This window comes from Vitis riparia, unplaced genomic scaffold (assembly GCF_004353265.1).
Source record: "Vitis riparia cultivar Riparia Gloire de Montpellier isolate 1030 unplaced genomic scaffold, EGFV_Vit.rip_1.0 scaffold714_pilon_pilon, whole genome shotgun sequence".
In the NCBI taxonomy this organism is placed as follows: domain Eukaryota; kingdom Viridiplantae; phylum Streptophyta; class Magnoliopsida; order Vitales; family Vitaceae; genus Vitis; species Vitis riparia.
The window spans coordinates 1-134559 of NW_023269745.1; the positions used below are offsets into that span (position 1 = coordinate 1).

At 33.2% G+C, this 134559-nt stretch overlaps 9 protein-coding genes, 3 long non-coding RNA genes and 3 pseudogenes across 13 annotated transcripts; 8 read left to right on the plus strand and 7 right to left on the minus strand.

Annotated features, from left to right (window-relative positions):
- Nucleotides 1–4720: 4720 nt before the first annotated feature.
- Nucleotides 4721–6883, plus strand: LOC117910334 (receptor-like protein EIX2). The gene is made up of 2 exons (XM_034824419.1): nt 4721–6506; nt 6610–6883. The coding sequence occupies exons 1-2, from the start codon at nt 5312–5314 to the stop codon at nt 6612–6614; spliced, it is 1200 nt and encodes a 399-aa protein (XP_034680310.1). The 5' UTR covers nt 4721–5311; the 3' UTR covers nt 6615–6883.
- A 12090-nt stretch (nt 6884–18973) lies between these two features.
- Nucleotides 18974–20506, plus strand: LOC117910341 (receptor-like protein EIX1). Its single transcript, XM_034824422.1, has 3 exons — nt 18974–19670; nt 20018–20141; nt 20212–20506. Exons 1-3 carry the CDS (start codon nt 18974–18976, stop codon nt 20504–20506), a joined length of 1116 nt encoding a protein of 371 aa, XP_034680313.1.
- A 5231-nt stretch (nt 20507–25737) lies between these two features.
- Nucleotides 25738–39122, plus strand: LOC117910335 (receptor-like protein EIX2). 2 transcript variants are annotated; one of them, XM_034824421.1, is made up of 3 exons: nt 25738–26185; nt 38629–38859; nt 38961–39118. In XM_034824421.1, exons 1-3 carry the CDS (start codon nt 25753–25755, stop codon nt 38963–38965), a joined length of 669 nt encoding a protein of 222 aa, XP_034680312.1. In that variant the 5' UTR covers nt 25738–25752; the 3' UTR covers nt 38966–39118. The 2 variants fall into 2 exon arrangements, with proteins under 2 accessions (XP_034680312.1, XP_034680311.1); XM_034824420.1 differs by lacking the exon at nt 25738–26185 and adding an exon at nt 35952–36673 and having other exon boundaries at nt 37600–38859; nt 38961–39122.
- Nucleotides 26364–26792, plus strand: LOC117910336. The gene is made up of 2 exons (XR_004650647.1): nt 26364–26416; nt 26519–26792. It is a non-coding gene; the product is annotated as an uncharacterized LOC117910336 (long non-coding RNA).
- A 20851-nt stretch (nt 39123–59973) lies between the features above and the next one.
- LOC117910327 (receptor-like protein EIX1) lies at nt 59974–61702 on the plus strand. The gene is made up of 2 exons (XM_034824413.1): nt 59974–61569; nt 61664–61702. The coding sequence occupies exons 1-2, from the start codon at nt 59974–59976 to the stop codon at nt 61700–61702; spliced, it is 1635 nt and encodes a 544-aa protein (XP_034680304.1).
- Nucleotides 60592–63316, plus strand: LOC117910333 (receptor-like protein EIX2). Its single transcript, XM_034824418.1, has 3 exons — nt 60592–60668; nt 61664–62938; nt 63046–63316. The coding sequence occupies exons 2-3, from the start codon at nt 61744–61746 to the stop codon at nt 63048–63050; spliced, it is 1200 nt and encodes a 399-aa protein (XP_034680309.1). The 5' UTR covers nt 60592–60668; nt 61664–61743; the 3' UTR covers nt 63051–63316.
- Nucleotides 63317–64179: 863 nt separating this feature from the next.
- Nucleotides 64180–65342, minus strand: LOC117910338 (annotated as a pseudogene).
- Nucleotides 65343–80979: 15637 nt separating this feature from the next.
- Nucleotides 80980–81717, plus strand: LOC117910329 (receptor-like protein EIX2). Its single transcript, XM_034824414.1, has one exon. The coding sequence runs from the start codon at nt 80980–80982 to the stop codon at nt 81715–81717; it is 738 nt and encodes a 245-aa protein (XP_034680305.1).
- Nucleotides 81718–84845: 3128 nt separating this feature from the next.
- On the minus strand, nt 84846–86363 carry LOC117910339 (annotated as a pseudogene).
- A 3481-nt stretch (nt 86364–89844) lies between these two features.
- On the minus strand, nt 89845–90569 carry LOC117910326. The gene is made up of 3 exons (XR_004650646.1): nt 90493–90569; nt 90016–90108; nt 89845–89897 (listed from the first exon to the last, which is right to left on the minus strand). It is a non-coding gene; the product is annotated as an uncharacterized LOC117910326 (long non-coding RNA).
- Nucleotides 90570–98373: 7804 nt separating this feature from the next.
- On the plus strand, nt 98374–105278 carry LOC117910330 (annotated as a pseudogene).
- A 9257-nt stretch (nt 105279–114535) lies between these two features.
- On the minus strand, nt 114536–117461 carry LOC117910331 (receptor-like protein EIX1). The gene is made up of 3 exons (XM_034824416.1): nt 115814–117461; nt 114766–115695; nt 114536–114627 (listed from the first exon to the last, which is right to left on the minus strand). The coding sequence occupies exons 1-3, from the start codon at nt 117459–117461 to the stop codon at nt 114563–114565; spliced, it is 2643 nt and encodes an 880-aa protein (XP_034680307.1). The 3' UTR covers nt 114536–114562.
- An 8300-nt stretch (nt 117462–125761) lies between these two features.
- On the minus strand, nt 125762–126558 carry LOC117910340. Its single transcript, XR_004650648.1, has 3 exons — nt 126440–126558; nt 126177–126261; nt 125762–125989 (listed from the first exon to the last, which is right to left on the minus strand). It is a non-coding gene; the product is annotated as an uncharacterized LOC117910340 (long non-coding RNA).
- A 97-nt stretch (nt 126559–126655) lies between these two features.
- LOC117910332 (receptor-like protein EIX2) lies at nt 126656–129075 on the minus strand. The gene is made up of 2 exons (XM_034824417.1): nt 127347–129075; nt 126656–127245 (listed from the first exon to the last, which is right to left on the minus strand). The coding sequence occupies exons 1-2, from the start codon at nt 129073–129075 to the stop codon at nt 126656–126658; spliced, it is 2319 nt and encodes a 772-aa protein (XP_034680308.1).
- A 1831-nt stretch (nt 129076–130906) lies between these two features.
- Nucleotides 130907–133750, minus strand: LOC117910325 (O-glucosyltransferase rumi homolog). The gene is made up of 6 exons (XM_034824412.1): nt 133511–133750; nt 132259–132830; nt 131938–132130; nt 131769–131833; nt 131490–131700; nt 130907–131392 (listed from the first exon to the last, which is right to left on the minus strand). Exons 1-6 carry the CDS (start codon nt 133682–133684, stop codon nt 131036–131038), a joined length of 1572 nt encoding a protein of 523 aa, XP_034680303.1. The 5' UTR covers nt 133685–133750; the 3' UTR covers nt 130907–131035.
- Between the last annotated feature and the right edge of the window lie 809 nt (nt 133751–134559).

Here is a 134559-nt window from a genome sequence, read left to right on the forward strand (position 1 = left end):
AAGATAGGTGTACAAGGTAAAAAAGAATGATTGATTTGCTCAATTTTCCTTGAGATTTAAGCTAAATACATCCAACCCCATTAGTTTTAAACTTCGTCAAAAACTTCCCTTACCTTTCTTATTGGTTAATTTCATTCACCTCCTCTTTAACTCAAAGTAAGAGGAGTTTTTGATAAAATTTCAAACCAATGGATGTTAGGTGTATATAGCCCAAATTTTATGGGAGGTGAATGAAATTAACCTTAAAGAAGAATGCAAAAGGAGAAGTAGAGAGAGATATAAAACAAGATTAGTGGCAAAGGGTTAAAAGCAATAATAAGACATCGACTATGGTGGGGTATTTGCTCTCATTGCTCATTTAGAAACTATAAGATTAATCATATCTTTAGTCGCTTAAAATAATTGGAAGATTTTTCAAATGGATGTAAAATTTGTCTTTTTGAATAAACATATTGAAGAAGAAGTGTCTTTAGAACAACCCATGGGTTATATGGAAAAAGGGCATGCGAACAAGATTCTAATATTAAAAAGAGAATTGTATGAACTAAAACAAACACCGAGAGCATGGAATAATAGAATTGATAAATATTTTCAAGATACTAATTTTATTAAATGCCCTCATGAAAATGCTCTCTACATCAAAGTGAATGAAAAAGATGATATATTACTTGTATGTGGATGACTTAATCTTCATTGGAAACAAGCCAACCATGTTTTATGAGTCCAAAGAAATAATGGCACGATAGTTTGAGATGATTGACCTTGGTCTCATGTCATACTATCTTGGCATAGAAGTGAATCAAACAAAAAATGGTATTTTTATTTCTCAAGAAGGCTATACAAAGGAAATTCTGAAGAAGTTTACATGAATATATGTAATCTAGTGAAACAAACCAATAAAATGTGAAGTTAAATTGTCATGATATGAAGAAGGAGACATGGTGGATCCAATATAATACAAAAGTTTATTTGGAAGTGTACACTATTTGACTTGTATAGGGTTAGACATTCTTTTTGGAATTGAACTTATTAGGTTTTTTACTTTTTTTAATTTTTTAATTTTTTTAAATCACTAATAGTGACTCGCATGAAGACTGCTAAACGAATTCTTCATTACATCAAATGTACACTTGATTATGGTTTATTTTATTCATCTTCTAACAATTTTAAACTTATTGTATATAATGATAATAATGATTGAGGCGAAGACTTGAATGATCGAAAAAGTACTATTACCTTTGTGTTTTTATTTTATAAGAGATACCATATTCACTTGGACTTTAAAGAAAGAATCTATTGTGACACTTTCAACTTGTGAAGTAGAATTTGTTTCAATAACATCATGTATATGTAATGCAATTTAGCTAAAAATAAAACTTGTTGAATGAGTTTAATTTGCCACAAAAGGAACTAATAGAGATCTATGTGGACAACTGTTATCCTAAGGGTTCTCTTAATTGGGTTTTAATGATTACAAAATAAGGTTAAGGACATTAATGATTCAAATCAAGTAAAGTGTTTTCAGGTTTATTTGTGAAAAAAAAAAAAAGCTCAAACAAATATGGAAAAAGATCAATATTATGAAAACTTGAGACTTTTGAAGACTTGAAGTAACCAATGATATATCGTAAGATGGTATTTATCGATGCACTTAAGTTTAAGTTATTTTTCATACACTTTAAAGTTTATTTTCATCCTTTAGCTTAAAACAATATATTTTTTTATCAAAGAAATAGATGAATTATTGTTTTTGATTAACCATTCAATTAAGTTGCTTAATCAGTTAAGGCCTTTTTATGGCTTTTGGGATCCTCAAGCTAGAAAGCTACAAATTAGAGAGTTTTAAAGTATTTATTGATAAGAGAACATCCGCATTCAATTGAAAAAACATTCTTTCTCTCATTAAAAGCTCTTCTTCAAGGTGCATTGATTTCTCACTTGCAATTCTTTTTGTCTACCTTCAAATCCATCCTAACTTCTACTTGCATTTTGAGCTTAACCTTAATCTACTAGGTTTGGAGTTTGTTAATCTTTTCTTACCTTCTCCTTGTGAGAGAAAAGTTTTCAAATAGGTTGAGTACTTGAAGAGTTTGTGAAGGTCAATTGGAACCTTAAAATCCAAATGTTATAAGTATGGAGACTTTGGCTATAAAAGTCTTGAAGATACCCTCACTCGATTCGAAGTTTGATGAGAGCGGATGTAGGCGGCTTATCAAGTCACTGTAAAAAAGTTTGCATTTCTCTTTTATTATTCTTGCTTTGTTCTTCATTTCTCATCCTTTTAGCTTTTGGTCGATTGTTATGAAAAAACTTCTAACACCCAATTCAAATCCCCTTTTGGGTGATTTCTTCAATTTAATAAGTAGTTTTTTTTATTTATTTAAAGACAACTATTTGGGAAAAGATTTTAACCTTGGATCATTCATAGAGGAGAGAGTGATTTTTGGCAAACAGTTGTTTCCTTTATCATTTAAAGGAAGAATCCATTAGTTACATCAATATTCATTATGTTAACACAAAGGCTTTATGACTTTTATTGTTTTTCTTATTTGACATATCTTGGGTGCTTCTCTCTTTGGCTAAAGAAACACTATTGGGATGACATAAGTCTTTCATGGGTAAAAAAAAATGGAAAAAAAATAGAGTGGTGAATTACTCCTTTATGTTTATTTTGGACAATTTGGAAGGAAAGAAATAGTAGATCATTAGAAAATCAAGAGCATTTTGTTTAATGGTTGAAATACTTTTTTTTTTTTTTTTTTTGTAATCTATGGGATTGGCTTAAGTTGTTTATAATTTTTGGTACTTTTTGTATAATAGATTTTTTTTTTTTATTGATTGAACTCTTAGTGGGGGGTGGGTTTGTTACCCCTCTTTCCTTTTGGTGGTGTTTTTAAGCATCCACGATATACTTCCTATATAATTTCAGGCACTCTATTGACGTTTTTTTTTTTATTTTTTTTTATTTTATAATATTCTCTTGATTTAACCATACAAAAATAAAATAAAATGAGCTTTCAGAGCTTTTCATAGATATCATTTGTAGTTATTTTAACTTATAAAACAACCACTTAGAAGTTTTCAAACCATAATGATCACTTAGATTTGCTGGAAATAGAGCAATGAAAGCAAAATGGGGAAACTAAGATGGTGGCACTTTAGCCCCATTTCCATTGAAATGTTTATATAATTGGGACTTTGGAAGATCACAAGCTTTTCAAGGCAAAGGAAATCTGTTTCAGACATCAAACTATTGAATTACTAAAGAGAGATCTTCACAAGTCTTGAAAGTTTGTTTCCATGCGTTTGCCCCGTGGTCTAAGTCTGCATATTTGAATGCTAGTCTAGACTTTTGAATTAATTGATTAACTTTATTAATCTCTTTGAGTGGCTGTTCAAATTTGGACATATGGAAAGGACTCTTAGCTTTTTTTTTTCCTCTCACATGCATCAATGTCATTGATATGAAGACCCAACCATTGACCTAGCCTCATGCAACTTCCAGGAAAAACACTTGAAAAGTCATTTTTAGTATCTATCTATGACTCCTATATGATGGAATGGATGAACAAAATATTGGAGAAAAATTATTTTCTATGAAATTGCACATATTGGCAAACATCGATTATACGACATTAAATTCTTGTATTTTGGATCTCAATTTCTTCCTTGACATAAGTCATCTTTATTGAGGCCTTGGGAAGTTTGTTTCCATGCCTTCACCATGGACTATAAATCCTTATATTTAATAAAAGTGAAGACTTTGGGTTCAATTCATTAACTTTAGACTAAGCTTGGATTTTGGAAAATTTGAAGGAGAATGGGAGGGAAAGAAAATAGTAAGGAAAAATTGTCATTCTATGTTAGGAAACCATAACTTTCAAGTGATCAATTATATGAACTCAAAAGACTGCCTACTTGTTTCTCCCGTAGCATAAGTCATTCTTATGGACGTTGTGGAAAATGTGTCCCCATGCGTTTACTTGGACTATAAGTCTTTGTGTTTGGATGATAGTGAAGATTTTGGAGTCAGTTGATCAACTTTAGGCTAAGTTTGGTTTTTGCAAAATTTGAAGGAGAATGAGATAGAAAGAAAATGCAGAATATATATATATATATATGATTTTTTTTTTTTAACATTTATATCACAGAGAAGGTAGAAAATGCATCAAAGTAATTGATAAGAAAACCCACCCATTGACCCAATGTCTTGCAACTTGGAGACAAAACACTTTAAAAAGTTCATATTGGATTAACAAAATATGGAAAATCATTACCAATGAAATAGTACATATTGGTAAACAGAAAAAAACTGATTTTTTTTTTTTTTTTTTGTGTTTCCTCTTGAATTTTGACTGCAGAAAACATGGGCTTGTAACCATAAAAAGGAGTCCTTGAGTTCTATTATATATATGCCTTTTCTTCTTTCAACTACTCACACTCTCATTCTCCATCTATTTTGTAATTAAGCAACCATGAGAAACTCCAGACCCATCATTCTGTTTCCCTTGCTTTGCTTTCTCTCCTCCACCATCTCAATCTTATGTGACCCAAACAATTTCACATCTCTCACATTTCTTGATCTTTCCATCAACAATTTCAATCAAGAAATACCAAATTGGTTGTTTAATCTCAGTAGTCTTGTGTCTCTAAGTCTATCACTCAATCACTTCAAGGGGCAAATTTCAGAGTTTTTAGGACAATTCAAATATCTAGAATATCTCTATGTTTCTTTCAATTCCTTTCATGGCCCTATTCCTACATCCATAGGAAACTTATCATCCTTGAGGCATTTGAGTCTTTTAGAAAATCCGTTGATTAATGGCACTCTTCCAATGAGTCTGGGGCTTCTATCCAATTTGGAGCATTTAGATGCAAGAGGGACTTCCTTAACAGGGACCATATCAGAAGTGCATTTTACAGCACTCTCAAAATTGAAGGACTTAGGGATATCTGGAACATCTTTATCTTTCCATGTGAACTCCAGTTGGACTCCTCCATTCCAACTAGAGGATCTGGAGGCGGATTCCTGTAAAATGGGTCCAAAATTTCCTGCATGGCTGCAGACACAAAAGTCTCTTGTCTATCTAGGCTTTTCCAGGTCTGGAATTGTGGACACAGCTGCAAACTGGTTCTGGAAGTTCGCTTCATACATCAAAGAGATCTATCTCTCCAACAACCAGATATCTGGAGACTTATCCCAAGTTGTACTAAATAATACTATCATTGATTTGAGTTCTAATTGCTTCTCAGGTCGGTTGCCACGTCTGTCTCCGAATGTTGTTGAGTTGAATGGAAGATTTCCCCTTTCATGTGCCAAAAGATGAATGGAAGAAGTAAATTGGAGGTCCTTGACGTATCAATTAATGCTTTATCAGGGGAACTTTCTGATTGTTGGATGCATTGGCCGTCTCTTACTCATGTAAGCCTGGGAAGCAACAATCTATCTGGTAAAATTCCTAATTCCACGGGTTCTTTGGTCGGACTTAAAGCATTGAGCTTGCAAAACAATTCGTTCTATGGAGAAATACCCTCATCACTAGAGAATTGCAAGGTTTTGGGGCTGATAAATCTAAGTGACAATAAATTTTCGGGGATTATACCCAGGTGGATTTTTGAGAGGACAACTCTAATTATTATCCACTTAAGATCCAATAAATTCATGGGCAAAATTTCTCCACAAATATGCCAGCTTTCTTCTCTTATAGTGTTGGATCTTGCTGATAATAGTCTGTCAGGATCAATACCCAAGTGCTTGAATAATATCAGTGCGATGACTGCAAGACCTATCCGGGGTATTTGGTATGATGCTTTGGAAGCAGATTATGATTATGAATCTTACATGGAAAGTCTTGTTTTAGATATAAAGGGGAGGGCAGCAGAGTACGAAGGGATTCTTCGATATGTAAGGATGATTGACCTTTCAAGTAACAATTTATCTGGATCAATCCCAATTGAAATCTCAAGTCTTTTTGGACTGCAATTTCTAAACTTATCTCGAAATCATTTAATGGGGAGGATACCAGAGAAAATTGGGGTGATGGCATCATTAGAATCTCTAGATCTCTCGAGAAATCATCTTTCAGGCGAAATTCCTCAGAGCATGAGCAATTTAACATTTCTTGATCACCTGGACCTATCATTCAACAACTTTTCTGGGAGAATTCCTTCAAGCACCCAGCTTCAAAGCTTGGATCCACTTTCTTTCTTTGGCAATCCTGAACTGTGTGGAGCCCCTCTTACCAAAAACTGCACAAAAGATGAAGAGACTCTAGGTCCCACTGCTGTAGAAGAAAACAGAGAAATTCCAGAAATCTCATGGTTTTACATCGGCATGGGATCAGGATTCATTGTGGGGTTTTGGGGAGTTTGTGGAGCTCTCTTTTTCAAGAGAGCATGGAGGCATGCTTATTTCCAGTTTCTTTACGACATGAGAGACCGGGCCTATGTGGGTATAGCAATAAAATTGAAGTGGTTCCACCAAAAGCTGAGAAGATACCATGCTGGTAAGGAAAAGACATGATTACCCTTCTATGAAAATTTTGAAATCATATGCTGACATGTTTCCAAATCTATTGCCTCTTACTCTTATTTTCAAATTCGTTTCAGGATGATCTCCAAGGGAGTGTATCATACTCGCATGTTTCAACAACTTCAGTGGCATGGCCAAAGAGCACTATATATTCGAAGTGATAGTATTAATTTCGCATTGCAGTAATTATCTTTTGTGTTGAAGTTTCTATATATGTTATTGCCGTTGTGTTATGATATTAATTAATAATCTCTTTTAGTTTCTATATATGTTATTGCTGTTATGTTATGATATTAATTAATAATCTCTTTTAGGCACTGTTGCCATGAAAATGAATTGAGTGTTGATGCATTTGTAGTCCCTTTTCTACAATTTTCATCGATTTTTCTGCAATATATCGATAAAAACTGATTTTTTGAATTTGTATTTCAAAAATCTGAAATAAGATTTAATGGACGGACCCAATAGCTTCTTCCACACAGCAGCTTACTCTTTAAAGCCCAGCCCAGCCCTCAAGGCGCATGTAACCAGGACCTCATGAGGAATACTCATTTTCATTCTTGTTTGTGGCCGATGTGGGATTGCGTCTCATTCTTAAAATGAAAATATGAACTGGACCAAAGGAATAGATATAATTTATTGAATAAAATGACTTTATAATGTCTATTATTATTTTTTATATCAATTTTTAGAATTTTTTTTAATATTTTCATAAATTTTGATTAATTTCCGTCTCATTGATATTTGGTGTCAAATATCCACCGATATTTCTTGATATATATGTAAAATCATGTTATCGATATATCTGTAAAAACAATATTTTTATCTTTGTTTCTAATTTCCCATTAAAAAAAAGTACACATAAAAAGGGGTTTAAGCTGTTAATTTGATATATCATTAAAAGACATTTAATTTATTCCTTTCCAAATAGTACAAAACAAATATAAAGGAGTAATTTTTCACTCTTTTTTCCATTTCTCCTCAATGAAGAATTCTTTCAATATTTTGAAATATATATTCAAAATATCTAAAAATAAAATATTGTGGCTCAATTGGGGAAACCAAACTTTACTATAACAATTCTTTTCAATTCAACAAGAGAAAAGTGGTGTTACAATTGAGTAGCTTTGCTTGAAAATTTTTATCCAAAGAAATCAACTATGCCCAAATTAGGAGCCAATTGTGAAAAAAATTAGATAATAACCAACTATACTAAACATTATGTATCCCAAACAAACACACTACTAAAATGTTGACTGAACAAATAGATGATAACTAATATAAGCAAATTATTAATTTGAACCAATTTTCTCCTTAAAACATTACCAATTTTCCATCAATCAAGTAGTTTGTTCCATGTGTAGCAAGTTGAGAAAAATCTCTTCCACACATAGCAAGTTGAGAGAAATATCCTTCACAAACCAAAATAATTGAAGTCAAGAGGGACATCTTGAGTCATTGTATTTGGAATTTTGGATGGTGGCCAAATCAACTTTGAAAAAATCAGCACATATTTCTATTGGAAGTGACTAAATTTTTGGATCAAGTGTTTTTAGAACAAATTATCATCCAAGGGGAATTTTGGATGGAGCAATTATCATCTCTAATATTTCAAGCTTTGCACCATTAAGCAATTTACTAGCTTAACATGATGGAACGACAACCATTTCCTTGGGTATTAGTTTAAAGATTTAGCACGCTCGATGTCGAACACTGCCCTTGTTTCATGCGGTTTGCAACCTACACTCCATAAAAGAAAATGAATTAATTAGCGCACATGTGAAAGGGTGAGTTCTGGCTGTTGAATGGGAGATGGAAGAAAATTAAAGAAAAATGACAAAGGAGGGAGCGAAGAAGAGTGATATGAACCATTCAATCTAAAGGAGCTGCTTGAGAATATGGACAGTAGTGGTAGCCCCACAATTGGTTGGAAAAGGGCACTCAACAGTATTTCTCTTTCTTCCTTGGAACTTTCAATATTGTTCCTTCTAGCTCCGACCAGAAAAAGATTGCTTGCCAGAAGGAGAACAACCATTTATCATTGAAAGACCCTTTCTTTTCTTTCTAATCCTTCTTGTAACTCCTCCGGATCCAGTTCAGAAATGGCTTCATCTTCTACTTCTAATCCTCATAGTTATGATGTGTTCTTGAGTTTCAGAGGTGAAGACACTCGCAAGAATTTTATTGATTAGTTTGTTTGCATACGGAATTCACACCTTCAGAGATGATGAAGAAGTTGAGAAAGGAGAGGACATCAAATCGGGTCTGTCCAGAGCTATCCAAGGATCAAATATTTTTATTATTATTTTCTCAAAAAACTATGCTACCTCCAAGTGGTGTTTAAATGAACTCGTAAAGATCAACTACCTAAAGGAACTTAATCTTGATTACAATTCCTTGGATGGTCAGGTTCCTTCGTCAATAGGAAATTTATCATCCTTGTCCACATTATATCTTTATGGTAATCTATTAAATGGCGCTCTCCCAGAGAGCATGGGACTTCTCTCAAATTTGGAAGCTCTGGTTATAGGAAGAAACCCTTTGGCAGGAATTGTATCAGAAGTACATTTTATCAAACTCTCAAACTTGAAGTACTTAGAGATGTCTTGGACGTATCTAACATTCAGTGTGAGCTCAAATTGGATTCCTCCTTTTCAACTTCAATATATGAGGATGATTTCTTGCAAGATGGGCCCTGAGTTTCCAGCATGGCTGCAAACACAAAGATCTCTTCAAAGTCTATACATCTCAAACTCAGGAATTGTGGACACTGCTCCTAGTATTATAGAATTCATTACAATAAATTTTCTTTATATTTTAAATTCTTGTAATTAGTTGTAATATCCTTGTAATTAGTTGTAATCCCCTAATTCTTGGATTGTTTCTTATTTTTGTGTTTTGGATAACTCACAACAACGTCCAATTTTGTGTATATTTATTCATTCTTAATTAATAGAAAAGTCAAATTATTGTTTTTCAATAATCCTCTCTCTATTTCAACATGGTAACGGAGGCTTTTTTTTTTTTTTTGGGCGTATTTTCTACAACCAGTCTCCTCAATGGCTTTTGGTGCAACCCTCTCTTCCACCAATGATCCTATCACCATCCAAAACTCCCACGATCATCAACATCCCCTCCTTACAAGCAATCTCTCTAATATGGTGAATGATTAAGTTGTACTCATGACTTCTGGACTTTTTGGAATATCACTATTTGGATTTTTAATGTTTTAATCTCTTCACATCTTTAGTAAGAGGAAAGGGGATATAAATATTTTACTCCACTTTTTTCTTTTGATCATTTGTGATGGAATTAAGTTTGATTTTTTTCTCAGTGGACTTCAATGAACAAAAACATGGAAAAATTAATATCAATAATCATCTAGCTAGAACAAATATTTTGAGATTTGCTTTTAATATCATTCTACAAAAAATATTTCCTCTACTTCTAAAGTTTGCACGATATTATGTAAAATATCAATAACATGAGAATATACTTTATACATAGAATAAATAAATTAAAATTGTTGGGGTATTTTATATTTATGTGAAGGTATGGATATGTCTTGTGATGGAAATCATTAATCAAATTAACTTATTTTGTATTGCACAAATTCCACTCAACATTACTTATTTTATTGGACAAATTGATTTGATAGATTTAATCACTTGCTGTTAACTTTGAAGACTCCTTAAATTTCAATTGGTCTTCCACTCATGTGCAAATGACGACTTAAAAAGTCTCCTTGGGTGTGAAATGGAAGACTTAAAAGTATTTTTGAAAGAGTTCATGGAAACAACTATATATTTATATTCCACAATGCCCAGCAACAAGTCTTAAGAAGAATCAAATTTCTTCACTATAAAAGAGTAACTAAAACTTACTTTTAGGTGACGTAAAATTAATTTCTTTTTTCAGAAGATAGACATAGGCATTATTGGACAAATATTACTTATTCTATGTCATAATAACAAAAATTCTAATGAGAACAATTGGGAATACCATAGTGAGAAATTAGAACTACCATAATTCATCATATAAAGCTCGATAACTCTAACAGTAATGTTGTGGCAGTGGGACTCTTGTCCATCCACTTCGGTCTTATCCTCCAAACCAAGATAAGAGATGATGCGCAGGATCAATGAGAGTCTGTTTAAAGTTCATAAGAGATTATTTTATTGTAAATAAGGATGACAATGAGACGGGGTTTTCTGAGTACATGCCTCATCTCATCCCTAATGTTATGTGTTTGGGATAAAGATAAATAGGTTTATGACGAATTTGAGAGATTATTAAAAACTTAGGATGGGTTTGAGGCAGGTTCGGGTATGACTTTGTCCTACCTTGCCCTACCCCATCCCAATTATATATAAAGTTAAATAAAAAATTATTTTAATTCATTTCCTTTTTCATTTTTAACATATATGTAAAATATTACTTTTCATAAAAATAAATTATAAACACTTATACACTTTATTTATTTATAAATTATAATGATTTTTAATAAAAATTATTTTTAAAAAAGTAATAAATAGATAGGACCGAGTATGGGAATTTCCTATTCCTACACTGCCTCATTTAATTTTATTTATTTTTAGATGAGGATGATAATAGATAAAAATAAATGGGATGGGGTTGGAATGAGGGTAACCTGTCTGAAACCTACGTTATTGTCATCCCTAATTACAAACAAAGGTGTTTGCTTTGCATAAGGTTGAAATGATCAAGGAGAAAAAAGAGTAGAAGGAACACAATGATTGCTAATTTGGAGTTTATCATGATTGCTTGAGTAGAAATAGAGAGGAGGATTCAAATATAATAAGTTATGGCTCCTTTTATGCACTCAACACTATTTAAAAACATTATAAACATGTTACATAACTTATGTCACATGAATGCATTGTAAACATTAAAAGAATTTGAGTAATAAAAAATATTAACAATTTTTTGAGAGACAATTGATTAATATAATTTGTTTATGTTTTTTTTTTTCTTATTTAATCAATTTTTTCGTACTAGATTTATATTATAACTTGAATATAAGACATGTAATGTTTTTGCTTATTTAGCATTGTTGATTACTCTATAGTTCAATTTGTGCTTTCTCTTTGAGGCATTTTAATTATAATAGAGACCAGTGGAAACAATTGTGGTGATATTAGTTGCTCTTAATCTTTTTTATATTAAAACTCTATTATATTTGATATATACAATGTGAAATATTATTTGTTATTATTAAAAAGCTCTTTTAACTTTTGCATAGTTGATAAGTCTTTGAGTTGAACACATGGATACTTGAGTCAACAAAATGATAAATTTCCTTTCCATCTTTTCCTTGTTTTATTGGAAAACTACTATTATTGAATTTTATTTCCTTAATTGAGGGTCTTGTATCTTTCTTTTTCTTTTATCATTGTTCATAAGGTTTTGATTGTGTATATTATAAGTAAATATATGTATATATTGGAACATACTCAATTTTGAGATATTACCTTTTTTTTACTCTCATCATAATTAATAAGGTTACATTAATGTATAACCCACAACTAAATTTCATACATACATACAAAAGAAGTCGTTTTCTCAATATAGGTGAGCTACTCTATCATTCTATGTGAAATATTTGAAAGAAAATTTTTTCTTTCGGTAATTTACATACGTACCAATGCATGTGAAGCCTTTATTATGCCTTAAAATGGAAATCATGATTCAAAACAACTTATTTCAAGCTTCACTTCTCTACCCAACATAACTCGGTTTGATTGGACAAGTTTGAAAGATGTAACTCTATGACCCTTACTTTAAAGTCTTTTTAAACTTTCATTGCTCCTTCCCCATGAGAAACCAAAGACTTAAAAATACTTTTTAATTCTTCATCTGAAAGAAACAATTCTTCAAAGTTTGAAGGCATTTTGAGAAGACTTTATGGGAAAACATTATTTGAAGTAACAATTCTTCATGTGAAAAGAAAATTTTTTCTTTTGGTAATTTACATACGTACCAATTCATGTGAAACCTTTATTATACCTTAAAATGGAAATCATGATTCAAAACAACTTATTTCATGATTCACTTCTTTTCCCAACATAACTCAATATGACTGACAAGTTTGAAAGATGTAATTCTATGACCCTTACTTTAAAGACTTTTAAACTTTCATTGCTCTTTCCCCATGTGAAACCAAAGACTTAAAAATACTTTTTAATTCTTCATGTGAAAGAAGCGATTCTTCAAAGTCTAAAAGCATTTTGAGAAGACTTCATGTGAAAACATTATTTGAAGCAACCATTCTTCATGTGAAAAGAAAATTTTTTTCTTTTGGTAATTTACGTACATACTAATTCATGTGAAGCCTTTATTATACCTTAAAATGGAAATCATGATTCAAAACAACTTATTTCATGCTTCACTTCTTTAAACATAACTTAGTATGATTGGACAAGTTTGAAAGATATAATTATATGACCCTTACTTTAAAGACTTTTGAACTTTCATTGCTTTTTCCCCATGTGAAACCAAAGACTTAAAAATGCTTTTTAATTCTTCATGTGAAAGAAACAATTCTTCAAAGTCTAAAAGCATTTTGAGAAGACTTCACGTGAAAACATTATTTGAAGCAACAATTCTTCATGTGAAAAGAAAATTTTTTCTTTTGGTAATTTACATACATACTAATTCATGTGAAGACTTTGTTATACCTTAAAATGGAAATCATGATTCAAAACAACTTATTTCATGCTTCACTTCTTTACCCAACATAACTCAGTATGATTGGACAAGTTTGAAAGATGTAACTCTATGACCCTTACTTTAAAGACTTTTTAAACTTTCATTGTTCTTTCCCTATGTGAAACCAAAGACTTAAAAATACTTTTTAATTCTTCATGTGAAAGAAATAATTCTTCAAAGTCTAAAAGCATTTTGAGAAGACTTCACGTGAAAACATTATTTGAAGCAACAATTTTTTCTTTTGGTAATTTACATACATACTAATTCATGTGAAGACTTTGTTATACCTTAAAATGGAAATCATGATTCAAAACAACTTATTTCATGCTTCACTTCTTTACCCAACATAACTCGGTATGATTGGACAAGTTTGAAATATGTAACTCTATGACCCTTACTTTAAAGACTTTTTAAACTTTCACTGTTCTTTCCCCATGTGAAACCAAAGACTTAAAAATACTTTTTAATTCTTCATGTGAAAGAAACAATTCTTTAAAGTCTAAAAACATTTTGAGAAGACTTCATATGAAAACATTATTTGAAGCAATAATTCTTCAAAGTCTTGAAAAGAAACTAATCCTTGATTATAGAAAGATAACTAAGACTAAATACTTAAAATTGATTTTTTTTTTTTTCAAAATACACGCCTTATTGGACTAATATTATTTATTTTAAGTCATAATAACAAAAAGTACTAACTCAAGAGATAAAATTAGATATTAAAGACTCATTATTTAATATCTTTAACAACTTTCCTATATTTTCCCTTCCATTAATATTTTTCCTTGATGAACACGTATCATATGGAATATATAGAAGTTTCCTAGCAATTAATGAAAACAACCACCTTTGGAATTAATGGTTTTACCTTTGGAAAATTGGTTGGCTCAAAATATGTTGCCTGGTACGTCAGTAGAAGTGGTGGTGGTTTTTTGTAAAGTATCATTTGATGAAAATAGTATATATATTTGTAAGAAATAAACTAGGATAAATAGACTACTATTTGAATCAAGAAGAGGATGCCTAACATGGAAAAAAAAAAAAAAACCTTGCTTCTATAATTAATCTTCGATCAAATAGATTGATATTTGTATTGGTATATTTTAATGATGTTATATGATAAGAAATTAATGTCTAAGCAAATATTTAAGGTTCTTTTTACTAAAATGCATATAATAATTTTCGAACTTATGAACCCAAACTGAAAAAGACTTATTATAATTTTAGGCAAACTCCCAGAGCTTAGGACCAAAGATAAAAATTGAGCCTTTCCAATAATATGTGAGTCTAGATTTGGTAAATATATTTAATAAAATAACTTCATATTACAACTTAAAATTAAATATGATAATATATAAGTAATTTTATTTTTCTAAAATAATAGATTATGAGAAGAAAAATAAATTAAAATTGAGCCTTTCAAATAATAGATTTGGCTAGATTTAATAATAGATTTAAGTTTAATTTTGATCTTATAACCATGAAAAATAAAAATGAAATAGAACGTTAAATCTCTTTTCTTAGTGATAGAAAATTGGAGGAAAATTAAAATATTAAAAAGTAGCAAAATTTTTAGATATTTTAAAACTTTTATTTATTTCTTTAGTAACATGAAAAAGTGAAGAAAATAATTATTAAATTTTAATCTTATCTTATGTGTTCCTAAATTTTATTTTTCTTTCAAAATCATATCCATTAAAATGCCCAAATGTCTCAAAATCATTTAGCCTCTTAAATATGAGCCTGGCTCAATGACTTCAAGGAATAATGGTTTGGAGGGAAAAATCCATAATTCTTTGAATTTGGAATTAATATATAAAAAAATTAATCTTGCTAAGTTGAAACAATTTATTCATTTAAAATATATATATATATATAATCCTAAAATTGAGGTAATAAAATTTCATGATTGTGCATGATTGTGAGATTTTCCAATAGAACTAAAAAAGACAAAAAAAAAAAAAAAAAGGTATATGAAGAGAAATCAACACTACCTTGACAAAATGTAATGCTAAAGTCACAATGCTAGTGCATGCCAAAATTTTAATAGTAGCCAATACCATCACACACTATACATCATAAATATGATGTAAGATTTAAATATAAACAAGTTGAATAAATAAGAAAAAAATTACATTAACTAATTTTCTCCTAAAAATTATTTTATTCAAAACTGTTTAGAGTATTGAAATATTTATGAATATAATTTTGATTATTAAAATATTTATTAACATAAGAAAATTTAAATTAAATTCTGAAATTGGTTTAGGATCTAAAATATTTTAATTATTTTTTGTGACTTAATTTTAATACATATTTAAAGATTTTGAGTCTCTAGATATGATGAAGCTATCTTTAATAATTTAGGTGGATTGAGTTATAATTTGTTCCTTTTAATTCTTTTTACCTGTGCTTATAGTTTATAATTAAAAAAAAACCTTAAATAATAATTGACAATATATTTTTCCTAATAGTTTATAATTGGTTTTTTTTTTTTTTTAAATCACTAATAGTGACTCGAATGAAGACTACTAAACGAATTCTTCATTACATCAAATGTACACTTGATTATGGTTTATATTATTCATCTTCTAACAATTTTAAACTTATTGTATATAATGATAATAATGATTGAGGCAAAGACTTGGATGATCGAAAAAGTACTATTAACTTTGTGTTTTTATTTTATAAGAGATACCATATTCACTTAGACTTTAAAGAAAGAATCTATTGTGACACTTTCAACTTGTGAAGTAGAATTTGTTTCAATAACATCATGTATATGTAATGCAATTTAGCTAAAAAAACTTGTTGAATGAGTTTAATGTGCCACAAAAGGAACTAATAGAGATCTATTTGGACAACTATTATCCTAAGGGTTCTCTTAATTGGGTTTTAATGATTATAAAATAAGGTTAAGGATATTAATGATTCAAATCAAGGTAAGTGTTTTTAGGTTTATTTGTGAAAAAAAAAGCTCAAACAAATATGGAAAAAGATCAATATTATGAAAACTTGAGACTTTTGAAGGCTTGAAGTAACCAATGATATATTGTAAGATGGTATTTATCGATGCACTTAAGTTTAAGTTGTTTTTCATACACTTAAAAGTTTATTTTCATCCTTTAGCTCAAACAAATAGATGAATCCTTGTTTTTGATTAACCATTCGATTAAGTTGCTTAAGCGGTTAAGGCCTTTCTATGGCTTTTGGGATCCTCAAGCTAGAAGCTACAAATTAGAGAGTTTTAAAGTATTTATTGATAAGAGAACATCCACATTCAATTGAAAAAACATTCTTTCTCTCATTAAAACCTTTTTTTCAAGGTGCATTGATTTCTCACTTGCAATTCTTTTTTACTACCTTCAAATCCATCCTAACTTCTACTTGCATTTTGAGCTTAATTAACCTTAATCTACTAGGTTTGGAGTTTGTTAATCTTTTCTTACCTTCTCCTTGTGAGAGAAAAGTTTTCAAATAGGTTGAGTACTTGAAGAGTTTGTGAAGGTCAATTGGAACCTTAAAATCCAAATGTTATAAGTATGGAGACTTTGGCTATAAAAGTCTTGAAGATACCCTCACTCAATTAGAAGTTTGACGAGAGTGGATGTAGGTGGCTTATCGAGTCACTATAAAAAAGTTTGCATTTCTCTTTTTATTATTCTTGCTTTGTTCTTCATTTCTCATCCTTTTAGCTTTTGGTTGATTGTTTTGAAAAAACTTCTAACACCCAATTCAAATCCCCTTTTGGTGATTTCTTCAATTTAATAAGCAGTTTTTTTTATTTAAAGACAACTATTTGGGAAAAGATTTTAACCTTGGATCTTTTATAGAGGAGAGAGTGATTTTTGGCAAATAGTTGTTTCTTTATCATTAAAGGAAGAATCCATTAGTTACATCAATATTCATTATGTTAACACAAAGGCTTTATGACTTTTATTCTTTTTCTTATTTGACATATCTTGGGTGCTTCCCTCTTTGGCTAAAGAAACACTATTGGGATGACATAAGTCTTTTATGGGTAAAAAAAATGGAAAAAAAAAGAGTGGGGAATTACTCATTTATGTTCATTTTGGATAATTTGGAAGGAAAGAAACGGTAGATCATTAGAAAATCAAGAGCATTTTGTTTAAGGGTTGAAACACTTTTTTTTTTTTGTAATCTATGGGATTGGCCTAAGTTGTTTATAATTTTTGGTACTCTTTGCATAATAGATTTTTTTGATTGATTGAACTCTTAGTGGGGAGGTCTTGTTTTTTGTTACCTCTCTTTCCTTCTAGTGGTGTTTTTAAGCATCCACGTTATACTTCCTATATAATTTCAGGCACTCTATTGACATTTTTTTTTAATAATATTCTCTTGATTTAACCATATAATTTCAGGCACTCTATCCACGATATTGGTGTTTTTAAGAGAGATTTTCACAAGTCTTGAAAGTTTGTTTCCATGCGTTTGCCCTGTGGTCTAAGTCCGCATATTTGAATGCTAGTCAAGACTTTCGAATTAATTGATTAACTTTATTAATCTCTTTGAGTGGCTGTCCGAATTTGGACATATGGAAAGGACTCTTAGCTTTTTTTTTTTTTTTTTTTTTTTTCTTTCACATGCATCAATGTCATTGATATGAAGACCCAACCATTGACCTAGCCTCATGCAACTTCCAGGAAAACACTTGAAAAGTCATTTTTGGTATCTATCTATGACTACTATATGATGGAATGGATGAACAAAATATTGGAGAAAAATCATTTTCCATGAAATTGCACATATTGGCAAACGTCGATTATACGACATTAAATTCTTGTATTTTGGATCTCAATTTCTTCCTTAACATAAATCATCTTTATTGAGGCCTTGGGAAGTTTGTTTCCATGCCTTCACTGTGGACTATAAGTCCTTATATTTAATAAAAGTGAAGACTTTGGGTTCAATTCATCAACTTTAGACTAAGCTTGGATTTTGGAAAATTTGAAGGAGAATGGCAGGGAAAGAAAATAGTAAGGAAAAATTGTCATTTTATGTTAGGAAACCATAACTTTCAAGTGATCAATTATATGAACTTGAAAGACTGCCTACTTGTTTTAAATATTGATTGTATAACATTAAATTCTTGAATTTTGGATCCTAGTTTCTCCCTTAGCATAAGTCATTTTTATGGACGTTGTGGAAAATGTGTCCCCATGCGTTTACTTGGATTATAAGTCTTTGTATTTGGATGATAGTGAAGATTTTGGAGTCAATTGATCAACTTTAGGCTAAGTTTGGTTTTTGCAAAATTTGAAAGAGAATGAGATAGAAAGAAAATGGAGAGGAAAATAAAAGGAAATAAAATGTATATATATATATATATATATATATATATATATATATATATATATATATAATATTTTTTAATATTTATATCCAGAGAATGCAGAAAATACATCAAAGTAATTGATAAGAAAACCCAGCCATTGACCCAACTTAGAGGCAAAACACTTAAAAAAAGTACATATTGGATTAATAAAATATGGAAAATCATTTTCAATGAAATAGTGCATATTGGTAAACAAAAAAAATAAAATAAAATTTGTGTTACCTCTGGAATTTTGACTACAGAAAACATGAGCTTGTAACCATAAAAAGGAGGCCTTGAGTTATATTATATATATGCCTTTTCTTCTTTCAAGTACTCACACTCTCATTCTCGCTCTAGTTTGTAATTAAGCAACCATGAGAAACTCCAGACCCATCATTTTGTTTCCCTTGCTTTGCTTTCTCTCCTCCACCATCTCAATCTTATGTGAGCCAAACACTTTGGTTTGCAATGAAAAAGAGAAACATGCCCTTCTAAGATTCAAGAAAGCTCTCTCTGATCCTGGCAACCGGCTCTCGTCTTGGTCTGTCAATCAAGATTGTTGTAGATGGGAAGCAGTTCGTTGCAACAACGTTACAGGGCGAGTGGTTGAGCTCCATCTCGGTAATCCATATGACGGGTTTGATTTAGAATTCTATAGAAAGTTCAAGTTGGGTGGTGAGATTAGCCCTGCTTTGCTTGAATTAGAATTTTTGAGTTACTTGAACTTGAGTTGGAATGATTTTGGAGGTATTCCAATTCCAAGTTTCCTGGGTTCCATGGGGAGTTTGAGATATCTTGACCTCTCCTATGCTGGATTTGGTGGACTAGTTCCTCATCAGCTTGGAAATCTCTCGACTCTTCGTCACCTGGATCTGGGAGATAACAGTGGGCTGCTGTACGTTGAGAATCTTGGTTGGATTTCTCATCTTGCTTTTTTGAAGTACCTAGGCATGAATGGGGTCGACCTTCACAGGGAAGTCCATTGGCTTGAATCCGTGTCTATGCTCCCTTCTCTTTCAGAGCTGCACTTGTCCGAATGTGAACTTGATAGCAATATGACTTCATCTCTGGGTATGCCAATTTCACATCTCTCACATTTCTTGATCTTTCCATCAACAATTTCAATCAAGAAATACCTAATTGGTTGTTTAATCTCAGTAGTCTTGTGTCTCTAAGTCTATATCTCAATCAATTCAAGGGGCAAATTTCAGAGTCTTTAGGACAACTCAAATATCTAGAATATCTCGATGTTTCTTTGAATTCCTTTCATGGCCCTATTCCTACATCCATAGGAAACTTATCATCCTTGAGGTATTTGGATCTTTATAAAAATCCGTTGATTAATGGCACTCTTCCAATGAGTCTGGGGCTTCTATCCAATTTGGAGTATTTAGATATAGGACGGACTTCCTTAACAGGGACCATATCAGAAGTGCATTTTACAGCACTCTCAAAATTGAAGGTCTTATGGATATCTGGAACATCTTTATCTTTCCATGTGAACTCCTCCATTCCAACTAGTGGATCTGGACGCGGATTCCTGTAAAATGGGTCCAAAATTTCCTGCGTGGCTACAGACACAAAAGTCTCTTTTCTATCTAGGCTTTCCCAGGTCTGGAATTGTGGACACAGCTCCAAACTGGTTCTGGAAGTTTGCTTCATACATCGTTTGGATCGATCTCTCTAACAACCAGATATCTGGGGACTTATCCCAAGTTGTACTAAAAAATACCTTCATTGATTTGAGTTCTAATTGCTTCTCAGGTCGGTTGCCACGTCTGTCTCCGAATGTTCGTATTTTGAATATTGCTAAATTCATTCTCGGGACAGATTTCCCCTTTCATGTCCAAAAGATGAATGGAAGAAGTAAATTGGAGGTCCTTGATGTTGGGCTTTGTGGAGCCTAGTTTCGTTTGATCCGGTTTGACGACCCAACCCGAATAATATTGCATGGCTTTTTATTGGGAGATTTATTGAGGCCTGTTGGGCCTGTTTAGCCCATTGTGGAACCACCTTTTGTAATTAGGGTTTTTTAGTGTGGTGGGGTTGCCGTGTTATATATATAGAGAGAATATTATAGCCGTCAGGTTGTACTCTGAATTCTTCCCTGATAATAGTGATATCCCTGCAACTCCGTGGACGTAGGCAAATTGCCGAACCACGTAAATACTGTCTTGTGCGTGTGATTATCTTTTCTTTGGCGTGTGTTTTCTTTAATTTTGTTTCTCACGGGTTGGGAATTCGGTTTAATTCCCTACAACTGGTATCAGAGCCTAGGGTTAGGTTTGAGTGGGAGCAATGGCAGAGGAAGCAGGAAAGGCGTCTGGAATAGAAAAGTTTGATGGCACAGACTTTGCGTATTGGAGGATGCAAATTGAAGATTATCTCTATGGGAGGAAATTGCATCTGCCTCTTTTGGGGACAAAACCTGAGAGTATGAAGGCTGAGGAATGGGCGCTTCTTGACAGACAGGTTTTAGGAGTTATTAGGTTAACTCTGTCTAGGTCTGTTGCACATAATGTTGTAAAGGAGAAGACCACAGCAGATTTGATGAAGGCTTTGTCCGGTATGTATGAAAAGCCGTCCGCAAACAATAAGGTGCATCTGATGAAGAAATTGTTTAATTTGAAGATGACAGAGAATGCATCAGTAGCACAACATCTGAATGAATTTAATACAATCACAAATCAATTGTCGTCTGTAGAAATTGATTTTGATGATGAGATTCGTGCTCTGATCGTCTTGGCTTCTTTGCCAAACAGTTGGGAGGCAATGAGGATGGCAGTAAACAATTCTACGGGAAAGGAAAAGCTCAAGTACAATGATATACGAGATTTAATTCTGGCTGAGGAGATTCGCCGAAGAGATGCAGGTGAAACCTCAGGATCTGGTTCTGCCCTAAACCTTGAGACAAGAGGCAAAGGTAATGACAGATATTCAAATCGGGGTAGATCAAATTCCAGAAATTCTAATCGGAACAGAAGCAACTCTAGATCAGGCCAACAAGTACAATGCTGGAATTGTGGGAAAACAGGTCACTTTAAAAGGCAATGCAAAAGCCCTAAGAAGAAGAATGAAGATGATTCTGCTAATGTTGTAACAGAAGAGGTACATGATGCATTACTTCTTGCAGTAGACAGTCCACTTGATGATTGGGTTTTGGATTCAGGAGCTTCGTTTCATACCACTCCACACCGAGAAATCATACAGAATTATGTTGCAGGTGATTTTGGTAAGGTGTATTTGGCTGATGGTTCAGCCTTGGATGTTGTGGGTCTGGGAGACGTCCGGATATCGTTGCCCAATGGGTCTGTTTGGTTACTGGAGAAGGTTCGACATATTCCTGACCTGAGGAGGAATCTAATTTCTGTTGGACAACTTGATGATGAAGGACATGCAATACTATTTGTTGGTGGTACTTGGAAGGTTACAAAGGGAGCTAGGGTATTGGCTCGTGGAAAGAAGACTGGTACTTTGTATATGACCTCATGTCCAAGAGACACAATTGCAGTTGCTGATGCAAGTATTGATACAAGCCTATGGCATCGTAGACTTGGTCACATGAGTGAGAAAGGGATGAAGATGCTGTTGTCAAAAGGAAAACTACCAGAATTGAAATCCATTGATTTTGACATGTGTGAAAGTTGCATCTTAGGAAAACAAAAAAAGGTAAGCTTCTTGAAAACTGGTAGGACACCAAAGGCTGAAAAATTGGAACTAGTACACACTGATTTGTGGGGGCCTTCTCCGGTTGCATCCCTAGGAGGTTCAAGGTACTACATCACTTTTATTGATGACTCAAGTAGAAAGGTATGGGTTTATTTTCTGAAAAATAAATCTGATGTATTTGAAACTTTTAAGAAGTGGAAGGCTATGGTTGAGACAGAAACAGGTTTGAAAGTAAAATGTTTGAGGTCAGATAATGGAGGAGAGTACATAGATGGAGGGTTCAGTAAATATTGTGCTGCACAGGGAATTAGGATGGAGAAAACCATTCCTGGGACACCACAGCAGAATGGTGTGGCTGAGCGCATGAACAGAACTCTCAATGAGCGTGCTAGAAGTATGAGGTTGCATGCTGGACTACCAAAAACTTTTTGGGCCGATGCTGTTAGCACTGCAGCTTACCTGATAAACCGAGGACCATCAGTTCCCATGGAGTTCAGACTTCCTGAGGAGGTTTGGAGCGGTAAAGAGGTGAAGTTTTCACATTTAAAAGTTTTTGGTTGTGTTTCTTATGTTCATATTGATTCTGATGCTCGTAGTAAACTTGATCCAAAGTCAAAAATATGTTTTTTCATTGGCTATGGTGATGAGAAATTTGGCTATAGGTTTTGGGATGAACAAAACAGGAAAATCATCAGAAGTAGAAATGTGATATTTAATGAACAGGTTATGTACAAGGACAGGTCAACTGTAGTGTCAGATGTTATAGAGATAGATAAAAAGAAATCTAAGTTTGTCAACTTAGATGAATTGACTGAAAGTACTGTCCAAAAAGGGGGTGAAGAAGATAAGGAGAATGTAAATTCACAGGTAGATTTGAGTACACCTGTAGCTGAAGTTCGCAGATCTTCCAGGAACATTAGACCTCCGCAACGTTATTCACCTGTTTTAAATTATCTCCTGTTGACTGATGGTGGTGAGCCAGAGTGTTATGATGAAGCCTTGCAAGATGAGAATTCAAGCAAGTGGGAGTTAGCCATGAAGGATGAGATGGATTCCCTGTTGGGGAATCAAACATGGGAACTAACTGAATTGCCAGTAGGAAAGAAGGCTTTGCACAACAAGTGGGTATACAGAATAAAGAATGAGCATGATGGTAGCAAACGTTACAAGGCCAGATTAGTTGTTAAAGGGTTCCAGCAGAAGGAGGGCATTGACTACACAGAGATATTTTCTCCAGTTGTGAAGATGTCAACAATTAGACTTGTACTTGGAATGGTGGCTGCAGAAAACTTACATCTTGAACAGTTAGATGTGAAGACAGCATTCCTTCATGGTGACTTGGAGGAAGACCTTTACATGATTCAGCCAGAAGGGTTCATTGTTCAGGGACAAGAGAGTCTAGTCTGCAAACTAAGAAAGAGCTTGTATGGCCTTAAACAAGCTCCTAGACAGTGGTACAAGAAGTTTGACAGTTTTATGCATAGAATTGGGTTCAAGAGATGTGAAGTTGATCACTGTTGCTATGTTAAGTCTTTTGACAATTCTTACATCATATTACTGTTGTATGTGGATGATATGCTTATTGCAGGGTCTGACATTGAGAAGATTAACAATCTGAAGAAGCAATTGTCCAAACAATTTACAATGAAGGATTTGGGAGCTGCAAAGCAAATCCTTGGTATGAGAATCATTAGAGATAAGGCTAATGGTACATTGAAGCTTTCACAATCAGAGTATGTGAAGAAAGTTCTCAGCAGGTTCAACATGAATGAAGCTAAACCAGTGAGCACACCCTTGGGGAGCCATTTCAAACTAAGCAAAGAACAGTCACCGAAGACAGAAGAAGAAAGGGACCATATGAGCAAGGTGCCCTATGCCTTAGCTATTGGCAGCTTGATGTATGCTATGGTGTGTACAAGGCCAGACATTGCACATGCAGTGGGAGTTGTGAGCAGATTCATGAGTAGGCCTGGAAAGCAGCATTGGGAGGCAGTCAAGTGGATTTTAAGATATCTGAAGGGTTCATTAGATACATGTCTTTGCTTCACAGGTGCTAGTTTGAAACTGCAGGGTTATGTAGATGCTGATTTTGCTGGTGATATTGATAGTAGAAAGAGTACTACTGGGTTTGTTTTTACTCTAGGTGGTATAGCTATATCATGGACTTCAAATCTACAGAAGATTGTTACTTTGTCTACTACAGAAGCTGAGTATGTTGCAGCAACTGAAGCTGGAAAGGAGATGATTTGGCTACATGGTTTCTTAGATGAATTGGGTAAGAAGCAGGAGATGGGCATTCTACACAGTGACAGTCAGAGTGCAATTTTTCTTGCCAAAAATTCGGCTTTTCATTCAAAGTCGAAACATATACAAACAAAATACCACTTTATCCGTTATCTTGTTGAGGATAAACTGGTAATACTTGAGAAGATTTGTGGATCTAAGAACCCTGCAGACATGTTGACTAAGGGTGTCACTATTGAGAAGTTGAAGCTGTGCGCAGCTTCAATTGGTCTTCTACCTTGAGGACAGGAGGATGAGTTGTAGGGATAAGGGATTGTTTCTTGGAGGATAGCGGTTTGATGTTGGTGATTGGACTAGTCTCCAAGTGGGAGATTTGTTGGGCTTTGTGGAGCCTAGTTTCGTTTGATCCGGTTTGACGACCCAACCCGAATAATATTGCATGGCTTTTTATTGGGAGATTTATTGAGGCCTGTTGGGCCTGTTTAGCCCATTGTGGAACCACCTTTTGTAATTAGGGTTTTTTAGTGTGGTGGGGTTGCCGTGTTATATATATAGAGAGAATATTATAGCCGTCAGGTTGTACTCTGAATTCTTCCCTGATAATAGTGATATCCCTGCAACTCCGTGGACGTAGGCAAATTGCCGAACCACGTAAATACTGTCTTGTGCGTGTGATTATCTTTTCTTTGGCGTGTGTTTTCTTTAATTTTGTTTCTCACGGGTTGGGAATTCGGTTTAATTCCCTACACTTGACATATCAATTAATGCTTTATCAGGGGAACTTTCTGATTGTTGGATGCATTGGCCGTCTCTTACTCATGTAAGCCTGGGAAGCAACAATCTATCTGGTAAAATTCCTAATTCCATGGGTTCGTTGGTCGGACTTAAAGCATTGAGCTTGCACAACAATTCCTTATACGGAGACATACCCTCATCACTAGAGAACTGCAACGCTTTGGGGCTGATAAATCTAAGTGACAATAAATTTTCGGGGATTATACCCAGGTGGATTTTTGAGAGGACAACTCTAATTATTATCAACTTAAGATCCAATAAATTCATGGGCAAAATTCCTCCACAAATATGCCAACTTTCTATTCTTATAGTGTTGGATCTTGCTGATAATAGTCTGTCAGGATCAATACCCAAGTGCTTGAATAATATCAATGCTATGACTGGAGGACCTAATTATTATATTGGGTCTGCTGCTTTGGAAGCAGAAACCGGTTATGAATCTTACATGGAAAGTCTTGTTTTAGATATAAAGGGGAGGGAAGCAGAGTACGAAGAGATTCTTCAATATGTAAGGATGATTGACCTTTCAAGTAACAATTTATCTGGATCAATCCCAATTGAAATCTCAAGTCTTTTTGGACTGCAATTTCTAAACTTATCTCGAAATCATTTAATGGGGAGGATACCAGAGAAAATTGGGGTGATGGCATCATTAGAATCTCTAGATCTCTCGAGAAATCATCTTTCAGGTGAAATTCCTCAGAGCATGAGCAATTTAACATTTCTTGATGACCTGGACCTGTCATTCAACAACTTTTCTGGGAGAATTCCTTCAAGCACCCAGCTTCAAAGCTTCAATCCACTTTCTTTCTTTGGCAATCCTGAACTGTGTGGAGCCCCTCTTACAAAAAACTGCACAAAAGATGAAGAGACTCTAGGTCCCACTGATGTAGAAGAAAACAGAGAATTTCCTGAAATCTCATGGTTTTACATCGGCATGGGATCAGGATTCATTGTGGGGTTTTGGGGAGTTTGTGGAGCTCTCTTTTTCAAGAGAGCATGGAGGCATGCTTATTTCCAGTTTCTTTATGACACGAGAGACCGGGCCTACGTGGGCATAGCAATAAAATTGAAGTGGTTCCACCAAAAGCTGAGAAGATACCATGCTGGTAAGGAAAAGACATGATTACCCTTCTATGAAAATTTTGAAATCATATGCTGACATGTTTCCAAATCTATTGCCTCTTACTCTTATTTCAAATTCGTTTCAGGATGATCTCCAAGGGAGTGTATCATACTCGCATGTTTCAACAACTTCAGTGGCATGGCCAAAGAGCACTATATATTCGAAGTGATAGTATTAATTTCGCATTGCAGTAATTATCTTTTGTGTTGAAGTTTCTATATATGTTATTGCCGTTGTGTTATGATATTAATTAATAATCTCTTTTAGTTTCTATATATGTTATTGCTGTTATGTTATGATATTAATTAATAATCTCTTTTAGGCACTGTTGCCATGAAAATGAATTGAGTGTTGATGCATTTGTAGTCCATTTTCTACAATTTTCATTGATTTCGGCAATATATCGATAAAAACTGATTTTTTGAATTTGTATTTCAAAAATCTGAAATAAATTACAAACAAACATTCTATAGAGGATTCATAAATGTAAATGTCCTAAGTATATATTTTATATATATATATATATATATATATATATATATATATATATATATATATATATATAATTTATTGAATAAAATGACTTTATAATGTCTATTATTATTTTTTATATCAATTTTTAGAATTTTTTTTCAACATTTTCATAAATTTTGATTAATTTCCGTCTCATTGATATTTGGTGTCAAATATCCACCGATATTTCTTGATATATATGTAAAATCATGTTACCGATATATCTGTAATATTTTTATCCTTGTTTCTAATTACCCATTCAAAAAAAAGTACACATAAAAAGGGGTTTAAGCTGTTAATTTGATATATTATTAAAAGACATTTAATTTCTTCCTTTCCAAATAGTACAAAACAAATATAAAGGAGTAATTTTTCACTCTTTTTTCCATTTCTCCTCAATGAAGAATTCTTACAATATTTTGAAATATATATTCAAAATATCTAAAAATAAAATATTGTGGCTCAATTGGGGAAACCAAACTTTATTATAACAATTCTTTTCAATTCAACAAGAGAAAAGTGGTGTTACAATTGAGTAGCTTTGCTTGAAAATTTTTATCCAAAGAAATCAACTATGCCCAAATTAGGAGCCAATTGTGAAAAAAATTAGATAATAACCAACTATACTAAACATTATGTATCCCAAACAAACACACTTCTAAAATGTTGAATGAACAAATAAATGATAACTAATATAAGCAAATTATTAATTTGAACCAATTTTCTCCTTAAAACATTACCAATTTTCCATCAATCAAGTTGTTTGTTCCATGTGTAGCAAGTTGAGAAAAATCTCTTTCACACATAGCAAGTTGAGAGAAATATCCTTCACAAACCAAAATAATTAAAGTCAAGAGGGACATCTTTGAGTCTTAAAAAGTTTGTTTGCATTTGTAGATAAATAATTGCATTTGGAATTTTGGATGGTGGCCAAATCAACTTTGAAAAAATCAGCACATATTTCTATTGGAAGTGACTAAATTTTTGGATCAAGTGTTTTTAGAACAAATTTTTGGATGGAGCAATTCTCATCTCTAATATTTCAAGCTTTGCACCATTAAGTAATTTACTAGCTTAACATGATGGAACAACAACTATTTCCTTGGGTATTAGTTTAAAGATTTAGGACGTTCGATGTCGAACACTGCCCTTGTTTCATGCGGTTTGCAACCTACGCTCCATAAAAGAAAATGAATTAATTAGCGCACATGTGAAAGGGTGAGTGCTGGTTGTTGAATGGGATATGGAAGAAAATTAAAGAAAAATGACAAAGGAGGGAGCGAAGAAGAGTGATATGAACCATTCAATCTAAAGGAGCTGCTTGAGAATATGGACAGTAGTGGCTGCCCCACAACTGGTTGGGAAAGGGCACTCAACAGTATTTCTCTTTCTTCCTTGGAACTTTCAATATTGTTCCTTCTAGCTCCGACCAGAAAAAGATTGCTTGCCAAAAGGAGAACAGCCATTTATCATTGAAAGACCCTTTCTTTTCTTTCTAATCCTTCTTGTAACTCCTCCGGATCCAGTCCAGAAATGGCTTCATCTTCTACTTCTAATCCTCATAGTTATGATGTATTCTTGAGTTTCAGAGGTGAAGACACTCGCAAGAATTTTACTGATCATCTTTATAACAGTTTGTTTGCATATGGAATTCACACCTTCAGAGATGATGAAGAAGTTGAGAAAGGAGAGGACATCAAATCGGGTCTGTCCAGAGCTATCCAAGGATCAAATATTTTTATTATTATTTTCTCAAAAAACTATGCTCCCTCCAAGTGGTGTTTAAATGAACTCGTAAAGATCAACTACCTAAAGGAACAGGAATTGTATCAGAAGTACATTTTATCAAACTCTCAAACTTGAAGTACTTAGACATGTCTTGGACGTATCTAACATTCAGTGTGAGCTCAAATTGGATTCCTCCTTTTCAACTTCAATATATGAAGATGATTTCTTGCAAGATGGGCCCTAAGTTTCCAGCATGGCTGCAAACACAAAGATCTCTTCAAAGTCTATACATCTCAAACTCAGGAATTGTGGACACTGCTCCTAGTATTAGAGAATTCATTACAATAAATTTTCTTTATGTTTTAAATTCTTGTAATTAGTTGTAATATCCTTGTAATTAGTTGTAATCCCCTAATTCTTGGATTGTTTCCTATTTTTGTGTTTTGGATAACTCACAACAACGCCCAATTTTGTATATATATATATATATATTCATTCTTAATTAATAGAAAAATCAAGTCATTGTTTCTCAATAATTCTCTCTCTATTTCAACATGGTAACAGAGGTTTTTTTTTTTTTTTTTTTGGACGTATTTTCTACAACCAGTCTCCTCAATGGCTTTTGGTGCAACCCTCTCTTCCACCAATGATCCTATCACCATCCAAAACTCCCACGATCCTCAACATCCCCTCCTTAAAATCAATCTCTCTAATATGGTGAATGATTAAGTTGTACTCATGACTTCTGGACTTTTTGGAATATCACTATTTGGATTTTTAATGTTTTAATCTCTTCGCATCTTTAGTAAGAGGAAAAGGGATATAAATATTTTACTCCACTTTTTTCTTTTGACCATTTGTGATGGAATTAAGTTTGATTTTTTTCTCAGTGGACTTCAATGAACAAAAACATGGAAAAATTAATATCAATAAGCATCTAGCTAGACAAATATTTTGAGATTTGCTTTTAATATCATTCTACGAAAAATATTTCCTCAACTTCTAAAGTTTGCACGATATTATGTAAAATATCAATAACATGATAATATACTTTATACATAGAATAAATAAATTAAAATTGTTGGGGTATTTTACATTTATGTGAAGTTATGAATATGTCTTGTGATGGAAATCATTAATCAAATTAACTTATTTTGTATTGCACAAATTCCACTCAACATTACTTATTTTATTGGACAAATTGATTTGATAGATTTAATCACTTGCTGTTAACTTTGAAGACTCCTTAAATTTCAATTGGTCTTCCACTCAAGTGCAAATGACGACTTAAAAAGTCTCCTTGGGTGTGAAATGGAAGACTTAAAAGTATTTTTGAAAGAGTTCATGGAAACAACTATATATTTATATTCCACAATGCCCAGCAACAAGTCTTAAGAAGAATCAAATTTCTTCACTATAAAAGAGTAACTAAAACTTACTTTTAGGTGACGTAAAATTAATTTCTTTTTTCAAAAGATAGACGTAGGCATTATTGGACAAATATTACTTATTCTATGTCATAATAACAAAAATTCTTATGAGAACAATTGGGAATACCATAGTGAGAAATTAGAACTACCATAATTCATCATATAAAGCTCGATAACTCTAATAGTAATGTTGTGGTAGTGGGACTCTTGTCCATCCACATCGGTCTTATCCTCCAGACTAAGATAAGAGATGATGTGCAGGATCAATAAGAGTCTGTTTAAAGTTCATAAGAGATTATTTTATTGTAAATAAGGATGACAATGAGACGGGGTTTTCTGAGTACACGCCTCATCTCATCCCTAATGTTGTGTTTGAGACCAAGATAAATAGGTTTATGACGAATTTGAGAGATTTTTAAAAACTTAGGATGGGTTTGAGGCAGGTTCGGGTATGACTTTGTCCTACCTTGCCCTACCCCATCCCAATTATATATAAAGTTAAATAAAAAATTATTTTAATTCATTTTCTTTTTCATTTTTAACATATATCTAAAATATTACTTTTCATAAAAATAAATTATAAACACTTGTACACTTTATTTATTTATAAATTATAATGATTTTTAATAAAAATTATTTTAAAAATAATAATAAATAGATAGGACCGAGTATGGGAATTTCCTATTCCTACACTGCCTCATTTAATTTTATTTATTTTTAGATGAGGATGATAATAGATAAAAATAAATGGGATGAGGTTAGAATGAGGGTAACCTGTCTGAAACCTACCTTATTGGCATCCCTAATTACAAACAAAGGTGTTTGCTTTGCATAAGGTTGAAATGATCAAGGAGAAAAAAAGAGTAGAAGGAACACAATGATTGCTAAGTTGGAGTTTATCATGATTGCTTGAGTAGAAATAGAGAGGAGGATTCAAATATAATAAGTTATGGCTCCTTTTATGCACTCAACACTATTTAAAGACATTATAAACATGTTACATAACTTATGTCACATGAATACATTGTAGACATTAAAAGAATTTGAGTAATAAAAAATATTAACAATTTTTTGAGAGAAAATTGATTAATATAATTTGTTTATGTTTTTTTTCTTATTTAATCAATTTTTTCGTACTAAATTTATATTATAACTTGAATATAAGACATGTAATGTTTTTGCTTATTTAGCATTGTTGATTACTCTATAGTTCAATTTGTGCTTTCTCTTTTAATTATAATAGAGACCAGTTGAATGAATTGTGGTGATATGAGTTGCTTTTATTTATTTAATCTTTTTTATATTAAAACTCTATTATATTTGATATATACAATGTGAAATATTTTTTGTTATTATTAAAAAGCTCTTATAACTTTTGCATAGTTGATAAGTCTTTGAGTTGAACACATGGATACTTGAGTCAACAAAATGATAAATTTTCTTTCCATCTTTTCCTTGTTTTATTGGAAAACTACTATTATTGAATTTTATTTCCTTAATTGAGGGTCTTGTATCTTTCTTTTTCTTTTATCATTGTTCATAAGGTTTTGATTGTGTATATTATAAGTAAATATATGTATATATTGGAACATACTCAATTTTGAGATATTACCTTTTTTTTACTCTCATCATAATTAATAAGGTTACATTAATGTATAACCCACAACTAAATTTCATACATACATACAAAAGAAGTCGTTTTCTCGATATAGGTGAGCTACTCTATCATTCTATGTGAAATATTTAAAAGAAAATTTTTTCTTTCGGTAATTTACATACGCACCAATCCATGTGAAGCCTTTATTATGCCTTAAAATGGAAATCATGATTCAAAACAACTTATTTCAAGCTTCACTTCTCTACCCAACATAACTCGGTTTGATTGGACAAGTTTGAAAGATGTAACTCTATGACCCTTACTTTAAAGACTTTTTAAACTTTCATTGCTCTTTCCCCATGAGAAACCAAAGACTTAAAAATACTTTTTAATTTTTCATCTGAAAGAAACAATTCTTCAAAGTTTGAAGGCATTTTGAGAAGACTTCATGGGAAAACATTATTTGAAGTAACAATTCTTCATGTGAAAAGAAAATTTTTTCTTTTGGTAATTTACATACGTACCAATTCATGTGAAGCCTTTATTATACCTTAAAATGGAAATCATGATTCAAAACAACTTATTTCATGATTCGCTTCTTTACCCAACATAACTCAATATGACTGACAAGTTTGAAAGATGTAATTCTATGACCCTTACTTTAAAGACTTTTAAACTTTCATTGCTCTTTCCCCATGTGAAACCAAAGACTTAAAAATACTTTTTAATTCTTCATGTGAAAGAAGCAATTCTTCAAAGTCTAAAAGCATTTTGAGAAGACTTCCCGTGAAAACATTATTTGAAGCAACCATTCTTCATGTGAAAAGAAAATTTTTTCTTTTGGTAATTTACGTACATACTAATTCATGTGAAGCCTTTATTATACCTTAAAATGGAAATCATGATTCAAAACAACTTATTTCATGCTTCACTTCTTTAAACAAAACTTAGTATGATTGGACAAGTTTGAAAGATATAATTATATGACCCTTACTTTAAAGACTTTTGAACTTTCATTGCTTTTTCCCCATGTGAAACCAAAGACTTAAAAATACTTTTTAATTCTTCACGTGAAAGAAACAATTCTTCAAAGTCTAAAAGCATTTTGAGAAGACTTCACGTGAAAACATCATTTGAAGCAACAATTCTTCATGTGAAAAGAAAATTTTTTCTTTTGGTAATTTACATACATACTAATTCATGTGAAGACTTTGTTATACCTTAAAATGGAAATCATGATTCAAACACAACTTATTTCATGCTTCACTTCTTTACCCAACATAACTCGGTATGATTGGACAAGTTTGAAATATGTAACTCTATGACCCTTACTTTAAAGACTTTTTCAACTTTCATTGTTCTTTCCCCATGTGAAACCAAAGACTTAAAACTACTTTTTAATTCTTCATGTGAAAGAAACAATTCTTCAAAGTCTAAAAACATTTTGAGAAGACTTCATGTGAAAACATTATTTGAAGCAATAATTCTTCAAAGTCTTGAAAAGAAACTAATTCTTGATTATAGAAAGATAACTAAAACCAAATGCTTAAAATTGATTTTTTTTTTTTTCAAAATACACACCTTATTGGACTAATATTATTTATTTTAAGTCATAATAACAAAAAGTACTAACTCAAGAGATAAAATTAGATATTAAAGACTCATTATTTAATATCTTTAACAACTTTCCTATATTTTCCCTTCCATTAATATTTTTCCTTGATGAACACGTATCATATGGAATATATAGAAGTTTCCTAGCAATTAATGAAAACAACCACCTTTGGAATTAATGGTTTTACCTTTGAAAAATTGGTTGGCTCAAAATATGCTGCCTGGTACGTCAGTAGAAGTGGTGGTGGTTTTTTGTAAAGTATCATTTGATGAAAATAGTATATATATTTGTAAGAAATAAACTAGGATAAATAGACTAATATTTGAATCAAGAAGAGGATGCCTAACATGGAAAAAAAAAAAAAAACCTTGCTTCTATAATTAATCTTCGATCAAATAGATTGATATTTGTATTGGTATATTTTAATGATGTTATATGATAAGAATTAATGTCTAAGCAAATATTTAAGGTTCTTTTTACTAAAATGGCATATAATAATTTTCGAACTTATGAACCCAAACTGAAAAAGACTTATTATAATTTTAGGCAAACTCCCAAAGCTTAGGACCAAAGATAAAAATTGAGCCTTTCCAATAATATGTGAGTCTAGATTTGGTAAATATATTTAATAAAATAACTTCATATTACAACTTAAAATTAAAAATGATAATATATAAGTAATTTTATTTTTCTAAAATAATAGATTATGAGAAGAAAATAAATTAAAATTGAGCCTTTCAAATAATAGATTTGGCTAGATTTAATAATAGATTTAAGTTTAATTTTGATCTTATAACCATGAAAAATAAAAAATGAAATAGAACGTTAAATCTCTTTTCTTAGTGATAGAAAATTGGAGGAAAATTAAAATATTAAAAAGTAGCAAAAATTTTAGATATTTTAAAACTTTTATTTATTTTTTTAGTAACATGAAAAAGTGAAGAAAATAATTATTAAATTTTAATCTTATCTTATGTGTTCCTAAAATTTATTTTTCTTTCAAAATCATATCCATTAAAATGCCCAAATGTCTCAAAATCATTTAGCCTCTTAAACATGAGCCTCAATGACTTCAAGGAATAATGGTTTGGAGGGAAAAATCCATCATTCTTTGAATTTGGATTTAATATATAAAAAAATTAATCTTGCTAAGTTGAAACAATTTATTCGTTTAAAAAATATGCAGAAGAAAAAGAAGAATATATATATATATATATATATTATCCTAAAATTGAGGTAATAAAATTTCATGATTGTGCATGATTGTGAGATTTTCCAATAGAACTAAAAAAGACAAAACTATATAGTATATGAAGAGAAATCAACACTACCTTGACAAAATGTAATGCTAAAGTCACAATGCTAGTGCATGCCAAAATTTTAATAGTAGCCAATTACTTTTAAGTCTCAAAAGGTAGAGATTTTTTATTTATTTTTAATTATATTTTTATCCTTATTCTTTTGTCTGAGCCCAAAGAGTAGTAGTAATGTGGGTTTATGTTAAAGGCCACATATAACATAGATTCAAATTTCTATCCAATCTTATGGTTTTGGCCCATGTCCATCTCATATTTGGCAAAATTACACTTAAATATTTTATTTCCAATGTCCACTGGGCCAATTCATCCTTCTCTCTTTTAGGCCATGCTCCATTTTAGGCTATATTCCAACCATATGATTTAAAGATATTTTTTATTTTATAATTTTAAAAAATTATTTGGGGATTTAAAAAAAAAAAAAAAAAACCCCAATCACCACTGAAAAACTTATAAACTAAACCAAGTCCAAGTGACTTTAGTATTTTGTTACGAACATAACCACTTTTATAAATTTATTGGTAAATAAATAGACTCAAATAATAAGTTTAGTAATTTCTAAAAGTGAGTCATATGAATTATTTAGAAATATATTATATATTATCTTACTAGACAAATAGATGAATAAGATTTAATACTTTAAATTCTTTAATAAATTTACTATTTTTTAAAAAATAATTTGGAATTATAAAACTAATCCAATTAACTAAACACCAAATAAAAACTAATTCCAAATCCTATAACTATAATTGAGTATTAAAATATTAAAATTAAAATTAATCGTTTTTATTTTAAATTATTATTATTTATTTTTTAAAAATCAATTATATTTTGATAAAGATGTTAATATGCATATGTTATATTATACGCTAAAATAGTATCATTTTTAATAAAAAAAAAGACTTATTATTATTTTAATATACTATTATTACCCATATTTTACTAAAAATATTTGTTATTTGTATTTTACTAAAAAAAATTATCTTTTATTTATTTAATTTAAAAATTATTTGATTAAGATTTAAATTAATTTTAATTAATTTTAAACATGAATTGAAATTACAATTTTATTTTTTTACAAAATAACAGTAAAAATTTATTTTTAAATTAATTAAAAAAAAATTTGTCTAAATGATTGACTGTTGTACACGTGAAAAACTTATTTATATATTAAATATGGAAAATCATTTTCAATGAAATAGTACATATTGGAATTTTGACGGTAGAAAGCATGAGCTTGCAACCAACCATAAAAAGGAGCCCTTGAGTTCTATTATATATATGCCTTTCTTCTTTCAAGTACTCACACTCTCATTCTCCCTCTAGTTTGTAATTAAGCAACCATGAGAAACTCCAGACCCATCATTCTGTTTCCCTTGCTTTGCTTTCTCTCCTCCACCATCTCAATCTTATGCGACCCAAACACTTTGGTTTGCAATGAAAAAGAGAAACATGCCCTTCTAAGATTCAAGAAATCTCTCTCTGATCCTGGCAACCGGCTCTCGTCTTGGTCTGTCAATCAAGATTGTTGTAGATGGGAAGCAGTTCGCTGCAACAACGTTACAGGGCGAGTGGTTGAGCTCCATCTCGGTAATCCATATGACATGGATGATTTAGAATTCTATAGAAAGTTCAAGTTGGGTGGTGAGATTAGCCCTGCTTTGCTTGAATTAGAATTTTTGAGTTACTTGAACTTGAGTTGGAATGATTTTGGAGGTAGTCCAATTCCAAGTTTCCTGGGTTCCATGGGGAGTTTGAGATATCTTGACCTCTCATTTGCTGAATTTGGTGGACTAGTCCCTCATCAGCTTGGAAATCTCTCGACTCTTCGTCACCTGGATCTGGGAGATAACAGTGGGCTGCTGTACGTTGAGAATCTTGGTTGGATTTCTCATCTTGCTTTTTTGAAGTACCTAGGCATGAATGGGGTCGACCTTCACAGGGAAGTCCATTGGCTTGAATCCGTGTCTATGCTCCCTTCTCTTTCAGAGCTGCACTTGTCCGAATGTGAACTTGATAGCAATATGACTTCATCTCTCGGGTATGCCAATTTCACATCTCTCACATTTCTTGATCTTTCTGTGAACAATTTCAATCAAGAAATACCAAATTGGTTGTTTAATCTCAGCAGTCTTGTGTCTCTAAGTCTATATCTCAATCAATTCAAGGGGCAAATTTCAGAGTCTTTAGGAAACTTATCATCCTTGAGGTATTTGCTTCTTTCTGAAAATCCGTTGATTAATGGCACTCTTCCAATGAGTCTGGGACAACTCAAATATCTAGAACATCTCGATGTTTCTTTCAATTCCTTTCATGGCCCTATTCCTACATCCATAGGAAACTTATCATCCTTGAGGTATTTGCGTCTTTATGGAAATCAGTGGATTAATGGCACTCTTCCAATGAGTCTGGGACAACTCAAATATCTAGAATATCTCGATGTTTCTTCGAATTCCTTTCATGGCCCTATTCCTACATCCATAGGAAACTTATCATCCTTGAGGTATTTGGGTCTTTCTCGTAATTCGTTGATTAATGGCACTCTTCCAATGAGTCTGGGGCTTCTATCCAATTTGGAGTATTTAAATGTAGGATGGACTTCCTTAACAGGGACCATATCAGAAGTACATTTTACAGCACTCTCAAAATTGAAGGGCTTGTCGATATCTGGAACATCTTTATCTTTCCATGTGAGCTCCAGTTGGACTCCTCTATTCCAACTAGGGTATCTGGAGGCGGATTACTGTAAAATGGGTCCAAAATTTCCTGCGTGGCTACAGACACAAAAGTCTCTTGTCTATCTAGACGTCTCCAGTTCTGGAATTGTGGACACAGCTCCAAACTGGTTCTGGAAGTTCGCTTCATCCATCCAACAGATCCATCTCTCTAACAACCAGATATCTGGGGACTTATCCCAAGTTGTACTAAATAATACTATCATTGATTTGAGTTCTAACTGCTTCTCAGGTCGGTTGCCACGTCTGTCTCCGAATGTTGGTGTGTTGAATATTGCTAACAATTCATTCTCGGGACAGATTTCCCCTTTCATGTGCCAGAAGATGAATGGAAGAAGTCAATTGGAGGTCCTTGACATATCAATTAATGCTTTATCAGGGGAACTTTCTGATTGTTGGATGCATTGGCCGTCTCTTACTCATGTAAGACTGGGAAGCAACAATCTATCTGGTAAAATTCCTAATTCCATGGGTTCTTTGGTTGGACTTAAAGCATTGAGCTTGCAAAACAATTCCTTCTATGGAGACATACCCTCATCAATAGAGAACTGCAAGGTTTTGGGGCTGATAAATCTAAGTGACAATAAATTTTCGGGGATTATACCCAGGTGGATTTTTGAGATGACAACTCTAATTATTTTCAACTTAAGATCCAATAAATTCATGGGCAAAATTCCTCCACAAATATGCCAACTTTCTTCTCTTATAGTGTTGGATCTTGCTGATAATAGTCTGTCAGGATCAATACCCAAATGCTTGAATAGTATCAGTGCTATGACTGGAGGACCTATCCAGTATATTGCGGATGATACTTTGCAAGCAAGGTATGATTATGAATCTTACATGGAAAGTATTGTTTTAGATATAAAGGGGAGGAAAGCAGAGTACGAAGGGATTCTTCCATTAGTAAGGATGATTGACCTTTCAAGTAACAATTTATCTGGATCAATCCCAATTGAAATCTCAAGTCTTTTTGAACTGAAATTTCTAAACTTATCTCGAAATCATTTAATGGGGAGGATACCAGAGAAAATTGGGGTGATGGCATCATTAGAATCTCTAGATCTCTCGAGAAATCATCTTTCAGTTGAAATTCCTCAGAGCATGAGCAATTTAACATTTCTTGATTACCTGGACCTGTCATTCAAAAACTTTTCTGGGAGAATTCCTTCAAGCACCCAGCTTCAAAGCTTCGATCCACTTTCTTTCTTTGGCAATCCTGAACTGTGTGGTGCCCCTCTTACGAAAAACTGCACTCTAGATCCCACTGCTGTAGAAGAAAACAGAGAATTTCCTGAAATCGCATGGTTTTACATCGGCATGGGATCAGGATTCATTGTGGGGTTTTGGGGAGTTTGTGGAGCTCTCTTTTTCAAGAGAGCATGGAGGCATGCTTATTTCCAGTTTCTTTATGACATGAGAGACTGGGCCTATGTGGGTATAGCAATAAAATTGAAGTGGTTCCACCAAAAGTTGAGAAGATACCATGCTGGTAAGGAAAAGACATATGATTACCCTTCTATGAAAATTTTTCAAATCATATGCTGACATGTTTTCCAAATCTAATGTCTCTTATTTTCAAATTCGTTTCAGGATGATCTCCAAGGGAGTGTATCATACTCACATGTTTCAACAACTTCAGTGGCATGGCCAAAGAGCACTATATATTCAAAGTGGTAGTATTAATTACGCTATCTTTTGTGTTGAAGTTTCTATATATGTTATTGCTGTTGTGTTATGATATTAATAATAATCTCTTTTAGGTAAGGGTCTCCAACGGGCGGGCCGGGCCGGGCCTGAAATAAGAGGCCCGCGGCCCAGCTCGGGCCGGGCCTATGGGCCGTTGACCAGTCAACGGGCCGGGCCGTGCGGGCCATGCAAGAATGGTAGGCCCGCGGCCCGGCCTATGAGCCCGCGGGTTTGGCGGGCTGGTGGGCGGGCCTGGGCAGGCCGGGCCGGGCCGGGCGGGCTTTTTTATTAAAGCCAAAATGAAAGGGAAGGGAGGGGGGGATTCGAACCCCTCCCCTCATGGTTAAAGTTTAAAGCTTTAACCAACTAAGCTACAAACTTTTTATGTTTATTAATGGAACTTAGTTATATGTATATAAAAATACAGTATATTATTTTTTAAAAAAAAATTAAAGGCTCCAACGGTCATGTGACCGTTGGAGCCTTTAGCTCCATCCCATTATTCCCATATGACCGTTGGAGGCTCCAACGGTCACATGTCAAATTTTTTTTTTTTTTTTTTTTTTTAAAAAAAATCTTCCTATAAATACATCTTCTTCCATTTCATTTTTTCATCAAATTCTCTCTATTTCTCTCTCTATTTCTCTCACATTCTACAATATTCAAATTCTTTTATTTTTCCATCAAATTATACAATATTGTTGGTGGTGCAAAACAAGCATTGGTGGCTCCAAGAGTTCAAATTTGCTAGGAATTTCTGCATCGGTTCTCTAATTGAGTAACATACTTCACCCCTACTACTTTATTTTTTTGTTACATTTTTTTTTATATTTATTACTTTATTATTTTTGGCATAATATTTTATCAATAATTATAATATGACAAGTGCTTCTTCATCTAGTCCATGTGATGAAATATCATCAAACAAAAAATTTACTTCAAATATATGGAATTTTTTTGATAGAATAGAAATAATTTTAGAAAATAATAAAAAAGAAATAAAAGCAAAATGTAAAATTTGTAATAAATTTCTTACTGATGGCTCAAATGCAGGCACAAGTCATTTAAAAAGACATCATGAAAATTGTAAAACTAAAAATAATGTAGATATTAGAAATTATATGCAATTAGGTAAAAATGAAAGTGGAAATTTAAAAACATTTTCTTATGATGAATCTAACTGTCGTGAAGAAATGATTGATTATATAATAAGAGCAGAACAACCTTTCAACATGATGGAAACTCATGATTTTGTAGGAACAATTCAACGAGGTATTAATCCTCAATTTAAAGGTTGGTCTGGAAATACAGTTAAAAGAGATATTATGAAAAATTTTATACACAAAAAGAAATTTTAAAAAAATTTTTTTGCAAATTTTGAAGGAAATATTTGTTTAACATCTGATATTTGGACATCTTTAACTCACACTGGTTTTTTATGTATAACTGCTCACTACATTGATAATGAATGGAAATTAAATAAAAGAATAATTTCATTTAAATTAATAAATGCTCCACATAGTGGTAAAAATATAGCATCTTTAATAAATGATGAAATTATAGATTTAGGCATTCGTGATAAAATATTGACAATAACATTAGATAATGCTGCTAATAATGATGCAGCAATACATAGATTAAAACTATATTGGCAAGTAAAAGAAGATCATGCTAAAATATTTCATGTGCGTTGTTGTGCACATATTTTAAATTTAATTGTAAAGGATGGATTAAAAAATGTTGATAGTACATTGGAAAAAATTAGAGGCATTGCATATAGTATTAATAGTTCTCAAGCAAAACATGAATTATTTTTTCATTGTTGCAAAATGTTAAATATGAAAAGAAAAAATATAAATTTGGATATGGCCATTAGATGGAATTCCACATATAAACTTTTACAAAATATTACAAAATATAGAAAAGTAGTCGAATTATATGAAATACAATTAATTAATAATGATTGTGAAGCAGATATTTATGCATTAAATGATTATGATTGGCATATTGCGGATCTTTTAAGAGATCTTTTTGAAGTTTTTGATATTTCAACAAACATTTTTTGTGGTGTATATTATCCAACTTCAAATCGAGTTATTACGCAAATAACTAATATTTTTCTTGTATTTCAAAAATATTTAAGTTTTGAAATATTTAATGATACAATATTTGCAATGATAGAAAAATTTAGAAAATATTGGGGAGAAATACCTTTAATTTTTTATATTGCTTTAATTGTGGACCCTAGATTGAAATTTGAAGCTTGTGATGAATGGTTAAAAGTTATTTATTTTAATGACCAAATAAAAATTGAAGAAATTAAAAATGAAATAAATTCATTATTATATAATTTATATAACTATTATAAAGAAAAATATGGTAATGATATTAATACTATTAAATTGCCACCTACATCTACAAACTCCTCATCTTTTTATAAAGGAGCTCTAGAAATGTTGAAAAGTCGAAAAAAGACAACAAATAGTTCTCCAAATAATACATCTGATTTAGATAAATATCTTAATACTGATACAATTTCATTTGAAGATCAAGAAGATTTTGATATTTTAATATGGTGGAAATCACATCAACACAAATATCCTGTGCTTTCTATAATTGCTCGTGATGTACTAACAATTCCTGTGAGTACAGTTGCATCAGAAGCTGCTTTTAGTGCAGGTGGAAGAGTAGTTAGTAAAAAACGATGCAACTTAGCGCCAGATGTTATTGAAGCAGGGATATGTGTGAAAGATTGGGAAATAGCAGATAAAAGGATGTATGATTCCATTCGAGAAACAGAGATGCTTGCCGATATGGAATCTTTAAAATTATCAAGATCTTCATGGATGCATGATAGTTCGCCATCACCGCCAGAAAATAATGACTAAATGTATATTATATTTTTATTTTTATTTTTTGTGGTTGAAAAATACAGATGATTGACAAATAAATAGGTGCCAACCTAGTTGGGATGTATTTATTTTGTAGTGATGTAAACTTTTCCCACATTTTCAAATGTAATTATATATTCAATGAATAAAATTTTGAAATGAATATTTTTTTTAATAATTTTTATTTTTGTAATTTTTTTTTAAAGGGGCGGGCCGGGCCGGGCCTAAACTTAGGCCCGCGGCCCGGCCTGCCCAAAAACGGGCTCGGGCCGGGCTTGGGCCCGACGGGCTCGGGCCGGGCTCGGGCCGGGCTTGGGCCGGGCTTTAGCCCGTCGGGCCGGGCCGGGCCTAAAGCGGGCCACGGGCCGCGGGCTTTTTGGAGACCCTTACTTTTAGGCACTGCTGCCATGAAAATGAATTGAGTATTGATGCATTTGTAGTCCTTTTTTTCAATCTTTTGTATATATATATATATATATATATATATATATATATATATATATATATATATATATATATATATATTTATATAACACGATAACACACCCAAAATTTCGACCGTGTCCGATGCATCTCTATACTCACATATTTTTCACCAATTTTTCGGCAATATATCGATAAAAAAATCGATTTTTTGAATTTGTAATTCAAAAATCTGAAATAGGCTTTAATGGACGGGCCCAACAGCTTCTTCCACACAGCAGCTACTTTTTAAAGCCCAGCCCTCGAGGCGCATTTAACCAGGACCTCATGAGGCAATACTCATTTTCATTTTTGTTTGTGGCCGATGTGGGATTGCATCTCATTCTTAAAATGAAAATATGAACTGGACCAAAGGGAATTGATGCAGGACCCAGGCCAGCTATGCTGTTTGTATTAAGTTTACATGTGTCATATATATTTATACATTTATATTACAAACAAACATTATATAGAGGATTCATAAATGTAAATGTCCTAAGTATATATATATTATAAATTAATTAAAGTCAAATTATTGTATATAAATTAATTTGAAATATAGTATATTTTGTATAATAATTAAATATAAATTTATAAATACAATTATCAATATTTTAAAATAAAAAAATACATCCAAATTGCATGAATCTCTATAAAATATATATTTAATTTATTATTATTATTATTTTATATATATATATATATATATATATATATATATATATATATATATAATTTATTGAATAAAATAACCTTATAATATCTATTATTATTTTTTATATCAAATTTTAGAATTTTTTGCAATATTTTCATAAATTTTGATTAATTTCTGTCTCATTGATATTTGGTGTCAAATATCCACCGATATTTCTTGATATATATGTAAAATCATGTTATCGATATATCCATAAAAACAATATTTTTATCCTTGTTTCTAATTACCCATTCCAAAAAAATTACACATAAAAAGGGGTTTAAGCTGTTAATCTGATATATTATTAAAAGACATTTAATTTCTTCCTTTCCTAATAGTACAAAACAAAGATAAAGGAGTAATTTTTCACTCTTTTTTCCATTTCTCCTCAATGAAGAATTCTTACAATATTTGAAATATATATTCAAAATATCTAAAAATAAAATATTGTGGCTCAATTGGGGAAACCAAACTTTATTATAACAATTCTTTTCAATTCAACAAGAGAAAAGTGGTGTTACAATTGAGTAGCTTTGCTTGAAAATTTTTATCCAGAGAAATCAACTATGCCCAAATTAGGAGTCAATTGTGAAAAAAATTAGATAATAACCGACTATACTAAACATTATGTATCCCAAACAAACACACTACTAAAATGTTGAATGAACAAATAAATGATAACTAATATTAGCAACTTATTAATTTGAACCAATTTTCTCTTAAAACATTACCAATTTTCCATCAATCAAGTTGTTTGTTCCATATGTAGCAAGTTGAGAAAAATCTCTTTCACACATTGGAAGTTGAGACAAATATCCTTCACAAACCAAAATAATTGAAGTCAAGTGGGACATCTTGAGTCTTAAAAAGTTTGTCTGCATTGGTAGATAAATAGACTCTAGTAACTGTATTTGGAATTTTGGATGGTGGCCAAATCAACTTTGAAAAATTCAGCACATATTTCTATTGGAAGTGACTAAATTTTTGGATCAAGTGTTTTTAGAACAAATTATCATCCAAGGGGAATTTCGGATGGAGCAATTATCATCTCTAATATTTTAAGCTTTGCACCATTAAGCAATTTACTAGCTTAACATGATGTAACGACAACCATTTCCTTGGGTATTGGTTTAAAGATTTAGCACGCTTGATGTCGAACACTGCCCTTGTTTCATGCAAGGTATACAACTGCAAGTCCTTGGATTTGGCGTTATGGCAGTGACTGGTGGGTTTGGCATCACTCACATCCTTCTAACAAAGGACGTGGAATCTTCACTACCAGACATTTCAGTCAGTCAAACGAGAAGAAACCATACAATTTGGAAATGGGCTCATTCCATCTACCAGCCTCTTCCTTTTCCTTTGAAACTACTACCATTTTAATTGAAAGATCAGCTGTTTTTGTCAGTTTGAATTGCTACTACAGCAACCCACCTTTTAGAAATTAACAAGTTGAAACCACACAACCCATGTGAACCAACAATGGAACATTAAAAATGAGCATCAACTAGTCTTTAATCTCAGACCAGCCATAGTTAGAAATACTAAGGGAGAATCACAGCCCCACCTTATGCCAGCCAAGTATTTGTGAAAGGCATTGTCACGAGAGATGTTCATTATCGAAAAGACATCATCAATCGAATGACTTCATATATGCAAATAAAATTTAATTGTTTTGTAGCTTTACTCTTATTTAATAATCTATATAATAAACTTTGCAAGGTAAAATTAGAAGTTTGATACTATCGTAGATTTTTTTTCCTGATTATTATAGGTATCACTATCTTTTTGGTTTGACCTTTTCCCTGAAAGGTGGGTGCGTTCATCCCCACTTTGCACCCACCTTACTGTTCTTTCCAACCTAACTTTCATCATTTAAACTAAAAACTCGCCTAAAGTGGATTGTTGTTGGGTGATCAAACAGGAAAATTGGCAAAAGAGAAACTAAAATGGAGCTTCCCTGAAATCAAGAATTAATTAGCGCACATGTGAAAGGGTGAGTTCTGGTTGTTGAATGGGAGACGGAAGAAAATTAAAGAAAAATGACAAAGGAGGGAGCGAAGAAGAGTGATATGAACCATTCAATCTAAAGGAGCTGGTTGAGAATATGGACAGTAGTGGCAGCCCCACAATTGGTTGGAAAAGGGCACTCAACAGTATTTCTCTTTCTTCCTTGGAACTTTCAATATTGTTCCTTCTAGCTCCGACCAGAAAAAGATTGCTTGCCAAAAGGAGAACAGCCATTTATCATTGAAAGACCCTTTCTTTTCTTTCTAATCCTTCTTGTAACTCCTCCGGATCCAGTCCAGAAATGGCTTCATCTTCTACTTCTAATCCTCATAGTTGTGATGTGTTCTTGAGTTTCAGAAGTGAAGACACTCGCAAGAATTTTACTGATCATCTTTATAACAGTTTGTTTGCATATGGAATTCACACCTTCAGAGATGATGAAGAAGTTGAGAAAGGAGAGGACATCAAATGGGGTCTGTCCAGAGCTATCCAAGGATCAAATATTTTTATTATTATTTTCTCAAAAAACTATGCTACCTCCAAGTGGTGTTTAAATGAACTCGTAAAGATCATAGGTGGTGATATTAAAGGGGCAAATTCCAGAGTCCTTAGGGCAGCTCAACTACCTAAAGGAACTTAATCTTGATTACAATTCCTTGGATGGTCAGGTTCCTTCGTCAATAGGAAATTTATCATCCTTGTCCACATTATATCTTTATGGTAATCTATTAAATGGCGCTCTCCCAGAGAGCATGGGACTTCTCTCAAATTTGGAAGCTCTGGTTATAGGAAGAAACCCTTTGACAGGAATTGTATCAGAAGTACATTTTATCAAACTCTCAAACTTGAAGTACTTAGAGATGTCTTGGACGTATCTAACATTCAGTGTGAGCTCAAATTGGATTCCTCCTTTTCAACTTCAATATATGAAGCTGGTTTCTTGCAAGATGGGCCCTAAGTTTCCAGCATGGCTGCAAACACAAAGATCTCTTCAAAGTCTATACATCTCAAACTCTAGGAATTGTGGACACTGCTCCTAGTATTAGAGAATTCATTACAATAAATTTTCTTTATGTTTTAAATTCTTGTAATTAGTTGTAAGATCCTTGTAATTAGTTGTAATCCCCTAATTCTTGGATTGTTTCCTATTTTTGTGTTTTAGATAACTCACAACAACGCCCAATTTTGTGTATATATATTCATTCTTAATTAATAGAAAAATCAAGTCATTGTTTCTCAATAATCCTCTCTCTATTTCAATATGGTATCAGAGACTTTTTTTTTTTTTTGGGCGTATTTTCTACAACCAGTCTCCTCAATGGCTTTCGGTGCAACCCTCTCTTCCACCAATGATCCTATCACCATCCAAAACTCCCACGATCCTCAACATCCCCTCCTTACAATCAATCTCTCTAATATGGTGAATGATTAAGTTGTACTCATGACTTCTGGACTTTTTGGAATATCACTATTTGGATTTTTAATGTTTTAATCTCTTCGCATCTTTAGTAAGAGGAAAGGGGATATAAATATTTTACTCCACTTTTTTCTTTTGACCATTTATGATGGAATTAAGTTTGATTTTTTTCTAAGTGGACTTCAATGAACAAAAACATGGAAAAATTAATATCAATAAGCATCTAGCTAGACAAATATTTTGAGATTTGCTTTTAATATCATTCTACAAAAAATATTTCCTCAACTTCTAAAGTTTGCACGATATTATGTAAAATATCAATAACATGATAATATACTTTATACATAGAATAAATAAATTAAAATTGTTGGGGTATTTTACATTTATGTGAAGTTATGAATATGTCTTGTGATGGAAATCATTAATCAAATTAACTTATTTTGTATTGCACAAATTCCACTCAACATTACTTATTTTATTGGACAAATTGATTTGATAGATTTAATCACTTGCTGTTAACTTTGAAGACTCCTTAAATTTCAATTGGTCTTCCACTCAAGTGCAAATGACGACTTAAAAAGTCTCCTTGGGTGTGAAATGGAAGACTTAAAAGTATTTTTGAAAGAGTTCATGGAAACAACTATATATTTATATTCCACAATGCCCAGCAACAAGTCTTAAGAAGAATCAAATTTCTTCACTATAAAATAGTAACTAAAACTTACTTTTAGGTGACGTAAAATTAATTTCTTTTTTCAGAAGATAAACGTAGGCATTATTGGACAAATATTATTTATTCTATGTCATAATAACGAAAATTCTAATGAGAACAATTGGGAATACCATAATGAGAAATTAGAACTACCATAATTCATCATATAAAGCTCGATAACTCTAATAGGAATGTTGTGGCAGTGGGACTCTTGTCCATCCACATCGGTCTTATCCCCAGACCAAGATAAGAGATGATGTGCAGGATCAATGAGAGTCTGTTTAAAGTTCATAAGAGATTATTTTATTGTAAATAAGGATGACAATGAGACGGGGTTTTCTGAGTACATGCCTCATCTCATCCCTAATGTTATGTGTTTGGGATAAAGATAAATAGGTTTATGACGAATTTGAAAGATTTTTAAAAACTTAGGATGGGTTTGAGGCAAGTTCGGGTATGACTTTGTCCTACCTTGCCCTACCCCATCCTAATTATATATAAAGTTAAATAAAAAATTATTTTAATTCATTTTCTTTTTCATTTTTAACATATATGTAAAATATTACTTTTCATAAAAATAAATTATAAACACTTATACACTTTATTTATTTATAAATTATAATGATTTTTAATAAAAATGATTTAAAAAATAATAATAAATAGATAGGACCGAGTATGAGAATTTCCTATTCCTACACTGCCTCATTTAATTTTATTTATTTTTAGATGAGGATGATAATAGATAAAAATAAATGGGATGGGGTTGGAATCAGGGTAACCTCTCTGAAACCTACCTTATTGTCATCCCTAATTACAAACAAAGGTGTTTGCTTTGCATAAGGTTGAAATGATCAAGGAGAAAAAAGAGTAGAAGGAACACAATGATTGCTAATTTGGAGTTTATCATGATTGCTCGAGTAGAAATAGAGAGGAGGATTCAAATATAATAAGTTATGGCTCCTTTTATGCACTCAACACTATTTAAAAACATTATAAACATGTTACATAACTTATGTCACATGAATACATTGTAAACATTAAAAGAATTTGAGTAATAAAAAATATTAGCAATTTTTTGAGAGACAATTGATTAATATAATTTGTTTATGTTTTTTTTTCTTATTTAATCAATTTTTTCGTACTAAATTTATATTATAACTTGAATATAAGACATGTAATGTTTTTGCTTATTTAGCATTGTTGATTACTCTATAGTTCAATTTGTGCTTTCTCTTTGAGGCATTTTAATTATAATAGAGACCAGTGGAAACAATTGTGGTGATATCAGTTGCTTTTATTTATTTAATCTTTTTTATATTAAAACTCTATTATATTTTATATATACAATGTGAAATATTATTTGTTATTATTAAAAAGCTCTTATAACTTTTGCATAGTTGATAAGTCTTTGAGTTGAACACATGGATACTTGAGTCAACAAAATGATAAATTTTCTTTCCATCTTTTCCTTGTTTTATTGGAAAACTACTATTATTGAATTTTATTTCCTTAATTGAGGGTCTTGTATCTTTCTTTTTCTTTTATCATTGTTCATAAGGTTTTGATTGTGTATATTATAAGTAAATATATGTATATATTGGAACATACTCAATTTTGAGATATTACCTTTTTTTTTACTCTCATCATAATTAATAAGGTTACATTAATGTATAACCCACAACTAAATTTCATACATACATACAAAAGAAGTCGTTTTCTCGATATAGGTGAGCTACTCTATCATTCTATGTGAAATATTTAAAAGAAAATTTTTTCTTTCGGTAATTTACATACGTACCAATCCATGTGAAGCCTTTATTATGCCTTAAAATGGAAATCATGATTCAAAACAACTTATTTCAAGCTTTACTTCTCTACCCAACATAACTCGGTTTGATTGGACAAGTTTGAAAGATGCAATTCTATGGCCCTTACTTTAAAGACTTTTAAACTTTCATTGCTCTTTCCCCATGTGAAACCAAAGACTTAAAAATACTTTTTAATTCTTCATGTGAAAGAAGCAATTCTTCAAAGTCTAAAAGCATTTTGAGAAGACTTCATGTGAAAATATTATTTGAAGCAACCATTCTTCATGTGAAAAGAAAATTTTTTTCTTTTGGTAATTTACGTACATACTAATTCATGTGAAGCCTTTATTATACCTTAAAATGGAAATCATGATTCAAAACAACTTATTTCATGCTTCACTTCTTTAAATATAACTTAGTATGATTGGACAAGTTTGAAAGATATAATTATATGACCCTTACTTTAAAGACTTTTAAACTTTCATTACTTTTTCCCCATGTGAAACCAAAGACTTAAAAATACTTTTTAATTCTTCATGTGAAAGAAACAATTCTTCAAAGTCTAAAAGCATTTTGAGAAGACTTCACTTGAAAACATTATTTGAAGCAACAATTCTTCATGTGAAAAGAAAATTTTTTCTTTTGGTAATTTACATACATACTAATTCATGTGAAGACTTTGTTATACCTTAAAATGGAAATCATGATTCAAAACAACTTATTTCATGCTTCAGTTCTTTACCCAACATAACTCGGTATGATTGGACAAGTTTGAAAGATGTAACTCTATGACCCTTACTTTAAAGACTTTTTAAACTTTCATTGTTCTTTCCCCATGTGAAACCAAAGACTTAAAAATACTTTTTAATTCTTCATGTGAAAGAAACAATTCTTCAAAGTTTAAAAACATTTTGAGAAGACTTCATATGAAAACATTATTTGAAGCAATAATTCTTCAAAGTCTTGAAAAGAAACTAATTCTTGATTATAGAAAGATAACTAAAACCAAATGCTTAAAATTGATTTTTTTTTTTTCAAAATACACATCTTATTGGACTAATATTATTTATTTTAAGTCATAATAACAAAAAGTACTAACTCAAGAGATAAAATTAGATAATAAAGACTCATTATTTAATATCTTTAACAACTTTCCTATATTTTCCCTTCCATTAATATTTTTCCTTGATGAACACGTATCATATGGAATATATAGAAGTTTCCTAGCAATTAATGAAAACAACCACCTTTGGAATTAATGGTTTTACCTTTGGAATATTGGTTGGCTCAAAATATGCTGCCTGGTACGTGAGTAGAAGTGGTGGTGGTTTTTTGTAAAGTATCATTTGATGAAAATAGTATATATATTTGTAAGAAATAAACTAGGATAAATAGACTAATATTTGAATCAAGAAGAGGATGCCTAACATGGGAAAAAAAAAAAAACCTTGCTTCTATAATTAATTTTCGATCAAATAGATTGATATTTGTATTGGTATATTTTAATGATGTTATATGATAAGAAATTAATGGCTAAGCAAATATTTAAGGTTCTTTTTACTAAAATGCATATAATAATTTTCGAACTTATGAACCCAAACTGAAAAAGACTTATTATAATTTTAGGCAAACTCCTAGAGCTTAGGACCAAAGATAAAAATTGAGCCTTTCCAATTATAGGTGAGTCTAGATTTGGTAAATATATTTAATAAAATAACTTCATATTACAACTTAAAATTAAAAATGATAATATATAAGTAATTTTATTTTTCTAAAATAATAGATTATGAGAAGAAAAATAAATTAAAATTGAGCCTTTCAAATAATAGATTTGGCTAGATTTAATAATAGATTTAAGTTTAATTTTGATCTTATAATCATGAAAAATAAAAAATGAAATAGAACGTTAAATCTCTTTTCTTAGTGATAGAAAATTGGAGGAAAATTAAAATATTAAAAAGTAGCCAAAATTTTAGATATTTTAAAACTTTTATTTATTTATTTTAGTAACATGAAAAAGTGAAGAAAATAATTATTAAATTTTAATCTTATCTTATATGTTCCTAAATTTTATTTTTCTTTCAAAATCATATCCATTAAAATGCCCAAATGTCTCAAAATCATTTAGCCTCTTAAACATGAGCCTGGCTCAATGACTTCAAGGAATAATGGTTTGGAGGGAAAAATCCATCATTCTTTGAATTTGGAATTAATATATAAAAAAATTAATCTTGCTAAGTTGAAACAATTTATTCATTTAAAAAATATGCAGAATAAAAAGAAGAATATATATATAATCCTAAAATTGAGGTAATAAAATTTCATGATTGTGGATGATTGTGAGATTTTCCAATAGAACTTAAAAAGACAAAAAAAAAATGTAGTATATGAAGAGAAATCAACACTACCTTGACAAAATGTAATGCTAAAGTCACAATGCTAGTGCATGCCAAAATTTTAATAGTAGCCAATACCATCACACACTATACATCATAAATACAATGTAAGATTTAAATATAAACAAGTTGAATAAATAAGAAAAAAAATTACATTAACTAATTTTCTCCTAAAAATTATTTTATTCAAAACTGTTTAGAGTATTGAAATATTTATGAATATAATTTTGATTATTAAAATATTTATTAACATAAGAAAATTTAAATTAAATTCTTAAATTGGTTTAGGATCGAAAATATTTTAATTATTTTTTGTGACTTAATTTTAATACATATTTAAAGATTTTGAGTCTCTAGATATGATGAAGCTATCTTTAATAATTTAGGTGGATTGAGTTATAATTTGTTCCTTTTAATTCTTTTTACTCCGTGCTTATAGTTTATAATTAAAAGAGAACCCTAAATAATAATTGACAATATATTTTTCCTTGTGGAGTACGGAATAAGTTAATTTGATTGATGGTTTCTATTACAAGGTATATTTGATGGATGGTTTCTATCACAAGGCATATTAATGGCTTCACATAAATCAATACACATGTAAAATACCCTAAATATTTAATTTCTTTATACTTTGTATAAAGTATATTCTCATGACATTAACTTTTGATATTCTATATACTAGTGAAGGTATTAAAGATAAGTCTCAAAATATTTTGAGATACTTTTGACTTATTATTACTTTTAAGTCTCAAAAGGTAGAGATTTTTTATTTATTTTTAATTATATTTTTATCCTTATTCTTTTGTCTGAGCCCAAAGAGTAGTACTAACGTGGGTTTATGTTAAAGGCCACATATAACATGGATTCAAATTTCTATCCAATCTTATGGTTTTGGCCCATGTCCATCTCATATTGGCAAAATTACACTTAATCTTCTATTTCCAATGTCCACTGGGCCAATTCATCCTTCTCTCTTTTAGGCCCTGCTCCATTTTAGGCTATATTCCAACCATATGATTTAAAGATTTTTTTTTATTTTATAAATTTTAAAAAATTATTTGAGGATTTAAAAAAAAAAAAAAAAAACCCAATCACCACTGAAAAACTTATAAACTAAACCAAGTCCAAAATGACTTTAGTAATTTGTTATGAATATAACCACTCTTTATAAATTTATTGGTAAATAAATAGACTTCAAAATAATAAGTTTAGTAATTTCTAAAAGTGAGTCATGATTGAACCATCCCTCTTTACAGTAAAACTATTTAAATATATATTATCTTACTAGACAAATAGATGAATAAGATTTAATACTTTATAAATTTTTTAATAAATTTACTATTTTTTTAAAAATAATTTGGAATTATAAAACTAATCCAATTAATTAAACACCAAATAAAAACTAATTCCAAATACTATAACTATAATTGAGTATTAAAATATTAAAATTAAAATTAATTGTTTTTATTTTAAATTATTATTATTTATTTTTTAAAAATCAATTATATTTTGATAAAGATTAACATATGCATATGTTATAATATACTCTAAAATAGTATCATTTTTAATAAATAAAAAATATGGTTTATTATTATTTTAATATACAATTATTACCCATATTTTACTAAAAATATTTGTTATTTGTATTTTACTAAAAAATATTTATCTTTTATTTATTTAATTTAAAAATTATTTTATTAAGACTTAAATTAATTTTAATTAATTTTATACATGAATTGAAATTGCAATTTTATTTTTTACAAAATAAGAGAAAAATTTTATTTTTAAATTAATTAAAAAAAATTTGTCTAAATGATTGACTTTTGTATACGTGAAAAACTTATTTATATATTAAAAATTTAATTCATTTTTTTATTCTATATTATTATTACTTATTTATTTTAAATCAATTATATCTTTATAAAGATGTTAGTATGCATATGTTATAATATATGCTAAAATAGTATCATTTTTAATAAAAATATAATTTATTATTTAATTATACTATTATTATCCATATTTTACTAAAAAAAAATATTTGTTCTTTATATTTTACTAAAAAAAATATTTATCTTTTAATTTATTTAATTAAAAATTATTTTTTGAAATAATCAAATTTATTTATCTAAATGCTTGAGTTTTTTTTTTATTTTTGTTTTACCTTAAAAATTGTTCTTGAAAACAATTTGTCAACCACCCTTAGGCAACTAATTTTCATTTTTGAGTATAGGAGACTTTGGATCTATATTTTTGGACTTGACAACTAATTTTCATTTAATTTCAAGTATTTTAATTTTATATTTGTCTCGTTTTTCTATCTTTTTTACTAAATTCTAAAATAATGTCAATTTAGTCCATTTTTAGGATTCAACTTGATCAAACCAATAAAAAAAATTAGTAAAATGAGTTTAAAGTATTATATAAAAATAATTTAATGATTTTAAATATATGTTTTATTTGTTTTCAATTTTTTCTTTCCTTTTACTGATTCTATTTTCTTTCATTTACATTTTCCCTCAAATTTTCTAATAACCAAATATAACCTAAAGATTTTTTTTTATAAAATGTAAAATGTAGACTCTTGGAATCATTGGAACCTAGATTAGGATAGTGATTCTTAGATATTTTTGGAAGTGTGCACAACATAAATGTGAAAGAGACCATGAATAATAGAGTTTGACAAAATTTGAAATGTTGATCAATAAAGATAATTAGTTGACTAAAAACTCTTAACTACCGATCCAAAATATAAGGACTTTGACTCATTAGTAAGCACATCCAAACAAACCTTTCAACAATTTTGATATTTCTATGAACTTCAACAAATGTGATACATGAAAGCAATTTGTCTCAATTTGTGACAAACCAATATTTTTTCACTATCAAGAAGATGATACTTTTCCTTTCCAAATGTTTTTCTCTCTCTTATTATGTCTTGCAACTAAAGTCATTATAGTGTTGGTCTTTCGATTTATAAACTTCTTATTAGCACTATTACTAATTGAAAATTCTTTTCATGAAAAATGATTATCAAAGAATATAGAGATGAGTTAAGACTAGAGGACCTCTATTCTAAGTTGGTGTACACTTAAAAAATGATATTTTAGTTTAAAGATTCAATCATAAAGATTCCATCCCCCAATTTTCTCTCGCATTCCATCCAAATGATCTACTTATATTATACGGTGAACTATCTTGGCCTTCAGATATTAATCCGAATGAATATGTATTGATGGTCATGTATGGTATGAAAGGAAGTTTAGCATTCATTAAATCAGGTGACAAGAAGTGGACTTACATTGACAAAAAGAACTGTGATTTTGAGTATGGTGATAATGAAGGACTTCATTATTTATGCGATATTGTTTATAGCAAAGGACTATTCTTTGCTATTCATCCTGAAGGTGAAACTTTATCTATTGATGTCATGAATGGTTTGATAGTCAAGAAGCTTACTCCGAGGGATACAAGGCAACCCCTTAACTGCAGTAGAAGGGCATATTTAATGAAATCCTACGGAGAAGGAAAAGAACATTTATTGTGGGTTATAAGGAAATTAGATGAGGATGATATCACTAAGGAATTTAAGATTTACAAGTTGGTGGATTGTCGTGGGAATTGTGAGTGGATTGACGTAGAGAGCTTGGTATTAGAGAATTCATTACAATATATTTTCTTTATATTTTAAATTCTTGTAATTAGTTGTAATTAGTTATAATCCCCTAATTCTAGGATTGTTTCCTATTTTTGTGTTTTGAATAACTCATCCCCTAATTCTAGAATTGTTTCCTATTTTTGTGTTTTGGATAACTCACAGCAATGCCCAATTTTGTGTATATATATTCATTCTTAATCAATGGAAAAGTTAAGTCATTATTTCTCAATAATCCTCTCTCTATTTCAACATGGTATCAAGAGCCTAATCTTCTTGGGCGTATTAACTTTATATTATCTAAAAGTTGGTTTTGGTTATCTTTTTGTATTAAAAATATTTGATTCCTTCCAAGAAAGTGAAGAATTGTTGTTAGGTATTGTAGACTATAAATAGTAATTTCACATTAAGTCTTTCAAATATGCTTTTAAGTCCAATTAAAGTTTGTGAAGTCTTTAAAGTCAAGGGTCAAGTAATTAAATCTATGTAATTCATTTTTCTAACTAAAGTTGTGTTGAATGGAATTTGTGGAGTACGGAATAAGTTAATTTGATTGATGGTTTCTATTACAAGGTATAGTTGATGGATGGTTTCTATCACAAGGCATATTAATTGCTTCACATAAATCAATACATATGTAAAATACCCTAAATATTTAATTTCTTTATACTTTGTATGAAGTATATTCTCATGACATTAACTATTTATATTCTATATAATAGTGAAGGTATTAAAGATAAGTCTCGAAATAGTTTTGACTTATTATTACTTTTAAGTCTCAAAAGGTAGAGATTTTTTATTTATTTTTAATTATATTTTTATCCTTATTCTTTTGTCTGAGCCCAAAGAGTAGTACTAATGTGGGTTTATGTTAAAGGCCACATATAACATAGATTCAAATTTCTATCCAATACTTTTATTTTTTCAAAAAGTACTTTGATACGAGACATGAGAATTAATTCTACAGAAAAATTAATTATAGAATGGAAGTTAATCAATAAAAATATTTATATATGTCACGTAGCCAATGCCTTAAGTGCTCCAAACATAACAGCAGGAAGAGTGGTGAAAGTAGCAGCTGGAAAAGAGAGTCCCTATAAGTAGGAAGACACACAAAGTAGAGTCCTTGATTTCCTCCACAAGAGGAAAAGCTACATGGGTCACTTCTACAGAATCAATTCACCACCATCACGGATAGAGAGAAAACTAAGCTGATATACTATAACAACATTGGAACTCTAGAACTAACCTCCACAGCAGCTATTGATGATCTGGTCAAGCCATTGAACCGAGGCGTGAGTGTCCAATTTTACAAGATATTATCTGTGCTCCGGGTGCAACTCTATTCAAAAATAGCTCCTGTACAACAATGGAATATGTTTCAGAAGGTAAATTTGTTCACTGTAAAGGAAATGCAGGAAGAGAGTATGTTATGTTTGAATGGTAATGGAGGGAGCTATCTGCCACAACGTTCAAGATATTGCCTTGATCATATCACAAAACACCTTCTTCATCACCAACTCCAGCACATAGATGAGACAAAAGAACAGAAGATAAGACATGATGAAAGAAAAGAGAAAATAATAATAATAACAATAACTGGTCAGTAGTAATCAGAATACATTAACTCTTAAAGTAAGAGGATTAAGCAAAGTGGCCAGAACAAAGATTTGAAACATCAACATAAATTCTCATTGCTGGGCATATTTGTGCTTGAGCTTCGCGACTTTCTGCATGGCTATTGTTTAGACAAGGCCTTACCTTAGCACCTTTTGGGAATTTAGAAGGCAAGTCAAACCTTAGTTCTATCAAATTTGATTCAAATCAAATTTAAGTTAAGTGTTTAGACATTGTTTAGACATTAATGATTCAAATCAAGTTAAGTGTTTTCAGGTTTATTTGTGAAAAAAAAAAAAAAAAAAACTCAAACAAATGTGGAAAAAGATCAATATTGTGAAAACACGAGACTTTTGAAGACTTGAAGTAACCAATGATATATTGTAAGAAGGTATTTGTCGATGCAATTAAGTTTAAGTTATTTTTCATACACTTAAAAGTTTATTTTCATCCTTTAGCTTAAAACAATATTTTTTTTATCAAAGAAATAGATGAATCCTTGTTTTTGATTAACCATTCGTTTAAGTTGCTTAATCAGTTAAGGCCTTTCTATGGCTTTTGGGGTCCACAAGCTAGAAAGCTACAAATTAGAGAGTTTTAAAGTATTTATTGATAAGCGAACATCTACATTCAATTGAAAAAACATTCTTTATCTCATTAAAAGCTCTTCTTCAAGGTGCATTGATTTCTCACTTGCAATTCTTTTTGTCTACCTTCAAATCCATCCTAACTTCTACTTGTATTTTGAGCTTAACTTGCTACTAGGTTTGGAGTTTGTTAATCTTTTCTTACCTTCTCCTTGTGAGAGAAAAGTTTTCAAATAGGTTGAGTACTTGAAGAGTTTGTGAAGGTCAATTGGAACCTTAAAATCCAAGTGTTAGAAGTATGGAGACTTTGGCTATAAAAGTTTTGAAGATGCCCTCACTCGATTAGAAGTTTGACGAGAGTGAATGTAGGCGGCTTATCGAGTCACTATAAAAAAGTTTGAATTTCTCTTTTTATTATTCTTGCTTTGTCCTTCATTTCTCATCCTTTTAGCTTTTGGTAGATTGTTTTGAAAAAACTTTTAACACCCAATTCAAATCCCCTGTCGGGTGATTTATTCAATTTAGTAAGTAGTTTTTTTATTTAAAGACAACTCTTTGGGAAAAGATTTTAACCTTTGATCATTTATAGAGGAGAGAGTGATTTTTGGCAAACATATGTTTCTTTTATCATTTAAAGGAAGAATCCATGAGTTACATCAATATTCATTATGTTAACACAAAGACTTTATGGCTTTTATTGTTTTCCTTATTTGGCATATCTTGGGTGCTTCCCTCTTTGGCCAAAGAAACACTATTATGATAACATGACTCTTTCATGGGTAAAAAAAATGGAAAAAAAAAGTGGTGAATTACTCCTTTATGTTTATTTTGGACAATTTGGAAGGAAAGAAAAGGTAAATCATTGAAAAATCAAGAGCATTTTGTTTAAGGGTTGAAACACTCTTTTCTTTGTAATCTATGAGATTGGCCTAAGTTGTTTATAGTTTTTGGTCTTCTTTGTGTAATAGATTTTTTTGATTGATTGAGCTCTTAGTGGGGGTCTTGTTTTTTGTTACCCCTCTTTTCTTTTGTTGGTGTTTTTAGGCGTCCACGATATACTTCCTATATAATTTCAGACACTCTATTGACGTTTATTTATTTATAATATTCTCTTGATTTAACCATACAAAAATAAAATAAATGAGCTTTTAGATCTTTTCATAGATATCATTTTCAGTTATTTTAACTTATAAAACAACCACTTAGAAGTTTCCAAACCATAATGATCACTTAGATTTGCTGGAAATATTAGAGCAATGAAAGCAAAATGGGGAAATTAAGATGGTGGTGCTTTAGCCCCATCGCCATTGAAATGTTTATAGAATTGGGACTTTGGAAGATCACAAGCTTTTCAAGGCAAAGAAAATCTCTTTCACACATCAAACTATTGAATTACTAAAGAGAGATCTTCACAAGTCTTGAAAGTTTGTTTCCATGTGATTGCCCCGTGGTCTAAGTCCTCATATTTGAATGCTAGTCAAGAGTTTTGGATTAATTGATTAACTTTATTAATCTCTTGGAGTGGCTGTCCTAATATGGACATATGGAAAAGACTCTTAGCATTTTATTTTTATTTTTTATTTTCTCTCACATTTATGTCATGGAGAATGCATAAATGCATCAATGTCATTGATATGAAGACCCAACCATTGACCTAGCCTCATGCAACTTAGAGGAATAACATTTGAAAAGTCATTTTTGGTATCTATCTATGACTCCTATATGATGGAATGGATGAACAAAATATTGGAGAAAAATCAGTTTCCTTGAAATTGCATATATCGGCAAACGTTGATTATATGGCATTAAATTCTTGTATTTTGGCTCTCAATTTCTTCCTTGACACAAGTCATCTTTATCCTTGGGAAGTTTGTTTCCATGCCTTCACCATGGCCTATAAGTCCTTGTATTTAATAAAAGTGAAGACTTTGGGTTCAATTTATTAACTTTAGACTAAATTTGGATTTTGGAAAATTTGAAGGAAAATGGGAGGGAAAGAAAATAGTAAGGAAAAATTATCATTCTATGTTAGGAAACCATAGCTTTCAAGTGATCAATTTTATGAACTCAAAAGGCTACCTACTTGTTTTAAACATTGATTGCATGATATTATATTCTTGAATTTTGGATCCTAGTTTTTCTCCCTTAGCATAAGTCATTTTTATGGATGTCGTGGAAAATTTGTCCCCATGCGTTTACTTGGAGTATAAGTCTTTGCTTAATTGGACTATAAATCTTTGTATTTGGATATTAGTGAAGATTTTGGAGTCAGTTGATCAACTTTAGGCTAAGTTTGGTTTTTGCAAAATTTGAAGGAGAATGATATATATAATATTTTTTAACATTTATATCACAAAGAATGCAGAAAATGCATCAAAGTAATTGATAAGAAAACCCGGCCATTGACCCAATGTCTTGCAACTTGGAGGCAAAACACTTAAAAAAGTACATATTGGATTAACAAAATATGGAAAATCATTTTCAATGAAATAGTACATATTGGTAAACAGAAAAAAAACTGATTTTTGTGTTACCTCTGGAATTTTGACTGCAGAAAACATAAGCTTGTAACCATAAAAATGAGCCCTTGAGTTCTATTATATATATGGCTTTTCTTCTTTCAAGTACTCACACTCTCATTCTCGCTCTAGTTTGTAATTAAGGAACCATGAGAAACTCCAGACCCATCATTCTGTTTCCCTTGCTTTGCTTTCTCTCCTCCACCATCTCAATCTTATGTGAGCCAAACACTTTGGTTTGCAATCAAAAAGAGAAACATGCCCTTCTAAGATTCAAGAAAGCTCTCTCTGATCCTGACAACCGGCTCTCGTCTTGGTCTGTCAATCAAGATTGTTGTAGATGGGAAGCAGTTCGCTGCAACAACGTTACAGGGCGAGTGGTTGAGCTCCATCTCGGTTATCCATATGACACGGATTATTTAGAATTCTATAGCAAGTTCAAGTTGGGTGGTGAGATTAGCCCTGCCTTGCTTGAATTAGAATTTTTGAGTTACTTGAACTTGAGTTGGAATAATTTTGGAGGTAGGCCAATTCCAAGTTTCCTGGGTTCCATGGGGAGTTTGAGATATCTTGACCTCAACCATGCTCGATTTGCTGGACTAGTTCCTCATCAGCTTGGAAATCTCTCGACTCTTCGTCACCTGGATCTGGGATATAACAGCGGGCTGTACGTTGAGAATCTTGGTTGGATTTCTCATCTTGCTTTTTTGAAGTACCTAAGCATGAATTCGGTCGACCTTCACAGGGAAGTCCATTGGCTTGAATTCGTGTCTATGCTCCCTTCTCTTTCAGAGCTGCACTTGTCCGCATGTGAACTTGATAGCAATATGACTTCATCTCTCGGGTATGCCAATTTCACATCTCTCACATTTCTTGATCTTTCTGCGAACAATTTCAATCAAGAAATACCAAATTGGTTGTTTAAACTCAGTAGTCTTGTGTCTCTACGTCTAATATTCAATCAATTCAAGGGGCAAATTTCAGAGTCTTTAGGACAACTCAAATATCTAGAATATCTCGATGTTTCTTTGAATTCCTTTCATGGCCCTATTCCTACATCCATAGGAAACTTATCATCCTTGAGGTATTTGCGTCTTCTTGGAAATCAGTGGATTAATGGCACTCTTCCAATGAGTCTGGGACAACTCAAATATCTAGAATATCTCGATGTTTCTAACAATTTCTTTCATGGCCCTATTCCTACATCCGTAGGAAACTTATCATCCTTGAGGCATTTGGATCTTTCTAGAAATCAGTTGATTAATGGCACTCTTCCAATGAGTCTGGGACAACTCAAATATCTAGAATATCTCGATGTTTGTTTGAATTCTTTTCATGGCCCTATTCCTACATCCATAGGAAACTTATCATCCTTGAGTTACTTGGATCTTTATGACAATCCGATTAATGGCACTCTTCCAATGAGTCTGGGGCTTCTATCCAATTTGGAGTATTTATATGTAGGATGGACTTCCTTAACAGGGACCATATCAGAAGTGCATTTTACAGCACTCTCAAAATTGAAGGGCTTGTCGATATATGGAACATCTTTATCTTTCCATGTGAACTCCAGTTGGACTCCTCCATTCCAACTAGAGTATCTGGAGGCGGATTCCTGTAAAATGGGTCCAAAATTTCCTGCGTGGCTACAGACACAAAAGTCTCTTTTCTATCTAGACTTCTCCAGGTCTGGAATTGTGGACACAGCTCCAAACTGGTTCTGGAAGTTCGCTTCATACATCGAAGTGATCTATCTCTCCAACAACCAGATATCTGGAGACTTATCCCAAGTTGTACTCAAATCAAAGAGAATTCATTTGAGTTCTAATTGTTTCTCAGGTCGGTTGCCACGTCTGTCTCCGAATGTTGTTACGTTGACTATTGCTAACAACTCATTCTCGGGACAGATTTCCCCTTTCATGTGCCAGAAGATGAATGGAAGAAGTCACTTGGAGGTCCTTGACATATCAATTAATGCTTTATCAGGGGAACTTTCTGATTGTTGGATGCATTGGCCGTCTCTTACTCGTGTAAGACTGGGAAGCAACAATCTATCTGGTAAAATTCCTAATTCCATGGGTTCTTTGGTGGGACTTGAAGCATTGAGCTTGCACAACAATTCCTTCTATGGAGACATACCCTCATCACTAGAGAATTGCAAGGTTTTGGTGCTGATAGATCTAAGTGACAATAAATTTTCGGGGATTATACCCAGGTGGATTTTTGAGAGGACAAGTCTAATTATTATCAACTTAAGATCCAATAAATTCATGGGCAAAATTCTTCCACAAATATGCCAACTTTCTTCTCTTATAGTGTTGGATCTTGCTGATAATAGTCTGTCAGGATCAATACCCAAGTGCTTGAATAATATCAGTGCTATGACTGCAGGACCTATCGGGGCTATTGGGCATGATGCTTTGGAAATAGTTTCTGATTATAAACTTTACAATGAAAGTCTTGTTTTAGATATAAAGGGGAGGGAAGTAGAGTACGAAAAGATTCTTAAATATGTAAGGATGATTGACCTTTCAAGTAACAATTTATCTGGATCAATCCCAATTGAAATCTCAAGTCTTTTTGGACTGCAATTTCTAAACTTATCTCGAAATCATTTAATGGGGAGGATACCAGAGAAAATTGGGGTGATGGCATCATTAGAATCTCTAGATCTCTCGAGAAATCATCTTTCAGGTGAAATTCCTCAGAGCATGAGCAATTTAACATTTCTTGATCACCTGGACCTGTCATTCAACAACTTTTCTGGGAGAATTCCTTCAAGCACCCAGCTTCAAAGCTTGGATCCACTTTCTTTCTTTGGCAATCCTGAACTGTGTGGAGCCCCTCTTACGAAAAACTGCACAAAAGATGAAGAGACTCTAGGTCCCACTGCTGTAGAAGAAAACAGAGAATTTCCAGAAATCTCATGGTTTTACATCGGCATGGGATCAGGATTCATTGTGGGGTTTTGGGGAGTTTGTGGAGCTCTCTTTTTCAAGAGAGCATGGAGGCATGCTTATTTCCAGTTTCTTTATGAGATGAGAGACCGGGCCTATGTGGGTATAGCAATAAAATTGAAGTGGTTCCACCAAAAGCTGAGAAGATACCATGCTGGTAAGGAAAAGACATATGATTACCCTTCTGTGAAAATTTTTCAAATCATATATTGACATGTTTTCCAAATCTATTGCCTCTTACTCTTATTTTCAAATTCGTTTCAGGATGATCTGCAAGGGAGTGTATCATTCTCACATGTTTCAACAACTTCGATGGCATGGCCAAGAGCACTATATATTCAAAGTGGTAGTCTTAATGTCGCGTTGCAATAATTATCTTTTGTGTTGTAGTTTCTATATATGTTATTGTTGTTGTGTTATGATATTAATTAGTAATATCTTTTAGGCACTAATGCCATGAAAATGAATCCAGTGTTGATGCATCTGTAGTCCCTTTTTTACAATCTTTTGTATATATACGTATGTAGTTACAACACACCCGAATTTTCGACCGTGTCTGATGCATCTTTATACTCACATATTTTTCACCGATTTTTCGGTAATCTATCGATAAAAAACCGATTTTTTTAATTTGTATTTCAAAAATCTGAAACAGGATTTAATGGACGGGCCCAACAGCTTCTTGCACACAACATCTTACTCTTTAAAGCCCAACCTAGCCCTCGAGGCGCATTTAACCGGAACCTCATGAGGCAATACTCATTTTCATTCTTGTTTGTGGCCGATGTGGGATTGCATCTCACTCTTAAAATGAAAATATGAACTGGACCAAAGGGAATTGATCCAGGACCCAGGCTAGCTATGCTGTTTGTATTAAGTTTACAAGTGTTATATATATATTTATACATCTATAGAGGATTCGTAATGTAAATGTCCTAAGTATATATATATATATATATATATATATATATATATATATATATATATATATATATATATTATAAATTAATTAGCAGTTGGGACTAAAGGAAGAAACAATTGCCATTGTTTACATCTCCAATGTAGCCATCATAAGAAAAAGCAAAAAAGAGGCAAGAGAGAAAAGGTCCAAATGAAAAGCCAATTCACCACCCAAAAGAAATGCCCCCAAGTTGAAATTATTTAATATTAATTCCACGTGGCACAAACCTCAAACACATCACACTCATTTTGCCCTTCAGACTTGAAACCGTGTGGGCCCATTGCCCTCTTTTAAAAGACATGAAAATGGGAGTTTGCCCATTTTAATAACTGAAATAATTAGAAAATCATAAATAATTAATTTTATTTCTTTTACGAGGGAGATTTTGGGTATTATGTAAATAATTTTTTTATTTATTGTAATGTGATTAATATGAATTTAAAAGAAATCGATAATTATATATAAAGAGTCCAATAACCGAATTTATGTGAAATAAAAATAAAATAATTATTGAATAGATAAGAAAGAGAAAGGGTAAAGAGGTAATTTGAGGTGGGTCTTATCGTCTGGGTTGGAAGCCTACAGGGGTGCGTATATCACACCATCACCATGCTCCTGCAACGGTTAAATCTGCAACCCCACAAATTTTCTCTCTCTATTTCGTCTGAAACTTCCATTCATTGAAGCCTTCACCGATTCACTTCCAAGCTACTTCTTAATTCACAATCCTGAGAGGATTCCAACCAAGAATGTGATTTAGAGCTCCGAAATCAGTAGGAAGAAAACAATATGATAAAAGATATAACAGTCAAATTGAAGCGTAAACGCTATACGGTTCAACAGTTCGGCAGAAGCATCGAAACTATAATTAAAAACACTGTTAAACTAAGAAACAGTCGAGAATTTCTTTAGATCCGACGCAAAATACCCAATACTACCCGAAAATACCCTACTAAAATCCCCGCAAATCCTTAATAAAACACTCAGATCACTGACAAAAAAGATCCCAAAATCTAATTTCCCACAAAACAGACCCAAATTCCCAAATACGCTACCCAAAAACAGTAAAAGCAAACGAAACCCAAACATTTCCACATACCTTGCAAGCAATCACAATTCTCAGCCTCCTTCCTCACCACATCTAGAACCGAGTCAATCAGCTCCGCCCCCTCAGTGTAGTGACCTTTGGCCCAGTTGTTGCCCGCACCCGACTGCCCAAAAACGAAATTGTCGGGTAAGAAAATCTGATCGTACGGTCCCGATCAGACGCTGTCCATGGTGCCCGGCTCCAGATCCATGAGCACCGCCCTGGGCACGAACCTCCCACAACACGCCTCGTTGTAGTACACATTGACTCGCTCCAGTTGCAGCTCCGTGTCGCTTTGGTAGCGCCCGGTGGAGTCGATGCAGTGCTCAGCGCAGACCACCTCCCAGAACTTGGCTCAGATCTGGTTCCCACATTGCCCACCCTGAACGTGCAAGATTTCACGCATTTTTTAGAGAGAGAGAGAGTGGGTTCTAGAGTGAGAAAGATGGGGTTCCGGAGAGAGAAGTGGGATTGGGTTGTGAAGAGAGAACATGGCGGGATAGTTAAGGAGTCAAAGAGGAAAGTTAGGCTTTTATAGGAGGGAGGGCGGTAGTGGTATTTGCCGTTGAATAAAATGGCGCCGTTTGATCCTGAGGGAGAATTTGAATTTTGAAATGGAAAAACCCTAAATTTAAGGTGGGAGGAACGACAAAGGCCCACGCGCTCTTATGATTGTTGTGGTTTACGGGTTAGGCACGTGAAGACGATGTCCTGGGCATGCAAATGGCCAAAAAAATAAAAATAAAAAACTTTGGTTAGAATAAAACTTGGTAAAAACTCTTACAAAGAATGATTTTTAAAAATTATTAAAAAGCATATTTCAAAATAATTTTTAAAAATATAAAATAATTATTTGTATAAGAGTTTTTATATATCAAAATTAAATATTTTTAAGTATAAAATAAAAAATGCATTTTTATTGTAATTTAGTTATTAGATTGGCTATAAAAAAGCATGGATTTGTTGAATTAATAAAAAAGAAATTAATTTCTCACAAAAAAATAAATGAAAATAATAGAAGAAGTGGAATCTTTAATAACACTTTTTCATTGATGGAAGATAATGACAAATATGGAGTTTTCTATTCTACTTCTAAAAATAAAATTGCTTTTATTAAAATTGAAAAAAGAAAAAAGAAAAAAGAAAAAAAAATATTGACTTTTTTCTATCTGACAAACCCTTATCATTTTGCTAACTCTAAAGAAGTGAAACATGATAACTATTTATGGGGTTGGAAATTGGAATGGGCATGGACCATGGACCATGGACTATCCCAAGAACCCGATCTTAAGTTTCACTCAAGCCCCCACCACTTGGTATGGCCCCGTGAGGAAACCAAGAGAAGAAGCCTTCAAAGTGCCTAAAAAAGAAGCAAAGGAAAGCAGTCATCAAGAGAGGGACAAAACCCTTCCCACCCAAAATAAAATGGATTTTCAATCTCAACCCAATGATGGATGGCCCCAATGCTCAACTCAACATTGTCATTTCCAATCTACTTAATTCTGATTAAAGCAATCATTTGACCCACCATAGTCTTCCTCATAAATCATGTCTCCATTAATTATCTTACCTTCTAATAAGGTTAAAATTTATTTCAAATAAAAATATTTCATGTCTCCATTAATTGTCTTACCTTCTAATAAGGATAAAATTTATTTCAAATAAAAATATTTCATATCTCCATTAATTGTTTGACCTTCTAATAAAGATAAAATTTATTTCAAATAAAAATATTTTTGAAAATACATACCCTTTAGGGGGTTAAGGTTTCCAAATCTTGTCATTCTCTCTTTATAGTTCAAAAAAAGAACCCTACCCTTCACTCTTGACATATTCACAATTTTAGTGTTTAGACACAAGGAAGACTCATTGGGCGGAAGGTCATGGTGTTTACAAGATCTATTACAACTTTGGAGTAATCTGTATTGATTTGAATCGATTCGAGAACATCCATATCAAAGGTATGTGACTTTATTTTCTAGATCTATGTTTTTTTGCGATATCAATATTGCTTTTGAATACCTAGTTTTTTGTTGTGATAGATTTAGAGAACCCATGATAGATTTACACGCACCCTACAAGATCTAGGCATGGGAACAAAGTAATTCAGGATTCCCAACAGAACGACACATGAAAATCAAATCCTTTCCAAAAGAAAAAAAAAACAAAAAAAAACAAAACAAAACAAAACAAAACAATTGAAGTAAGATAGGTGTACAAGGCAAAGAAGAATGATTAATTTTGCTCAATTTTCCTTGAGATTTAAGCTAAATACACCCAACCCCATTAGTTTGAAATTTTGTCAAAAACCTCCCTTACCCCTCTTATTCGTTTATTTCATTCACTTCCTCTTTAACTCAAAGTAAGAGAAGTTTTTGATAAAATTTCAAACCAATGGGTGTTAGGTGTATATAGCCCAAATTTCATGGGAGGTGAATGAAATTAACCTTAAAGAAGAATGCAAAAGGAGAAGTAGAGAGAGATATAAAACAAGATTGGTGGCAAAGGGTTAAAAACAATAATAAGGCATCGACTATGGTGGGGTATTTGCTCTCATTGCTCATTTAGAAACTATAAGATTAATCATATCTTTGGTCGCTTAAAATAATTGGAAGATTTTTCAAATGGATGTAAAATTTGTCTTTTTGAATGAACATATTGAAGAAGTGTATTTAGAACAACCCATGGGTTATATGGCAAAAGGGCATGAGAACAAGATTCTAAAATTAAAAAGAGCATTGTATGGACTAAAACAAACACATAGAACATGGAATAATAGAATTGATAAATATTTTCAAGATAATAATTTTATTAAATGCCCTCATGAAAATGCTCTCTACATGAAAGTGAATGAAAAAGGTGATATATTACTTGTATGTGAATGACTTAATCTTCATTGGAAACAAGCCAACCATGTTTGATGAGTTCAAAGAAATAATGGCTCGATAGTTTGAGATGATTGACCTTGGTCTCATGTCATACTATCTTGACATAGAAGTGAATCAAACAAAAAATGGTATTTTTATTTCTCAAGAAGGCTATGCAAAGGAAATTTTGAAGAAGTTTACATGAATATATGTAATCTAGTGAAACAAACCAATAAAATGTGAAGTTAAACTGTCATGATATGAAGAAAGTGTGAAACAAAGAAAAGATAACAGAGAGACAACACTAAGAAACAGAGAAGAATACTGGAAGATATGAACGGAATGAGATAATTTTATTGAGCTGGACTGATATGCTTTATATAGGCAAACCAGTTACGTAAAAATAGAAACTAACAGTTGCTTCCATTATTCTAGCCACAGAATACTAACAACTTCCTATAATTAGCAAAGCAATAATTGAAACTAACGAACTGCAAGAGAATAGGACAACTTTGCTGACTTGATCAGCTTTATTTTTGCACGTTTTTGGTGTTGTAATTTTAACATCCCCTCTCAACACCAGCATCTTCTCTGTTAATCATCCCAAGCTGTCGACAGAAATCTTCAGACTTATTGCTGCTCAAGGTTTTTGTAAACAAATCTGCAATTTGATCCTTTGTGTTAACATGCTTGAGCTCAATTTCTTCTTGTAAGACCTTCTCCCTGATAAAGTGATAGTGCACTTCTACGTGCTTGGTCCTTGCATGGAAGACTGGATTTTCAGCCAAACGTATGGCTAATTGGTTGTCACAGTATAGTGTGACTGCTGCTTTTGTTGGCTGACGCAAATCTTTTAGCAACCGTATGAGCCAAGTACTCTCCTGTGCTGCCATTGCTGTGGCTCGATATTCTGCTTCTGTTGTTGATAAAGACACCGTTGGTTGTCTCTTGCTGCACCAAGTAACTGCTCCCCATCCAAGCATAAAAACATAGCCAGTAGTTGAACGTCGAGTGTCATGATCACCTGCATAATCAGCATCACAGAATCCAACAAGTCTGCAATCTCCATTTTTCTTGTACAGAATGCCTTCATTGAGTGTCCCCTTCACATATCTTAACACTCGACGAACTGCTTCCAAATGTGACTTCTTTGGATTTTGCATGTATCGACTTAATACACCAACTGCGTGAGAAATATTTGGTCTGCTTAAAGTTAAGTAGATTAAGCTACCTACTAATTGCCGATACATTGTTGCATCTTCTAGGTCCTTTCCTTCGAGAGCACAAACCTTTGCATTTAGTTCCATCGGAGTTGAAACTGGTTTACAATTAGACATTCCAAACTTTGTCAAGAGCTCCCTGCAATATTTCTTCTGATGAAGGACCAGCCCTTCATGAGTATAATCAACCTCTAGGCCAAGAAAATGCTTGAGCTGGCCGAGTTCTTTCATTTGGAACCGTATGGACAAATTCTCTTTTGTTAAGAGAATTTCTTCTTCATAATCTCCTGTTACAATTAAATCATCCACATACACTAACACAATAGCTATTTTTGTGTTCACAAACTTGACAAACACACTACAATCTGCAGATGTTACCAAATAGCCGCTATATGTTAGGAATTCAGCAATTTTTCCATACCAGGCTCTTGGAGCTTGTTTAAGGCCATATAGCGCCTTTCGTAGCTTGCAAACATATTCTGGATGATCTTGATTCTCGAATCCCATTGGTTGAGACATGTAAATTTCCCGATCCAGTTCTCCATGTAGGAAGGCATTCTTTACATCCATTTGCCACAAGTTCCAACTTTTGTTTGCTGCAAGTGCAAGTAGAACCCTCACCGTTGTAATCTTTGCAACTGGACTGAAGGTTTCGTCGTAGTCTAGGCCATACTGCTGAGAAAACCCCCGAGCAACCAGGCGTGCCTTGTATCTTTCAATTAATCCATCTGTGCGACGTTTAATTTTATAAACCCATTTGCATGAAATAGGCTTCACACCTGTCGGCTTTGGTACAAGCACCCATGTCTGATTTTGTTCCAATGCAGCAAATTCCTCTTCCATGGCTTTATTCCACTCCACATGAATTTGTGCATCTTCAAATGTCTCAGGTTCTGCTGCAATTTCTTCTTTTGTTATTGCAGCATTAGCATATTTAGGATTTGGCCTTCTAGTTCTTGTTGACCGTCGAGGTTCAGTTGATCTGCTATGCTCTCCTTCTTCTTCACTTGGACGATCATACACGCCTGTTTGCCAAGGATGTCTGCTACTCTCTTCTTCTTCTTCACTTGTTTGGCCTTTGTCCTTAACTGAAACTTCTCCCTCACCTGATTCCAGTTGAAAATGGATAGGGTGCAAGGAGTCTGAAACTGGTTTTGTTTCTTTTTCGGCTGGCCACCATGAAGATGCTTCATCAAACACCACATTTCGTGATGTATAACACTTCCCAGTCATAGCATCACAACATTTCCAGCCTTTTCTTTGACTGTCATAACCCACAAAAATACACTTCACAGCTTTCTTATCAATTTTGCTACGTAAATGATCAGAAATAAACACATAGCACACACACCCAAAAACACGAAAATAGCTGACCACAGGTTTCATGTTCCATAATTTTTCAAAGGGTGAAAGAAAGCATAACCGTTGTTGTGGAAGCCTGTTGATCACATACGTAGCAGTCTTCATGGCCTCTGCCCAGAAACGTCTAGGGACATTTTTTGCATGGAGCATGCATCGACAAATTTCTGTGAGGTGCCTGTTCTTCCTTTCTGCGATGCCATTCTGTTGTGGGGTATTGGCACATGTGAATTGATGACTTATTCGATGACTCTGTAAGAACTTGAAGAATTCATCTGACGTATATTCTCCCCATTATCCGTGCGTAGAGACTGAATATGTCCACCAGTTTCGGCTTCTGCTGCACTCTTGAATTCTTTGAATTTTGAGAATGTTTCAGATTTCTCCTTCTGAAAATATATCCATACATACCATGAAAAATCATCAATAAAGGTCACCATGTACCTCATTCCACTGAGGGATGCTTGTTTTACCGGGCCAAACACATCAGAATGAACCAATTCTAATGGTTTCTTTGCTTTGAATTTTGACTCTTCATACGGCAATTGGTGTGCCTTTCCATATTGACATCCTTCACATACCACATCTGTTTTTACTTCAAGTTGAGGAAGACCTTCCACCATTGATTTCTTCATCATCACAGCCAGCTTTGAATAGCTGACATGACTCAACCGTGAGTGCCATAAATCTGGTGTTTCATTCTTCCTGGTCTTATCTATGTATGCAGTTTCTGCTGACATTACATAGACTGATTCTCGCCTCTGACCCTTCATTAGTGGCTCCTCTGTAACCTCAAGATTGTGATAAACTCTCACATCTTGTGGACCAAATAAAACATAATGCCCAGCCGATGTTAACTGTGACACCGAGAGAAGATTTTTCTTCATACCTGGAACATGGTAAACCTTCTGCAGTGCAACTTCATTGTCACTGTGATGGTTAGAAACCATTGTATTACCAACATGAGCTATTGGTAACTTTGAATTGTTGGCTGTTATTACCACACGATTTCCCTTGTATTCTGTCAAATTTTGCAGCTTCTCCTTATCTCCAGTCATGTGATTTGAACAGCCGGAGTCTACAATCCAGTCACTTTCATAATCAATTTGATCAGACATATTTGTTGTGAAGGCTTGTTCATCATCTTCTCCTGCTATAGATATTGTCTGAATATCCCATTCGGCTTCAATTCTGGTGTTAACAACATCACACAGAATCGTTGTTGCAGTAAGAGCCAGTTCATTGTCTTCTTCCTCTGTGACAAGTAGTGCCTCTGCATCCCATTCATCTTCAACTTTAGAGGTAGCAACATTACTCTCCATGTATTTTTTCTGCAAATTACAGACTCTGGCCATATGACCTCTCTTCCCGCAATTGTAACATTTACCTTCAAATTTCTTGTTGTTGCTTTGATTTTTCCAGCCTCCCATTGAATGGTTGCCTTCTGCACTTTGATTTTTCCAGCCTTCTATTGCACGATTGCCTCCTGCACCTTGATGACTTTTGATCTTGTCACTGTACTTTTTCACTCCATCATTTCCATACTGCTTAAAGTTCCTGTTGCCTTTGCTGACGTAGAGTGCTTCCTCTTCACCCTTGGTTGAAGCTCCTCCCATTTGCTTAGCTAAGGCTTCTTGTCCAGCAAGCAAATTCTCAAACTCAACAAGTGATGGTTGGTTTTGCCATCCTTGTACTGCAGCAACAAAGCTTCTGAATTCTGGACGTAAACCATGAATGATTATTCTTTTCATCCTGGTTTCACCAATTGGAGCTTCTGTATCCAATTCAGAAATCTCTCTGCATAAAGTCTTCACTTTATGAAAGAACTGGGCAACAGGAAGCTCACGTTGAGCTACTGACAGCAGTTCACTCTCCAGTAGTTGGAGTTTTGTGTCATTCTTCTTGGAAAATAGCTTGGCAAATGTATTCCAAGCTTCATGAGGAATTTTGGCATCTCGAATATGTTCCAGCACATCTTCTTCTATTGTAGTTTTCAAAGCAAACATTGTTTTGCCTGCCTTTATCTTCCATTTGCGTAGAGTACCGCTTGCATCTTCAGCCTCTGGTTGTGTAATTTCACAACCACTCACAACTTCCCACAAATCTTGGCCCTGCATGTAAGACATCATGCATGTTGACCAAGTTTTGTAGTTCTGATTGTTGAGCTTCTTAATCCCTCCAATGACTTGAAGATCACCCATCTCACTCTCTCTTTTCCTTACGTGTTTAGCTCTCAAAAAACAGAAACAAAGATCTCTCTTAAACAAGGCTCTGATACCAATTGTGAAACAAAGAAAAGATAACAGAGAGACAACACTAAGAAACAGAGAAGAATACTGGAAGATATGAACGGAATGAGATAATTTTATTGAGCTGGACTGATATGCTTTATATAGGCAAACCAGTTACGTAAAAATAGAAACTAACAGTTGCTTCCATTATTCTAGCCACAGAATACTAACAACTTCCTATAATTAGCAAAGCAATAATTGAAACTAACGAACTGCAAGAGAATAGGACAACTTTGCTGACTTGATCAGCTTTATTTTTGCACGTTTTTGGTGTTGTAATTTTAACAGAAAGAGACATGGTGGATCCAATATAATACAAAAGTTTATTAGGAAGCATATGCTATTTGACTTGTATAAGGTTAGACATTCTTTTTGGAATTGAACCTATTAGGTTTTTTTTTAAAAAAATCACTAATAGTGACTCGCATGAAGATTGCTAAACGAATTCTTCATTACATCAAATGTACACTTGATTATGGTTTATATTATTCGTCTTCTAACAATTTTAAACTTATTGTATATAATGATAATAATGATTGAGGCGAAGACTTGGATGATTGAGAAAGTACCATTAGCTTTGTGTTTTTATTTTATAAGAGATACCATATTCACTTGGACTTTAAAGAAAGAATCTATTGTGACACTTTCAACTTGTGAAGTAGAATTTGTTTCAATAACATCATGTATATGTAATGCAATTTAGCTAAAAAATACTTGTTGAATGAGTTTAATTTGCCACAAAAGGTACTAATAGAGATCTATGTGGACAACTGTTATCCTAAGGGTTCTCTTAATTGGGTTTTGATGATTACAAAATAAGGTTAAGGACATTAATGATTCAAATCAAGTTAAGTGTTTTCAGGTTTATTTGTGAAAAAAAAAGCTCAAATAAATATGGAAAAAGATCAATATTGTGAAAACTTGAGACTTTTGAAGACTTGAAGTAACCAATTAATGATATATTGTAAGATGGTATTTGTCGATGCACTTAAGTTTAAGTTATTTTTCATACACTTAAAAGTTTATTTTCATCATTTAGTTTAAAACAATATTTTTTTTTATCAAAGAAATAGATGAATCCTTGTTTTTTATTAACCATTCGATTAAGTTGCTTAATCGATTAAGGCCTTTCTATGGCTTTTGGGATCCTCAAGCTAGAAAGCTACAAATTAGAGAGTTTTAAAGTATTTATTGATAAGAGAATGTCCACATTCAATTGAAAAACATTCTTTCCCTCATTAACATTCTTTGTCTAACTTCATATCCATCCACATTCTTTGTCTACCTTAATCTACTAGGTTTGGAGTTTGTTAATCTTTTCTTACCTTCTCCTTGTGAGAGAAAAGTTTTCAAATAGGTTGAGTACTTGAAGAGTTTGTGAAGGTCAATTGGAACCTTAAAATCCAAATGTTAGAAGTATGGAGACTTTTGCTATAAAAGTCTTGAAGATACGCTTACTCAATTAGAAGTTTGACGAGAGTGGATGTAGGCGGCTTATCGAGTCACTAAAAAAAAGTTTGCATTTATCTTTTTATTATTCTTGTTTTGTTCTTCATTTCTCATCCTTTTAGCTTTTGGTCGATTGTTTTGAAAAAACTTCTAACACCCAATTCAAATACCCTTTTGGGTGATTTCTTCAATTTAATAAGTAGTTTTTTTATTTAAAGACAACTATTTGGGAAAAGATTTTAACCTTGGATCATTTATAGAGGAGAGAGTGATTTTTGGCAAACAGTTGTTTCCTTTATCATTTAAAGGAAGAATCCATTAGTTACATCAATATTCATTATGTTAACACAAAGGCTTTATGCCTTTTATTGTTTTTCTTATTTGACATATCTTGGGTGCTTCCCTCTTTGGCTAAAGAAACACTAATGGGATGACATAAGTCTTTCATGGGTAAAAAAAAATGGAAAAAAAAGTGGTGAATTGCTCCTTTATGTTTATTTTGGACAATTTGGAAGGAAAAAAACGGTAGATCATTAGAAAATCAAGAGCATTTTGTTTAAGGGTTGAAACAATTTTTTTTTGTAATCTATGGGATTGGCCTAAGTTGTTTATAATTTTTGGTACTCTTTGTATAATTGATTTTTTTGATTGATTGAACTCTTAGTGGGGGGGGGGGGGGGGGGGGGTCTTGTTTTTGTTACCCCTCTTTCCTTTTGGTGGTGTTTTTAAGCATCCACGATATACTTCCTATATAATTTCAGGCACTCTATTGATGTTTCTTTTTTTTTTTTTATAATATTCTCTTGATTTAACCATACAAGAATAAAATAAAATGAGCTTTCAGAGCTTTTCATAGATATCATTTGTAGTTATTTTAACTTATAAAACAACCACTTAGAAGTTTTCAAATCATAATGATCACTTAGATTTGCTGGAAATAGAGTAATGAAAGCAAAATGGGGAAACTAAGATGGTGGCGCTTTAGCCCCATTGCCATTGAAATGTTCATATAATTGAGACTTTGGAAGATCACAAGCTTTTCAAGGCAAAGGAAATCTCTTTCAGACATCAAACTATTGAATTACTAAAGAGAGATCTTCACAAGTCTTGAAAGTTTGTTTCCATGCGTTTGCCCCGTGGTCTAAGTCCTAATATTTGAATGCTAGTCAAGACTTTCGAATTAATTGATTAACTTTATTAATCTCTTTGAGTGGCTGTCCGAATTTGGACATATGGAAAGAACTCTTAGGGTTTTTTTTCTCTCACATGCATCAATGTCATTGATATGAAGACCTAACCATTAACTTAGCCTCATGCAACTTCCGGGAAAACACTTGAAAAGTCATTTTTGGTATCTATCTATGACTCCTATATGATGGAATGGATGAAAAAAATATGAAAATGAATTGAGTATTGATGCATTTGTAGTCCATTTTCTACAATCTTCTGTATATATATATATGTATATATATATATAACACGATAACACGCCCGAAATTTCGACCATGTCCGATGCATCTTTATATTCACATATTTTTCACCGATTTTTCGGGAATGTATCGATAAAAAACCGATTTTTTGAATTTGTAATTCAAAAATCTGAAATAGGCTTTAATGGACGGGCCCAACAGCTTCTTCCACACAGCAGCTTACTCTTTAAAGCCAAGCCCAGCCCTCGAGGCCCATTTAACCAGGACCTCATGAGGCAATACTCATTTTCATTCTTAAAATGAAAATATGAACTGGACCAAAGGGAATTGATGCAAGACCCAAGCCAGCTATGATGTTTGTAATTAGTTTATATGTGTTATATATATTTATACATTTATATTACAAACAAACATTATATAGAGGATTCATTAAATGTAAATGTCCCAAGTATATATATATATTATAAATTAATTAAATAAAATTATTGTATATAAATTAATTTTAAATATAGTATATTTTGTATAATAATTAAATATAAATTTATAAATGCAATTATCAACATTTTAAAATAAAAAATAATACATCCAAATTGCATGAATCTCTATAAAATATATATTAATTTATCATATATATATATATATATATATATATATATTATATATATATAAATTTTTTTAGTAAAACAACTTTAAAATGTCTATTATTATTTTTTATATCATTTCTTATAATTTTTTCAACATTTTCACAAATTTTGATTAATTTATGTCTCATTAATATTTTGTGTCAAACATCAATCGATATTTCTTGACATATCTTGATATATATGCAAAATCATATTATCGATATATCCGTAAAAATAATATTTTTATCCTGTTTCTAATTACCCATTCCAAAAAAATTACACATAAAAAGGGGTTTAAGCTATTAATATGATATATTATTAAAAGACATTTAATTTCTTCATTTCCAAACAGTACAAAACAAATATAAAGGAGTAATTTTTCATTCTTTTTTCCATTTCTCCTCAATGAAGAATTCTTACAATATAGAACGGTCAAAGTTCTTCCAAAAGAATTTAGGATCCCTGCTATTCCAAACAAGGAGGAAACTAGCCATGGGATTCTTAATTTGACACAAGGAAAGATGCAACACCACACTGAGCATCTTTCCAACGTTCCTACAAACACACACATGCATAATTGAATTTCATAAGGTTATGCATTTTTCCTTAGTTGTTTAATGAATTTCATTGATAAGATCATATGGTTTTTTTCCATCTATTTGAAAGGTTTTCTACACACATCCAGTGTTATTTTCTGTTCAATGCATTGTAGTTGTTTTCAGGTATGCTGCCAAGCAATTTGGAAGAAACAAGAAGGAATCCTAGAGAAATCTTTCATAAAGGTAATTAAGCATGGAGAAACAAATTCTTTTCCTACAACAAATAGTTCAAGTTAAGAAAGATATCACAAGTCTTAAAGCATAATGGACTCCAAGTCATTACATTTGGACTATAGCCAAGTCAACCATTAAGTGAGTGGATTTTGGTGTTTTTTTGGATCTCTATAAATGTCTAGTCTACCTTCCACTTTTTAGCTATCTTGATTACATTGCATAGCCCTAAGATCTTGTTACTTAGGACCACTATTTCTACTATAGAGTATTAGGCTCCGATTGGTTCTCAATACAGGAGAAAGGAAAAATGGGAAGAAATAACAAAAGTTGTAAATGACTTGTTATAGAAAATATTAAATAAAATAAAAACTAAACATTTTTTTTTTGGATAAATTTATGTATTTTCAACTTTTTAAAAAAAAAATTCAAACAAAATTCTAATATATATAGACATATATGAAGTTGGTATGCATGTATATATACATGTGGTTTTTGAAATATATATTCAAAATATCTATAAATAAAATTGAATGTGATATTGTGGCTCAATTGGGGAAACCAAACTTTATTATAATAATTCTTTTCAATCAACAAGGAAAAAGTGGTGTTACAATTGAGTAGCTTTGCTTGAAAGATTTTATCCAAAGAAATCAACTATGCCCAAATTAGGAGCCAATTGTGAAAAAAATTAGATAATAACCAACCTACACTAAACGTTATGTATCCCAAACAAACACACTACTAAAATGTTGAATGAACAAATAAATGATAACTAATATAAGCAAATTATTAATTTGAACCAATTTTCTGCTTAAAACATTACCAATTTTCCATCAATCAAGTTGTTTGTTCCATATATAGCAAGTTGAGAAAAATCTCTTTCACACATAGGAAGTTGAGAGAAATATCCTTCACAAACCAAAATAATTGAAGTCAAGTAGGATATCTTGAGTCTTAAAAAGTATGTCTACATTTGTATATAAATAGACTCTAATAATTGTATTTGGAATTTTGGATGGTGGCTAAATCAACTTTGAAAAAATCAGCACATATTTCTATTGGAAGTGACTAAATTTTTGGATCAAGTGTTTTTAGAACAAATTATCATCCATGGGGAATTTTGAATGGAACAATTATCATCTCTAATATCTCAAACTTTGCACCATTAAGCAATTATCATTTCTATTGGGTATTAGTTTGTCATACAGGGCGAATCCAAAAATGATTTTCCATACCATTGAGCTTCACATTCAATTTGGACTTGGAAAGGCTAACCCTAGTGATATTGCCCTATAACAATGGGGTCTAAGCGGACCTTTAAAACTCTACTAGTGTTAGCTGAGATATCATCTACTTGGGTAAACCCTCGTTGATTTTCTACTTTTTAATCCTTTATACCTCGAAGGACTCAATGCCATCATTGTCAATAGTGCATATAGTGGAAATTTTCATTTACTTTGATGTTCAACTTATTTTCTTTCCTTCACTTGACAAGAGCATCAAATAAAATATATAGCAAGTTGCACTGAGACTTAATCAACTTCTTGAAAATTTATACTTCCGCATTGTCGCACCTTTGTCAATCATAACCAACATAAGAATAGTAGACTGGGAAAAAACAATTTATGTTAAAAATCTTTTCAATAGTTCTTATCCTTATGGAATTATTTGGACCTAGAAAATCTTTGCACCATAGAAACCTAATCAACTACCATAATATATATATATATATATATATATATATATATAATATATATATATATATATATATATTAAAAAAGAAGAATATTAACCCACAATTTGGGGCTGGAAAAACACTAAATGCTAGCGAACTTTTTCAACTGGACAAGAGATACTTAAGGGGCCAAAAGAGAAGTTGGTGCCTATGGGTAAGTGTAAGTAGCTAGGGTGAGCCAACTTGAGTTATTTGTCATGGTTGGCTGACTATGAATCTGTGGCACGTGAACTTTTCAACTCCTCCCAATTATGATCTTATTGCAAAAAAATTAATGGGACCATGAGCTTTAGTACAGGATTTGAAAAAAACGGGAGAAAGAGATGAGGACAAACTCCCTTTAAATACTCGTGTATTAGTAGTGTCTCCCTGAATCAAACTTCTTTTCCTTCTGAATTTGAGCAGCCATGAGAAAATGCAATGCAATGATCATGGTGTTTCTTCTGTTAACAATCTTAAGCTTATGCAAAGCAAACACCTTGATTTGCCATGAAAATGAGAAACAGGCCCTTCTAAGCATCAAGCATGCCCATCCTACAAACCGGCTTTCATCCTGGTTTGTCAATGAAGATTGTTGTGGATGGACAGGAGTCCATTGTGAGAACATGTCTGGTCGGGTAGTCGAGCTCCACCTCGGTAATTGTAATGATCCTAGCGCAATCGGACCCTATGGCATATTGGGTGGTGAGATTAGTCCTGCCTTACTTGAATTACAGTTTTTGAGTCGCTTAGACTTGAGCTACAATGATTTTGGAGGTACTCCTATTCCTAGCTTCCTTGGTTCCATGCAAAGTCTAACATTCCTTTACCTCTTCAATGCATCCTTTGGTGGAGTAATCGCTCATCAGCTTGGAAATCTTTCCAGCCTTCGTCATCTTGTTCTAGGATGTTATGCTGTCAGTTGTGAGCTTTATGTTGATAACTTTAGTTGGATTTCTCTTCTTTCTTCCCTTGAGACCTTGGGCCTCCAAGGAATTGGTTTACACAAGGAAGTTCATTGGCTTGAATACTTGAGTGTTCTCCCTTTGCTTTCAGGGTTATCCTTGGTCCATTGTCAACTAGATAGCATGAGTCCATCTCTTGAATATGTCAATTTTATATCTCTCTCATACCTTTTTCTCCCTTCTAACAATTTCAATCATGAATTACCAAATTGGGTGTTTAATCTCGGTAGTAACCTTATGTATCTCGACCTAAGCAACAATTCTCTCCATGGTCAGAATCCAAGCACCATATCAAATCTTCGTAACTTAGTATATCTGAATTTCTCAAACAATCACCTAAAGGGGCAAATTCCAGAGTCCTTAGGGCAGCTCAACCACCTAAAGGAACTTAATCTTGATTACAATTACTTGGATGGTCAGGTTCCTTCGTCAATAGGAAATTTATCATCCTTGTCCACATTCTATCTTTATGGTAATCTATTAAATGGCGCTCTCCCAGAGAGCATTGGACTTCTTTCAAATTTGGAAGCTCTGGTTATAGGAAGAAACCCTTTGGCAGGAATTGTATCAGAAGTACATTTTACCAAACTCTCAAACTTGAAGTACTTAGAGATGTCTTGGACGTATCTAACATTCAATGTGAGCTCAAATTGGATTCCTCCTTTTCAACTTCAATATATGAAGATGATTTCTTGCAAGATGGGCCCTAAGTTTCCAGCATGGCTGCAAACACAAAGATCTCTTCAGAGTCTATACATCTCCAATCAGGAATTGTGGACACTGCTCCTAGCTGGTTGTGGAAGTGGGCTTCACAAATTCCACATGTCCTGCATCTCTCTGATAACCAGATATCTGGGGATTTATCTGAAGTTCTGCTGAATAATACTCACGTCGATCTGAGTTCTAATTGTTTCACAGGCCAGTTACCACGTTTATCACAGAACGTTATCGAGTTGAGAATTTCCAACAATCCATTTCCAAGACGGATTTCCTCTTTCTTGTGCAGAAAGGTTAATGGAGGAAGTAAATTGGAGGTCCTCGATTCATCAAATAACTCATTGTCAGGGAAACTTTCCAATTGTTTGATGTATTGGCCATCTCTGACTCATTTGAACCTTGGAGACAACAATCTATCCGGTAAAATTCCCAACTCCGTAGGCTCTTTATTTGCTCTCAAAGCATTGCATTTGTACAATAATAGCTTCTTCAGAGATATACCAGTATCACTGCAAAACTGTGCATTTTTGGTCCTTGTGGATTTAGCCGAAAATAAATTCTCAGGGAATATACCAAGTTGGATAGGGAAATGTCCACTCTAATGGCTCTCTCTTTAAGATCCAATAAGTTCATTGGCAATATTCCTCCACAAATATGCCAACTTTCTTCTCTTATAGTGTTGGATCTTGCTGATAATACATTATCAGGAGCCATACCAAAGTGCATAAACAATTTTAGTACAATGGCAAGAATGGACACTGCAGTTGATGATAACTTCAAAGTTTTGTTTGATTACAATTACTTGAAGTACGAGGATCTTTCCTTAGTGGTTAAAGGGAGGAAATCAGAGTATGACAGTATTCTTGCACTGGTGAGGACAATAGACTTTTCGAGTAACAATTTGTCAGGATCAATCCCTGCTGAAATCTCGAGTCTCTCAGGATTGCGGTTTTTGAACTTGTCTCGAAATCATTTAATTGGAAGGATACCAGAGAAAGTTGGGAGCATGGAAACCTTGGAATCTTTGGATTTGTCAAGAAACCATCTTTCAGGTGCAATTCCTGAAAGCATGACAAATTTATCATTCCTTGATCATTTGGACCTGTCTTACAACAATTTATCAGGAACAATACCTTCAAGCACTCATCTTCATAGCTTTGATGCACTTAGCTTCATTGGCAATGATGAACTTTGTGGAGTTCCTCTTACAAAAAACTGCACAAAGAAGGAAGATTTTCAAGGTGTGAACCACATTGAAGAAAGCAGAGAAGACTTTGAACTGCCATGGTTTTATATTGGTATGGCTACTGGATTCATCCTGAGCTTTTGGGGAGTCTGTGGTGCTCTCTTATTCAAAAGGACATGGAGGCATGCTTATTTCAGGTTTCTTGATGACACGAGAGACAAGCTCTATGTGGCTACCGTGCTGAAGATGAACTGGTTGCGCAATCATTTGAGAGGACACCATTTTGGTAAGTGAAATGCATCATCTTCTTTAATCACAGACGTAGATTTCTCTCTTCTTATTTGTCTCAAATGACATGGGATTTGGTTTTGATAGGTTCGAGATGTTTAAGGGGTTGCAGCCAAGAGAGAAGGGAGGAAAGGGAAGGTGGTGGATCGTAATTAAGAGACTTGAGGAAAACATTCCAGGTGGATTGCCTTCTTAGCACTTTTCAACTTGGTTATTTCTTATCATAATAAAGTGTTCCGAATACTTCTAAAATACATCTTATTAAATAGTTTATCAGTTATATGTTAGTACATCAACATCTATGAAATTTGAAAAAAGAAAAATAGAGGAGAAGGTTGAAGAAAAGAACTTCCCATTCCAAACCTTGAACACTGCTATTACCATATGGTTTAAATTCCTGGTTAACAGATCTATTAGTTCATATCCTTGTTTTGAATATTTTTCAGGGCACAAATGACCTCATAAGGGCAACATGTCTCCAACTTTTGTGGCATAGCCAAAGATCAGTTCTCAAGTGTGTAGTGTTTGGAATTGTAGTAATTATCAACTCGTTAATGCTGTTCTTTATAGTATACTTTCTACTATGTCATTTGCTGTTATGTCATAAAAATAGGTGTTGCTGATTGTTGTTATATCATAATGAATTGAAGATTCATATGTTTTTGTGGATGTAATTTTCAGTCATTTCAGCTATTTTATTTGACACCAATTTTCAATTAATAAAAGAGCCAGTAACTGGAGGAATGTCTGACTGCTGATCATGAAACCATGTTAGTCTACTGTGGTGTCTCACAGTGAGTTATAGAATTATTGAGGTTTGAGGTGCCTGATGCCACAGGCCCGCGACCATCGAACTGTTCATACAATTGGAACTTGGGAGGACCGGAAGCTTTGCAAGTCTAAGAAAAATCTCTTTCAAATATCAAATTACTGAAGTCAAGTGAGATGTCACAAGTCTTGAAAGTTTCTGGATCGATGTGTTCATCATCAATGGACTAAGTCCATGTATTCAGATCGTAGTCTAGACTTTCAGGCCAGTTGTCTTAACTTCATTGATCTCTTTGAGCATGTAATTCAAAATTTTGCAAGCCAAGAAGAACATATATCTTTTTTCACAATTATGTCATGGACACATTCCAGAATTACCGATGTCCGGATGTGTTTATCAGTTGACCAAAGTCCACCCATTTGGATGGCAGTCAAGACTCTCCTACAAGTCTCTTTCACATTTTTTGCAACCACCTGGATTCCCACAACTTCAAGGCAGGGCAAGGTGATTCATTTTTCAAATCCATTGACTTCCAACATGATGAGATGAATTAACCCAATAGGAGCAGATCCTTTATCCATGAAAAAAAAACTCTAATTAAATACACTTGGGCAGCCATAAGGAATCATAAATCCATACATTTGTGCCTGGCTAGCTCAAACCTTTTTTTTTTTATCCTGTTCTTTGAACCCTCCTAGTTGGTAATTGAGAAACCATGAGAAAATCTACAGCAATCATTCTGTTTTTCCTTGCTTTGTTTTCTCTCCTCAATCATCTCAAGGTCATGTAGAGCAAACAACTTGGTTTGCAACGAGAAGGAGAAACAAGCCCTTCTAATGCGTTTCAAATAAGCTCTTACTATCCTGCAAGCCGGCTCTCATTGTGCTCTGATGAAGAAAACTGCTGTGGATGGACAGGAGTCAGCTGCCATACATTGCTGATAAAGTTGTTAAGCTCCACTTCAACGATCCATGCCTCCCAGATTCTGAGATATCCTGTTCCATGTTCAAATTAGTTGGTGAAAATAGTCATTCCTTGCTTGAATTGTAATTAAAGGATTACTTGGACTTGAGCTTCCATACCTTCAAAGGAGTTTTTGGAATTGAGTTTTATTAATTAATACTAATATTGTATTGAGTTTTTGAAAGGTCAATTGTATTGACAACCTCAACCAAAAACAACTTACGTAATTCCTTTTCATGCTATATTGCTTTTGCCACTTGCATATCATAGTTTGATTTTTCCTTTCTGATACTCCATTTTGTTGAGGAGTATACAGAACGGAGAGCTATCTCTCAACGCTTTCATCCTTAGAAAACTTTTCAAATTGCCTAGAAATATATATATTTTTTTTCTTCTATCACTTCTCAAGTTCTTTATGTGCTAGCCACTTTGTATCTTAACCAAGCTTTTAAACTTCTTAAAAATGATGAACACTTCATATTTTTGTTTCATGAAAACACCTTAGTCATCCTTGTAAAGCCATCAATGAACAAAATGAAATACCTATTATTGCCTTTAAATGGGTGTGGACATTCAGTGTGTATTAACTCAAGAGCTTTCTTTGTTCTCCAAGCAATTCCTTCTGGAAATGATTGTTTGTGATGCTTCCTAAGAGCACATCCATCACATCATTTTTCTCTTCAATCTGACTGGTTATTCCTTCCACCATATTCTTTTGGCAAATTAAGTAGCTTGAGATTATGGGAATTCAAATGCCTAAGCTTTTGATGCTATTACCAAGATTCATCAATAACTTCTAAATTTTAATGTCGCATCTTTTACGCATCTGAAAACAATTAATGGGTAAACTTCTATTTTTCTCCATCTTAATTTTCTTTACTATACTCCTTAACATTCCTTTACCTTTATCATAGATGATGCACTCATTATCTTGAAAGTTGAGTTTGTACTCTAATTGTGCCTTACCCTTCACTTGCACTGTCTCACTATTACGCATTTTTACTTGTTAGTTAATGGTAATGTCCATCTAAAGAAAAATATTTTAATTTGTCGCTAGTTATGTGATTTGTGCAGCCATTGTTAAGGGACCATACATCATTTTTATGCTTAGAAACACTTTGGCAAACATAAAACATGTTCACTTCACCTTTTTCTTCTGCACATCTAGCTTTCTAATTGTTTTTTAATCTGCATGTTTGCTTCTTTTGCATCGATTTTTCGATCTATATTCTTTTAGTTGTTCTTTTTGTGCTAGAGTTTCATTATTCTTGTGGTTCAGCTTATCCACAAAATCCCAATGTCTTGTGACAAAGACAAAATTGTCATTTTCACACTAGAAATCATAGTTGAGTACTTTCGCTTGTGTTACTTGAGCTAGCTTTGAAATTTCTTTGTTGGTTGTTTTACTTTCACAATAAGATTATTAAACATGAACTTATTCTGACGTGGATGAGAACAAAAAACATTATTATGCATTACTAAGGGTATCATATAACTGAGTGAAAGGTTTCAACTCAGTGGAGCTCGTTTAAATGACTCAACTAACTTGGACAATTCAACCCGATATGATCCGCCCTCTCTCATGGCCGCCTTAGCATCCTCTCTCATGGCTGTAACTCGGTCTCTCAAAGCCCTTCCTTTCTCGGAATTCATCAACTCGGTCAATCGGTTCTCCAACTCAGTTGCACTCACAAACTCGTTTTCAGATTGATTCACTGGCAAAGCTACCTTGAATTCCTCCACCAAAATTACCCTGTTAAACTTTTGCTCTGCGTACAGAGGCCATGCCACCATAGGCACTCCAGCACATATAGACTCCAGAATCGAATTCTACCCACAGTGAGTCACAAACCCGCCAATTGAGTCATGACTCAGCACCGCCACCTGCGGTGCCCAAGAATTCACCAGATAACCTCTATCCTTTGTTCTCTCTAAGAACCCTTTTGGCAAGCATGAGTCCAAGCTTGCCTGAGGTGTTTCTCCTTTGCTCTCCTCCATCCGCACCACCACAAGAACCTCACCCCACTTCTTTCAAGCCCAATTGCAATTTCCTTCAATTGCTCGGACGAGAACAACCCCATGCTTCCAAAACTAAGAAACACCACGCTTCGGCTCGGCTGCGTATTGAGCCAGCTCAGGCACTCATCTTCATCACCACCACCGCCAGGTCGCTTGGTGCTTGAGACCAACGGGCCAATGCAGAAAATTGGAGGAGTGGGTGCATCCGGAACGCAGAAACCCTCTGATATCGCTTTGATAGCTCTTGGTTCGAGCAATTTAAACGTGTTTATGATGATTCCAGACGATTTAGCCATCTGGTTTGCAGTGTCAAGGAAGTATTGATAGACTTTAGTACTGCGATCAAGCAACGCCAAGGGCATATCAGAAGCTACAAAGGATGGTGTTCCCGGGACATGGATATGGATGTTGAGATCATCTTTCAAGCTTTTTGTAATGTTTCTATCAATGGTGGAGAGGTAAAGGAACAACGCAAGCCCATTTGCCCCTGAAGTATAGAAATAGTAAGTAGGGATGTTAAGATTTGCAGAAATTTCATAAGAGGTATTGCAGAAGAAGTCAATGATGAAGGCTTTAATACTTGAGGTCTGGGACATGGACTCTAGGGTTTGACGGAGATTATTGTTGTTTAGGGTCATAAATTCAAAGAATAGAGCTGGAAAGCCAGACGGCTTGGGAAAAGAAACAGTGGGGAGGAGGTGGAAGTTGACGGACGTGGTAGTGGCAGCCACGGCTGCGATGTATGAGGCGGTGGAGGCTGTGTCGGAAGGTAGTGTGGCAATGAGGACGGTGATGGAGAAGGAAGGGTTGTGAGTGAGTAGGAGTTGTCCAAGCTCTACCATGGGAACAAGGTGGCTTATACCTGAAGAAGGATACAGAACAATGGTGTCCTTCATCATTCAAAACTCGGAGAGTTTAGCTGCTGTGTGACTACTTTCTCATGTATATGACTCTATCTATATCTAACAGTCAATAGCTTATAATTAATTCCGTGGAAGGGTTGATAATCCGCAGTCTCATTCTGGACTTTCTGATGCTGGAAATGATCTGCTGAGATACTGCTGAGTCATATTTGAATTATGCACCAACATTAGTTTCTTTTGGGTTCCTCAGTTATCTAGTTCCCATGAAAGATTCCTATAAGTGGCTGGTCAATACCCATGCACAACACGGTTAAACATGAGCAGGTAGACCTAGCCTGGCTTGTAGCAGTTGTTGCAGAGTCTCGCATCATGAGCAGGTAGACCTGGGCATGAGCAATCCCGAGCCAGGTGACCCATTTTGCCACACATATGGCACACTGGATCATTAGGACATTGGCTTGCAAGATGTCCAGACTCTTTACAGTTCCAACAAATGGTTGTTGAGTTACACTCAGCAGCTATGTGGCTACAAAGGAGAACATATTAAATCAGGTTTTTGCCAGAAATCAGTTTGGTGGGTGAATCAGGGTTTAAACTATCCTGAGGAACCACCATACATGATACATCAACCAAGTATTGACATATTTTAATTCTAGAAATTATTCTCTCATAAAACATGAAATGTTCTAGAGAAACTAGAAGGGGAGGAATTCATCTTACCCAGGAAGGCCACAGTTGTTGCATACAGTCACATTTGGGCAATCTATGGCAAAATGCCCTAGTCTCTTACATTTATTGCATAGATAATCTTGCCTGGAAATTAACAATATAATTGGTTGTGAATTGTGATAATTTAAACCAAAAGACAATAGCAACTAAAAGATCTTGGTTTTAACAAAGGTAGAGTCCACACATCAAGGAGACCACTTTTGAGAGGAACACATTTACAAAATCAACATACTGAAGATAGCAACCTCCAATGCTACAGGCTTGGACTACCATAGACAATGTTAATGTGTTTACAAGTAGATGTTCAATAGAATTCCAGAGGGGATTTCTTTCTCAATTTTATCTATTACAGTAGCTCTTCCAAATTGTTGAAGAAAATAATATATTTGTTAGAAAATAACCATACATTGATTTAGGTAATCACTCCTAAGCAAGACTCAAGGATCACATGCCTTATCCAAGTTATTCTCATCTATGGTATTTTCAATTTCTTCATCTTCATGTATCCTTTTTTATTTTTTACTTTTGCATGAAATTTTGAAGTTACAACAAGAAAGCATCCACCCAATTTTAAGCCATCTACACATGCATACACATTAAGTTCCTATATATGGTGTTTTCCAAAACTAGATAAGGACACTACAATTTTTCAATAGTTGTAGAGAAATTAGTCTCTTCATGTCACCAATCTGAGGTAGGCATACACAATGTGAATACATGATAAAAGCATAAGTTTTATCTTTTAGCACTACAAGCACTCGAACATAAGTGATTCCTAGTAATAAGCAAGGCCCAAGAAGAAAGAAAGAAGGAAAATTGCATCTAAGAACAAGTGAGAAATGAAGACCCAGTGAAATAAAGATTTTTCAAACTTCATGCAGTTGGAGATTAATGAAGACCCAGTGAAATAAAGACACTTCAAACTCCTATAAAAGGTATATGAACCAATAAAAAATTGTCATTGGACAACTAATGCTTATTTTCAAACACTACCATTACAACTTAAAGATCAGAAGATTCACTTAGTCTCCTGCAAGTATTCTCACCAATGAATGAACAATGCAGGTTTGTGGTCCCCCATGTACAAATGAAAAGGTAGGCCCAACAATGATTGACCTCAGAAGAACAATATGAAGTATCTCTACTTTAGTATGTGAGAAATAGGTGGATGAAAAACTATGAATATCTAAGAGAGCTTTCAATGCAAGTTATACGTACCAGAAGAGCCTTGTTCAAAGGTCCTGCATATAAACAAGAGGAATTCATTGTTACAACCTTGAACAATCATAATAAACATGAAGAGAAACAGTACACTTACATCAGCAAAATGCATAGATAATTTGGTAATAAACTAATCAGTTTTACAGACCCAAAACTTACAACCTATGGTAGGATTACAAATTCCCCAGTTCAGAAGAACAGTAGTTGGCACACATCTACACAGAATTCTTTATAGTCTCTAAGATTGCAATCTAAGTGAAGTTACTTGTAATAGGGTGGTAATCAGGCAGATAGGTAGATCCAACTGAGGATAAAAATACAAGCCAACACTAAAAAGTAGGCTTAATTTATATAGCATATTGAGAAGGTTCTATCCAGGTTTTTAGTTTGATGAACCAATCAAGTAAAAAAGCAATCTCAGCGCAACAAATTCTATAACCCAACAAGATACACAAGAAACATGCAATTATAAGATATATAATAAAGAATTGGCCTGTCCTTTTTATCCATAAACAGTGGGGCTATTTGCTGAAATTCTTGACTGAAATAAAGGGCTACATGGGATAAATCGAAGGTGTGATGCAAAAGACAACATTCTATTCAAACAAAAAGGGATTCGATATACTTTTTGGTCTTAATAATCATGATGAAAAGAGTGACAGGAGAAGTAACTGGTGACTTAGACATTTCACCAGTTCAAGCAGGTTATAGGATTATTACTCAGATAATTTATTTTTTGGTTTTGAGAAAATGAATAGCCGGATAAACTCAAAAAAATGAGCCAGTTCGTGTGTGTTTATATATCACTAATATACATATTTACACACACAGATATTCAGTAAGATTTTAGCATTTTGTCTCTAACACAGAAACCCAATAGCCCACTTTGTAGGATCAAGGAAAAACATGGACTCATGATTCTTTCCCTGAGAACTGTCTATTAGTTTATCCCGGTATTTTGGCATATTTTTAATATTATAATCAATAAATTTTGAAAAAAAAAATTATGTATCATGTCATGGCCTGATAATGTGAGCTTGCATTTTTCAGGAGCATATAGATGGTTTTTCTTTTAACTTTTATAGTATTGTTGATTCTATGAGACAAGTATCATAAATTTAAGATCTTTTCTCCCAAGACAGAAACCAGAGATGACAAAGCAAGGTCTTTGTAAAAAAATATATACATAAGTCAGAACAGCTTCATCTCAAACTTGACCATGGACAGAAGTTGAGAGCAAGAGAGAGCAAGCTGTGTCCTTATGTGCAGGTGCAGTATATTATTATCAACATGGTAACATGTGAACTTTTCTGTCCTATCACATGTTGTAAGGAGTACATTCAACCCCTTTCATTCCTCAAATGTGTAAGTATTTCTTACTTTTCATGGTATATTCTAACTTTTAGAACTAAGGTAGCATATTAATTTACCAATGAACAGGCAAAGAAAGATTTTTCTGCTGCACCTGATTGGTAGTTTACATATAGAAATGACAAACCGATGGACTTTTAAATCAAATACCTTTGTCCCATAGCTGACTGCATCTTCAAGTTTTCCCTTATCTATAGTTGTTTTTATGATTCTAGAAGTTGTCGTCCATCTGCAGATGAGCATGCTGCTTGCTGAAAAGAAAAAGAAATGCAATTAAATCCAGATTATTGAATGGTTTAATTATTTGTAAGGCAAGATAAGAAACAATGTGTTCTATTCTTCTATCAAATAGCATAGTTTGTTCATCACCTTATGCACTGGTACCAAGCTAATAACGTCAAGTTTTTGGAAAGGGTATGGAGAATCCATATCAAAATCCCTTGGAACTAGCTCAATTCCCACCTGAAAAAGAAAAAGGCAGAATCGTCAGCCCTCATTTCCACTGTGAGCAAGAAGACCTGTTATCCATGAGTTTTTCCTAAGCATTACAAATATTTGTTTTAATATATTTCATTTCCTGATAGGATTTTCCCTAAACTAGAAAAGAAATTAATTTTGCTTTTAAGAATATATATATAATTGTTGCCCATCCATGATATAAATATCCTAAGTAAGTTCTTAATTCTTTTTCCATTCTCTCAACACAACTGAAACATTCTTCAAATTTATATAAATAACCCATGATATAATGTTTAAAATCATAAAACTACAAAACCCACATATCCAATATAAAAGAATGTGGGGCATGCTCAAAGTTTTGGAACACATAGGCCAATTCCAAAATACCTTATGACATAATCCCCGTAGAACTGCAAATTTCTGCACATCTTTTTAGTTTAATGTGCTAAAATCCCATTCATATCGTTTCTTGAAGAATACCTCCAACCATCTCCACACAAGGGAATGAGCATTGCATGGCTGATTTAATTCTCTATTTCCAGGAACCCCAAGCATCAGATTCAGTGCAACACCTATTGACATAGCCAATTTCTCAGGATTAACAACAGCAGCTATTATTGCCTGCAAAATGTGCTTAAAAGCTCGCACTATCATCTCATGAATACAAAGTGACTGCAGTTACAATAAAAAGAAATAATGAACTGTTTATTCAGGCATAGGAGATGAACTCTTACATTGTGAAATGACACATTATCCTTGCCCATAAACCGGTACAAATCCACATTTTCAGGGTTCTTCCACCACTTTTCCCACACAGGTGTATAGCATGCAGTGATTGAGACATAAAATGTGGTCACAACATAAGTATATACAGAATGCACTTCCTTTTCTTCAATGCATTGACAGTATATGCAATATATGGACATGATAAGAGAAAAAAATGATAGGTGGATGAATGAAAAATCATAGCATGAGATTGTTTGCAACTTAAAATGTTAGAGCATAAGGTATACATACATAAATTAATATAATCTGAAAATCAATTACCTCTAACATATTAGCAGAGAAATTGAATACTATAGGTAGTGCTCTGTCTCCTATATATGCTTCTGCATCCACTATTATATGCTCAAACCAAACTTCAATGGTTGGAATATCAAGTCCAACTCTGTTTTAGGCAATTAGAAACCAACATAAATACATCATACAAAAAGGCTTCATAGAAAATAAGAAAAATAAAATAGCTCAGAATTCCTAAATCCCCTTTAACCAAGCTGGACTTAGAAGGCCTGTTAATGGCCTTTGGACTAGGTTGACCAGACCCACTTCCTATAACACAGGATGTTAATCTAAAATAAAAGACCAGGTTCATTTGAGAATTTGTACATTCATTTTCAACGCATTGTTGGCTTCAATTAGCATATGTTCCTGCACCCACATTTCCTTACAAGGACTCTACCTTGCAAGTCTTGAACTTGATTGTAAAGAATGTGGTTCTTAGTTACAACCATGGTAATTAACATCATAGAAGACATGCCAAAATATAATATCCAAAATTAAAATATATCCATAAGCTTAACAACATTGAAAAAAAAAAAAGACATTACAAAGAAATTGTTAGCAAAAAAGAAAGAAAAAATGTCTCTAACATCATCTTAAGTAAAAAAATCTAAAGCACAAGTAAATCATCATTTTCATCCATCATTGTGAGTTGGGGCTGTGAGTCATGAATTGATGAATCACCTAGTAAAAAAAAAACACCAAAAAAAAATATTAGAAAATTTTACTAAATATTTTAATAAAAAACAATTCATAAAATTGATAATTATGTAAATTGGTTACCTTCTTTTTCCTTCCATAACCAACTTTGAGCACACATTAAGGCCTCCAAAGTATCTGGATGAAGCCTACTGCGATGTTTTGATACCACCCTACCACCCATGCTAAAGGCTGACTCAGATGCAACTGTAGATACCGGAATAGCATAGATATCACGAACAATCATCTGCAAAGTCGGATACTTTATACCATTTGTCTTCCACCAACTTAAAACATCAAAATTTGAATTCCTTGGCAGAATAGACTCCTCTAAGTAATAATCTAACTCTGACTTCGTATGACTTTCTCTGGTGGTACTATGAACAAATAAGTCAAACTTTGAAAGAGGATCTTGTTCATCATAGTTTAACTCCAAAAGAGTTGAACCTAATGAAGTACCATAGGATGAAGTTTTTTGCCCCAAATTAGACTTTGATTGATACTTAGAAAGCAACTCATAACACATTCCACGGATTTTTTCTATCTCATTTGAAGCTTCAGACCCATACATTAGTGGAAAGTAAAACTCTAAAATCTTTATTTTGTATCTTGGGTCAAATATAGCTGCTATTGCCATCATAATATGACACCCACTCCAATACTTGTCAAACTTTTGCAGCATACTTGATGCCATCGTTTTCACAACATCATTTGAGCATATCAACCAATCATACAATGCCTCTTTGATTTCGCACACTTTGACGAAGAAAGTATTTACAGTAGGATAATTTCATCCTGAGAACAACTCTGTTATGTTGTAAAACAATTTCAATCTTCCACATATTTCCTTTACCATATTCCATTCTTCCTCTGATGGCACAACCATGTAGTATTTTTCACGTTGCTTCAAACGTGGGAACACATCTTTATATGTTATAGCAATTGATAACATCAAGTATGTGGAATTCCATCGTGTCTTACAATCAAGACTTAACTTCTTATTGCATGGAATACGCAATTGGCGAGCTGCATCTTCAAACTTTTCCATTCTTGATGGGGTTGCTAACCAATATGCAACACTTTCACGAATTTTTTTCAATGACATCCAAACCTTCCTTAACAATTAAGTTCAACACATGTGCCGCACATCGCATGTGGAAAAATTTTCCATTCAATAATAGTGAATCGCTCAAAGATAATTTCTCCACCAAGATATTGATCATTCCGTCATTACTTGAGCAATTATCCACAGTGACTGTAGAAACTTTTCTATCTATATTCCAATCCAACAAGAAATCCATTAATACATCTGAAAGAACTTCTTTTGTGTGTGGAGGAGGCACATAAACAAACCTAAATTAAGAATAAAAAATATCATTAACACAAACAATATCATTAAAGGATCAAATAAAAAAACACTTTGGAAGTTAAAAAAAAAATAACATAACTAACCTTACAATATGATGGTGTAGTAACCAAGACTCATCAATATAATGTACAGTGATAGCCATGTAACATTTCTTTTGATTTGATGTCCACATATCAGTTGTGATAGCAACTCTACTTTGAAGTTTCTCTAAGTAGCTAATCATCTTATCTTTCTCAACCTCATAAATCTTCATTATATCACCCTTAATCGTATTGCGGGAAACCATCTTAAACAAGGGTTAGAGACTAGTAGCAAATTCTCTAAACCCCACATGGTCAACGATTGAAAGTGGGTACTCATGCAATATAATTGCACGTGCAAGCTTCTCTCTTGTGATTTCTTGATCAAAGGTAAAACCACCAATTTGAACTTTTCCATGACCTTTTCTCTCTACTGCCAATAATTGTTGCCTAATATCAACATTTCTTCATTTCATGCACCTATCTATGTGTACATGTAAGTGTTTTGTCCCATTCTTGCTATCGGCCTTAAGCTTTCCCTTACAGTGCTTACAAATAGCATAATCTTGTCCATCTTTTATGATTTTATCAAAATCATTCCAAACAACCGAAGTCAACTTTCTTCTATTAGATACCAAGGTTCCATCAGTAGTTGAAGTACTACCTGTAATTGGAGTTGAACCCACACTTGGCATGGAAAAGTTTTCCCCTTCTTCTGATGTCATTTTTCTTAATATAAAATAAAGTCTATAAGTAAAACATTCAAACCTAAATTAATAACCTAAAGCTTGGATAGGGCTTGAAGCTAGGGTTTAAAAGGTAAGATTGTATTTAGGTTAACCTCCAAGAATTGCAAGATGTCAACATAGTTTCCATTAATAGGAAAATAAATGTAATAGAAAAGCATCGAGGGCAGTGCAACCGAAAGACACATGCAGTTTATATGGACAGCCCACAGCAAGTGAGAAGAAAATAATAAGAAAATAAAAAAAAAAAAACAAAAAACAAAGCAAACAAAAGCAAACAAAGAATATTCTAAAAAGTAATAACCAGAAAACAAAACAAAACCTTGAAATTAGGAATATTTAACCAATATCAAAACTATTAACGGACAAAATTTGCAAATCAAATTCTCTAAAGACAAAAGAATTTTAGGGAAGAATTATTCTATATTGAATGGCACAATATGGAGACCACTAGCACAAAACACATACAGTTGAAAAATATTGAATAGGATTTAACATGGAAGCAAAAGTGGCAATTTCATAAAAATTAAACAAGGGCAAATGACTCATTTGTAATAGTTACTAGTAAAAAGTACATGAATATTAGTGTCATTAGATTGTATCTTAGTGTGATACGCACTAGAAATGGGTTCATTGATGGAATGCATAGTAGATGTTCAGAGGGAAAAGAAGCACTAGTTAGAGAAAACAGGATTCTTTTTCCCTATTCTCAAGTTTAATGAATTTATCAATTGGTTTGCAGGATGCACTTAGAGAACTCTGGAGCTTAGCTTATCCTGGTAGGGAGCTCCCCTCTCTTAAGTCAGAGCCCTGGAATGAGATGGGTTGGCAAGGTACTGATCCTTCGACAGATTTTAGGTGGGTAGAGGACTATATATAAACATATGGTATTTACAGACTTCTCTCATGTTCATGTGTATTAATGTAAATTTGGTCAAACACATTTTAGGGGTGGCGGATTTATATCATTGGAGAATCTTATCTTTTTTGCCAAGAAGTATCCAGTTTGTTTCATGTTCTTTCTTTCCTTTTCCTTCAATGACATCACTTGAATTTTTTCCCCCTCATTTTAAGTCACGAGTATTTGGAGAATAGTTTGAGTGGTTTAGTAGTTGAGTAGGTAGAATAAAGTTTCTTTGAACAGTTGCAATGCCCTAGTCCATGTTCCAGAAGGTGTGGCTATGATCTTGGAAAAATCAAATATGGACTGGTTGAATATAAATTAGTCACTGTTACAAAAGTAGATCAGTGAGAGCTTTAAAATTCAAAATTGCATAAAAATGCACATAGATTTGGTTCCTTTTATGTTTTGCATGATATAAAACTTTTGGAGCGTACTTTGAGATAACTAACATTCCAAGAATCATTATACAAATTATCATGAGGCCATGCAAATAAATTCTAATTTTTCAGGATTATCTCTTCCTTTATATCCACCTAAGTTTTTGTGCTATCATAATATGGAAGCAACAAGAAAGCAGAATTCCTCAATGCATTTCTAGAGTCAAACAAAATTAAACTTTCATATAACCAGTAGAAAATAAATTTGCCTGTAGAGAACATAAAAAATGTCCAATTGCACATTCACAACCTCATACTTCACATGATAAAGAACTGATATGCAAATTAAACAACCATTTGGTGCTGGATAAGTAATCCTGGTGAAAAAGAAGCAAGGGAATAATGCAAGGATCAATTGAATTCTCATAGCGCCTAAACGATTATGGTATTTTTGAAAAAAGAGAGACTTCAAATCTCATCCCAATTATTATAAAGTGCAAGTAAAATATGTGTATATATATATATATATATATATATATATATATATATATATACATATTGACCCAACTATTGAAATTCATGAGAATTTGGCATGGCTAAGCACTAAATCTGAAGTCCTTATCTGCCACTTTCTGTTAAGAAAGTCCCAATATCCAAATGAACTTTATAAATATAACAAAACAAATCAACTTTGTGCTTGTTTAGATAAACTTCCCGTTTTCTGTTTTTGAAATCAGAAAATAGTGGTAACTTTTATATAAAATACAAAAACACTTAGAGACTTACATTGAAAAAGTAATACTTTTAAAAACTGTTTAATTATTTGAAAATGATTTTTAAAAATAAAAGAAAAATCTATACTTTTTGTACAAGATGTTTTATTTCTATATAAAAGTTTCTGATTTTAAAAACAAAAAACAACAAGTGTAACAAACGGACACTTTTAATCAAATGCATGTAATGATCAAGATGTCTCATTAGAGTGATCAGACACTTTGTAATCAAATGCATGTAATGATCAAGAAGTCTCATTAGAGTGTATAATCTATATTTTTTGTACAAGATGTTTTATTTCTATATAAAACTTTCTGATTTTAAAAACAAAAAACAAGAAGTGTAGTCAAACAGACACTTTGTCATCAAATGCTTGTAATGATCAGAATGTCTCATTAGAGTGTATAAATGCTCCAGTGACAAGTATATCTCTTCTTAACTTTGTTAAATGCATCTTTATCCAAGCATTATGATTCAATGATAGGGAGACATCCCCAATTTTCCATACCCCGTTTTTTGGCTCATACATTATTTATGATTTTCGTTTGTCATATTTATTTCTTGACATGAGGCAGGTAAAAACCTTTTTCACTTGTTAGTTCCAAGTATTGTTCTTTGTTTATTTTGGTGACATTGTTCTATACATTATAATCTACTCACCCTAAAAAATGGATTCATTCAGGGATAAAGATTCAACTAAATTAATTCTACATGGATGAAATTTGTGACTATCAAAAGGGAAGGGTACGTATAAAAAATTGCATAAAATCGGAGTTCCAATTCCAACAGAAGGACTTGTATTACAACATCAGATGGTAAGTCTTATAAAACTCAATAGTTCAGGACCCAGGATGACCACGTAATTTCAAGCAATCAAATGCCAGTTTGATACTTTCTAACAATTCAATCTTTACTAGTACTCATAACACTTTCCTTCAAGGACGTTTGTAAAAAGCCTAATTCAATATTGTAAATAATCAATATCTCATTTTATCAGTAGTGTTAGTACTCACAGTGTCCCAAATATGCAGAAATTTTTATCCTTCCGAAACAACCACCCAATGCTTTCATCCATGTCATGACATATCATATCATAGCTTCAAAATTTTGGATGCTCTAGTTTTGTTCACAACTAGATGCCCAAAAGAGTTAAGCTAAGAACTTCAATGAATAACTACATATTTGGTATTTAGGGATACTTACGTACTTCGTTATTCTGCTGTTAATATGAAACCCTAGAAAAATTTGACGATAAGATCCGTTTCTTAATATGAAGGGAGTGGAAGCATTTGACGATAAGATCTGCTTAGCCCCTATTAAGATTCGCAAGAAACGGATTCAAAACCCTAAATAGCAACCCGAAAACTAATAGAAAAAAAAAAATCCTTCAAAAATCTGAAACTGGAAATGGAAAAATCCTAAATCTTGTATCTCTTTCCCGAATTAGAAACGGAATACAACACCAAATCAAGGCATCATTCAACCAAAAAATCAACAAAAAATCTTACCAGTCTGTAGATACGTGAAGATAATAGTTGTGATTCTTGATTTCTTGTGAATATGGGATAAACAAGGATGAATCGAGAGGAAATGGATTTTCGAATGGATTATCTGATGGATTTCTCCATTGAGTGGGAGGAAAAACCCTAGCATCGACAGGAACGAGAACTGAGAGAAGAAGACCTAAAATGAGGAGAGGAAGCTAATATTTACAAGTGGGGGGTAAAGTAGTAATTTCATATTCGGGGCGGGGCGGGGCGGGTCAAATTATAACTACACCCGACCCCGCCCCGAACCCGATTCGGGTTTTTAAAAAAAGCTTGAACCCGGCCCATCCCCGATTGCCATGTTCCTATACCCGTCCCAATAGGGGCGGGTGACCCGGGAAACCCGCGAAATTGCCATTCCTACTTGAGGAGGGAGGAGAATTTTTTTTTTTTTTTTCGTGGCAGCTCTTTTGAAAACTAATATTTTTATTTCATTTTTTTATTTTTTATTCTTATTTTTATTAATTTATGCTCTTTTCCAATAAAATAATAAAATTTAATTAAAAAATCATTAGAAAATCATGGGGTACATTTAAAAAATTTTCTTGTTATATTAATTACCAAAAGGAACAAAATTAAAATTATCAAGATTCTTAATTTTTATAAAATATAATTAAAAACATATTTGAATTTTCTGTCTTTAAGAAATAAAAATAATAAAAACAGAGGTTTAAGTTAATCGATTTTTGATATTTAAAAAATATTTTCTTTTACTTTCCGGACTACAAAATCGTCGAAATTTATAACTTATGATGGAGTCGATTGTATCCGATAATCCCTCCTCTCTGAACCCTCCTGCAACGAAGAGCCTCACAGCCTCAACCCGTTTGCCGTTTCCCTCCGCCGCTTTCCGCCGTTGTACCCAGGATGGTGAGCCAAAGGCAAAGGCTTGCTCGCAAAGTCTACAAAGAGGCGCACCCGGAACTGTTCCCAAAAGCCGAGCCAGCAGCCCCCAAAGACCCAACCAAGAAGAAGAAAAAGAAGAGCAACTTGAAGCCCAAGAGAGCAGAGATGAAAGGACCCAAGTCCACAGAGAAATCAGATAAATCAAAGCTTAGAAAACACCCACTTAGAGTTCCAGGCATGAAACCTGGCGAGAGCTGTTTCATCTGCAAAGCTAAAGACCATATCGCCAAACATTGCCCCGAGAAAGCTCAGTGGGAAAGGCACAAGGTTTGATTTTTCTTTGCAATTCTATTTGTTTTTGAATTTTTTTTTTCTTCTGGGCATTCTTTTAATCGAAGAAAACATGTGTCAATAGCTGAATCTCGTTCCCTTGGTTTTTGTTTATTAAATGTTGCAATTGCCAAACAATGTGGACACATTATATCTGTTTCTGGTTTTGGTTTAGTAGTATTTGAGTGGATGAGAAGAGACTTGTAGTTGAAGTTGATGAGCGTTTTTCCCTGGTAATGCTTTAGTGATAGATGATCACATGGGCATATACTTAAATGTTATGTAGATTTTGCCTTGTTATTTGAAGAGATGAGTAACATTGAAATTCTTCTGGTAATAGGAAATTTTATTTTTCAGTGAGGAGTTAATTGACAGTTGAGGTCTTGTTTGTTTGCAGATATGTTTGCTTTGTCGACAACGTGGACACAGTCTCAAGAACTGCCCTGATAAGGGTGAGGAAAAGTTGGATAAAAAATTGTGTTATAACTGTGGGGAAACAGGGCACTCACTTGCTAATTGCCCCCAACCTCTTCAAGAAGGTAATTTCCATTTCAGTTGATTTTGGAGTGTAGTTAATTTGATTATGCTTTGGGCAATGTATCTAAATAATGATGATACTGTTAACTTTAGAGAAACTTCAATAAGAAATTTGTTGTAGTTTGGTTGTCTTGGTGCTCTTTTTTCTTTTCCTTGCATTTTTCCTCAAATTTTTCAAGAACTAGACATTGCATAAGTAGTTGGGATCGAGGCATTTTCTAGTTAAGTTGATCTGAACATGCTATGTTGTTATATGAGTATTAATGGGACAATATTTGTTTGAGTCTTATAGTTACACAAGTTTATATAATGTTTTACTCAATGAGATTGTTTATACCTAATTAGAAAGAACTATTTGACTTATTCTAGAAAATTGATTAGGTTAAAAATTGAGCATCCTTGGGAATGAATAAGCTTAAAACTTTAATTAAATCTCATATTAGAAAATATTGTACTTCATGGCTATAATCCATATGGGTTAATTTAGAGATTCTTGAGTGTACGCTGAGTTGAATTTGGGAATTGAGGGGGAATCCAAAATAAATCATTTAAATGAAGTAATAACAATTTTCTGGGTTTTCACAATCTCATTTAAAACTCAAGTGTATTTGGTCAATAATCCTATATGGGTTTTTATATATGAATCAATATAAGGAATATTTCACGGTGTGCATAGATGAAGGATCTATGCCTCAAATTGATTTTGTAGATTGGTTGGGTTCTTATTGAGGGAGGGAGTAGTTTTTTTTCCCCTCTTTTTTGTTTTGCCTTTTGGCGCTTATTGTATACGTCTTGTGTACTCTTGTGCGCTTGTTCTTTTAGTGCTTTTAATAGCTATTCTCTTATTTAAGCAATTCACATGATAAAGTTGGTGTTTCTTGAAAAAACTTTATTGATCATGACTCATGAGAATCTCATTGAGATGCAGCTAGCTGGAAAGAAATCCTTTATCTTATCATAACTGGGGTTGATTTGAGATAAAAGTCAGATGAGGATTTTAAAGTAAGTCATGAATCAGGATGCTCCTATTTTGAAGAGATTGTGCAGTAAAATCTTGATCATGTAAAAGCTATGTTATTAATTTCAGTTCAGATAGGATTCTGCTTTCCCCACCCCATTACCAAAGGTGCCATTTTGTAGGAACTTGAATTTAGGACTTTTGGATGAATATTCAAAGGATTGAGGAAATATGGAATGACTTCAGGAATCATGTGTATGACATGACTTTACGATAGGAACTCAAAAAATTACAAAAAGGTTATAAAAACTTTAGGTAGTAAACTATTCATCATGTTCTGCGGAGCAAATACTAACATTAATAACACAAACACAGTCTAAAGTTTGTTTATACCATCCAGATGCCAAATGTGATACAAATAGTAAAGGATGTTTATTCATTTTTGATATATTGTACAGTGGTTGAATACAGTATTGTGACCATGGATAGAATCTATGCTTTTGCTTCTGTCATAGTTTGGAAAGAGATAATTACCTTGACATAGCCCTAAACTTAACAGATGCATAAAAACATTGTCATCATTTTGTAAGGGTATATCCAAAACTTTATATTAACTCTGGGTGTAGTTAGCAGATGCTTGGATTTGGTGGGCATAACTGCTCTTGATCTTTTCCTATGGGGAACATTTCTTGGCTGTTCACTAGCATTAGCTTCAGTTGCAGTTTGGTCTGGAAGTGCAGGTTCCCTTCCAGGGCAACAATCATTGACCAAAATTAAGGGAAATAACCTGTGCCCTGCTACCGGGCACTTAAGCCATGACTAGGCATAGCATGCATCTGAGAAGCAACTGCTTGATTCTTTCTTTTAAATTCCCTGGACAAAAGGTTGGCAGGATTTGATAATTTGATTTGACTGGAATGGGAATTTCACTCAAAACTGTTTTGGAGATCTTCCAATCATATGGAGGAATATGGTAAATGGACTGGTCCAAGCATCTTATATTGTGCTTGTGTGCATGGTGGAGGCAGGAGATAATTGGAAATTTTCCATTTAGATTGTGCATCAATATTAGAACATCAGTGTGTAAGTTTGTGCACATGCATGCATATGTATTTATTCTCACTGGCAATGGGAAAAATTTTGCTTGCACTACTCTGATTTAGAAGGATATGCTTGTGCTAACATACAAAATTGTTTACTAGATGATTTACTCTGATTTTAGAAAGTCTTTGCCCTTTTTTGGTTTATAATTCATATTGTGAGCTGTTTCTTTTTCTTTCTGGCTTGTGCTTTTCCTTTAATTATGTGGTTGGTTTTCATAATTGTATGAGGAGCTCAAGGGGTTGGTGAAGGTTATTTCTCTAGATAGAGTTAAATAGTGAAAAGGGATTCATATAGCTGCTCAAGTAGCTGGAATTTAGGTTTTTGCCAGGTTGAGTAGTGGATGCATGGCTCAACTCAAATTTGAATATATGAAAGATGCTTTACATAAATTACAAGGAACTATAAGTTTTTGTTTTTCATTCTTTTGTGTTTTGGTTGTCCGGATGTGCATTACTGTCTCGTCTGAATCAAATTCTAGGTTTTCCAGTTGATTTTTGATATCATGGCTTCAATCAAACCGTCATAAGCTTGGGCCTTATATATCTGATGTAGTACAAGCCCAAAATGTGTGGGTTAAATCATCTTTTATGCACAACATAATGCGGGATAGAGCGAGTCTGATGACTTGGTTCAAATTTGTGCTTACCGTCATCTACCCTGTCCTGAATTGTGAATGTTTTTCTTTTGGTAATGCAGGGGGAACAAAATTTGCCAGTTGCTTTATTTGTAATGAGCATGGACATTTGAGTAAGAACTGCCCCAAAAATTCGCATGGGATCTATCCAAAGGTATATTTACTCTTGGTATTTGATGTTGGACTTTTTTGTAACAGTGAAAGTTGTATTGTAGGAATAATTCTCTTAGAACATACATGCTCTCCGATTCCTGTTTTTGAGCCTTGCTGGTGCCTATTGAACCTTCATTTTTCTCAGCTTCTCTCTCAGAGATCTTAACATCTTTCATATGGTTTTTGTACAGGGCGGTTGTTGTAAAATATGTGGTGGGGTTACACATTTGGCCAAAGATTGTCCTAACAAAGGCTGCAACAATGGTCCAGTTGCTGCAATTGCTGGAGGTAACACATCAAGTTTTTATGAATTAATGTTCTTAATTTCCTCCATTCCTATTTAATGTTAAATTCTCATGTGATATTTTGTTCCCAGGTATTGAACATGAAGAGAGGCCAAAGGTAACCAAGTTTGTGAGTGGAGACGATCTTGATGATGACTTTATGGTAGCTGACACATATACTGGCTATCAAGAGAAGTCTTCTGAGGCAAAAGTTCATCCAACTCCTGAGTCGAAAAACTGTCATGTAAAACCAAAAAAGAAGCAAGGTCCTAACGTTGTGAATTTTGTAGGATAATGACTTTATGTCATTAGAATGACATGCAGAACCCAGAATTTTTTGGATAATCTTATACATCGAGGTTTTTTGTTTTTTTGTTGTTACCACAAATTGGTTTTGTTTTTATTACTGGGTGGTGATTTCTCGACAGATTATCTTGCAACCTATTAGGTGTACTGGAATGCTTAGTAAAGAACAGAGAAGGGGATTGCTAAAATAATCAGGTGTTGGAAATTAGATTTCACAGCATTTGTTGCTGGACTTCCAATTTTCCATTTTTTTCTCCTGCATTTTCTTGGCAAGTTGGACACCAACCAGGGTGATGGAACCCTTTCTTTAATGTTTCTTGTGGATTGTGAGCAATGTTCTCCCCATGTTGGAACTTGAAATCAGTCTATTTTTCATGCCAACATTAATATGTTGGATTGGGATATGCCATAGAATTTTTTTTCTTCCGGAAAACTATGTTCTTTCCCCTATTTGGTTTGGCAGCTTCTCCCGGTGTTACTGAATATGAGTCCAAGTTTGGGTTGGATTGGTTTATCAAAATGATTGGGTAAAGGGTGGATAAAACTAGGTGTAAAAAGGCATCGATTGAAAGAAAAAAAAAAAAAAGGAAGAAAAACACAAAAATGCAGTTAATGTTTTGGTATGATTTAGATGATCAAGTTAATTTTTTTATTGGTTTTTCAATTTTCGTTTACACCCCTGGTTAGAACATGTTGAATTAGATCAAATTACCATGTCTCTTCCTTTCAAGTTGAGGGCATTGATGACACCTTTTATTCTTCGAAATCTTATGTTGTAGAGTCATGTTTTGAAATCTTATGCTCTACTTACTAATTATAGTTATGTAATGAGAACCAAGTAAAAATGGAGTTCTACCTTCCAATGTTATTGCAAAACATAACTATTTAATCACTTATACATTTTAAAAGGTAATATAGGTGAAAATCCATTTAGATAGATCAAGTCATTTTCATGAAAAATAGGAGGAAAACAGAAAAAAAAAAAAAAAAAAAAAGAAAAGAAAAAGGAAAACAGAAGAGGAGTCAACAATGGCCTAAAATTATATAACTTGGCCAAGAGAATTCCTAGCCTCAAAATTTTGTTATTCTCCTCAATTTTCTCTTCCTTCAAAAGCCTGCCTTTCATGTTTTCCCCATAATCAAGGATCTCCCTCTTCTCTCCTATACTCCCATTTCTCCCTTTTCTTTTCTTCTCTTTCTCTTTTCACAAGGGCTCCCTGTCTCTAATTGGAGGACACCATGGTATGTTTGCTTTCATTTTCATGTTCTACTATCTTAAAAACCATAAAGAAGAACAAAGCATATATGATCAAACATTTGGTTTCAACAGAGTCATTATGTTTTGATTGAATTTCATTGCATCTACAACCAAGCAAATGTTGTAGACTGATGGGATTTTAAGATTTCTTCCTTTCTTTTGTTTTTTTTTTTTCAATGATATCAAAGAATTCATCATCCTGTTCCTATTGGTGAGTGTTTTTTTTTTTTTTTGGTCAATTATTTTGTTAGCTACAGACAGATTAATATTTCATTGATAACAAAATCCATAATCTTTGAACATTATGCAATTTTTTTTATAAATAAAATCTGTTTTTTTTTAGTTTTAATCTTATATTTAATGTGGGAGCATTCCTTCAAGAAATGCCATTTTGTAATGTTATAATGTGAGGCTACCTCACAGATCATGGTTTGTATCAGGGGAAGAAAAGAAAAATGGAACCATAGATATTCAATCATTTAATGTCACATTTCATGGAAAACAAAAATTTTGTGATTTATGCCTTGATTTTTCCTGTGAAAACAATATGGGATAGGCAAATTCGGCATCTGGAATGGCGGTGAATGATGAGTGTAAGCTCAAGTTCTTGGAGCTAAAAGCAAAGAGGAACCACAGGTTCATTGTATTCAAGATTGAGGAGAAGATTCAGCAGGTGGTGGTTGAGAAGCTTGGAAGCCCAGACGAAAGCTATGATGCTTTCACCTCCTCTCTCCCTGCTAATGAATGTCGCTATGCTGTCTTTGATTTTGATTTTACCACTGATGAGAACTGCCAGAAAAGCAAGATTTTCTTCATTGCATGGTAATGTACTTGTAGTACAATTCATCTTTGAATGAACAAATATGCTTCCATATATATATATAAATGAATGAAAATGGATGGATATTTGTAGGGCACCGGATACATCGAGGGTGAGAAGTAAGATGCTGTATGCGAGCTCCAAGGATAGATTCAAGAGGGAATTGGATGGAATTCAAGTCGAGTTGCAAGCAACGGATCCAAGTGAAATGAGCCTTGACATTGTAAAATCACGGGCACTGTAAACACTCATCTTGCTCCTCTTCTCCTGCATCCATCTCTGCTGCCTCTCCCCAGTACTGTTACGTTTTGTGAGCATTATTTATATATTTTTTGTTTTCTGGTTCATGGGTTTATACTAAACCATGCAGTGTAATGTAATACTATGAATGCTTCTGCCTTTTTAGTACTCTTCTTGTTTTGTGACAAACTATATATTTTTTAGCACATACCTAATATCATGTTTTCACATATATATGAGTTATGCAATTACGTACATGTAAGTCCTAGATTATTTAGTGAGATGGATGCATTTTAGCAGCTAAACCTCGTACAAGATTCATTTATATATGCGCTGTCTGGCCTTCACAGTAACTAATCTGAAGTTGGCAGTGCACCTTTCGCTCTCTATCTAAGTAAATTAAGCAGCTGGGATCTGAAAATTAGTGAAGGGTAGATCTTTATCTTCCATTTTTACTTCAATTTGAACTTTGGAAACTTGAGTGTACTGGAACTTGTCTTGCAAGTGATCATTTCATGCTAAATTTGGTTCTTATTTCTTGGTAGGAACGGAAAAGATAAGAATGAACGAAAATGGAAATGAAGAATAGAAGAAAAGAAAAAATGAAAGAAAAATAAAATAAGAGTAGCTTATACTTAATAATTTTTTTGGCATGATTCTCTAAATTTATTTTTCTCTTTTTTCTCTATTAAAAAAAAATGAAAATGTGTAAGTTTTGAAATAATCTCTACCATATTCGATTTTTTATATATATAAATTTTTTTTATAGTAGATCAAATAAGAGATTTTGGTTTCTCTTTTACTTTTTTTTTTTCTTTCTCTATTACTTTCTATGGTTTAATTGTTCATAATAAAGGGTTAACTCCCTTGAGGATCTGCTAATGCCACCGGAATAGCACTAGGCATCAAAGGCAAAGGTAGGGCCATTTATTTGACTTACCCAAGGTGTGATCATTGACCACAACCAAAGTGAAAGTGGATGCTAATTGCAGAATTTAGGTTTGGAAAGGTGGGTTATTCTTTTCTTAGTACCCTTTTCGTTTTGTAAGCATCATCTGTTTTCACTTTTCTTTGCCCAATTTTTGAAATGCTTGGTACAACTTCTTGATGGTCTGGAAACTAAATGATTTCTAGAAGAGGTTCACAATACTATGCTATGACTTTAAATAAAAATTGTTTGAGGTGATATCAATTTTCCTTAATGAGATGAGTAAGATGCTTTCACCAAAAAAAAGTTCTAAAATTTAAAATTATATATCGCACATAAATTTTTCCTTTAGTGTTGCAAGTTCAATCTATGTTCGAAGTTGCTGCAAATGGCTACTTAGTCGTTGAAGAAGTGGAAATTCGACTAGTGTAGCACTCTTAGGCCCTCGTGTCACTAATGATATGACACGATTTGTGTGAAGAAGTTCTACGAAGACTTCAACATAAAGAACTTCTACTTTATTCTGCGCTTATGGCAATGACTAAGTGGTAGCAACAAACAAGACGCTACTACATGCCTTCAAGAAACAACTTCAATGGTCTAAGTGTAGATGGGTGGAAGAGCTGCTAAGGTCTTATGTGTGGGACCCCATGGTCGTCTAGACGCTAGCTGTGCAGAGAGGCATGCGGGTGACATCCTGATTTACTGCATGCAATAAAGACTTGGAAACGTTGCACAAGAATTAACTCCAACAAATAATTGTCTACGAACTGTTCATCTTTAGGCTAAGGACCATTAGAGCCAATTATTAACAATTATGATATTAATGAAGCATAAAAAACGTCGAAGACCACATGCCATCAAACAATCATAGCAAGGTAAGCTCGACAGTTCCATACTAAATGTCACATTCCTGAAGATCACACTAAATTTTTCACGAGTGTGCGATGCTAAGGACCCTTCCTTAGCCAATCTTCCTTCCTAGCCTTTTAAAAAACAGAGTAAAATCAAAGTAACAGGGACACCAATGATTTACAGGAAACCTTTCCCAACTTGTATTAATTCACTCTACAAGACAAAATTGTTTCCCCTGAGTTAGAGTACAAATCTTCACACCCCAAGCATTAAGAGAACCCTATTCCAATCTCTCACTCTCTGTTTCAAGGATGAAGGAGCCCTTTTAAAAGACTCAGACTACAGTTACATTTTTTAATTTCCAAATTCAAAAGTTGGAGCCAATCTGGTGGTTATGCAATTGGCCAGAACTGCCCATAACTGCCTTGCATAACCACCCACTACCCAAATAGTGGCTTGCTCGTGAACCACCCACTTGCACCAGCCATCAGCACCTCAACCAACTGCAAGTCAATTGACTACTTGACTTGATCACTTGATGTCCCAACTAGCTACCACTAGCTAGCTGCACTGCCATCTCCTAAAGCCTTTCTCACCAAGCTACTGGAAAGTCCCCCTAACAAGCTGTTTCCTTCCCCGCAAGGTGCCTTTTGTGACCGCGTGCCCATCAACGTGTCTTTGATCAAGGCCTTCTAAGCCAAGCAGCGTGCACCAATCAGCTGACCAAGTGTTTGGTGCATCAGTGTGCTTTCCCCCACACTGATGTGTGAACCCATGCCATGTCTAGGTGCCTATGGCTTGGGCGTGTTACTTGCTTCCACTGTTAGGTCCAGCTCCATAGCAACAAGCTATGGCATTGCGCCCCTATGTTGTGTGTAGACATCATGGGTGTGAGTCAGATGTTGTTTAGTGCCCCATCAGGCCATGGCATTCAGGCCATGGCATTGCGCCCATGGCTTCCTCAGGTGGCTCACCGCACAAGGTTTAGGAGCCCTCATGCCTGTGCGGGGAGGAGGTAGGCTGCACCAGGCCCCGTGCCATTGCGGCCACAGGGTGCACACCACACATGTTGTGGAGCCCATGTGTGCATACTCAAGTGTCGTCCGTGTGTCCTAGGCACGCCCAAGGTCGTGCCATGGTGCCCCCTTGGTGTGGTCAAGGATTTCCCTTGGTGCTCCCCCCTTTGAGTCACTTACCCCCCCCCCCCCCCCCCTTAAAGAGCAATACGGGTCATTTTCATTGTTTCTGGAGGAGACATCAATATGCCTGAGGAGACATAATGGAATATTAAATAAATATAAATTAAATTCTAAAAGTAGCCCTCAACCTTCATCTGCACTACCTAAGCCTGGTGCGCGCGCCGTGTCCATCTGGTGCGCGTGCGGTGCCCATCTGGTGCGCGCGCGGTGCCCATCTGGTGCTCACACGGTGCCTATCTAACTCGCTCGTGGTGCACGTTTGGCTTGTTCGCAGTGCATGTCTGGCCCACCCGCGATGCGCGTATGGCTTGCTCGCGGTGTGCGTGCAGTGCGCGTCTGACTCGCACATGGCCTCCTCACTAGCTCCTGGAGTTTGAACCACCAAACCTCCAGGTCTTCCTTGCTTTCTCCGTCTAGGCTCTCATGGGTGCAAGGCCTACCCATGAGGCCTGTTCCTCCATGGTAGAGTTAAGTGGCTAAGGAGTTGACACTAAACCTATACCAACTTTTCCAAGGATTAACATAAGCTTTGAAGGGGCATGAATGGAAAACCCATCCAAACACTTCTTATTGTAAGAACATCTGCTACTCGAATTCAGACACTCCTTGTTGCAGCCACTTTGATTCGCGAGGACAATCGAAGGAGAATGTTGTTGGCCTTGTACCATATAGAACCACCTAAAAAAAGCAAATAAGGGAAACACCGTTCTTTGTGACATATGGTGTGGAAGCTATAATCCCAATAGAGATAGGGATGTGCACTCTTCTGACTACTTTTTTTTATAAGCCCGAGCACAAAGATACCCAACTTGCAACACTTTGGGCAGATAAAACCTAAGAAACTTCAAAGATCTAGTTGACGACAACTTATTGTTGCAAGTTATGATGCAATATGAAAAGAGGGCAAAAGCTAAGTGCTTCCAAGGGGAGGGAGTAGAAGCCTCAAATCAACATTGAATTGCTCGAGTTAAGTACATCTCACTTGCTAAGGAGTTGGTCATAAAATCCAACTCCTAAGGTTCTATTGCGGACCAAATGCCCATGTTGTTTTGGATAGAATATATTGAATTTGGACACAATTGCTTCCTCCCTAAATTCCCCGATGCATTGGCCCCTCTTCTCTTAGATGTTTGTGTCTGCTAGAGGATCCTATCTCACTAACTCTATCTTATACAATGAAGGCAAGGAGCTCAATAGGAACGTGTCACTTCTTGGAACCAACAAAACATAGGAGTTAGATCTTCGTACCTGGTCCTAAGATGACCACATGCACAAGCCTATCTAGGTCAAATACGAGATTTGGGCTTGACATTCAAGGCAATTAAAAAAACTCTCCCTAGGACACTCCTCTGGTCACTCAACCATAAGTAGCATGGGGCACCAAAGGCCACTTTATGTCAAAGTTTGAAGAAAAAGAAAGGATAAACCATGAAGGTATAACTAACATATGTTAAGATATGAAGAATCTAATTATTATCCTATTTATATTATATATTTAGGGTAGTAACTTTTAGAGAGAGATAAGTTTTTTTTTTTTTTGGTATTGAGAGAGATTAAAAAATGTAGAGAGAAAAACTTAGAGAGTGAGACGTTTTGGGATTCTCTTGTACTCTCTTTTTATCATAATGAAAATTTGTATTGGCTATAAGTAAATGTAACTCTCACATTGTTCAAGACTTCTTTCCTTCTGGTAAAAAACATGCAACAAGAAATAGTACTAGGAACCCCCTTCTTAAAGTCTCTTTTTCGTATATAGAAGGATTCAATGAAAATCAAATCCCTACTAAGGCAAGACTGATTCAAATGAACCTAGAAATATTATAATATAGTAAAAAAGAGGGATACAAGATCTCTAAAAACTTAATTAGAGAAAACCACTCTCCTTGGAATTGTGTTGCTTTTTATGTTAAAAAATCCTTTGAGATTGAAAGAGGTGACTTGTAATCAATTATAAGCCTTTAAATAAGGTTTTCAAATGGATTAGGTACCCTATACCTAATAAAAGAGACCTTATTGGACGTCCACATAATGCTTCATTAATCTTTTCAAAATTTGATATAAAGTCAAGATTTTGGCAAATCCAACTTCATGAAAAAGACATGTATAAAACTACTTTCACTGTTCCATTTGGATATTATGGATGTAATGTGATAACATTTGGTTTGAAGAATGCTTCTTTAGAATTTCAAAATATAATGAACAAAATCTTCAATCCCCAAATTAGTTTTACTAATATATATTGATGATGTGCTTATATTTTCAAATTATATTAAGCATCACTTCAAACACTTAACTATTTTTTAAAAGATTATTAAGGAAAATGGATTGGTTGTATGGCCCCTAGGATTAAATTGTTTCAACCTAAGATAAGATTCTTAGGATTTGAGATATATCAAGAGATGATCAAGCCAATTCAAAGATCAATCGAATTTGCAAACAAGTTTTCTGATGAAATAAAAGACAAAAATCAACTTCAAAATTTTTAGGAAGTCTAAATTATGTATCAAACTTCTATCCTAACCTTAGAACAATAATCAAACATGATCAAATTTGAAAGACGCCCCACACTCATAGGAAGAGTTCCATTAATCAACGGATTATCATAAAGATTTAACACACTCAAGGAGGATAAGTTTCCTATGGATGAAGGAATGTTGCCATGAAGGGAATTGATAGAAAGATCAAGATATTCTAGATATTTGAATTGCCCTCAGGACTTTGGAATTTGCCCCTTGAATTGATAGAAAGATCGAGATATTCTAGATATTTGAAAACGCAAGACTACTGAGATTAAACAACCAATTTGGCAATTCTTGATTGGTACTGTTGTAAGAGAAATCAGGGAATGTGAGTGATGAGAAATTGGCATATCCGAGAGATGAAGTCATATTGCTATCAAGTTTGACAATCCGACAAGTGCAGCTCTAAAGGGGAAGGGAGCATACCTATGGGTTCAAGCCAGTGGCGTTCCCTGTGAAGGTGAATCCCATCTATGTCTAAGTATTTCAATGAAGAAAGATGAGAAATCCAACTCAAGTTTTCAATAAAAAGCCCATTACCTCTCAGATTCAGGTGACGAAGGTCGGATATATTTCCAAGCTGAGGAGGAACTAGTCCACCAAAACAGGCAGAGGAGAGGTCCAGGAATCTTATACTCCCCATGGAACCCAAAAAACTTGGAATGCTGATCGAGTCCAAGTGAGCCAAAAACTCTAGTTTGAGCAAAGCAGAACTAATCTCACCTCCCAAATTCAAATCAGCTAGTTTGAGTTTGAGAACTCGAGAACTGGCATTGCTGCAGTGGACTCCTCGCCATCCACAACAGTCTTCTTTAATAGACCAAGAAGAGAGCTCGTTTGCAGGGTCAAGGAGAGCTTGCTTCTCCTTTTCATTACAAACCAAGTTGTTTGCCCTGCATGAACGTAAAATTGTTGAGCACAGCAACCAAAGCAAGAGAAGACATAGAATTATTGCTTTCAATTTTCTCATGACGGCTGAACGGCACAGTAGAGGAAGAGTTCAGAAAACGAAAACAAAATATTCGTCCACTAGCTGGGGCGTTGAGTATTTATTTAAGGTGAGTTTGGCCTATCCCAGCTCCATAATCTTTAGAGTCCATCCGTCTCCTGGAAATTTAGTGGAAAAGAAGGAAGGAAAGAAGATAGTGAGGATGAATTGAAGTGCAACGAAAAAGGAAAAAGAAAAATTAGGAGTCAATAAATTGTTATTATTATTATTATTATTATTATTATGTTTATCCAAATTTACTTTTTATTTCTCTTTTGTATAAGGAATGAAATCTCTTTCAAATATATAAAAGATTAAATAAATTTTATTATACTTGTGTTTTTTCTTTCTTAGTAAATATAAATTCTCTGATATTGTTTATTTCTTTCTTATTATTTTGGAAAATTCTATGGTACTGAAGCATTTCTTCACATGTGACTTATTACCCTCGGCTGAAAATTGTGGGAATGGTACAGAAAATGAGATTTTGGTGCAATACCCATTTTGGAAAAGGAGATTTTGATACCAAAGCATTATCCATTTTGTAATCATACATTTATAGGCTTTCACATTTGAGCTTTTGAAACTTTGGATGGGAGTTGGTGGCTCCACCCTAGAATTGGGCATAGACTTCAAAAGTCCTAAAATTTTCAGTCAACAAAAATTATTAATGAACATATGAGATGTTAACAATTACGATGGAAAGTTATTTGCTCCCATTTAAATGGTTTAGTTAGGGGTTAATGACTAATTTGGAAAAAATAATTTGTTTTAGCATTTTAATCATGCCTCAATCATAAATATACGTAAATGATTCAAATATTAATTACTCATACGTGAAATCAAACTAATTAATAAATTTAATTATAATAACTGAATAAATTAATTATGATAAAATTAATAAAGACTATCATTTCCTGAGTTATCTTAAGTTCAACTTTATAATTCACTTAATACAAAAACTTGTTCATGCTAAGGAAAAAATTTTAAAAATATTAATTATCATAATAAAATATTTTTGTTTGAAAGTCTACCAATACTAAGAAAAATAGAGATGCAACAAAAACTAGGTAAATGATATACAAAGAAGGATATGAATTAAAAAAACATAAGTGATATTAAAGTTTAGAATCAACTCAAAAAGAACTATTTATGTTGATAAAAAAGTTCAAAGACATATTAGTTATTTAGAAAATTCTTTTTTTCTTTTTTCATTCCTAGAACCAAGGCTATCAAATTTGCAAGACGCCTCACTCTTGTCGAAAAAATTTAACGTGCCCAAGGAGAATAAGTTTCCCATAGATGAAGGATTAATGTTGCCACAAAGGGAGTCGGTGAAAAAATCAAGATATTCTAGATATTTGAATTGCCCCAAGGACTTTGATATTTGATAAGACTTAAAATCTTTAGTACCAAGATTAAAAAACCAATTTGGCATTTTTTTTTATTGAAATTGTTCTTAGAGAGATTAAGGAAATTGAGAGATGTGCAATTGATATTCCTGAGAGATGAAACCATTTTTCTATCAAGTGATATGCCAACAAGTGCAACTCTGAAAGAGAAGAAACACAGACATGGATTCAAGCATATGGACTTCCTTGTGAAGGTCAACTTTTACCATATTTAGGTACTTCAAAAAAGAAAGATGAGAAATCTAAAGAAAATGTTCAAGAAAATTATTTTCTCCTATTGGAATATCTCATGAAAAAATATTAAAGAAAATTAAATATAGTTCAAATTAATTTAAAATTTATTTATTTTTAAATTATTTAATCTTTGTATCAAAGAGTTAAAATAAGAAAAATAAATTTAAAATAACATATAAAAATAATTTATTCATTTTAAATCTTTTTTTTTTCTTTACCTTTTCTCTTTATTTTTTTCTTCACATTTTCTTTCAAATTTCTTGGGAACTCAACATAGCCTAAAAGTTTCTAAAAATATATTACATTATTATCTTTTAATCGATGTGTGGGTAAAGGAGAAACAACTTTGAGTCTCGTAGGTTGAATCTCAGAGCCAATTCCAAACAATGTGTATAACTAGTCTCTCCACTACATATCGATATGTCTTCATTTTTAAAGATAAATTTATATTATAAAATTGTGAATGTGTAACTTTATTTTGTTCATATATTTTAAAATGTTTTGTCTTTATTTGTATTTAGTTGAATATATATAATTCTATATATTCAAAATGATATATTGCTAATTTTAATGATGACAAATTAAGAAAAATTTAAAAAGAAAAAAGAATCCATCCAAATGGAACCTAAAGACAAAATAAGAGAAATAAAATGTTATTCCCCTGGGTCTTAGCTTCACCTCACATTAAAATGGCAAGCAACTGACATTATGGTTGAACACAACTACTGAAGGGTCTTTTATTAATTGAAGGGCTAGAATTGCAAGTTTAATAAGGTATGAAGTTGGTACCTTAGAATATTACGTTAAAACACACCACATGTTGACTTTATTATGATATAACAACCCATGACCAAGTAGCAGTGATTAGGATACAACAGGAAATAAAAGAGTAGCAACTACATCATGATGAACAAGAACATCAATAAAGTTGATAAATTACAGCAATTCCAAGTACATTCCGCTTGAGTGCATATCTTTCCACCACGCCATTGACGTATGTCCTGCACCCTGAAACATCTTTGGAACAAGCTTAAACAACTATAATATGTAGAGCATGTCTATTATATGATTGACATTCTTAGGGATGAGCCCATGATGAATGTTCAGAAGAAAAATATTCCAAGTGGTTACACGATTCCATCATAAAAAAAAATATAGATATAGTTCTTCTCCATGATCTTTCACCTATCCCCTCCTATTCTGTGAGCATTATCCTTTTGCATATACTGATGAAAAATACTTGTAAGTCATAGATCATTTAGTGAGCTTAAAAGCTTTGGAAGACTACTATATATAACAAGCAAGTGGCAGGTCTAGATTAAGAGCTAAGAAGGCACTTCACCTGGACATGTTTTTCTTAAGATTCACCACTACCTCTTTCCTCCATTCTTTCCTGTTTGCAGCTCCTTGGACATCTCAAACCTGTCAAAATCGAATTCCATTTTATTCCTGAAATTTGGTCATAGTAGGTTAATGTTTGTATTTGAGAACAAAGTACTCTGCTGAAGCATTTGAATAAATGAATGAGAGGAAGATGGAAAACCTATATCTTTCACTTACTGATGCGGTATCTTCTGAAATGGTAGCGGAGCCAGCTCAATTTTAGCACTGTCGCCAAATAAACCCGGTCTTTGATGTTGTCAAGGAACTTGAAGTAAGCGTGCCTCCAAGCTCTCTTGCATAGAAGAGCACCACAGACTCCCCAAAAGCTCACTATGAATCCAGTTGCCATACCAATATAAAACCATGATCTTTCGAAGCCGTCTCCATTTTCATCACTGGGATTCGGATTTTCATTCTCTGTGCAGTTTTTCAAGAGAGGAGCTCCACAAAGTTCAGGGTTGCCAATGAAATCAAGAGCATCAAAGCTCTGGAGCTGTGTGCTTGAAGGAATTCTTCCAGAGAAATTGTTGTATGACAAGTCCAAGTGACTAAGAAATGTCAAATTAATGATGCTTTGAGGAATTTCACCCGAAAGATGGTTGTTCGAGAGATCTAGAGACTCTAAATATCCAATAACCCCGATTTTCTCTGGTATCCTTCCCATTAAATTATTTCGAGACAAGTTCAAAGACTGCAATCCAAAAAGACTAGAGATTTCAGAAGGGATTGCTCCTGACAAATTGTTACTAGAAAGATCGACTATCCTCACTAATGGAAGGATACTACCGTATCTTGATTCCCTGCCTTTAATGACCAACAAAAGCTCCTCTGTGTATGGAATGTAAAGTATATGATCTGTTAAAGCATTAAATTTATCATCAATTGGACTGGGACTTGTAGCCATTGCACTGATATTTTTCAAGCACTTCGGTATGAATCCAGATAACCTGTTATCAGCAAGATCCAATACTATAAGAGAAGAAAGTCGGCATATCTGTGGAGGAATATCCCCAAAGAATTCATTGGATCTTAACTGTAGAACCATTAGATGTGTTCTTTCTCCTATCCAGCTAGGTATGTTTCCGGTAAGTTTATTTCCACCAAAATCTGAGGCCCAAAAATGTGCAGTTTCTGAGTGACAATGGTATACCTCCTGAAAAGCTATTATTGTGCAAATGCAATGCCTTGAGAGAAAATAAAGAGCCAATCAATTCAGGAATTTTACCTGTTAGATTGTTGCTTCCCAAGTTTAAATGAGTCAAAGATTGCCAGTGCAGCAAACAATGAGGAAGTTCCCCTGACAAAGCGTTATATGGTATGTAGAGTATCTCCAGTTTGCTTCTTCCATTCATCTTTTGGCACAAGAAAGAGGAAATCTGTCCGGATAATGAATTATTGGACATACGCAACGCAACAACATTTGGTGACAAATGTGGTAATTGACCCGTGAAGCAATTAGACTGTACAGAGAAGACAGTACTATTTAGCAGAACTTGGGATAAATCTCCACTTATCTGGTTATGATCAAGATAGATAATTCGAATATGTGAAGCCCACTTCCAGAACCACTTTGGAGCTGTGTCCACAATTCCTGCCCCGTACAACTCTAAAATCTGAAGGGATCTTTGTGTTTGTAGCCATAGAGGAAACCTGGGACCCATCTTGCAAAAACCCATTACTAAGTATTTAAGCTGAAAAGGAGGAATCCAGTCGTGGCTCACATTGAATACAACAGATGTCAAAGACGCGTATAAGTACTTCAACTTGGAGAGTTTGGCAAAATGTACTTCCGATACTGTTCCTTCTATGGAGTTGTTTCCGATGTAAAGTACCACCAAATTTGAAAGAAGTCCCAGATTCCTTGGAACAGTGCCATTTAACTTATTACTATAAAGATATAAGTAAGACAAGGATGATAGGTTTCCCAACCGTGAAGGAATAGGGCCACATAAGGAATTAGAAAAAAGTGAAACAAGTATTAGATGTTTGAGCTGCCCTGAAGACTCTGGAATTTGCCCTGTTAACATATTGATTGATAAATTTAGATAGCCTAAGTTCTGAAGATTTGATATGGTGCTCGGAATCTGACCCTGCAGAGAATTGTCACTCAGGTCCAGATACCAAAGACTACTGAGATTAAACAACCAACTTGGCATGTTGTGATTGAAGTTGTTAGAAGGAAGATACAGGACTGTGAGAGATGTAAAATTGACATACCCAAGTGATGAAATCATGTTATTAAGTTGACAATTTGGCAAGTATAGCTCTGAAAGGGAAGAGAGCAGACTTAAAGAATCAAGCCAATGAACATCCCTGTGAAGGTCAATCCAACTCATGTACAAGCATTCCAAGGAAGAAAGAAGAGAAATCCAACTAAAATTCTCAACATAAAGCCCAGAATTTCCTCCTAGGTCAAGGTGGCGAAGGGTTGAGAGATTTCCAAGCTGTTGAGGTATTAGACCACCAAATGAAGCATCCCAGAGGTTAAGGTATGTTAGACTCCTCATAGAGCCAAGGAAACTAGGAATGGGAGTACCTCCAAAATCATTTAAGCTCAAATTCAAGAAATTCAAATATTCCAACTCTAGCAAAGCAGGACTAATCTCACCTCCCAAAGCAGACCTGCCATTGAATTTAACAGCATGAGGGTCGTATGGATTACCAAGATGGAGCTCGAATACGCGACCAGACACGTTGTCACAGCGGACACCTGCCCATCCACAACAGTCTTCAGTGAGAGACCAAGAAGAGAGGCGGTTTGCAGGATCGGTGAGAGCTTGTTTGAAGCGGAGAAGGACCTGTTTCTCCTTTTCATTGCAGGCCAAGGAGTTTGGTTTGCATAAGCTTAAGATGGCTAACAAGAGAAACACCATGATTGAATTGGAGTTTCTCATGATTGCAGAAGTAGAAGCAGAGCTCAGACAAGGAAAAGCAAGGGTTATACTACTTACTCTCATGTAGGAGTATTTAAAGGGCGTTTGGCCTCATGTCTAGTCCCATATTCTGCAAATGTTATATTAAAACTATGTCATCGCTTAATAAAAGCATCTTAGATGTTTTCAAAAAACAAAAATCCTTAGCCAATTTGAGCAATAAATTGTTAAATACTTTGGTTATGTTTATTCACAGAAAATTTATGAGGAAAATGTAAGGAAATAGATAGAAGGAAAATAAAATATATATTTAAAGTTAATAAATTATTTTTATATGTTTTCTTAAATTTATTTTACTTATTTTTCCTCTTCTATCCAAAGATTAAATAATTTGAAACTAATTTAAAATTTCTTTTTTATACTTTTTAGTGAAACCAAATATGAAAACATTATTTTTCTTTTTCTTTTTTTTCCTTTTTTTTAGTACTTTTCTAATCCAAACATAATAATAAATTTTTTAAAATAATTTGTTGATATTCATTTTTTTTTTAAAAAAAAATCTTATATTAGATTTGGGGTATGATGTAGTAGTTTGGATACAACTTATACCACTTTGAGCGTGTGAAAATTTCCATATCATATGAGTCAACATAGCATAAACTTACTTAGAAAGTTGAATCACTTAAATCATTTTTTCTATCCTATGTTTGATTTTTAGAAAAGTACTATAAAAAAATAAGGAAAATGTTTTCTTATCTTTGGATTACTATAAAAACATAGTAAATAAAATCAAATATAATTCAAATTAATTAAAAGTTTATGTATTTTCATATCATTTGATCTTTATATATAATAGTTAAAATAAGTTAAATAAATTGGAAATATATAGCTAATAAAAATAATTTACTTACTTTAAATTAAATTTTCTATTTTTCTTTATTTTTTATTTCCTTCTACTTTTCTTCTTTATTTATTTTTCTTTTAATTTACTTCAATTTTTTTTCGAGAACCAAGTAGAACTTAGTTTCTTTTTTTTTTTTTTTTTTCCTTAGTATTCTTTTAGAACCAAGCATAGCATTAAAATCATTGGAAGCCAATTCAATGGCGGAGTTAACATTCAGGAGTTTGAATAAACATTAGAAAATATACTAGTTTTTAAACATTTTTTAATTTCTCATCTTTTGTATCTTCCTTCACAAAGTAAACATAAAATCATGAATTTGTTTGTTTGTCTTCCCAATTCCTAGTATTGTCTAATATATAACAAAAATATGAAAAACAAAATTATTTTTCATTAATATGTATAATTTAAAAGAGACAATAATGCTCAAAAAAACATTATTAGTGTAGTATTATATGTATACAAAGCAATAATAATAATAAAAATAATAAATAATAAATCAATAAAATTTAATTTAGGTGAAAATCTAATAAATGAAATGTACAAAAATTATTGTCACTAATGCCTTCTCAAAAAATTATTGTGGAAGAAGCAAAATGTTTTTGAGAAAACTTGATTATTAGTTATTTATATGACCTCCAAAATCTTCCTTCTCATCCCGCAAAATAGATCCAAATAGATCCAAAAAAAATTAATTGTAGAAAACCTAGAGAGGCAGTGTTTTATGCTTTTGGAATCAAACAAGAAGTTGGATAATGACTTTGAAGCCTGCAAAGTCATTAATGGAATATATGGGTAAAGTAAAGGAATTCTTAAATTTATTTTAAAAAATATGTTAAAAAAATGATATTTTCTAAAAATAAGGGTGCTTTACAATTATTTTTAAAACCATTTTTCAAAGGATAAAAAAAAAAACAAAAACCTCATTTCAATAAATATATTTTAATCTTTTTGGAACAAGTCACCAATAGATCCAAGATTCCATTTGCGTGTTTACGCTTTTAGAATCTAATTCAAACGTCAAGTAGGGAATTGGGAAATGACTTTGAAGTGTTCAAATATGTAGGTAAAGAAAAAGTAAACCATTTTTTCTATCTTAAATAAAAATTATTCTTATGGATAAAAAAAAAACCCATTTTTTTCCAAAACAATTTTTATTTTGATTTTATTATTAAAATAAAAAATAGGTTTGTAACTATTAATAAATTTAAAAATAAATCATTTTTAGTAAAATATGAATATTAATTTAATAATAAACTCATAACTTAGTTTTTTTGTTAAATCATGTTTGATTTCTAATATATTTTATTAGTGAAAATTTTGAAAAAATATAATCATGTATGAAAAAAAATAACAAAGTGATTGATATTCTATAATTTTCTTAGTATTAATTGGATTATTTTTTTTGTTTCAAATTATTTTTAAAAATTAGTAAATATTATGTATAAGAGTTGCTTGATTTGAAATTTTTTGCTAATGAAAAAACATTTTAAAAAGTTAAAGAAAATTCAAAAAAAGATGTGTAATTTAGAAAGTTTATATTAGAAGATTTTCAATATTGGTTTATGAAGAGAAAATAAAAAGGGAAAGAAATTGTATTCTACTTTATTTGCTTTTTGTACTTTTTAAATTAGTTTTTTTCTATATTTTGGTTTTGTTTTTAGAAATAAATGAATACAACAACTTCTACTTGTCTAAAAATCATTCCTTATTTTTAAAAATTGTTCAAGAAAACAATGAACAAACAATATTATTTAAATTTATTTTTAATTATAAACTATTTTATATTTTTAATTGAAAACCAACACATCAACGAGAAAATCAAGCATAAGACCGTTGAAACCAACTAGCCTTTTGACTATCCTTAATTATCTCCTTGTAGTTTCAATTTCCTAAAATCATGGGTATGATTTTCAACTCAAGAATCATATCATTTCCTTAATTATCTCCTTATAGTTTCAATTTCCTAAAATCATGGGTATGATTTTTAACTCAAGAATCATATCCTTTCCTTCCTTGTTTTCACTTTCTATCCATTGCATTTTGGTATATAAAAAATATTGTAGAAACTTTGAATAAAATAACAAGCAACAATAATTCTTGCATTCATTTTTCAAATCTCCAAATTCATTATGTTATCAAAGCTTGCCTCTTCAAAGGCCTATCTATTGAAGGACACAAACTCTCCATTCAATCATTTCATCAATGCTCTAGCCTAATTTCCATCCCGTTGTCCACCATAAACTTTCTCCTCTAGAAGGCTTAAATTTTGCCATCGATTCAAAGTCTCGTCCTAGAACATCATATCAAAAATCATTCACAATTCGTTGATGAAGTCCTTGATTCTGATGGAACTGTGTTAAAAAATCCAAATAAGGAACAATGGATTAATTTTTTAGTTTTAAATTATTCTTAAAAATTAGTAAATCTTATGTAGAAGAGTTGCTTGATTTGAAATATTTTGTTAATGAAAAAATATTTAAAAAAGTTAAAGGAAAAAAAATGTGTAATTTAGAAAGATTATATTGGAAGATTTTCAATGGTGAAAAGAAAATAAAATATCCAAGAAATGGATAAAGATGACGCTCAAATGGGATTTAAGCCTAATAGCTCCAAATTATTTTAGAATTTTTTTCTAAAACAAAATAGCTAATTTTGTTGCAAATCAATTTTATAATTTTTGAATTTTATATAGCTAATTAATTTCCCACAAAAGAAAATCTTTTTACAAAATCCTTTTACCTCTATCATGCAATATAGATTTACAATGATGCATAAAGCTCATGATATAGATCTACTTTTTAGTTATATTAGAGAGAAAATAAGGAAAAAAAAAAGGAAAAGAAAATAGAAATAACATTTAAAATCAATAAATTATTTTTAAATGTTGTATGATATGTATATTGAGTCTAAATCCTTTAAATTTAAGCTTTTAGAAAATTTAATAGTTTAATATGGTAGTATAGTTTGATTTGAAGAAAAATTTACAATTTTTTGGTACTTCTCCCCCCAATTTGTAATTCTTTTTTAAATATTGGTACACTTATTCTAACTTTTTTATATAAAGAGTATATAATTTTAAAATACCAAAATCTCTAACTAATTTTAATTATATTTTATCTTCTTTACTATTTTTTTAATAACAAAATGAAAACCACCTCCAAATTGACTATTAGAAAGCTATAATTTTCTCCATTTCCACATCAAAACTATCTCCTTTAAAACACTCTTAACAATTGACATTTTGTTGAGATATTAGGAATGCTTTCCTTATATCATTCTTTCCTTGTATCATTTAGTATTGAAATATTAGGAATGTTTAGATATTAGGAATATTGAGATATTAGGATATTAGTTGTTATTTCCTTATATCATTCTTTCCCATTCTTAGAATGGTGATTACCCTCTATATATATTCTATACATGAACGAATGAAAGAATAAATGAAAAAACTACCATTTATCAATTTGAAGATGGTATCAGAGCCATAGAATTGAAATCCTGGATATTTTGTCACTATGGTAGTCCGACAGCGATCAATCATCCTAAGACAAGCCCTAATATTGATAAGTCAACCTTCAAATGCACTCACTGCAATAAAACTAATCTTACCAGTCTGGATATCCCACAATTTCAAAGCAATGACTCTTGGTATGACTAGGAAAACAATGAGGAACCAAGGGTTCGAACCATGGACCTTTAGATCATGTTTAGGCTATCACCACTTTGTTATTATTGATAATAATCATGATCAACGGAATAAGGATTCCAAGAAAACCTAGATTGTAACTGTTGCCGAAATAAAAACAAAGGCTAATGTTGCTAAGAAAGCCTCTGCATTGGTAGCCGCTACAAATCATGGTGGTAAGTTTTTAAATACTTTTACACCTGTTATTAATAGTGCATTGATAATTGATTCTGATACTACAGATCATATGACTTTTGATTCTAAACAGGTTTCACCCCTTAGACCTTCCTCACAAAAAATTGTTTCCACAGCCAATGGTAACACAACCCCAGTCATTGGGGAAGGATCCTTGACTCTTACTGATACTTTGAATTTGGATTCTGTTTTAGTTGTTCCATCTCTAGATTACAATCTTTTATTAGTTTCTCAAATCACTGCAGTCTTATCTTGTATTGTCATTTTTTTGCCTGAATTTTGTGTGATTAAGGACATCCAAACAAGATAGACAATTGGTTGTGGTATTAAGCGGGGAAAACTCTATTACTTGGACTTGCATTCAAAGGATTCAAATAAGTTACAACAAGCCTTGATGGCAGATGGATTTGAGGAGGAGAAGAAAAAGTCTGAAATTTGGTTGTGGCATCAACGTATGGGACATGCTTCCTTTGGTTATTTAAAAAAATTGTTTCCTAGTTTGTTTGCAAAGAGTGATATTTCTGGTTTCCGTTATGATATTTGTGAATTGGCTAAAAACCATCGTGCTTCGTTTCCGTTAATTTTGAATAAAAGTCCGCTTCCTTTTATGGTTATACATTCTAATGTTTAGGGCCCATCCAAAGTCCCAACTTTGAGTGGCTCACGTTGATTTGTTACTTTTATTGATGATTGTACCAGAATGACATGGTTATGCTTGATGAAGACCAAAGATGAAGTGAACTTGTTGTTTCAAAATTTTCATAAAATGATTGAAACTCAGTACAATGCAAAGGTTCGGGATTTGCGTAGTGATAATGGTGGAGAATATCAAAGTTCTGATCTTCAAAAGTATTTGGAAGAACATGGCATCATTCATCAGACTACTTGTTCCAATACACCCTAGCAAAATGGAGTCGCTGAATGGAAAAATCGGCACTTGTTAAAGGTTGTTCGTGCTTCCTTGATAGGAGCAAAAATATTAAGGAAACTAATTTTTTGTATTTAGTTTTACGATGAAAAAATAAAAGAAAATCATTTGACCCCATTGGTTTGAATTTTATCAAATACTTCTCTTATTTTCAATAAAAGATGAGGTGAATAAAAATAATAAATGAAAAAAATATAAGAGGTATTTGATGAAATTTTAAACCAATAAGGGTTAGATGTTTCCATCCAAAACCATAGAGAAGATGAATGAAATTAACTTTCTAAAATAATTAATTGGTTTCAATTTTTTTTTTCACTTTTTCTTTCCTTATATTTTCCTCTTTATTTTCTTTCCTTCACATTCTCCCTTAAATTTTACAAAAACCAAACTTAGCCTAAAGGTAATCAATTGCCCCCCAAAATCTTCACTATTATCCAAATACAAGGACTTATAGTCCATGTAAATGCATCAAGACAAATTTTACAAGACCTCAAAAAAGATGACTCATGCCAAGGGAGAAACTGGGATCCAAAATGCAAGAATTTAATGACATACAATCAATGTTTAAAACAAGTAGAGGGGCCTTTTGAGTTCATATAATTGATTACTTAAAAGTTGTGGTTTGCTAACGTAAAATGACAATTTTTCCTCACTAATTTCTTTCCCTTCCATTCTCCCTCAAATTTTTCAAAAACCAAACTTAGCCTAAAGTTAATCAACTGAACGCCAAGTCTTCACTATTATCAAATGCAAGGACTTATAGTTCATGGTAAATGCATAGAGACCAACTGCCCAAGACCTCCATAAAGATGACTTATGCCAAGGAAGAAATTGTGATCCAAAATATAATATTTTAATGCCACACAATACATGTTTAAAACAAGTGGAGGGGCCTTTAAGTTCATATAGTTGATTACTTCAAAGCTATGGGTTTTCTAATGCAAATTTCTAGGTTTAGAATGACAATTTTTTTTCTTTGTATTTATTTCCAATGCCCTCTCAAGTTTTCCAAAAACCATACCTAACCTAAAGTTAATCAACTAATCCAAAAGTCTTCACAATTATCAAATACAAGGACTTGTAGTTCATGGTAAACACATGAAGACAAACTTCCTAAGACTTCCATAAAGATGACGCAAAATGACAATTTCCCCTCACTATTTTATTTCCCTCCCATTCTCCCTCAAATTTTCCAAAAATCAAACTTAACCTTAAAGTCATTCAACTGATCCCAAAAGTCTTTACTATAATAAAATACAACGATTTATAGTTCACGATAAACGCATGGAGACAAACTTCCTAAGACCTCCACAAAGATGACTTATGCCAAGCAATCCAAAATGCAAGAATTTAATGCCATATAATTGATGTTTAAAACAAGTGGAGGGGCCCTTTGAGTTCATATAGTTGATTACTTGAAAGCTATGGGTTTGCTAATGCAGATTTCTGGGTTTAGAATGACAATTTTTTCCCCTTATATTTATTTCCTATGCATTACCTCTCAAATTTTCCAAAAACCAAACCTAGCATAAAGTTAATCAACTAACCCCAAAGTCTTCACTACTATCAAATACAAGGACTTATGGTTCATGGTAAACACATGGAGACAAACTTACCAAGACCTCCATAAATATGACTTTTACCAAGGGAGAAATTGTGCTCCAAAATGCAAGAATTTAATGTCATATAATCAATGTTTAAAACAAGTGGGGGGCCGTTGAGTTCATATAATTGATTACTTAAGAGTTATGGTTTGATAAGGTATATTTTTGGGCATAGAATTATAATTTTTTCCTCTTTATTTTCTTTCCCTCACATTTTCCCTCAAAATTTTCAAAAACTAGATTTAACCTAAAGTTAATCAACTGACCCCAAAAGAAGCATAGGCATATATAGAATATAATTCAAGGGCTCCTTATGGTTACAAGCTCATGTTTTCTGCAATCAAAACCCCACAGGTAACATAAAAAATCTGTTTTTTCTTTTTACCAATATATACTATTTCATGGAAAATGATTTTCCTCCTATATTTTGTTAATCCAATATGTACTTTTTTAAGTGTTTTGCCTCCAAGTTGCAAGACATTGGGTCAATGGCTGGGTTTTCATTATCAATGACTTTGATGCATTTTCTGCGTTCTCCACGACATAAATGTTAAAAAAAAAATTAATAAAAAAAGGCACTTAAGGCTCCTTGGATTTGTCCAAATGTTGGACTGCCGCTCAAAGAGAACAATAAAGTCAATCAACTGATCTCGAAAGTCTTTGAGTACCATTCAAATTTGTGGACTTAGACCATCGGGTAAACGCTAGGAAACAAACTATCAAGACTTGTGAAGATCTCTCTTTACTTCAATAATTTAATATCTGAAAAAGATTTCCTTGGCTTTGAAAATTAAGCTTGTGCTTCCCCCAAATCCCAATTCTATTAACATTTCAATGGGGATGGAGCTAAAAGCACCACCATCTTAGTTTCCTCATTTTGCTCTTTGTTACTCTATTTCTAGCAAAAACTGATTCATTATGATTTGGAAACTTCTAAGTGGCTGTTTTATTAGCTGAAATACCTGCAAATGATATCTATGAAAATATCTGAATGCTCATCTTATGATGATATATAACAAGAAGTAACTTAGCTAGTATAACGTACATAACAGCAAATAACATAGAATAAAGTATAATATCCATAACAACACCACCAAGTTGATAATTAGAAGAGCAATTCTAAATGCTGCAGACTTGAGAACAAAATCTTTAGGCGTCTCAGTACTGAAGTTGTGGAAACATGTCAACTTGATGAGGTTATGCAGGTGCTCCCTGCAAATATTTAAAACCAGGTTATAATGAACTAATAGAAAGGTTTAGTTTGGCAATGGAATAATACAAATTTTGAAATGACAAGTTACTTCTCTTCTTCAATCTTCTCCTCTTCTTTCATTTTAGAGGCATCGGAACACTAGTACAATAAGAAAATATCGGGTTAGAGGGTTAAGAAGACATCCACCTGGAATGTTTTCCCCGGTTTCTTCAAGTTCCACCACCATCCATTACCTTCTCTCTTTCGCTGCGACCCCTTAAACATCGTAAATCTGTCAAAACAAAATTCATGTCATCTGAGACAAATACATTCAATTAAGTACACGATGAAACAGGGATATAAATGGCAGAAACCTACAGCATCAACAAGAACAAATGAGTGTTTAGAGAAAAATTGAATTTGATGCAAAACTTTACATGAGGTAATGAAAATATGTTTTTTTCCCTTACCGAGAAAGTATCTTCTCAGGTTGTTTTGCAACCATTTCAACCTTAATGCTATAACCACATAGACCCTGTCTTTCATGTCATCAAGAACCCGAAAATAAGCATGCCTCCAAGCTCTTTTGAAAATGGAGAGCTCCACAAACTCCCCAGAACCCACAAACAAATCCCGTTCCCATGCCAATGTAAAACCATGCGATTTCAGGATGTTCTCCACTTTCTTCATCGGTGTTGTATCTTGAGCTCTTCATCTTTTGTGCAGTTTTTGGTAAGAGGGGCTCCACACAGTTCAGCATTGCCAAAGAAAGAAAGCGGATCCAAGCTTTGAAGCTGGGTGCTTGAAGGAATTCTTCCAGAAAAATTGTTGTACGACACGTTCAGATGACTAAGAAATGTTAAATTGGCAATGCTTTGAGGAATTTCACCTGAAAGACGGTTTCTAGAGAGATCCAAAGATTCTAAGTATTCCATGCCTCCAATTTTCGCTGATATCATTCCCCTTAAATGATTGCAAGATAAGTTTAGAAATTGCAATCCGGAGAGACTAAAGATTTCAACTGGGATTGATCCTGATAAATTGTTACTTGAAAGGTCGATGGCCCTAACATATTTAAGAATCTCTTTATACTCTGATTCCCTCCCCTTTATATCTAAAACAAGACTTTCCATGTAAGATTCATAATCGTAGGCTGCTTCCAAAGCATCATACCAAATATCATACTGACCCCGGATAGGTCCTTCAGCCATAGCACTGAAATTATTCAAGCACTTCGGTATCTCTCCTGATAGATTATTATCAGCGAAATCCAATACTATAAGAGAAGAAAGTTGGCATATTTGTGGAGGAATAATGCCGTTGAATTTATTGGATCTTAAATGGATAACCATTAGAGTTGTCCTCTCAACAATCCACCTGGGTATAATCCTGAAAATTTATTGTCACTTAGATTTATCAGCCCCAAAACCTTGCAGTTCTCTAGTGATGAAGGTACATCTCCATAGAAGGAATTGTTGTGCAAGCTCAATGCTTTAAGTCCAACCAAAGAACCCATGGAATTGGGGATTTTACCAGATAGATTGTTGCTTCCCAGGCTTACATGAGTAAGAGACGGCCAATGCATCCAACAATCAGAAAGTTCCCCTGATAAAGCATTAATTGATACGTCAAGGACCTCCAATTTACTTCTTCCATTCATCTTTTGGCACATGAAAGGGGAAATCTGTCCCGAGAATGAATTGTTAGCAATATTCAACACAACAACATTCGGAGAGAGACGTGGCAACCGACCTGAGAAGCAATTAGAACTCAAATCGATGATAGTATTGTTTAGTACAACTTGGGGTAAGTCCCCAGATATCCGGTTATTAGAGAGATGGATCTGATCGATGTATGAAGCGAATTTCCAGAACCAGTTCGGAGCTGTGTCCTCAATTCCTGACCCAGAAAAGTCTAGATAGGAAAGAGACTTTTGGGTCTGTAGCCATGCCGGAAACTTGGGACCTATCTTGCAGGAAGAAATTAACAGAAATTGAAGCTGAAAAGGAGGAGTCCAGTTGGATTTCACATTGAAAAAGAAGGATGTCTCTGATATCTGTACTACCTTCAATTTTGAAAGTGTTGTAAAATGTGCTTCTGATACAGCACCGGTCAAGGAGTCATATCCCAGAGCCAAGGACATCAAATTTGAAAGACGCCCCATACTCGTAGGAAGAGAACCATTTAACCCATTAGCATAAAGATTTAATGCCCTTAAGGAGGATAAGTTTCCTATGGATGTAGGAATAGGGCCATGAAAGGAATTAGAAAAAAGATCAAGATCTTCTAGATATTTAAAGTGGCCCAAGGACTCTGGAATTTGCCCCTTGAATTGATTTTCTGATAGAATTAAAAAAGCAAGACTACTGAGATTAAACAACCAATTTGGCATTTCTTGATTGATTTTGTTCTCAGAAAGATCGAGGACTGTGAGAGATGTGAAATTGTCATACCCGAGAGATGAAGTCATATTGCTATCAAGTTCACAATCGGACAAGTGCAGCTCTGAAAGAGAAGGGAACATAGACACAGATTCAAGCCAATGGACTTCCCTGTGAAGGTCGACCCGATCCATGCCTAGGTACTTCAAAAAAACAAGATGAGAAATCCAACCAAGATTCTCAACGTACAGCCTATTGTAACCTCCCAGATCCAGGTGACGAAGAGTCGAGAGATTTCCAAGCTGATGAGGGACTAGTCCACCAAATCCAGCATAGGAGAGGTCAAGATATCTCAAACTCCCCATGGAACCCAGGAAACTTGGAATTGGAGAACCTTTAAAATCATTCGAGCTCAAGTCTAAGTGATCCAAAAATTCTAATTTGAGCAAAGCAGGACTAATCTCACCTCCCAAATTCATATCAGCAAGTTCGAGCTTGAGAACTCGAGCAGTGACATTGCTGCAGTGGACTCCTCGCCATCCACAACAGTCTTCTTTAATAGACCAAGAAGACAGCTGGTTTGCAGGGTCAAGAAGAGCGTGTTTGAAGCTCAGAAGGGCTTGTTTCTCCTTTTCATTACAAACCAAGTTGTTTGCCCTGCATGACCTTAAAATTGTTGAGCACAGAAACCAAAGCAAAAGAACACCTAGAATTGCTTTTCTCATGACTTCTGAACAACCCAGTAGAGGAAGAGTTCAAAGAAGAAATACGTACATTGCTGCGCCAGCGGATATAAAGCAATCCAAAAGTTAGATTCCTTCCACTGTATTACAAAAAAATATTAGGGATGTCAAAACCAAATGCAGTTTATTTCTCCCCTACGTGTCTCCCATACATCCTCTCATTTTTTATGCACTGGGTACGATATTTACGGTTCATCTTTATTTCATAACTTTTTCTTTTCATAATCTAAAATATTAATAAATATATTGTTAACATTTTTATTTATTTTATATTAAAATCTAATATTACAGTGAGATATGGGTATAAAAAATATTTTTTACAAAAAAAATATTTATGCAAAGTAGAAATTTGAAACATCTTTCAACAAATAACAATCATTGCAAGGGCTCTCATGTTTTGTGCAGTCAAAATTCCACAGATAACACAAAGATCAGTTTTTTCTTTTAACCAATATTTTATTATTTCACGGAAGATGATTTTCCTCCGATATCAATGACTTTGATGCATTTTCTGCATCCTCCATGACAAAAATGTAAGACAAAAACGTAAGGCTCCTTTGAATTTGTCCAAATGGACTGCCACTCGAAGGAAACAATAAAGTAAAGCAATTAATTGAACACCATTCAAACATGTGGTCTTAGTTGGACACCGTCCAAACATGTGGACTTAGACCAGGGGTAAACGCATGGAAACAAGCTTTCAAGACTTGTGATCAAGATCTCTCTTTACTTCGATTATTAATTATCTGAAAAAGATTTCCTTTGCTTTGAAAAGCTTGTGCTCCTCCCAAGTGCCGGCCACTTGTATAAATACTTCAATGGTGATGGGGATAAAGCACCACCATCCATCCTAGCTATATATATATATATTATATATATATATATATTCACAGCAACAAAAGAAAATCTTGTTATCTCTACTATGCAATATAAATTTGCAAGGATGCATTATAAGTTCATGATACACATCTACTTTTATGTTAAGTTTGAGAGAAAAATTCATGAAAAAATTAGGGAGCAAAGATTGCAAGAAAAAAAGGTAAAAGAAAAAAAAAATGATATTTAAGGATCAATAAATTATTTTTGTATGATATTTCAAATTTATTTCATTTATTCTAACTCTTCTATATAAAGAATAAATTATAAAATATGTCTCTAATTAATTTAATTATATATTATTTTTTTACTAGGTTTTATAATAAATTAAAAACCATTTTCCTTGATGGTTTTTGCTTTCATTATTGGTTTTGGAGCACCTCAAACAAAATTAACCATCAGAAAGCTAGAGCTTTCTCGATCTCAGGGCCAAAACCATCTCTTTTAAGATGCTCCTAATATACGCATGGAGACAAATTTCTGAGGACTGATGACTTAATGGCTAATTCTTAATTTTGCACCCATCATTTAACTTAAATTTGAAAGATAAATTAAGGATTTTCTTCGATATTGTCACATGCAAATTATTTTTTAGTAGTCATTTAGTTCACTGATTTGGAAATTCTAGTTTGAGTTCATTAGGTATTTGTATCATATAAATACCATATTAAAAACAGTTTTAAGTTTTTGTCTTCCCGCTTCCAAAACTCTCAAAACTTGGCTTTTCAATTGTTGGATTGAGAAGAAGATCAGCATCCCCTAGCCATTGAGGATAGGCGTCCAAGACCAGCAGCCAAACAAGGCCTTATTCTTATGCATTGAGATTTCTCCTATGCAAGCTGTAGGCAGTGGAACAAGGGCAGAGTCATCTTTCGGATTTCTCCAACCATGGCCGTGGGAAACAACAACAGATCTAAATGGTGAATTAAAAAAAAAAAACAAAACAAAATAAAAATGTTGTATTGACCAGGGGATCATTCCATCGAGGCTAAATACATTTGTCTCATATATATCATAAACATTATATATGTTGATCGTGATTATGAGAAAAATTAAGAGAAAATGTCTATGTATTTTGATTCTCCCAAAATTTCTTCTCCCAGGCCTCCACTTGTTTTATTGAATTTACTTTTCTGTTGAGAAAAGTTTGAAGCTCTAGAGGACTGAAGGGGGGAGGCATGGTGCATGGGCTTGCATCCATGGGATACTTCACCATGGATTCCATCATAAACTTCTTCTTTAATCCTTCTGCACCACAACCCATTCTCTCTGAACATAACTCCACACCTTTTTCAGGCACAGTGGGCTTGAACTTCAACAGCTTGGCATATTCATTTAAAAGATGAAACATGTAGTCATACACGTTGTCCATCTTCAAGTCCTCTTGGATGAAATCACTGGCTGCCTTCCCAATGGACTGTGCCTATTATAAATCAATAACAAAATTAATGTAAGATATCAGTGGATGAAAAGTGTTATACCCTAGATTATTTCATACAATGATTGAAGCTTCTGCATACCTTCTGCTTATGGCGGTTGCCCCAGTCAACAGCAAACTTAATTGATCTGCACTTGTCATCCTCTCTTATGGGCCAATAGTGGTGCACCGGCATCAAACTCCTCGTGAAGAAATCGTAGTAATGAGGCTTTACTAGTAAGGTAACAGAATCGCAGGCAAGAATGTACTTTTGGCTTACAGACCATGCAGATCCTTCAATATAAATTTTATACCTATACAAACAGTGGAACATGTGTTAAAACTATAAAATAAGATTAATGAAGAAAGAAAGATGTTTTACCTATGAATGCATTGGCTTGCTAAATCCGATTGTTTGTAACCTTCTTGTGATTCTCGAATCCAATCCTACATAAGATGCAAAACCGAAAACTGATTTTTGCTTTTATGCAGTCTAGTTGGTGATGCAGTCTTTATCAAAGGTGAAACTAACGATAAACATAAGTGGCTACCTGCGTATAAACTCGGGCATTCCAGTCCTGTTTATCTGAAACATTACATTTGAGGAGGTCTAGCCTGGTTGCAGCAACAGCTGGATTTCCCTTCCAGTAAGCATAGGGTTCCCTTTCCATCCACCTGCTCCTCTTGTTGCCTTCTTTTAGGTCCTTCAACAATGATTCCCATGGCTTTATATTGATTTCTGGCCTATAATCCAATTCATGAGTGTATCTATAAGTACTGAACCATGTAGCTAAAAGAAATTTTCCTGAGTACCCAATCAATACCTACATCCTTGAATTGTGGAAAAAAATATTAAAAATTAAAACCCTTACCAGCCCCAGAATGACCAATCAGGAAAGACGATATCCAACGTGGCGTCATCCCCACAATACCGAAACAACGGCGGTGGAGCGGTGGCGTTGGGCCCACGATACTCCTTCGATTGAATGACCGGCCAGTCAACGCAATCAAACATCAACTCCAAATCAGGCACTTTCCCAGGGTACCTCCTTAACAACTGTAGGATCCCCCACAGCGTGAAGACATCTCTCGTCTGAAACGCCCTCTGATATTTCTCCACGTAAGCCCTTCCATTCAAAATCACCAATTTGAAAGTAGCAGTCCTTTTGGCCCTCTCCACCATCTCCCTTGTGATCCCGCTCTTCATCCATGGCCGTAGATCCCCGTAAATCCAACGGAAGTAGTGTGGACATTCTGGCGGTGATGGACGGTCAGGATCTTCTGGGGAAACGGCTGTGGGGTAGTTTCGCGGGCAGGTCCGTGTGAGATTACCGGCCGAGCAGTTTAAAGGATATTCAATTTTCACTGGGGGCTTTTTCGGGATTTTCAAGGGCTTTTGAGCTGTCCCGGTCGGTAGGATGGGCTTTGACGTGGTAGGAAGGGACTGCAAGTAATATAAACCGCGAAGTGACGTGTCAGTAACGGTGAATACCATAACGGTACAAACGCCAATTCATGGATTGGTAAAAAATCAAATTTACTGCATTTAATAAAAAATAATTAAAATGTTATATATTATTTTATCTTAAATGATTTTCAGTTTCTATTTCTTTAAATTATGTGTTTGAATTATTGTATACTCACTAAATATTTTAACTAAAAAAATAATTTTTTTCATATTTAATTTGAATATAAAAAATCTGAAAAATAATAAATAAGAAATTTATATATTTATAAATTATTTAATCAGTGAAATAAATTTAGATTTATATTAAAGTATTGATTCATCAAAGAAAAATATTTACATAAATTTAATAATAATCAATTGAAAAAGGTGGTGGGAAAAGTCTAAATTTCCCACGAGTATACGACACCACCAAAAGCCAAGGATGGACATGCAATGTCTCACCTACCGCCACGTGTTCAAGTAATTACAAAAAAGGAAAAAGAAAAACACGGGTAACCGACACTCATGCCTTATGTGCTACGACTTTGGACCTACAATTTCCGCATCAACAGCCTACGCTAAAACGACGTCGTTTACCATGTCAAACGCCGACCTTCCACCGTCGTTTCACTCCAGTGGACTACAATTTGGAATTGAGTGATGATAGTAGCACTCACCGTGGCGGAGTCGAGGAGGCGCGTGGAGAGAAACGCGCCAATTAAGAGGAAGAGGAAAAAAAAGAGGATAGCAGAGGATCTTGCAGGAGCTTTCATAAATGGCCGCCATATGGTGTCGGAGAAATGCCGAAAGTAGCCGGATCCGTGCAGAAAATACCTCTGACATTTCAGCATACTCGTTCTGGCCTCCGCAACCACCGTACCGTCTCTCTCAACTGCAGCATGCAGCAACGGTAGTACTGGTGGAGTTTAGGAGTTTAGGCTTCTTAATTACGGAAAGCTTAGGAATAAGATCGGCGGAGAAGGTGGAAAAAGGCGATCAGAAAAGTGACGAAAAGAGAGTGATAACTGATACGGAGGTGAGAGTCAGAGAGGAGAGTGAAGGGAGGGAGAGAGAGAGCAAAGGTGGAATCTCGTGAAGGTGCGGTTCCTTTTTTCCCTTTGTTTTAAGTGAAGGTGGAGGGGACATGAGGAGTTGTCGCATGACAACTAGATCGAGTGTTTCCACTGTTTCTCATCTTTTGATAGTCCACAGTTACGGCCTTTTTTTCATTTAAATAATATGACATTTAAAAAGTAATATTACTTTATAAATATTTTGATTTTTATATTTAAAATAAAATAATTTTTAAATAAAATTTTAGTATGAATATAATTTATTAGTATGTACCGAAATCATCTTTATAAAAGATAATTTTAACATGAATGAAAAGTACCTTTCTCATTAGCCAAACAATAAAATTATGAAAATAAAAATAGAATAAATTGAAAGTGGAGTTTAATATCATGTTTGATCATTGTTTTAAAAAATAATTATAAAAAATAATTTTTGAGAACTTTTTTCTTTTATGTTTTGTAAAAAAAAAATTTATTTGAGAACATGAAAAGTTTATAACCTATTTTTAATATTTTAAAATGTGTTTTTAAAATAATGTTTTATTTTTAATTATTTCATATATTTGTATAATTATTTTTTAAAACAGTTCTTAGAAAATAAATTAAAACACTAAAAATTTTAAAAAACTCTATTTTTTATTTTTAAGAATGAA

Coding starts and splice junctions, on each gene's coding strand:
- LOC117910325 (XM_034824412.1), bottom strand. CDS start 133,684: ATGCTGAAATGTCAGAGGTATTTTCTGCACGGATCCGGCTACTTTCGG. Junction 132,131..132,258: donor GATTGGTCATTCTGGGGCTG/GTAAGGGTTTTA, acceptor ATTGGATTATAG/GCCAGAAATCAATATAAAGC. Junction 131,393..131,489: donor GCAACCGCCATAAGCAGAAG/GTATGCAGAAGC, acceptor GATTTATAATAG/GCACAGTCCATTGGGAAGGC.
- LOC117910341 (XM_034824422.1), top strand. CDS start 18,974: ATGAGAAACTCCAGACCCATCATTTTGTTTCCCTTGCTTTGCTTTCTC. Junction 19,671..20,017: donor CAATATGACTTCATCTCTGG/GTATGCCAATTT, acceptor CTTCCTTAACAG/GGACCATATCAGAAGTGCAT. Junction 20,142..20,211: donor GGATCTGGACGCGGATTCCT/GTAAAATGGGTC, acceptor AGGCTTTCCCAG/GTCTGGAATTGTGGACACAG.
- LOC117910335 (XM_034824420.1), top strand. CDS start 37,680: ATGTGCCAGAAGATGAATGGAAGAAGTCAATTGGAGGTCCTTGACATA.
- LOC117910332 (XM_034824417.1), bottom strand. CDS start 129,075: ATGAGAAAAGCAATTCTAGGTGTTCTTTTGCTTTGGTTTCTGTGCTCA. Junction 127,246..127,346: donor ATTTTCAGGATTATACCCAG/GTGGATTGTTGA, acceptor CTTCTCTTATAG/TATTGGATTTCGCTGATAAT.
- LOC117910333 (XM_034824418.1), top strand. CDS start 61,744: ATGTGCCAGAAGATGAATGGAAGAAGTCACTTGGAGGTCCTTGACATA.
- LOC117910331 (XM_034824416.1), bottom strand. CDS start 117,461: ATGGTGTTTCTCTTGTTAGCCATCTTAAGCTTATGCAAACCAAACTCC. Junction 115,696..115,813: donor GGGAAGCAACAATCTAACAG/GTAAAATTCCTG, acceptor TTTGGGCCTCAG/ATTTTGGTGGAAATAAACTT. Junction 114,628..114,765: donor TTTCAGAAGATACCGCATCA/GTAAGTGAAAGA, acceptor CGATTTTGACAG/GTTTGAGATGTCCAAGGAGC.
- LOC117910329 (XM_034824414.1), top strand. CDS start 80,980: ATGGCAAGAATGGACACTGCAGTTGATGATAACTTCAAAGTTTTGTTT.
- LOC117910334 (XM_034824419.1), top strand. CDS start 5,312: ATGTGCCAAAAGATGAATGGAAGAAGTAAATTGGAGGTCCTTGACGTA.
- LOC117910327 (XM_034824413.1), top strand. CDS start 59,974: ATGAGAAACTCCAGACCCATCATTCTGTTTCCCTTGCTTTGCTTTCTC. Junction 61,570..61,663: donor AGTTCGCTTCATACATCGAA/GTGATCTATCTC, acceptor ATTGTTTCTCAG/GTCGGTTGCCACGTCTGTCT.